The following is a 144,179-nucleotide window of genomic DNA, read 5'->3' as shown; positions in this document are numbered from 1 at the left end:
ATATTTATCAAAGAGATTCTATCTCCACTTATGAGACATTTATTCTCCTCCTTGCCCTCTTAATGCATCATTCCCTCTGAAAAACTGCTAAATTTCTTCTTGCTCAAAACAAGACAGAATGTTCGCTCTATGTGACATCAGATTACAGCTGCCAATTGAAATCTATGGAAAGGAAAGGAGAGAGGTGCAAAGAGAGAGGCATAGACACACAAAGACAGTGCTGCTGCATTCTAGAAAATAGTTTCTCATCACAGAGCTGGATTTATAACTACACTCCTCAGTACTGCTATATAAATGTAATATATGATGTTTGTGCTTCAAAAGCAGTGCTATGTAGACACAGGAGAGCAAAAATACGTCATATTTATGTGTGCTATGTATAGGAGACACCATAGCAGAAAGACTCCATCCACTAGCTCAGAGACAACTGTCATAATACTGGCGTAGCACTACTGGAAACCAATGGCTGAAGGAGCACAAGCAGGAATAGCAAGCAGTAGTAGAAGCTCTTAGACTTAGCAAGCAGTTGTAGGAAACAATCCGTAGATGAATGAGAACAGTCTGATAAGAATGTTCAGGAGCTGGAGGCTGGAACTAGGCTAACAGCTAGACACAATACTCAAGCAATGAGTCAGAGATCCATGTGGCTTTACGTAGGCCCAAGCAGGAAACAAAATGGATTCCAAGGTACAGAATATGCCATCTGCAATCTGCCAGTAGTAAGGAGTGGGATTGCAGCACAATTATTAAGGTGAACAATAGCAGTCACTAGTGTTCAAACTGTAGAAAGAAAACAGGAATTCTGACAACAACTGAAAATTATAGGTAAAGCCTACAAAGGGGAAAACTGGTGAAAATGCATGATACAAGTTATACAGTAGCCAGGAGTCGTGTTATTCCTGCAGGTATACTTTAGTCTCCATTGCAATATTAGTAATAAGTCCCTCCAACTACCATGTGCTTCTTTGCAAATTGGAATATTCTTATGTCCCTTCATACACTAGATTGTGTAACATTGCCCCCTCTGCACCCCCATTTTATCATTCTAGCACTGATCTTTGATACATTGATAAAGGATCAGAAAGGTTTTTTGTGAAGCGTCTATGATAAATTAGTTGCAGCGGGAATCTATTACATGATCATAATGGTTTGAAGCTGATAAATGACCACAGAGATTGGATCACTAAATGACTGTCCACAAACTTACTTGCCAACAATTCTAATTTTGCCAGGTCAACCGAACAACCTGGAGCTAAAAAATTATGGGTTAGCAAAACCACACCCATAGAGATGGCATGTAGATGACACTATAGTCATACTTGACTACTATTTTGGAATTAACACCCAAAGATAGACAAGCATGCAAATATGTGATATAATCAGACAGTCCACTGGACCAAACTAGAACAATTACACCTACAAAAAATCCAGAAAGGACCAAATAACAGCAATTACGCAGAATGTAAATTTTATTGAGGACAGCAAAAAGCTGGGAGAAAACAATATAAAACCTGAACAGATATGAAAAAGGGACAATTAAAACCATGAGAGGTGAAGGAACAAAGTACAAAAAAAAGATAAAACTAATAATTATAAACTCATAATAAAACATGTATATTAAACATGATTGCAAATTAACTAAAGTATAAATAAATGTATTATGTAAATAATGATAAAGTGCACAGTGCATTAAATAATAAAAGAAAATAAACTACGGTAAATAAATAATTATAAAGTGCATAGTGCACTCATCAGTAAAATGCATAAATGAATAGCAAGGAAAGTGATCGGATGTCACCCCTATTGAATATATCGGCCTACATAAATATTATAATCGTCACATCATAATAAAATAGTATAAATAATGTATACATGATATTGAAGACTCAACACTGACCAAAAATCTCCATTTACACTCCATATCATCCACCACCTCACTCTCAAATGTGTGTTTCACAAAATGCTTCCTCAGGGACTTGGAATGTCTGCGACTCGGGAAGTTCCTAGAAAAAGGGGAGTTGGGAAAGCCTCCAACTGCTACTGAAACATCACAGAAAGAAAGGCTTCTAGAACATTTGTAGCGCATGATGCCAGGATGCTCCTGACGTACTCTTCTCGGAAGCCCTTGTCTTTACCCTGGGAGATGGGGGACTCGGAGTCGGGTCCTATGATGGAGAGATGGGGTGTTGCCGTGGCCCAGACCCGACCCGTGCTCAGGGCCGTCACATTAAAAAGGATGGTGTGGGCTTATCCGGGTTGAGTGGCTGATTTACGACTACGCCACCTGTGGCACCTGGTGAAGGCCACCAGCGCCGCTGCAGTCCGCTGAGGCATGGTGTTACGGTGGCCAAAGTTATTAGTACTCCCCACAGGCAGAGCAAGGCCTCAGGGCAGAGGGACAGGATGGAGGGGGTAGTAGTAGAGGAGCACGGGCGCCGCGTCATGCGGTGTAACGCAGAGTAAACAGTCTGGAGGCCATAGGGGTGAACTTCCAAGGTTTTACTCACTTTAGAGATGGCAGAAGGAAGGCGAGTCCCTGCTCCCCGCGGAGTCCTGCGGTCACCAGGGATGGGGGTCCGACAACCTCCGAGCAAGTCCAGCATTCAACCGGGACCCCACACCAGAGTGTTCCTGAACTACAGACCGAATCCTTTCCTGACCGTGTGTGTAGATAGGCCGGGTCTCCCTCTGAGCTCCTCTCAGAACAAGGGCACGGGTGGCAGCTCCGCTCCTTCCGATACCCGGTGGGATCCTCAGGGCCTACCGGGCTTTCCCAACCAGGACATGGAGTAGCAAGGTCGGGTGTCGGGGGCCGGAACCCCTCTTGCAGCCGGACACCCTCTGAATATATCAGGTTGGCGAGGACAGGTGGCGTAGACCACTCCATCTGCATCCTGCCTGGGATCCATTTGCTGTGGAGCCACACTCTTAAGCTCTGGGCCTTCTTGGTCCTGGTCCTCCACCGGGTTGAGACATTCCTGGTCTACAACCTGCCCCTCGACCCAAGGCCAGGGTACGAGGGCTGTGTCTCTGACCTCTGCAGGCCCACACAGGGTCCACTATCAGGGTGGGAGATCACGACCAAAGTACAGTCAAAGACTGACAAGGACTTAAAAGAACCAAGAACCAAAGATGGCTTTTTATTAAATATGAAATTTAAAGTGTAACTAACTTGTAAGTCCTCCACCCTCACCCACTAACTGGTTCCCCTAACTCTTGGTTCCCCAGTCTCCCTGTAACCAGGAGGGCAGCACCTAGTGGTGTTGGATGCAAAGGTTGGGTCCCGACCATCACACTGTTCTTACCTCAGAGGAGGAACACTACACTCCATTAAAGAAGTGCAGCATCCCTGTAGCGGTCGAACCCTCAGGGGCGCCACACTCCTTCATCAGAAGGAGACCCAGCACCAATATCATATTTAAGTAATTTTGAAATAACTTTGAAGGGAACTACTAGGAACTACGTCTCTCTGGCAGCACAGCATATGTGTCACGGTGTAGGGGAAATGCTGGTGAGAAAGTGGCAAATACGGGCAGGGTGAGCAGGGAAAACTAGTCAGTCCCTAGACTGGGAACCCTGAATAGCCCTGACCCTGAAGGTATCTCTGACGGTGAGAAGGTTTGGGTCTCCACCCTAAGCCCTAACTCCTTCACAAGCCCTGCGCTAATCCCCCTCACCTCCCTCCACTGAAAAAGGTACAGCAACTTCAAAGGAAAGGGCTTCAGCGGCACAAACTAAAAGGTCAGCACAGCACGGCTTCCAGGTATAGAGTGAAACTCTATCAGCAGCACCACCTGGTGGATGGAGAGGCTACTTAAAGGCTAGGGGGAGGAGACTCACACATTAACCCACATCCATCAGGACAGGCAATAGAACTGGCATTAACTTATGCAGTACTAGGTGAAATAACACAGTTAAAGTTACAGCGGCATCTAGAATAGACCGCAGATACTCAGCGCTAAACAGCGTGTGACAATATGGCATCACCTTCTCATGAGGGAAAAGCAAATTGACCTCAAGATGAGCAAAACTCAAGCTGCCCTCATTCTTCTCCTCATGATTACATTTCAGATAGCCAATTGTTATCCACAAGTAATGCTTGGTCATTGTGATCATCACCATCATCATCCTCATCTACTGCTTTTCCTGCTCTTTCTACGTTCTGTCAACTTTTTGTGCCCAAGAAGCATGCATTCAGTCGTCCATTTGTGCGGAAACTGAATTCTCACATGTCCTAAGTCAACAAAATCGATGTCGAACCATCTGAATTGTTTTGCCTTCTGCAAAGAAATCGCAGGAACATGCCTAGCTGCCATTATTTATTGAGTTAAGCAGTCTATGTTTCATACTTTCACATGGAAGAGACCATGATCTGCTCTTTGGAATTGATGTTTTTCTGTAAGTTTCAAGACTTTACCTGTATTTTACAGCCCATTCAGTAAATATTTTACGCAGTGGCGATGCATGATCGAAAGCTCCATCTGCTACGTTTCTGTGACAAATGGAAACGTTCAGAGAGGAAAAAAATAAACTCCATTTATTTCAACTTTGTTTGTGTAATTGCAGTATATGGCCCATGTGGCAGTTTACCCTAATCCCATTTTTTAGGGGGGTTCAGACGAACACCCCGGACGCACTGCCGAAACGTGGTGCAAACAGGGCCTTAGCAGACAGATGGATCCTGCTTAATGCTGTCAGATACATCTTCTAAAGGTGGGGATATTAATCATTAGTTATGTCTAATTTTATTAACATTTGTACTAGCTTTTTCTTTGGTCTGGTTCAGACCATCCGGATCCGTATTTTCCATCCGAGTACGATCCAACAAAATATCGGATAGCACTCGGATCAATGTTGTTTATGGGGTTGCGCACATGTCTGATTTTTTTCCTCAGACTGATTGGTCAAAGGAAAAAATCGCAGCATGTCAAAGTTTGATCCGATTATCAGATCGCACTAGGCCATGTAAGTCAATGAGTGCATGCCAATCACGTGGATGACATCTGAGTGCAGTCCGATTTCCACGCACTGTCACAATGGAGAAGATTGACAAATTTTGTTCTCCATCTTCTCCTTACAGTGTGCTCCTATTCACTCATTCGAGAGAATAGGATCACACTATGCTGATACTCTGATCAGAGTTTGATAAGAGTATCATTTACATAATCAGCCCAATTCTCTTGGGTAAGAAAATCTACGGCTGTCTGACCCTAACCTTCCAGTGGTATAGTACCAATTGCTGGTTCCTCATTTACAACATCATGATTCTCCAATATAGGTTCTCAACTAAGCAGTGTAATTTGTTGACACTAAGACACATGGATGGAGAAGAAGATCACTCAGTGGATATACCCGTTATTCTCTGTTTCCCGTGGCCTGGACAACATGTAATTCATGGAAAGCACCATCCAAAGAAAATAGTACACATAGACACTTTGTCGTTGCCACAAAAATGGATGACCATCTTCAAGTAGAGAACTCTACGTTCATTGTTTTTAAAATGTATGGTAAATCAGGTCCACAGTCCTAGACAATTGAAATCTGAGTTGGACTCTGCATGAAATTTCCGTAGTTTTCGTGGATTTATAGACAATGACAGTATGGTTTACCTGACCACAAATGAAAAAAAGGATATTTTTATAATTTTGAAAACCATTACCAAACCATTGGTTACCACTCATTACCATAAGTTTTTCCCTAGCCAGATAGGTTGAGGTCACTTTGACATTAATAAGGGCACTTTCAGATGTCCATGAAATTGGTCCAAGCACAGACCTTAATGCACGGAGTGGGCATGGGTATCGTGACCTGAGTGTGATAGCTCCGGTCAGGAGACCCGCGGCCAGTCCATGCTTTGCAGTCCTTGATCAGACTAATTTACATAGACGTCTAAATGAGCCCTAAAAGTGTGCTACCATTGAAGACATCAAATGAGGTTCTATACCATCCTAGGAGACCTAAAAAAAATTACACACTGTTTTTCCAGGCAATTAGAAGTTATGCGGTCTCGCGCTTCGAATCAAAACATTTTTGAAAAATTTGTGAAACCTGGGGAATTCAAATTTCAAAAGATTAAATCCTATTAAATCCTATCTACTTGTGACGTATGACTTTAGGTGAAGTTTATACTTACCGTTCATTATCCAACTTGTTCATTATCCAAACTGGCAATCATATAAGATAGATGCGTTATACCTGGGAGCCATCTGAGTCCAGGAGGATAAATATTTATCACAATGGCTTCGCTGTAATATCTGTAGGGAATAATATCTCTTTGTTTTGCATTTCCCAGATACATATTGCCATTAATATTTTACTTGCTTATTACTAATGTGTGGAAGCATTCACTGCCGTCCCAGCTGTAAAATAACCACCGGCTACAATATATTAATTGCTTTCATATGGAAAGCTACTGGATTCTGCAAGTTGCATTAATTCATCTTGCATTTTTTTAACAGTTCCCAGGGTTGTTATGGCAAACTTTGAACATGTTTATTTTAATGGTTGCAAGGTTATGGGGTTTTAATAATGCAAGTATAATATATAATATTAAAGTGGGTCCTGAAGGAATCTAGATTTTTTTTGTTTTAGCAAATTGGTCATAATGGGTTAAAGATAAAAAAGCTATACCAACCTTAATGATCCCCTGATTCTTCCATGATTATGCTGCCTGGACAACCCCTTTGTTTAAAGGATGGCCCGATACCTACAATACCCTTTATATACATATATCTATATTTAAGATCTAACCACTTTTGTAATTTGCTTTAATATAAATTTCCCTAACATTCTACCTATACAACTAATTTCTATATCTGTCATTTTTTTCTTTACTTCCTGTGAAGCTTTGTTTGAGGCGGGTGTCAAAATTGACTTTACGGGATGATGACCCTGCAGTCGCTTCCCGCAGCTTCTATCACCCTCCCTGAAACAGGACGTCAACAGGGGGTAGCGCTACAGTCACTTACACCAGCTTTGTCATTGCCAACGCCTGCTGATGATGTGCTCTCTCTCGAGGGGGGGGGGATGGAAAAGTGACCACAGTGCGAATGTGAGAAAAATGCATGAAAAAAATGCAAAATCTCCTTCCAATAGACATGTTTTTGATGCCAAAATGTCTGCAGTAAATACTTAAAGAGAATATGTCAGAAGGTTTTTGCTACCTCATCTGAGAGCAGCATGATGTAGGCAAAGAAAAGCTGAATCCCAAGATGCACCACTTATTTTACTGGGTGCAGCCGTTCGGACACAATCAGAGTTTTTAGATTTAGCAATGCAGCACACCTGAGGAAGTTAAACTCCTCCCACACCATAGCAATGCAGCAGAGCTGAGGAAGCTAACCCCGCTCACACTACAGCTAGCCCTGCCCACACTAGGCTGTGTATTTACATTGTTTATAGACAGTGAGCTGCTTATCACAGAGTCTGCTGTAGCTGCTGTAGTTTGAGTAATGATAGGTGATAAATCCTTTAGTGTAAGTAAACAACAACAAATTTGTGTTTTAACCCCAACCTCATACGGTCATCAGATTACATAGCAAAAAACCTGCAGATTCTCTTTAACGTGTGCAAATACCCTTATTCTTTTAAGAAGGTAAAGCAGATAAATGCAAGAACAGAAGTTTGATTAACTCAAGCATACTCATCTGGTCCATGAGTCCATCCACACTATGCATTTCGCCTCTCGGCTAGAGGATCTTCAGGGGACTTCCCCAGGGCCACTAAGCAAGAGCGTAGGCATGCAGGACCCCTATCTGGCAGAAAATCTTAATGATCCTGATAGACGGTGCTCCATTAGGTACCACACATCCTGCTATCACCTGGAAATGCCAAGGTTTAAAGGGGTTGTCCGATACAAACTGATAAGTCTGCAGTCACTCTGTGTGACTGCAGATATATGGAATCCCCCAAGCGCACACAATGTGCTCTGCAAGGATTCGGCGGTTTAAGACCCGGAACCAGAGGATATATATGCATTATACATACTACTGTACTGCCGGCCAATGGGCGTGGCCTCACTCCGTATACTTGTATTAAGCGAGACCTTGCCCTGTTTAGTGACTAGAGGGCTCTATACAAGGGTAGGATCCTGAGACTTTGGGTTACTGCCCTTTTGTTCCAATTTCACAAAAAATATTTTTAAAACACTAATAAAATCATTGTATCCATTAAAAACATTGTCGTAGGCTGCCTTGGGCCAAGCACAAATGCACGTCAACTGTGGTTCTTTGGTGGCATCGTTAGCATTGCAGGTTGTAACACGACAGGTGACGAGTTGGGACGGGACACCGCGGAAATCTGCCTGTCCCCCAGATCGTGGTAGCAAGCATCCTGACCGCTCATTCTGTGTTGCTGCAGACTGAGCTGATGATGGGGTGATGTTTCATCCGAGGATGAATAGGTGGAACGTGGCGTCTATTTTTGCGGATATTGTTGGTACGACCTCTTGGTGTAGACCTTCTGAGACTTGGATGGCACCGTCGACCGAGGTGGCATTGATATAGTCTCTGATAACAACGAGGAGATCTATTACTGTCGCTGTCTGAAAAAGAAAAAGGAGAGCGAGGAACTGACTTGGTGTAAGCACACCTACAGTCCTGTCTCCTGCCTCTTTTAGACCTCCTATCCCCAATGAATGTGACCCCTGATGATACAAGGGTCTTCTAAGAAGTAAGACTTGCTTGTAAACATCTGGAACCAGGCACTGTATTGAACACCTGTCCTGTCACTAACTCTTCTTCAAAACTTTCTGCCTGAGGGATTCCATCACACCTCATGTAACTTATATCAGCCATAGTTCTCCCTCTTCTTTGCCCAGCTAATGATAGTGTGCTACCTGGTGTGTGCTCTATTCTACCATCCCCTCCACCTTCGAACCCCTGCTCTGCATCTCCTGCAGTCATGACATCCGCGTCCGCGTTAGGAATTTTGGTTCTGTGCTCAAACGTTGGAATGGATCTGGTCCAGTGCTACGCTACTCAGTTCGTAAGCACCGCTATAGTCCTGCTGACCACAAGATTGCACACTGTCAGCTTTCCCCGATTATAAAGGAAGGAATCTATTCACTCTGGAAGCAGAGATAACATGCGCACAGGGAAACCGTCTCAATCTTATGGAGCGTTGCATTCTGGAGTAGTAGGATATGTGGGGACGCGAGACGCCATATCTCCCATGGATTTCACTGCCCGGGGAAAATAGGACGCTGTTTTCCCCAGTTGCCAAGCAACATGGGACGCTGCTGTGTCTGGTACTAGGCAGTGATGGGATTGTGTCCTTTTTGCTGTGCAAGTTAGCAGGGAGTGGTTGTCTGAAGGTGATTGGAAGGTATTCAACACCTGATCATTTCCTCTAGCATCAGGTGGGCTATTTTAACCCTGTTCCCGGCTCAGGTCTTTGCTGTTTATTGCAGTTAATATGTGTTGGGACTTGAAGGTAATTAACCTCAGCTCCCATTTCCTCTCCGATTCAGACCTCAGTGTACTAAGGAAAGGATTAACTTTTGCACCATGTGCGACTTTTCATAATTTTACTGCCATTAAGGACTTGAATATTTTTGCACGTAAATTACAGTTTAAAAATTATTTCCATGATAAAACCTTACATAATATGTTTCCTACAGAAACAGAACAGAAGGCACTGAGGGATCTGGAGGATTTGGAGAGAGAGAGTGAAATGGGTGAAGGTAATATAATTCCCCCTTCAATTGCACCTAAATCTAAAAAATTCCCACCCTTGTCTGCCTGTTCCAATATCGATTTATTCATACAGATTGTCTCCAAAGACCTGGAAAAATTGCCTAAAAAATTCTCACATGATAATCTTACCAGGAAAGAAAGAGAGTCTTTGAAAAAACTTAAATCTCTGAGTGATGTGGAGATTAAACAGGCAGACAAGGGTGGTAGTTTAGTTATCTGGCCCAAATCCACTTATGAGAAAGAGGCATTTCGACAGTTGAACAATGAAGCTAACTATAAAAAACTCACATTTAATCCCTCGAGTAATTTTTACACCAAATATAACAAGTTCTTACAGAGAACAAGAGATGATGGCACGATCTCTCAAAAACTATGCTTTGCACTTAAAGTGGTGGAACCAACCATTCCAACACTTTACCTATTACCCAAAGTGCACAAAGACAGTAAGTGTCCACCTGGAAGACCAATACTATCCAGTTGTGGCAACTATGTAGAGAACGCTGGTAAATTCATAGGCACCAAATTACAGCCACTTGTCGAATGCCTCCCATCCTTCATTAAAGATACGGGGGATTTCCTTAGGAAAATTGATGAACTCTACATAGGGCCGGATACATTACTAGTCACTTGCGACGTCGAGTCGCTCTATACTAATATACGTCATGTTGACGGGGTTAGAGCTACTCGGTTCTTTTTGCAATCAGTTAACCATTCCAATAATATGATCTCTTTCATCTTGGATCTGGTGGAATTCAGCCTTTCTCATAACTTTTTTGTGTTCAAAGGGTCGTATTTCTTGAAGCTCCAGGGAACAGCAATGGGGGCACCTTTTGCCCCGTCCTACGCTAACCTGTTCCTGGGGCTGTGGGAAAGAGACAATTTACAGTCAGATCAGCTGTCATCGATGGACCGCGTCCTCTTCTGGACGCGGTACATCGATGACATCTTTTTGATCTGGCAGGGCTCACTAGAAACTTTGAAATCCTTCATGGGGGAACTCAATGATAACAATTATAACATTCATTTGACCTATAAGGCCAATTCCTCAAGCATTGAGTTCCTTGATGTAAGAATCATGCGAGATGAGAGAGATACGCTCCAGAGTACGGTTTATCGCAAACCATCAATGGTGAATTCTCTCCTACATGCATCATCTGCACATCCCAGACATATGATAAATGCGGTCCCCATAGGGCAATTCTTACGATTAAGATGATTATGTTCATCTGAAACTGAATTCCTGAAACAGTCACAAAATCTTATGACTTGATTCAGGGAAAGAGGTTATAGTCACCACGCTTTAAAGAGGGCCTTCCATCGTGCTAAACACACTAAGCGCCATGACTCTCTATACATGGTTAAACCAGTTAAGGACAGTAACATCATACGTTTCATTACTACATTTAATTCGGGGGCATCAAAAGTCCGTGATAGCCTTACTACACTGTGTTCCAAATTATTATGCAAATTATATTTTCTCAGATTTTCCCAAATTACCTATATGAATTGCAGTCATTGTAATTTTCCAGTCAAATATCTATTAGAGTACAATTAAAAGGTTTTTGTACAAATTGCCTATGATAACAGTATATTTTTTAAAAAATAAAAAACTCAAACTGCACTCAAAATGCATGTTCCAAATTATTATGCACAGCAGAGTTTTCAACCTTTTCATTTTAATAAAGAACAAAAAAATTGTCATTTTTGAAATTATAAGCATTAGCAGGTTTTTACAAACTGAAATCAAACAGTTTTCAACTCAAAACTTTATTCTAGGTGATGTTACATTTGCACATAGGACCGCTTGTTCGAAAGGAGCTTCTGAACTCTCTCGTCCATTGAATTTGTCAGGTTTTGGATGGTTTCTGCTTCAATTGTTTTGCATGAGGACAGAATACCCTGCCAGAGCTGTTGCTTAGATGTGAACTGCCTCCCGCCATCATAGACACTCATTTTGATGATACTTCAGAGGTTCTCAATGGGGTTGAGGTCAGGGGAGCATGGGTGCCACACCATAAGTTTGTCCCCTTTTATGCCCATAGCAGCCAGAGATGCAGATGTGTTATGTGCAGCATGAGACGGGGCATTATCATGCATGAAAATGATCTTGCTGCGGAATGCACGGTTCTTCTTCTTGAACCATGGAAGGATTGTGCTGTTTGAGAAGCTCAACATACATTATGGAGTTCATCTTTGCCCCTTCAGGGATCCTAAAAGGGCCAGCAGTCTCTCTCCCCATGATTCCAGCCCAAAACATTACTCCACCTCCTCCTTGTTAGCGCCGTAGCCGTGTTTGCATGGGGTGTCCATCAACCAGCCATCCTCCACTCCATCCATCTGGACCATCGAGATCATTTCATGCATGATAATGCCCCGTCTCATGCTGCACATAACACATCTGCATCTCTGGCTGCTATGGGCATAAAAGGGGACAAGCTTAAGGTGTGGCACCCATGCTCCCCTGACCTCAACCCCATTGAGATCCTCTGGAGCATAATCAAAAGGAGTGTCTATGATGGCGGGAGGCAGTTCACATCTAAGCAACAGCTCTGGGAGGGTATTCTGTCCTCATGCAAAACAATTGAAGCAGAAACCATCGAAAACCTGACAAATTCATTGGACGAGAGAGTTCAGAAGCTCCTTTCGAACAAGCGGTCCTATGTGCAAATGTGACATCACCTAGATTAAAGTTTTGAGCTGTAAACTGTTTGATTTCAGTTTGTAATAACCTGCTAATGCTTATAATTTCAAAAATGACCATTTTTTTGTTCTTTATTAAAATGAAAAGGTTGAAAACTCTGCTGTGCATAATAATTTGGAACATGCATTTTGAGTGCTGTTTGAGTTTTTTATTTTTTTAAAAATATACTGTTATCATAGGCAGTTTGTACAAAAACCTTTCAATTGTACTCTAATAGTTATTTGACTGGAAAATTACAATGACTGCAATTCATATAGGTAATTTGGGAAAATCTGAGAAAATATTAGTTGCATAATAATTTGGAACACAGTGTAAATCATGGCCAATTCTGTTGGCAGACCCTGTCTTGTCCAATTATTTAAAACCTAAACCACAAATCACCTTTAGGAAGGCCAAAAACCTCCGTGATCATCTCACAAGAAGTCACTATCAATATAATATCCCTCCTAATTTTTTGAGCAGGTCTACACCAGTTAATGGCTGTTCACCATGTGGTAAATGTTTAGCCTGTCCAAATGTTGAACACACTGACTCATTTGTAGACTCAAAAGGATGTAAGACCTACTCTATTACTAAATCAATTACCTGTGCTTCCAAAGCAGTAGTGTATTATGCAACATGCCCTTGTCCAAAAATTTACATTGGACTTACTACTAGACAACTGAAAATAAGAGTAGGTGAACACGTACTGGGCATTGAAGCTGCGGTGGCAGAGACTGACATCTCTTTATTAAAAACATTACCGAAACACTTTAAACTGCATCATGGATGCGAAACATCAACATTTAAGGTTCGCGGCATAGATATGATTACCAGTAACGTTAGGGGGGGTAATGTGAGTCAAAGGTTGGCCCAAAAGGAGAGCGATGGATCTGGGTACTCTGACCCTACATCCATCAGGCCTAAATGAGAACATTAGCTATGTGCCATTTCTCTGATCGCCTTTCTACCTTTCTAAATGTGATTTTAAGTGGTGTTCTGGGTTTCTCTTTTTAACATTTGTTTTTCCGTTTTAGTTTTCTTCTGCTGAAGTAACCTTTTCCTATTCTTTATGGACATCATGTGAAGATATACCTATGGTGGAGTGTGGATTTCATTATACATGCATGTTGATGGTTACATATATATGTATTGGAGCTGTTGTTTTTTTCTACAAATATGTGTATAGGCTTTTTTGCCATATGATGTTATGTGACTCTTGTCCCCTGGGATGTGATTTTAATTACATCTATATTTGATCTATTTTTATTTTTATCCATCAGTTCCATTTATTTTCTATTGACTTTATTATACTAATGATTAATGTCCTTGTGTTGCAGTATAATCTAACATGCTAATTTTTTAGCCTTTTCAGACATAATGGACATTTTCTCTTTATATTATACTTGCTGCCTGATGTGTTAAATTCTGCCTAATTATAATAATGGGGCTATATTGTAGATGTCTAGACTTTTACACATAGGCTATCTATGGAACTGATGGATATCAATCGACTGATCTATTTTTGTGATCTACCTTTGGGGCTATGATGTAATTCTCTGTTATAATTACACTATTTGTTTCTATTATTGATTTAATATTGCTATCCAAGGTCCATTTCTCTCCAGCTAATTACATTGTATGTTTACTTTTTATTGTGCCTTTTATAACATAGCATAGCAAGAGAGTTATTTCAGGTTACCAGACAGGAACACCTCTTTCTCACTATTATTGGTTACTTTCTGTGTCCATAGATGTGGGGCGGGCGGTACGCATGTCCTCATTGCCTGCCGTCGCTTCCTCGCTGGCCGTATCTTTATGTGGTCTGTGACGCACGGTCACGTGGCACCCACGTGACCGTGATGTCGGGGATCACATGACGTGGTTGCCGTGGATGCGGCGGTGGGGCGGTGATGGACATGCGTCGCGCCACGCCCTCCCCGCATTGATTGGCCGATGACGCACACACCTTCACATTTCATTGGCCGTTTTGGCCTTTTAAACCCTCTCACCCCTTCTGCTCACCACCCCCTGACGAAGGCAAGCTAAGCCAAAATGCGCGTAGGGCAGAGCAGGAGCGAGGCGCTGTGTCTTCATTACAGCTGCTGTAAGTATGGGATCTCGTCATGTTATATAAGTGGATGGGTTAATAATTTGGCTATTGTCCTTATTGGCACATGCTTTCCTTACTGGAACCCATACTGAACACAGTCTCCCACTGTGGGGCTTATTCAATGTGACAGACACGTTAGCCATTTCCTCATGATTGTTTTTGTTAGTGCCCTTACTGTACTTCTATACAACTGATACTTATGGGGCAGTATATTTAACTTGCTCCCACTGCGGGGCTTATTCAATGTGATAGATACGTGAGCCACCATCTCATGATTTGTTTTGAGAGTGCCCTCATTGTATTTATATATAATTGATTCTCATGGGGCAATATATTCAATTTGGTCCTCGTCTCCTTGCTCTTCCATTGTTTTTAATTTTGTGTCTCTGAGTGATCCGTATTGTTTCCATTCAATTTTCTTTCAATAAAGAGTTTGTACTTTCATAATCTGGGACGTTTTTTTGAAGTTTTTTGTGCTCTTTTGGTCTTTGTGTCTGGTACTAGGCAGTGATGGGATTGTGTCCTTTTTGCTGGGCAAGTTAGCAGGGAGTGGTTATCTGAAGGTGATTGGAAGGTATTCAACACCTGATCATTTCCTCTAGCATCAGGTGGGCTATTTTAACCCTGTTTCCGACTCAGGTCTTTGCTGTTTATTGCAGTTCATATGTGTTGTGATGGTGAGTGGTGCTTGCAGTATTGGTTGCTCTCTTTCAGGATTAGCCTTAGGGTTTGCTTCCTTTTCTCTTTCTGTTTCCCAGGGTTTCTCACAGAGGTACCTAACTGTACTCAAATAGGCTCCAGCGGCATCACCAGACGCCAGCTGCCCTGCAACAGCAGACCTGGGAAGAGCTCTGCTAAAGTCCCCCTCCCATTTTCTGGGAGCTGGGTGAAGAATATCCCGGCCCTTTAAGGATCGCCTAGCTGGGCAGCTTGCACCATGTGCGTCTGTGGCTGCGCTTCTACTAGCTTGATGCCAGTCTTGCTGGGTATCTCTGCGATTGCTCATAACACCGCCTTACCGTGAGATGCCTGAGACAGTTCTGCGCATGCGCGTGCAAGGTCACGGTGCATGCTGTGATGCAATGATGCTGTGACCTTGTGAAGAACCCGGTGATCAGTTGATGCAGAAAAGGGTCAGCATGGTCATCTCTCTCTCCTGTAGAGTGTAAGCTCTTATGGTCACCAGGGTCTTTTCTCTCCTGTAGAGTGTAAGCTCTTATGGTCAGTGGGGTTCTCTCTCTTTCTCCTGTAGAGTGTAAGCTCTTATGGTCAGCAGGGTTCTCTCTCTCTCCTGTAGAGTGTAAGCTCTTATGGTCAGTGGAGTCCTCTCTCTCTCCTGTAGAGTGTAAGCTCTTATGGTCACCAGGGTCTTTTCTCTCTTGTAGAGTGTAAGCTCTTATGGTCAGTAAGGTCTTCTCTCCCTCTTTTGTGGTGTGTAAGTGACGCACCCCTGGGCCTTCGTCGCGCGGCATCACGCGCACGGGAGCTTACCCGGAGCCGGATCTGTTGAGGGTTGTAGTCTCGTGGCGGTGACCCGGTCCGTGCCCAGGGAGTCAAACTGAGCGGCGATGTATTAGCGGTAGATGTTGGACGACTACGCCACCCGTTGAATGCAGCGAAGGAGCTGCCGCTGCAGGGCAGACCGCTGAGGCCGGTGGTAGGATTGTGCAGCGTGATAGTATCACCCCCAACGGGAGGGGTATGGCCTCAGGGCAGCCGACGTGGATGATGGGGGTAGCAGGAATCACTCAGAGACGATGCAGTGTAATTCAGGGTCTTTACTGGTGATAAAGATAGACCCTCCCGGAGTACTAGCTAGCGATCGGGGCCTGGTCAGTCCTTGAGCAGATGGGATCTCCCCTGGCCAGGCGGAGTTGTAGGCCTCCCAAACTGACTGTACTCTTCTGGCTACCTTGCTAGAGGCGGGTATAAGTAGCCCACGTCCCTGAGTGTACCGTGTGGTGCTCACCCGTATGGCCGGTGACTCGGGGCCTTCTAGTGGCGTCCGCTCCACGACGGCGGTGCTGGTCCCACGCGTGTGACCGTGCCTTCGGGTTTCTTGGCCAGAGGACCTGAAATCCCCTGCCGGGCGGTTTCTGCTGCTGGGTAAAGATTAGTCCCCACAGCCTCGGACTCCGGGTCCGGTGATAGCTTCTCAGTCAGGGCGAGCTCTGCAGCTGCCAGCCCTGACTCCTTATAGCACTGCTCCCACAGAGCTCCCGATGTTCTTTTTCCTAGATCTGCTTCTCTTCTCTGTCTCTACTTCTTCGCTACTCTCTAACCCTGCCTCAGCCCTAGGTTTATATAGGGGAAGTTCTTCCCCTCCCAGGACTGGGCAGGAGGTGTGGCATGCACAGGATCCCTGACCAAGAGACCTCCCACCTGCTCTCAGACATAACATTGCTGTTACTGTGGAAACCAGACCCCTGGGGTGCCACATTCCCCCCTAGTGAAATTTAGTACTCCGGGACTAAACATATTTTTAGAAAAACATAACAAGGTATAAACAATAATAATACAATAAGAAAAACACATAAAGATGGTTACGGCGTGTCCGCAACCGGGTGCAGTCTTTGAAGAAAACAAAGGTGTCCATTTCACCAAAACAGGGAGACGTAACCAGGTAGGGGTCTGTCCTGCCCCGAGTCCTTAACAGTCTTTTAGTCCATTCCTGGGTTACGCTCCAACCAATTGTACAAGGATTCCCGGTAAATCCACCAAGGACTCCTAAAAATAACTAGAAACACATAATTATTTACAAGTAACAGACAGGTGACCACAAATAAAACAATTTAAACACTTCAAATCCTCCAACGTGCGGGTAACTGGCCTCTAGTGGCCCTAGTGGACCTACGGAGTTGACTGTCTGGCCCTGAACTACAGGGTGTAGGAGCTGTCAAGGGTAAACTGGGCAGCTGTCTACGGGCTCTTTGGCTCACTAGGGGTACGGCAGGCTCACTATGAGCAGAGGGTTGATCCTCCTGTTCTGCTTGTGTGGAGTCTGCTGCCTCCTGGACCGGCTGCTCTTCCAGCTCTACCTGTTGCTCCGTAGGCACTTGGGATGCTGGTTGGAGGAACGTGAGGACGGGTACCACAACTGCACCATTGACTTGAGTCCAGGATCGAGGGAAGTCTCCGAGCACAGTACTAACCATATCTTCCCTTTCCTCTACGGGTCGAGGGTCTTCTTGCTCTCCTTCTGGGTTCCGTAGCTGTTCGGGACACTTCTTCAGGTGATCCCGGGATACAATGGCTGTGGTTTCCCCTCCGTCTTTACTGATGGTACAAACCTTTGGGTTGTCGTGGCTTGAGGGCAGTACGGTGTACGGGTCCTTCTCCCACTGGTCGTCCAACTTGTGGAGCCGTCTCTTCCTCTTCAAGACCTGCTCTCCGGGTACCAGGGGAACAGCGGGAGCATACTGGTTGTAATTTTTCTCTTGTCTTTCCCTAGCGAGACAGAGACTTCGCTCCACGCTCTCCTGTACTTTCCGGTACTGCTGCTGCCTCTCTGTGTCCCAGTCTGCTTCCGGTGAAGTGTCCTCGGGTGTCAGGACTCCCATCTCCAGGTCAACAGGTAGCTTACCAGGCCTTGCCCTCATTAGGTAAGCCGGGGTACAGTTGGTGGAACCTACAGGGATGTAGTTATATAGGTCCACCAGGTCGGGCAGCTTCTCAGGCCACAGACTGCGTTCTTCCAGGGGCAACGTTTTCAGAAGATCCATTACCACCTGGTTCATTTTCTCACAAAGTCCATTAGTTTCCGGATGATAGGGTGTCGTCCTTATCTTCCGGCAGCCATACAGATTGCAGAATTCCTGGAAGACCTCCGCTTCAAAGGCAGGTCCCTGGTCCGTCAGCACTTGGTCCGGGTACCCGTGTGGACGGCAGAAGTGCTGCTGGAAGGCTCTAGCTGCTGTTTGAGCTGTTAAGTCCTTAACGGGGACGACAACCAAGAACCGGGAGTAATGATCCACAATGGTTAACGCGTAGACGTAGCCACTTCTGCTTGGGGTCAGTTTTACATGATCCAAGGCTACCAGTTCCAACGGCTGCTTGGTGACAATGGACTGAAGGGGGGTCTTCTGGCTGGCATGGTCCTTCCTTCTTAGGTTGCACGGGCCACAGTCTCTGCACCACCTCTCGATGGTTCCCCTCATGCCTACCCAGTGGAACCGCCCACGCAGCAGGAACTCCAGCTTCTTCCATCCGAAGTGTCCAGCCCCGTCGTGGTATGCCTCCATCACCATGGCTGCGTCTCTTCGTGGCACCACTCCTTGCCAGATTAGTTCATGCGTCCGGGAGTTAACCATTCTGCGGCACAACTTCCCCTTGTAAAGGAACAGTCGACTCTTCTCAGCCCACAGTTGTTTGGCTTCCTCCGGAGCGTCTGGGTCAAGGCGGGCATCTGGCTGAGTGAGCATCTCCTTCACCAGTCGGACGGCAGGGTCACTGTCTTGCGTTTCCTCCCAGTTGTAGTGAGGCAAGGGGTTAAACGTAGCGGCTTGCTTACTCCTTACCCGATGGGAATACTGGATAGTCCCATGACGGTGGAACGCGGGGAGTTCGACTTCTTCCAATCCCTCTGAATCTTCTCCTACGTCCGGTAGGTTTGGCATCCTGGACAGGGCGTCCGCGTTGGTATTGGAGCGTCCTGCCCGGTATTTGATTGTGAACTCGTAGTTGGACAGATGGGCCATCCATCTCTGCTCTAGGGCACCGAGTCTTGCCGTGTCCAGGTGTGTCAACGGGTTGTTATCCGTGTACACGGTGAAACGGGAAGAAGCGAGGTAGTGCTTAAAGCGTTCGGTGACTGCCCACACCACTGCCAGGAACTCTAGCTTAAATGAGCTGTAATTCTCAGGGTTTCTTTCGGTGGGTCGCAGTTTTCGACTGGCGTAAGCGTTTACTCGTTCTTTCCCCTGCTGGATCTGGGACAGTACGGCTCCTAGCCCGATGTTACTTGCGTCGGTGTAGAGGATAAAGGGCTGGCTGTAATCAGGGTACGCCAGGATTTCATCCCCCGTGAGGGCCATCTTCAGCTGGCGGAAGGACTCTTCTTCTAACTTCTCCCATTTGAAGGGCGGCTTCTGGTTCTTGGCCTTCCGGGACTGGCCTATCAGGAGGTCCTGCATAGGAGCTGCCTTTTTGGTGAAACCGGGGATGAATCTGCGGTAATAGCCTACCAACCCGAGGAACTGCCGCACTTCCTTTACACTGGAGGGACTTGGCCATTCCTTAATTGCGGTGATCTTATCAGGGTCGGGAGCCACTCCGTCAGCGCTCACCACGTGTCCCAGGTACTGCACCTTTGGTTTTAGGAGGTGACACTTGGAGGGTTTTACCTTTAGGCCGTAGTTTGCCAGAGCTTCGAACACTTCCGCCAGGTGTTTCAGGTGGTCCTCATAAGTCTTGGAATATACGATGACATCGTCCAGGTACAACAGGACCGTCTCGAAGTTTCTGTGGCCCAGACAGCACTCCATTAATCGTTGAAAGGTTCCTGGTGCGTTACAGAGTCCGAACGGCATGCAGGTAAACGCGGCAGATGGGTTGTCCGTCCTCGTTGTATCGGTCGCTGGGTATTCCTCTGGCCGGTGGGGTCCTCCTTGGTCGACGCCACGGGATGTCCTCCGGTCCGGATGCCAGCTGGATCTTCCCTGGAGTGGAAACCTGTAAAGATTGCACAGTTTGGGTTAGCGCGGCAACGCTTTTAGCTAGCTCTTGGACCTGATGGTGCAGGTCTGGAGCCGGGTCATTGTTCAAAGCCTGCGCATCAGCTCCCACAGGCCCTGCCGACAAGGGTGCCGCCTCCTGGTGGTAAGTGGTAGTGGGGCGTCTGTGGGTCACAACGCCACCTGGTGCCGGTTCTCGGAGCACCCGGATGGCTCTGTCCTTGAACTGTGCAAATCCCAGATGAGGGTCCTGTAAGGCCATTGCCCGCAACTGGGTTCGGTGGGCATTGCAATATAAACCCTCTATAAATTGTTCAGTCAACAGCCTGTCCTTGTCTCCCACGCCATCAGGGTCGGTCTGCTTAATGGCTCTCAGGGCCTCTTGTAGGTTCAGGGCATAGTCCCTTATACTCTCGTGTGCTCGCTGCTTGCACCCGTAGAATCTAAGCTTGATCTCGGCTGAGGTGCGGGTATCAAAGGTGTCCCTCAGCCGGGTTAGTATCCCTGCAACAGTCCTTCCCCCAGGTGGCCAGGACTTTACCTCCCTTTGGGCTGCCTCAGTTAATTGGGCCACCAGGATGCTCACTTTTTGCTCTTCTGTGAGGGGATACACCTGGAAGAGGCTATCCAGCTTTTCTCTAAAGTCATGCAGGGTATGTGACTCCCCTGAGTACTGGAGTAGCCAGGCCGCTCCCGGGATATAGGGCATGGTGAAAGTCATGACTGCAGCAGCGGTGGCGCTGGCGGGGGTTGAGGCAGTGAAGCTCTCCTCCGTATCCGACATCTTCCTCCCCCCTAGTGGACCGTGGCCTACCTTGCGATGATCCTCTTCCATAGGCCGCGGCTCCGCAGTGGATCGTCAGGGTTGAGGACCTTCCGTCGCGCTCCTGTGACGTCGGCGTCTGCTGGGCTCCTTCCAGGACCTTACGCAACGTCCGGACGTGAGGCGGGGCTTCAGTTCTCGCGCGCTTTCGGAGTCCACGCCCCTCTTCTTCCCGCGCGGCGTCTTCAAGATGGCGTCCAATGGCGGGAAAACTCCACGGATGGCGGGAAGAAGGCAAAAGATGGCGCCGGATGGCGGGAAAACTTCGCGGATGGCGGGAAGAAGACAGAAGATGGCGCCGGATGGCGGGAATCTTCACCACTGGTAAGTTTGAACAGTCTTTTTCAGGCACGCAGTACCCGGTGGTTGCGGGCACGAGATCCTGCCGACTACGCCAAAAGTTGACGCACCCCTGGGCCTTCGTCGCGCGGCATCGCGCGCACGGGAGCTTACCCGGAGCCGGATCTGTTGAGGGTTGTAGTCTCGTGGCGGTGACCCGGTCCGTGCCCAGGGAGTCAAACTGAGTGGCGATGTATTAGTGGTAGATGTTGGACGACTACGCCACCCGTTGAATTGCAGCGAAGGAGCTGCCGCTGCAGGGCAGACCGCTGAGGCCGGTGGTAGGATTGTGCAGCGTGATAGTATCACCCCCAACGGGAGTGGTATGGCCTCAGGGCAGCCGACGTGGATGATGGGGGTAGCAGGAATCACTCAGAGACGATGCGGTGTAATTCAGGGTCTTTACTGGTGATAAAGATAGACCCTCCCGGAGTACTGGCTAGCGATCGGGGCCTGGTCAGTCCTTGAGCAGATGGGATATCCCCTGGCCAGGCGGAGTTGTAGGCCTCCCAAACTGACTGTACTCTTCTGGCTACCTTGCTAGAGGCGGGTATAAGTAGCCCACGTCCCTGAGTGTACCGTGTGGTGCTCACCCGTATGGCCGGTGACTCGGGGCCTTCTAGTGGCGTCCGCTCCACGACGGCGGTGCTGGTCCCACGCGTGTGACCGTGCCTTCGGGTTTCTTGGCCAGAGGACCTGAAATCCCCTGCCGGGCGGTTTCTGTTGCTGGGTAAAGATTAGTCCCCACAGCCTCGGACTCCGGGTCCGGTGATAGCTTCTCAGTCAGGGCGAGCTCTGCAGCTGCCAGCCCTGACTCCTTATAGCACTGCTCCCACAGAGCTCCCGATGTTCTTTTTCCTAGATCTGCTTCTCTTCTCTGTCTCTACTTCTTCTCTACTCTCTAACCCTGCCTCAGCCCTAGGTTTATATAGGGGAAGTTCTTCCCCTCCCAGGACTGGGCAGGAGGTGTGGCATGCACAGGATCCCTGACCAAGAGACCTCCCACCTGCTCTCAGACATAACATTGCTGTTACTGTGGAAACCAGACCCCTGGGGTGCCACATAAGCCCTTAAGGTCAGCAGGGTCCTGTCTCTCCGAGTAATTACAAGCTTCCTAGTATTAAGATTTGCCACAAATTTAATCTTAGGAAAAATTTAATCTTAGGAAAAATCTGAAAAGCATCTCTCACCTCTAGTTTCTGTGGCATGGAAGCAGTGTGTTGCATAGCAGTTACAATGTCCTGTAAAAATTTCAGTACAAGAAGTAACAGGTGATCACACAGAAAGAAAATAAATAGGATATTAGACATCCTAATATACCAGTCTGTCAAACACTGTATTGTGTAAGACGGTAAGAAAATATTTTATTGAACTACTGTATATGCATGTAACTACTCAACGCGAAACGGAATTGGATTCATTGTGAATTAAACAAAAAAAATCGGATTTGCTAAACACTAATTTTTTTGTGATTCAGTTCAAACTAATCCAGCAAAATGTTGGGCTTGGGTCTTTGGTGACTTTGTGACTAGGCCTCATGCAATAACGTAGAGTGCGATGCATAGCAACGTGATGGACACAGCCCACATGAATGTATAAAGCCTAGTCAGCGGCAGAAGATCCAACGTGAAGACAAAATATTGGAAGCCGGAAGATCCGAAGCAAAGACCAGTGGACTGTGCAGGGAACTGCAATGTCGGGATGGGTAAGGGGTGGGCCTAAGACAGGTGAGTATAGTATTTCTAATACTTTTTACCCCTTCCCGGCCATCCATTTGTTATGCTTTGTGGTGTGAAGAGACTACAGAGCATAATCAATTCGGTCCGAATCAAATTTTGAGGTAAATTCGGATTAATTGGAATGATTTGTAAAAACGTGCTCATTTCCAGTAGCTATTATGGTTTATTTAGTTGTATATGGGTCTAAAAGCTGTAAAATATCAGGGATAACATATATGGACAAGTGTATAATGTAACTTATGGGAATGTAAAATGGTATTAGTTTTCGTCCTTAATCTTTGCCCTATATTCCTCTCTTCTCTTCTATGTACATCGCACACATAGATGCCTATTTTCCATTTACAATTCTCCGTCTATAACACTTTCACAGCTCCATTCCCAGAGACGTGCTGAGTGCACGATATATTACAGCATGTTAAGTATTCCAGGATATGTTTTTCCCCAGCTTTCACTGTAGGTGGTGAGACAAGTGAGGACATTGCTTCAGGCCAAATCACATATTCCAGTTTTAAGCCGTAAACCAACAACCCGAATGAACCCGAGCATTCTGTGTTTACTTTTACTAATGGAAAATAAACTGGAAAAAGAAAAGAGAGTGACATTTTAGTGCGTTCTATTTACATACACAGATTCTCTTTCCAAAACCACGTGATGATAAAGGATAGAAATGTGCTAGCCAAAATCAGTCCACAAAGTAAACACCGCAAGTGTACTGACTCTATGAACTCATATGACCACTTCATGATAAATAGTTGCACTGAGACTCCATGTTTACAGTTAGTTTATGTCTTTGGATACGTGACGAGTTGCGGGCAAGTTGAGATACTTACGCAATGCAACCTCTGCGGTAAGGAGGCTCATAGAAAACCTTGAGGCCATTACAAAAAAAGCTTGCTCTGGTCATAATTGACTTGACTTAAAAAGAAGAAACTTGGCAGGTTGCAGTTGATCTTGTTCCGAAATCAGTTGATGATCCAGTCCCCAATCAATTGATGATCCAGTCCCCAATCAATTGATGATCCAGTCCCCAATCAATTGATGATTCATTCCCCAATCAATTGATGATCCAGTCCCCAATCAATTGATGATTCATTCCCCAATCAATTGATTATCCAGTCCCCAATCAATTGATGATCCATTCCCCAATCAATTGATGATCCAGTCCCCAATCAATTGATGATTCATTTCCCAATCAATTGATGATCCATTCCTCAATCAATTGATTATCCAGTCCCCAATCAATTGATGATCCCTTCCCTAATAAATTGATTATTCATTCCCCAATCAATTGATGATCCATTCCCCAATCAATTTATGATCCATTCCCCAATCAATTGATGATCTGTTCTCCAATCAGTTGATGATCCATTCTCCAATCAGTTGATGATCCTTTCCCCAATCAATTGATGATCCATTCCCCAATCAATTGATGATCCGTTCCCCAATCAGTTGATGATCCATTCCCCAATCAGTTGATGATCCATTCCCCAATCAATTGATAATCCATTCCCCATCAATTGATGATCCATTCCCCAATCAATTGATGATCCATTCCCCAATCAATTGATGATCCGTTCCCCAATAAATTGATGATCCGTTCTCCTATCAGTTGATGATCCATTCCCCAATTAGTTGATGATCCATTCCCCAATCAATTGATAATCCATTCCCCATCAATTGATGATCCGTTGCCCAATCAATTGATGATCCGTTCCCCAATCAATTGATGATCCATTCCCCAATCAGTTGATGATCCATTCCATAATCAGTTGATGATCCATTTCCCAATCAGTTGATGATCCATTCCCCATTTGGATATATTACTGTTTCTTTTTATTTAATAGATTAGAGATGAACATTTTTGAAAACTTGGATCCAGTTGGATGAAACTCGTAAGGTGGGCTGCACTGATGGAGTAAATTAATTCTTCAACAATGATGATGATAAAAAGTTTTTTTGTTCATAACGCGTTTCAACGCTGTACCAGCGTGCACTCACACTGTGTGTTCAGTTTTTCAAGGAGGAACAAAAAAAAGGGCTTTACAAAAACAGCAAAAGAATGAGATTTCTAAAAACCCACTGTGTGGATTCTTTTGTTTATTTTGTGAAGTGTTTTTTTTATAAATTGAAAATCTGGAAGGAAGAAGTGTTTCGAAAGCACTATGTGTCAACAGGTCCATAGTTTTATGAGAAGGCAACTTTTAGAATGAACATTATATAGTAATGTTTTTAACCATTTTTCTTTCTACAGCATTTATAAGAGTATTTCGTACATAGATCATGTGGTATTATGATATTTACTAAATCTGACTGGTATAAATGTCATTTTGTAGACCAGTGTTCCCCAACTCCAGAGTAGAGATGAGCGGTGTTCGACTCAAACTGTTCGCCAATCTCAAATTCGAGCTGTTTTGGGCGGTGTTCGAGCCATTCGACGAACTCGAACGATTTACAAAAAATTCGGCTGTTCGAGGTTATGTTCGATAACTGTTCGTGCACGAAAAGCGTAACTGGATTTTTTCACGGTAATACTGTTAATCAATGTTAATAGACAGTTTCAGTGTAGAGTGGGCGGGGGGAGGGGCATGGGATGGATCTCTGCAGAAATAATGCCGATCTCCATTTTTTTTTCTCTTTCCCGCATTTACAGTGGGGCGGTGCAGTCTGTCAGCCTATCAGCAGCGCACGCATGCAGCAAAGTGCTTTTTTTTCACACAAACAAGGGCATGTGTCATTGGCTGTGTATGTCACATGTCCTTGCCCTATAAGATCCAGCCATTTTCCCCATCACCACCATTTACTCACTGCTGCAGCTGAGTGGTAGACGGCACCGCTGCTGCTGTGGGCGCTATACAGTATAACTGTGTGAATTGCGAGCGAATTTCCAGTTACATAGAGAGATAGGTTTTGGTGTAGGGACTAGTTGTAATTGCAGCCATTTTGAGGGCTAGGTTACAGCAGTTCATAGCACTTTTTGCCAGGCAGGTCTGTGCCAGTGCAGTGCAAGTGTTTTTCACAGCATTTGGCGAAATGTAGCTCAGTCAATCCTTTTGGGCCTGTAGCGGTGTCTGTTAGTCATTGGAGTAGCCTATCTGTGTTGCAAACTACACCACCTGTGTATCTAATACCAATTTTTTACTGCATCTAAGCCAGCCAATCCTTTTGAGCCTGTAGCAGTGTCTGGTAGTCAGCAGAGTAGCCCACCTGTGAAGGAAGCTACACCGCCTGTGTATCTTAATCTATTTTTTTACTGCATCTAACCTAGGAAATCTTTTTGGGCCTAGTAGCAGTGTCTGGTAGTCAGCGGAGTAGCCCACCTGTGAAGGAAGCTACACCGCCTGTGTATCTAATTCTAATTTTTTACTGCATCTAACCCAGGAAATCCTTTTGGGCTTAGTAGCAGTGTCTGGTAGTCAGTGGAGTAGCCCATCTGAAGCAAGCTACACCACCTGTGTATCTAATAACAATTTTTTACTGCATCTAACCCAGTAAATCCTTTTTGGCATAGTAGCAGTGTCTCGTAGTCAGCGGAGTAGCCCACCTGTGAAGGAAGCTACAACACCTGTGTATCTAATTCTAATTTTTTACTGCATCTAACCCAGGAAATCCTTTTGGGCCTAGTAGCCGTGTCTCGTAGTCATTGGAGTAGCCCAACTGTGAAGCAAGCTACACCGCCTGTGTATCTAATAAAATTGGTTTACTGCATCTAACCTAGCCAATCCTTTTGGGCTAGTACCACAGTTTGGCCACTCAGCTCTGCTCGGTTTCCATCCATCGTTTTTTGTGCGAACAACTACAGAGTTGCCAATTAGTTAACCACCAAAATGAGTGGAAAAAGGCCTACTGCTGGTGGAAAGGGGAATAGGCGTGTTGGAAAGGGAAAAAAAAGGTTGTGTACGTGGGGTAGGTGGTAAAGCAACAGTAACATCTGCAGAAGAAAGACCGTCTTCCAGCCAAACTAAGATGTCTACTTCTTTTCGTGGACAATGTGATATGATCCTTTTCTTACAGACACGCCCATCGCTACAAATTCCACATGAGGCACAAAAACAGCTGGTGCTTCAATGGATATCAAGTGCTCCTTCAAGTGGGCTCTCCTCCACCTCAACTTCAACATCACAAATACTCCAGTCCTCAGAGGTGTCACCCCAATCGCACTTGCTTCCTCACAGCTTCCAAGTCTCCAGCTGCCTGTCTGAGTATGGGGTAACACAAATGGTTGAGTCTGCAGAGCTCTTTACTCATACTATAGCCTGGGAATCAGAGGTCTGCTCCAGAGCTTCTGTGAATCCAGACGAGGAAATGATCTGCACTGATGTCCAGAATGTTTATGAGTCGGATCCAGACCCAGATGAAGAAGGTTCTGAGCATAATGTAGACCCTCGTTCCCAAACTGTAACTCCTGTTGGTGGAGACAGTGAGGAAGACGATGATGAGACTCAGATACCTGATTGGAGCGACAACTTGACTTTTCGGTGAGGGCAGGAAGAGATTGGCTCTGAGGACGACGTGTGTGAGAACACACAGGGTGATGATAATGAGGTTGGAGATCCCACTTACTGTCAACCCACAGTCAGCCAGTCAATGAGGTCAGCAGAGGAAGTGGAGGAGGATGCTAGTGACGATGAGGTTAGGTTGCGCCTTCCTGGACAGAGACGGAGTACTGGAAGCATGTCAACAACTGCATCCTCAGCCACAACTCTGCCTCTGACCACAAGCTCTTTAGGTCGCATGGGCTCTAAGCCTTGCATAGCCTGGGCATTTTTTGAGATCACAAAGGATGACCCAACTCATGTTATCTGTAACATTTGTCACCAAAAGCTAAGTAGAGGCCAAAAAATCCATAGTCTGGGTACTTCATGCATGAACCATCACATGGATATGAAGCATAAGTTGCAGTGGGAAGCTCACTGTGGTACAATGTGACCTAGCGGGCTGGGCCAACCACCGTCTGCCCCATCTTGTGCATCCGCATCCTCTTCATCCTCTGTGACTGGGGGGGACAGCAGTCACACATGTTTTTGGACGCAGACCTGCCACCTCTTTACCCGCAACAGCCAGTGTGATTGGCAGGTCGTCAGTTCATTTGGAAGTAGAAACACCTGCTGGTGTTGAGCGCTCTCCGACATCGAGAGCACCACCTTTGGATCAAGGCAACATAACATGTCCGCCTGCATCTTCCTCACAGACCGGCAGTTTGCCGGGGACGCCCTACTCAACCCCATCTAAGCACAACAGCCAGCCCTCGGTCCCTCAGACGTGGACAAGTAAAGACCATTTCCTCCTAGCCATGACAAAGCTAAGAGGTTGAATTTCACCATCTGCAAGCTACAGAAATGCTACCTTTCCGCCTGGTGGACACAGAGGATTTTCGAGACCTTATGTCCGTCTCAGTGCCCCAGTACCAGATGCCCAGTCGCCACTACTTCTCAAAGAAAGCTGTGCCTGCGCTACCCCAGAATGTCACACACAACATCACCGCTTCCTTAAGAAAATCTGTGTGTGACAGGGTGCATTTCACCACAGACACTTGGACGAGTAGGCATGGACAGGAGCATTACATGTCGCTGACTGGGCACTGGGTAACTATGGTGACAGCAGGACAAGGGGCTGCTGTCCAAGTCTTGCCGTAACCACGAGTTGTGCGTCAATCCTCTTTATCTAGAAGTTTCTCCACTGCTTCTGCCTCCTCAACCTCCTCTCGTTCCTCCACCTGCACCCAAAGCATGTCTGGTAATGCCACACGCAATCTAACTGCGCAGAAGGAATCCTGCACACCTCCTTACTATGCTGGCAGCAGGGCTCAACGGCATCTGGCGGTGTTTACTTTGAAATGTCTGGGAAATGTGAGTCACACAGCTGAGGCGTTGTGGTCAGCTCTGGAGACCGAGTTTCATGAATGGTTGTCTCCACTGAACCTGCAGCCAGGGAAGGCTGTGTGAGACAATGCTGCAAACCTGGGTGCGGCCCTTCACCGGGGCAATGTCACACATGTGCCTTGTATGGCTCACGTGTTGAACCTGGTTGTCCAGCAATTTTTAGCCCACTATCCCGGACTAGATGGCCTTCTGCAGAGGGCACGGTCGCTGTGTGCTCACTTCTGCCGTTCGCATCCCGCAGCTCAACGACTTACATCTCTACAGAAGTCGTTGGGCCTGCCAGTTCAACGGCTGAAATGCGATGTACCGACACGATGGAATTCAACTCTGCACATGTTGCAGCGACTGTGGCAGCACCGACGAGCCCTGGTGCAATACGTTATGACATATAGCCTGGGCCAACGAGATCCAAAGGTGGGGCAAATCACACTGCAGGAGTGGTCTCAGATTAGGGACCTATGCACCCTTCTGCACAGATTTGAAATGGCGACGAAGATGTTTAGTGCTGACGATGCCATTATCAGCATGACTATTCCTGTCATTTACATGCTGGAGCACACTTTAAACAGTATTCGGAGTCAGGTGGTGGGAAAAGAGGAGGGGGAGGAAGTACAGGAAGGAATAACATCTCCAAGGTCCAGACGGTAGGCAGCACCAAGGCGGCAGGCATGGGAGGGTGGAGGAGAGGGATTAACGAGGGTGCATGGTAGCAGCCAAACTGTTGAGGAAGGTAAAGGAGCCGAGGAAAAAGTGGAGGACTTACTGGCGATGGGCATGGAAGACTCATCAGATGAGGGAGACCTTGATCACATTTCTGTTGTGCGAGGTTGGGGGGAGAGGGCAGTGGAAGGAAGCATGATTCTTACCTCGCCACCAACACAACAAGGACTTGGTCCTCTTGGATCCGCAAGACACATGAGTGCCTTCTTGCTGTACTACCTGCAACATGACCCTCGTATTGTCAGAATTCAAAGTAATCCCGACTACTGGGTTGCCACACTCTTAGACCCCCGGTACAAAAGTAAATTTGCCAAAATAATTCCTGCCATAGAAAGGGATTCACGCATGCAGGAGTATCAGCAGAGGCTGTTACAGAATCTTACATCTGCTTTTCCACAAAACACCAGTGGTGCACGTAGTGAATCTCACAGTTCTAACTTGCCAACCGTGGGACTGTCGAGTCTTCATCACTCAAACCGTAACAGTAACACCGTATCTGCTGGTAACAGCAATTTTGTGGAATCGTTTCACCAATTTTTTAGACCATCCTTTGCAAGGCAACAGGAGACAAGAAGTCTGACACATAGTCAACGCCTAGAGAGGATGGTACAGGAGTATCTCCAAGTGAACATCGAAGCCATGACTGTGTCACTGGACCCTTGCTCATTTTGGGCTTCCAATCTGGAAAAATGGCCTGAGCTCGCCACTCACACCTTGGAGATCTTGTTGTGCCCCGCAGCCAGTGTTCTCTCTGAACATGTGTTCAGCGCTGCTGGTGGTGTGCTGACAGATAAGCGCACGTGGCTGTCCACTGAGAATGTAGACAGACTCACGTTCATAAAGATGAACAAATCATGGATCCGCAAGCACTTTTCTACCCCTGTGTCATCCTGGGGAGACTAAAAGCTTGAGGATTTTGGAAAATCACCTCACCAACCATTTTAAGCAACTCTGGGGCAATTGACGCCACTTAAGTGGTGTCTGTGCCACAATTTTTGGAAAAAATGGAGACTCTTTTTGGAGTCCACTTGCTGTGTTTTACATGACGTTGGCATCGTCATTTCCAGATGGGTCGGGTCGCCCCCCCCCTTTTAACCGTAAGAAACTACATACACTATGGCTTGGGGTAACACAGATGGTTGAGTCTGCAGGTTCAGTGTCTGCTAGTCAGCGTAGCAGCCCAGCTGTGAAGCAAGCTACACCACCAGTGTATCTAATAACAATTTTTTACTGCACCTAACCCAGCCAATCATTTTGGGCTAGTAGCAGTGTCTCATAGTCTGCGGATTAGCCCATCTGAAGCAATCTACGCCACCTGTGTATCTAATAACAATTTTTTACTGCATATAACCCAGGAAATCCTTTTGGGCTAGTAGCAGTGTCTCGTAGTCAGCGGAGTAGCCCATCTGAAGCAAGCTACACCGCATTTGTATCTAATAACAATTTTTAACTGCATCTAGCCCAGGCAATTCTTTGGGCCTAGTAGCAGTGTCTGCTAGTCTGCGGAGAAGCCCAGCTGTTAAGCAAGCTACACCGCCTGTAGATCTAATTACAAATTTTTAACTGCATCTAGCCCAGGCAATTCTTTGGGCCTAGTAGCAGTGTCTGCTAGTCAGCGGAGAAGCCCAGCTGTTAAGCAAGCTACACCGCCTGTAGATCTAATTACAAATTTTTAACTGCATCTAGCCCAGGCAATACTTTGAGCCTAGTAGCAGTGTCTGCTAGTCAGCGGAGTAGCCCAGCTGCTAAGCAAGCTACACCGCCTGTAAATCTAATTACAAATTTTTAACTGCCTCTAGCCCAGGCAATACTCCAGAGCCACCAATAAGTCATGTTTTCAGGATTTCCTTAGTATTACGCAGGTGATGGAATTTTTGCCTGTGCAGGTGAGGATATATCACCAGGCCATACTAAGGAAATCCTGAAAACATGGCCTGTTGGTGGCTCTTGAGGATTTGAGTTGGGGAACACTGTTCTAGACCATGGCCAGCCCAAAGATGAACAAAATTTGTTAATAGCCAAATTTAGCGCATCTTACTCCAGCAGGTTAAAAGTTCAAGACTGGTAAACAAAACGTCAGCAACAAAGAAATAGGAATTCTGAAAAGAGACATGCCCGATCGACATCTCCCCCGACTATCAGTCAGACAGTGCCACATACAAATTAGAGTACCTGCCAAATACGTTAATATTGGTGGGTGCAGTCAATAGTACTGAAATGTCTAGAGGGCTTTACAGGGTGCAGCTGGCTGTGACTTTCAAAAGGGGTAGACACTGTTTCCAGAGCAAGCGGTGACCTGCACTGGATCCGGGGAGGCACTGGAAAGTTAATATACCTCCGTTTATTATTTTTAATCAATCCATGCCTAAAAATATATATATTTTACTGTTGTACATCACCTTTAAGTATGCTCTGTGGAACCTGTGCATCCATTTTCTGCTGTGCATGGCAAAAAGGGAACAGGATGCAGAATTCTGTACAAAATTTCAACAAAGGGGCTAATGACAAAGGTCATAAGGCAAGGACTAGTGTTGAGCCACCCCCGTAGTGTTCGAGTTCGGTTCGGTTCGTCGAACACCCGTGTGTTCGCCGAACTGTTCGTCGAACTGTTCGTCGAACACCTTCGAACACCGTTAAAACCAATGGCAGGCAAACAAAAACACATAGAAACACATAGAAAACACCTTCAAAGGTGTCCAAAAGCTGACAAACTGCTCAGAAGACACAACTAACACATGGAAAAGTGACAAGTACATATAGTCATGCGAAAATAAAAGAGGTGGAGGAGTAAAAGGAGGGGGAGACACAGATATAGGCATGTCATGCCCTTCTAAAATCCAAAAAGTGAGAAGCCGACACGGCCAGTCCGCTCCTGCCCGTGCCACCTCCGTGTCGCCGGGTTTGTGCCAGAGCCGCGGTGAACCCTGATGGCCAGCCCCCCTCTCCCAATACTGGTGCCTGTCCGCTGGTGGGTCGAGCGAGCCCCCCTGTGGTGGAGGCAGCTCTAAGCTTTTTAATTTAAATTGTCTCTCTAATTTGAATGAATACACTTTAAATCCATTTACAAGGATCTATTGGAGGGCAAGTCTCATGCCAGCAGCCGCGTAATTCCAGCTCCAGTAGCGTCCACTAAAGCTGCTGCAGTTAAAAAGCTTTTATAAGGATCGAGCTCGGCTGTCCACCGCAAGGCATCCTACTGCCAGTCCCAGCCCCTATGCCTTGGGGTGCCTCCTGATGCTCTTCACTGAGTATCCCATGGTCCTGAAGCATTTCCTTTGAAAAAATTAAGTGTCTAAACTACAGGTGGTGTAGCTTGCTTAACAGCCGGGATAATCCGCTGACTAGCAGACACTGCTACTAGGCACAAAGTATTTCCTGGGCTAGATGCAGTTAAAAATTTGTAATTAGATACTCTCATTGGATGCTGAGAAAGCATTCCATAGAGTCTCCTGGCACGCCATATATGATTCTCTTAAAAAGCTTGGGGTAGGGGTCTAGGGGACCCTTTTATAGCCAAAATCACGGCCCTGTATCGCAATACGTCACCTAGGCTGAAGATAAATGGAACTGTAGCACCCTGAGGGCTCGGTTGCTACAGACGTATTGCACCTCACCCAGAGGTGTGATATCTCACTCTCAGGTAAGGATGGAGTGTGGATCAGGACCCGACACCTGCATGCATTACACCACATTGCCGTGGGGCAGGGCGACCAATATGCCCCTGAGATGGGCACGACAGTCCCTGTCCCTGGCTGGAGTGGGGGGAGGGAACACTGAGGAAGGGGAACCCTGTAGTGCAGGAGCAGGGAGGAAGCAGTTCCTGGGTGCATTGAGAAGGGAGTATAAAAGGTGGGCACCATCTTAGTTCAGTGCAGAGAAGTCTGAGCAGAAGTGGCAGGGAGCAGGGGCTCTGCATGAGCTCTGCTCCGGAGGCGGGCCTAGTAACAGAGGCCCAGGCCTGGAAGAGGGAGAAGGAAGGAAGAGGAGCAGAGAAGGCTCCAGGAACGAGGAATGAAGGGATCCCAGGGGTGCGGACGGGCGAGTCGCCACCGCACGCCCGAATCCACCTGCGTGGAGGGGTCAGGCCAAAGGGGGAGACCGGTCCCCGAACTAGTGGAGGCAAGAAACGACCCTCAGCTTGAAACCGGAGGCTCTGACATTTTATGTGGCGCAGCCCCTCGCTACACCCGCTAGGAAGGCACCACATAGGGTCAGGGAAACTGGCGCCAAGTTTACCAAGAGGAGGCCCGAGGCAGCCGGACAGAAGTGTTGGTAAGAAAGGCCAGACAAAGGACACACAAAGGGGGTCCTGTGAAGTGCTCCAAATTTATCTGGGAGTTGTCTGAGCCCCTCACCTGGTGAGCACAGTACGACGTGGGCAGCCGTTACCTGCAGACGTGGTCTGGATAATAAGAACTGTGAGTAAAGGCCCTGGACTGCATCACTGACTCCGTGTCGTTACTGCTGCTGCCCTGCACCATCACCCCCATCCTCCGCATACACTGCCCTGAGGCTATTCTCCTCCCGTGGGGAGTTATGCTACGCTCTGCTGCACCCACAACACCAGCCTCAGCGGTCTGCCCTGTAGCGGCGGTTCACTCTGACCGCAATCCACGGGTGGCGTAGTCGGACATTTAAACATCAAAACCACATAAATAGTTCCGCCACTGGTTTGACCGCCCTGAGCCACGGAACCGGGTCGCCGCCACGAAGACTACAACCACCAGCATCCACCAAAAAGGGTCCGGCTCCGGGTGTCCCAAGGCCCAGGGGGTGCGTCAGAACATTTTCATCACCTTTCACAATCACCAATGGGACAAGGCAGGGATGTCCTCTGTCCCCTCTCTTATACATCCTAGTGACGGAGCACCTGCTCTCATCAATTCGCCATAACCCCAATATTAGGTGGATTGAGGTGGGAGGCACCGAGTACAAGTGCTCTCTATTTGCTGATGATGTCCTAGTATATATCACTCAATCACATATATCCATCCATGCTGTTATGGCTGAAATAGATCACTTTGTTACATGGTAAAATTTTAAAATCAATGCAGCGAAGTCTGAGGCCCTCGATGTCTCCCTCCCCAAATCCATATAGGATTCCATCCAGTCCAACTTTCCCTTTGCCTGGCCCTCACAGGGTATCAAATACTTAGGAATTCCTATTCATAGAGACCTCTCCCATCTATGTTATCTTAATTTTGGGCCCTTTATTGAACAATTCCATACAGACCACGGTTGGCAAGTTAGAACTGTAAGATTCACTACGTGAACCGCTGGTGTTTTGTGGAAAAGCACATGTACACCGCGTTCCAAATTATTATGCAAAAAGTGTTTAGGAGTGATAAGGGAAGAATTTGTTTGTTTGTCAGTTAAACTCATTGATGGTGATGTGTGTCAGGGCTCTTTATATCACTGTAAGCAATTGCAGACACCTGTGCTAATTAGTTTGGCAGGTGTGTCCAATGAAAGGCAAGACTACTTAAGAAGGCTCTCTCACATTATTAAGCAGCCTACATTTTCTGCCAAAATGGGAAAGAAAAAGGATGTGTCGGCTGCTGAGAAGCAACAAATTGTGGAGTGTTTAGGTCAAGGCATGACTACAATCAACATTGTGCGATGATCAGGATGAAGTGTCTTGGCAATCAAGAAGTATGTAGCTGATTCACAGTACACACGTGTGCGTGCTGATAAGGGCAAATTGAGGACTCTTTCCTACAGGCAATTACGTCAGGTTGAAAGAGCAGCGGCAAAAAAGCCTTGTCATAGCAGCAGACAAGTTTTTGAAGCTGCTTGTGCCTCCAACGTCCCCCGAACAACAAGATGCAGGGTCCTTCAGAGGTTTGCAGCTGTGCATACGCCATCCTGTCGACCTCCTCTATCCACTTCACACAAGCAGAAATGGCTCCAGTGGGCCAAACATTACATGAAGACTGATTTCAAAACTGTTTTGTTCACGGATGAGTGCCGTGCAGCGCTCGATGGTCCAGATGGATGGAGTGGAGGATGGCTGGTTGATGGACACCCCACGCAAACACAGCTACAGCGCCAACAAGGAGGAGGTGGAGTAATGTTTTGGGCTGGAATCATGGGGAGAGAGATTGTCGGCCCCTTTAGGATCCCTGAAGGCGCTAAAGATGAACTCCATAATGTATGTGGATTTTCTCAAACAGCACTTCCTGCCATGGTTCAAGAAGAAGAACCGTGTATTTCACAGCAAGATCATTTTTCTGCATGATAATGCACCATCTCATGCTGCACATAAAAGATCTGCATCTCTGGCTGATATGGGCATAAAAGGGGACAAACTTATGGTGTGACCCCCATGCTCCCCTGACCTCTACCCCATTCAGAACCTTTGGAGCATCATTAAAAGGAGTGTCTATGATGGCGGGAGGCAGTTCACATCTAAGCAACAGCTCTGGGAGGGTATTCTGTCCTCATGCAAAACAATTGAAGCAGAAACCATCCAAAACCTAACAAATTCAATGGACGAGAGAGTTCAGAAGCTCCTTTCGAACAAGGGGTCCTATGTGAAAATGTAACATCACCTAGAATAAAGTTTTGAGTTGAAAACTGTTTGATTTCAGTTTCTAACAACCTGCTAATGCTTATAATTTCAAAAATGACCATTTTTTTGGTCTTTATTAAAATGAAAAGGTTGATCGAAAAGTTTGGGGGATCTAAGAGTGTGGCAACCCAGTAGTCATGATTACTTCGAATTCTGACAATATGAGGGTCATGCTGCAGGTAGTGCAGCAAGAAGGCACTTATGTGTCTTGCGCATCTCGGAGCCCCAAAATTATTTTCCGGGCTAGATGCAGCTAAAAATTATTTTTAATTTTAAATCTGGTGGAGCTTATTATAGATGGCCTAATAGGATCAGTGCTGCACACTGCTACAAAGCCCAAATTATTTTCCAGTCAAGATACAGATAAACATGATTAGTAATTTGAAAGCTTAAAACGTTTGGTAGGGTGATTTTAACCAATCATCAAGCTTTTACTCTCCCCAGGATGACACAGGGGTAGAAAAGTCATTTCGGATCCATGATTTGTTCATCTTTATGAACGTGAGTCTGTCTACATTATCAGTGGAGAGCCGCGTGCGCTTATCTGTCAGCACACCACCAGCAGCGCTGAACACACGTTCAGACAGAACGCTGGCTGCGGGGCATGACAAGATCTCAAAGGCGTAAGTGGCTAGCTCCGGCCATTTATCCAGATTGGAAGCCCAAAAAGAGCAAGGGTCCAGTGACACAGTCGTGGCTTCAATGTTTACTTGGAGATACTCCTGTACCATCGTCTCTAGGCGTTGACTATGTGTCAGACTTCTTGTCTCCTGTGGCCTTGCAAAGGATGGGCTAAAAAAGTGGTGAAATGATTCCGCAAAATTGATGTTACCATCAGATACTGTTGTTCTGTTACGGTTTGAGTGCTGAACACTTGACGGTCCCACGGTTGGCAAGTTGGAACTGTGAGATTCACTACGTGCACCACTGGTATTTTGTGGAAAAGCACATGTAAGATTCTGCAACAGTCTCTGCTGATACTCCTGCATGCGTGCATCCCTTTCTATGGCAGGAATAATTTCTGCAAATTTACTTTTGTACCGGGGATCTAACAGTGTGGCAACCCAGTAGTCAGGATTATTTCTAATTCTCACAATTCGAGGGTCATGTTGCAGGTAGTGCAGCAAGAAGGCACTCATGTGTGTTGCGCATCCAGGAGCACCAAGTCCCTGTTGTGTTGGTGGCGAGGTAACAATCATGCTTCCTTCCTCTGTCCTCTCCCCGCAACCTCGCACAACAGAAATGTGATCAAGGTCTCCCTCATCTGATGAGTCTTCCATCAGTTCGTCCTCCACTTCTTCCTGGGCTCCTGCACCTTCCTCACTAGTTTGGCTGCTACCATGCGCCCTGGTAAAACCATCTCCCCCACCCTCACATGCCTGCCGCCTTGGTGCTGCCGACCTTCTGGACCTTGCAGATGTTAGCCCTTCCGCATACAACTCCTCCTCCTCTACTTCCTCCACCTCCTCTTGTGCCACCACCTGACTCCGAATTCTGTTTAACATGTGCTCCAGCATGTAAATCACCGGAATAGTCATGCTGATAATGGCATCGTCAGCACTAAACATCTTCGTCGCCATTTCAAAACTGTGCAGAAGGGTGCATAGGTCCCTGATCTGAGACCACTCATCCAGCGTGATTTGCCCCACCTCTGAATCTCGTTGGCCCAGGCTATACGTCAGAACGTATTGCACCAGGGCTTGTCGGTGCTGCCACAGTCGCTGCAACATGTGCAGAGTTGAATTCCACCGGGTAGGCACATCGCATTTTAGCCGGTGAAGTGGCAGGCCCAACGACTTCTGTAGAGATGTAAGTCGCTGAGCTGCGGGATGCGAACGGCGGAAGTGAGCACACAGCGACCGTGCCCTCTGCAGAAGGCCATCTAGTCTGGGATAGTGGGCTAAAAATTGCTGGACAACCAGTTTCAACACGTGAGCCATACAAGGCACGTGTGTGACATTGCCCCGGCGAAGGGCCGCACCCAGGTTTGCAGCATTGTCGCACACGGCCTTCCCTGGTTTCAGGTCCAGTGGAGACAACCATTCATGAAATTGGTTCTCCAGAGCTGACCACAACTCCTCAGCTGTGTGACTCACATTTCCCAGACATTTCAATGTAAAAACCGCCTGATGACGTTGAGCCCTACTGCCAGCATAGTAAGGAGGTGTGCAGGATCCCTTCTGCGCAGTTAGAAAGCTTGTGGCATGACCAGACAGGCTTTGGGTGCAGGTGGAAGACCGAGAGGAGGTTGAGGAGGCAGAAGCAGTGGAGGAACTTTGACATAAAGAGGATTGACGCACAACTCGTGGGGACGGCAAGACTTGGACAGCAGCCCCTTGTCCTGCTGTCACCATAGTTACCCAGTGCCCAGTCAGCGACATGTAACGCCCCTGTCCATGCCTACTCGTCCAAGTGTCTGTGGTGAAATGCACCCTGTCACACACAGAGTTTCTCAAAGAAGCGGTGATGTTGTGTGCGACATGCTGGTGGAGCGCAGGCACACCTTTCTTTGAGAAGTAGTGCCGACTGGGCATCTGGTACTGGGGCACTGCGACGGACATAAGGTCTCGAAAATCCTCTGTGTCCACCAGGCGGAAAGGCAGCATTTCTGTAGCCAAGAGCTTGCAGATGGTGAAATTCAACCTCTTAGCTTTCTCATGGCTAGGAGGAAATGGTCTTTTACTTGTCCACATCTGAGGGACCGAGGGCTGGCTATTGTGCTTAGACGGGGTTGATAAGGGTGTCCCCGGCAAACTGCCGGTCTGTGAGGAAGATGCAGGCGGACATGTTAGGTTGCCTTGATCCAAAGGTGGTGCTATCGATGTCGGACAGCGCTCAACACCAGCTGGTGTTACCACCTCCAAAGAAAATGATGACCTGCCAATCACGCTGGCTGTTGCGGGTAAAGAGGTGGCAGGTCTGCGCCCCAAAACAGGTGTGACTGCTGTCCCCCCAGTCACAGAGGATGAAGAGGCCGCGGATGCACAAGATATGGCAGACGGTGGTTGGCCCGGCCGGCTAGGCCGCATTGTAGCACACTGAGCTTCCCACTGCAACTTATGCTTCATGTCCATGTGCCGGTTCATGCATGAAGTACTCAAACTATGTATTTTTTGGCCTCTACTTAGCTTTTGCTGACAAATGTTACAGATAACACGAGTTGGGTCATCTTTATCGATCTGAAAAAATGCCCAGGCTATGCAAGGCTTAGCACCCATGCGACCTGAAGAGCCACCACGACTTGTGGTGAGAGGCAGAGTTGTGTTTGAGGATGCAGTTGTTGACGTGCTTCCAGTACTACGTCTCTGTCCAGGAAGGCGCAACCTGACCTCGTCGTCACTAGCATCTTCCTCCACCTCCTCTGCTGACCTCATCTCTTGGCTGACTGTGGGTTGACAGTAAGTGGGATCTCCGACCTCATCATCATCACCCTGTGCGTTATCACACCCGTCGTCCTCAGAGCCAACCTGTTCCTGCCCTGACAAAAAACTAAAGTTGTCGCTCCAATCAGGTATTTGAGTCTTATCATCGTCTTCCTCATTGTCTCCACCAACAGGAGTTACAGTTTGGGAATGAGGGTCTACATTATGGTCAGAACCTTCTGCGTCTGGTCCTGGATCCGACTCATAAAGATTCTGGGCATCAGTGCAGATCATTTCCTCGTCTGGATTCACAGAAGCGCTGGAGTCGACCTCTGATTCCCAGGCTATAGTATGAGTAAACAGCTCTGCAGACTCAACCATCTGTTCTACCTCATACTCAGACGGGCAGCTGGAGATTTGGGAGCTGTGAGGAAGCAAGTGCGATTTGGGTGACACCTTTGAGGACTGGAGTATTTGTGATGTTGAAGTTGATGTGGAGGAGAGCCCACTTAAAGGAGCACTTGATATCCGTTGAAGCACCTGCTGTTTTTGTGCCTCATCTGGAATTTGTAGCGATTGGCGTGGCCGTAAGAAAGGGATCTTATCACATTGTCCGCTAAAAGAAGTAGACATTTTAGTTTGGCTGGAAGATAGTCTTTCTTCTGCAGATGTTACTGTTGCTTTAACACCTACCCCACGGACACAACCTTTTTTCCCCTTCCCAACACGCCTATTCCCCTTTCCACCAGCAGCAGGCCTTTTTCCACTCATTTTGGTGGTTAACTAATTCACAACTCTGGAGTTGTTTGCACAAAAAAACAATGGATGGTAACCGAGCAGAGCTGAGTGGCCAAACTGTGGTATTAGGCCAAAACTATTGGCTGGGTTAGATGCAGAAAAAAATTATTTTGAATTTGCAACCTGATGGAGGTCAGTATAGATGGACTAATAGAACAAGTCCCACACACTGCTAGAAGCCCAAATATTTTTTCAGAGGTACTGTAGATGCAGATAAAAATTAGTTTTAATTTGCAACCTGATGGAGGTCAGTATAGATGGACTAATAGAATGATGCTATGCCCAAAAGATTTTACTTCACTAGGTGCAGTAAAAAAATTGGTATTCTATACACAGGTGGTATATCTTGCAACACAGATAGGCTACTCCACTGACTAACACACTCTGCAATAGGCCAAAAAGGATTAGCTTTGCTAGATTCAGCCAAATGCTGTGAAAAAAACTTGCACAGCACTGGCACAGACCTGCCTGGCAAAAACTGATAGGAACTCATGTAACCTAGTCCTGAAAAGGATTGCAATTACAATTAGTCTTTACTCCCACAACCGATCTATTTAAGAGCACAGACCTCCCTGATAAAAGTCGTAGGAAATGCTGTAACCTAGTCCTTAAAAGGACTGCAATCACAACTATTCCCTACTCCCAAGCTATCTGTATATTTGTGCGAAAATTGGCTTGAAATTAACAAGGTATAGCGCACACAGCAACAGCGGTGCCGTCTAACACGCAGCTGCAGCAGTGAGAAAATGGTGGCGACGGGGAAAATGGCTTGGTCTTATAGGGCAAGGACATGTGACATACACTGCCAATGACACATGCCCTTGCTTGTGTGAAAAAAAGCACTTTGCTCCGTGTGTGCGCTGCTGATAGGCTGACAGATTGCACCTCCCCACTGTAAATGCAGGAAAGAGAAAAAAAAAATGGAGATCTTCATTGTTCCTGCAGAGATCCATCCCCTGCCCCTCCCCCCACCCCGCTGTACACTCAAACTGCGTATTAACATTAATTTTCATCATTACTGAGAAAAAATCCAGTTATGATTTTGGTGCACGAACAGTTATCGAACATAACCTCGAACAGCCGAATTTTTCTCAAATTGTTCGTGTTCGCCGAACGGCTCGAACACCGCCCAAAACAGCTCGAATTTGAGATTGGCGAACAGTTCGAGTAGAACAACGCTCATCTCTAGCAAGGACTGACAAAAAATTGCCTGTATGGAGCCTAAATGCTATTAAACCCTTTACTATCTTGGAAGTATAGATATGTCCAAAGTCGCATTCCCCTCTTTGCCGCAGGCTCTGGCGCTGAGCCAGCACCTTTCCAGGCACATGACTGTTGATCTGATCGGCTGTCATGTGCCCCTATCAGCAGTGGGTGGAATCGCGATCCACCTGCGGCTGTTAACATGTTAAATGCCGCTGTCAAACTCCGACAGCGGCATTTAACATGCCCATGCCAGAAGCGTGTCCTAAGACCAGACCATCAGCGCGCCTGACACATGATCGTGGGCCGCTGATGGATTGGCATGACAATCCGGGGTCGGCAGGAGACCCCTGTAGTTGTCATAGCAGACGAGTACTTCAGCTACATACAGCAGGGCTTAAGCCCTGCTATGTGTAGCACAGGCAATCAGACGATAGCTGCTTCTAGTCCCCCATGGAGACTATTGAAGACAGTATAAATTAAAAAAAAATGTTTTAAAAAATATTAAAAAAAGAAAGAAAATATATAAGTTCAAATCACCCCTCTTTTGCCCCATTCAAAATAAAACAATTAAAAATCATTAAAAAATACACATATTTGATATCGTAGCGTTCAGAATCGCCCGATCTATCAATATGGAAAAAAATTAATCCGATCGGTAAACGGCGTAACGAAAGAAAAATTGAAACGCCAGAATTACAGATTTTTGGTCGCTGCAACAATGCAATTAAATGCAATAACAAGTGATCAAAACATTGTATGTATCCCAAAAAAGTATCAATAAAAAATTCAGCTCAGCGTGCAAAAAATAAGCCCTCAACAGGCCCCAGATCCTGAAAAATGGAGACACTATGGGTCTTGGAAAACGGCACCATTTTTATTTTTTACAAACTTTGGATTTTTTCTTCACCACTTAAATAAAAAAGAAAAGATACATGTTTGGTATCTGCAAACACGTAATGACTAGTGATGAGCGAGCACTAAAATGCTCGGGCGCTTCAAGCTCGGGTCGAGCACATTGGAATACTCGGGTGCTCGACCCGAGCAACGAGCCCAATGTAAGTCTATGGGAAACTCGAGCATTTTTCTGGCGGTCAACCCCCGGCGGTCTGCAGAAGGTCAAAAATTGGCCAAATCGATGGGAACGGTGCTCAATTAAACGTCAGGCAGGTAGAATATATAGGCAGGCAGGGTATATAGGAGGGTGCATGAAAAACATAGCAGGGCAATTGGAACACACTAGTGCCCTCCGATTTTCATGCACACATCTCTTTAAAAAAGCAGGCAATTCATCAGCGGCATACACCGGTACCCAACAATTTAGAACAGAAAGAATAGAGCATCACATATAGATTAGAAAGATAGAAACATGTCAGTCACATATATAATAAGTAGAGTGACAGTGTTGGTTACTGTACTTGTCATTTAGTATTAAAATAAAGGATTTTTAAAAAAATAATAATAGTGTTTTTGTCTCTTTAAAAAAGCCAGCCAGCAATTCATCAGCCGCATACACCGGTACCAGACAATTTAGAACAGAAAGAATAGAGCATCACACATAGATTAGATAGATAGAAACATGTCAGTCACATATATAATAAGTACAGTGATAGTGTTGATTACTGTACTTGTCATTTAGTGTTAAAATAAAGGATTTATTAAAAAAAATTGGCGTGGAGTTCCCCGTAATTTTAGTCTCTAGCGGAGGTTAAACAGAAAGTTGGGGCAGATGTTTGAAGCCTGGAAAGGGAGTAATACCCACGGAGCTTCCCAGGCTACTAATATCAGCGTCCAGCTGAATACCTAGCCTTTACTAGCTATTAAAATGGGGGACCCCAAAAAAAATGACGTGGGGTCCCCCCTATTTTAATAGCTAGCAAAGGCAAGGCAGACAGCTGGGGGCTGATATTAATAGCCCAGGAAGGGTGCCATGAATATTGGCCCCCTCCCAGGCTAGAAACACCAGCCGTCAGCCTGCGCTTCTCAGTGTCTGCGGCATGGCAAGCTGGATGGCAGCTTTCGGCTGCGATCCAGCCTGTCATGTGAATGTAGCAGAGCTGAAGCTGTCCTGGGAACCATGGAAAGGTAAGGATGAGGTTGCTTTATTATTTTACTTTTATTGCAGAAGACATTGGCTTCAGCTGGAATGGGCATGATGGTAAGTATGGTTTAATTTAGAACTTTAAAAAATTGTGTGTTTATTTCAATTAAAGGACTTTATTCTGGGTGTTGTGATTTTTTTAAATACTTTACTAGAAATTCATGGTGGTCATGTCTAATATTGGCGTGACCCCATGAATTTCAGGCTTAGGGCCAGCTGATAATACCAAGCTAGCCCTAACCCCTTTATTACCCAGTGAGCCGCCATACCAGGGCCCTGGATGAGTTGGGTACAGCGCCAGAAGATGGCGCTTCTATGAACACGCCATTTTCTGGAGTGGCTGCAGACTGCAATTTCCAGTGGGGGGGGGGGGCAGAAAGCTTGTGCCTCCCTGCGGTGCGGATTCCAGCCCCCAGCTGCCTAGTTGTACCTGGCTGGACACATAAATAGGGCGACGCCCCACTTTTTTTTTTTTTTTTTAATTATTTCATGAAATTCATGAAATAAAAAAAAAAAAAGGGCTTCCCTATATTGTTGTGTCCGGCCAGCTACAAATAGGCAGCTGGTGGTTGGGGGCAGCCCGTTCCTGCCTGCTGTACCTGGCTGGACACAAAAATAGGGCGAAGCCCCACGTCAATTTTTTTAAAATTATTTCATGAAATAAAAAAAAGGCGTTTCCCTTTATTGTTGTGTCCGGCCAGGTACAAATAGGCAGCTGGTGGTTGGGGGCAGCCCGTTCCTGCCTGCTGTACCTGGCTGGACACAAAAATAGGGCGAAGCCCCACGTCAATTTTTTTAAAATTATTTCATGAAATAAAAAAAAGGGGTTTCCCTTTATTGTTGTGTCCGGCCAGGTACAAATAGGCAGCTGGTGGTTGGGGGCAGCCCGTTCCTGCCTGCTGTACCTGGCTGGACACAAAAATAGGGCGAAGCCCCACGTCAATTTTTTTACAATTATTTCATGAATTTCATGAAATAATAAAAAAAAATTTTGGGGGCGGCTGACGGCTGGTGTTTCTAGCCTGGGATGGGGCCAATATTCATGGCACCCTTCCTGGGCTATTAATATCAGCCCCCAGCTGTCTGCCTAGCCTTTGCTAGCTATCAAAATAGATACCAATGAATCAAATGGGCCAAATTAACCTATGAAACATCAAAATAAATGAAGGCAAAGAGACAACTATAAGACCCAACGTTGACCTCTGACCTGAGCTCATGGGTAACTATGGTTATATCCTATTTTTGTGTATGGTCCCTTTGTGCATTGATATACCTCTATATGTGATTGTATTGGGATAATGGATCAACAGAGGTTATTTACCTATTATTATTAATTTTGGACTGTTATTATTCTTTGTGATAAATATATTTATATATACACCTCTTTCTCTGTTGCTCGTGATATTTTATATCATGTTTTATATTGATTACCAATGATATATTTATGTTGGTTATCTGGATGACATAGCTTTCAGCTTATACATACTATGGGTCCAGGCATCCCACCATTTTTTTCATCTGTGGTGTGCCTTGTTTTTATGATTATTATATGTAATTTTTAATATGTATTTCATTAAAGTATTGGCATTTTTTCAACTTTGGGTCTTATAGTTGTCTCTTTGCCTTCATTCATTTTGGTGTTTCATAGCTATTAAAATAGGGGGGACCCCACGTCATTTTTTTGGGGGGTCCCCGATTTTAATAGCTAGTAAAGGCTAGGTATTCAGCTAGAGGCTGATATTAGTAGCCTGGGAAGCTCCGTGGGTATTACCCCCTTCCCAGGCTTCAAACATCTGCCCCAGCCATCTGCTTAACCTCCGCTAGAGACTAAAATTACGGGGAACCCTACGCCAATTTTTACTTGTATTAAATACAAGTACAGTAACCAACACTATCACTGTACTTATTATATATGTGACTGACATGTTTCTATCTATCTAATTTATGTGTGATGCTCTATTCTTTCTGTTCTAAAGTGTCGGGTACCGATGTATGCCGCTGATGAATTGCCGGCCGGCTTTTTTTAAAGAGACGGGTGCATGAAAATCCTTTATTTTAACACTAAATAACAAGTACATGTGGCACCCCAGGGGTCTGGTTTTCCACAGTAATGTAATGTTATGTCTGAGAGCAGGTGGGAGGTCCTTTGGTCAGGGATCCTGTGCATGCCACACCTCCTGCCCAGTCTTGGGAGGGGAAGAACTTCCCCTGTATAAACCCGGGGCTGAGGCAGGGTGAGTCAGACAAGTGGAGTAGAGACAAGAAGCAGCATAGGAAACAGCAGAGTTACAAGGAGTCAGGGGCTGGCAGCTGCAGAGCTCGCCCTGACTAAGAAGACTTCTTTCCGGACCCGGAGTCCGAGGCTGTGGGGACTAACTCCTACCCAGCAGCAGAATCCGTCAGGCAGGGGATTTCAGGTCCTCTGGCCCAGAAGCCCGAAGGCACGGTCACACGCATGGGACCAGCACCGCCATCGTGGAGCGGAAGCCATTAGAAGGCCCCGAGTCACCGGCCATACGGGTGAGCACCACACGGTACACTCAGGGACGTGGGCTACTTACATCAGCTTCTAGCAAGGTAGCCAGAAGAGTACAGTCAGTTTGGGAGGCCTACAACTCAGCCTGGCCAGGGGAGATCCCATCTGCTCAAGGACTGACCAGGCCCCGTTCGCTAGCAAGTACTCCGGGAGGGTCTATCGTTGTTACCAGTAAAGACCCTGAACTACACCGTACCGTCTCTGAGTGGTTCCTGCTACCCCCATCATCCACGTCGGCTGCCCTGAGACCATACCCCTCCCGTTGGGGGTTATACTATCACGCTGCATAATCCTACCATCGGCCTCAGCGGTCTGCCCCGCAGCAGCAGCTCCCTGGCTGCACTCAACGGGTGGCGTAGTCATCAACTATTTACTACTAGTAGACTGCCGTCCAGTTTGACTCCCTGGGCACGGACCGGGTCACCGCCACGAGACTACAACCCTCCACGGATCCGGCTCCGGGTAAGCTCCCGCGTGCGCACCGCAGCGCGACACAGGCCCAGGGGCGCGTCATACAGTAATCAACACTGTCACTGTACTTCTTATATATGTGACTGACATGTTTCTATCTATCTAATCTATGTGTGATGCTCTATTCTTTCCGTTCTAAATTGTCGGGTACCGGTGTATGCAGCTGATGAATTGCGGGCTTTTCATGTTTCACTGTGAGCACTGATCCCATCGATTTGGGCAATCAATTTAATGCCACAACCACCATGGCTGTGACATTACAGTGAGTGGCAGACAATCCCTGCATGATTGGTGCTCTAAATAGCACCAAACATGCAAGACGGGGACGCGAGCTCCCACCCGAGCATCTTGAAAGTACTCGGCGAGCTCCGAGCATCTTGAGTACTGAGATGCTCGGGCGAGTACCGAGCAGTGGCGAGCATGCTCGCTCATCACTAGTAATGACCTGGAGAATCACATTGGCAGGTCAGTTTCAGCATTTAGTGAACATGGTAAAAAAAAAAAATTGTGGAATTGCACTTTTTTTGCAATTTCACCGCACTTGAAATTTTTTTTCCCATTTTCCAGTACATGATATCGTAAAACCAATGGTGTCCTTCAAAAGTACAACTTGTCATGCAAAAAAATAAGCCCTCAAATGGCCATATTGATGGAAAAATAAAACGGTTATGGGTCTGAGGAGAAGGGGAGCAAAAAACGAAAATGCAAAAATGGAAAGACCCAAGGTCATGAAGTGGTTAATAGTAGCACTACCTGCTTTGGCCCTGTTTTATACATTTTTAATAAAGGTTTCTTTTAGATTTGTTGTGAACACAGAGGATTTCATTTATCAAAATGGTCTAAAAGAAGAACTGGGTCTGTTTCCCAATCACAGCACAGATTTAATTTCTTAAGCTGCTCTGGTGAAATGAAAGCTGAGCTCTTATTGGTTGATATGGGCAACAAAGACAGCTTTGACAAATCTGCCACATTGTCTATATTTTTGTACCAAATTTTCAGTATCATCGCCATATTCTCTATAAAGTAGCTGTCACAGATGCAACATAGTGCACAAGTTACATTCTTATTACTGTTGATATTGGTGTTGTACTACTCAGTCCTGTAATTTGACCCCTTATTCCATCCAGGTACATTTTTTTTATACCAAATGATATGGTGTGCCGAACCATCTAATCAACCTCACAGGAGCCTTTACATTGACCAAGAAGCAACAGTCTAAACGGATCAGGGTGACATGGCATGGTTCAAAGTAGAGCCAGGCGTCAGTAAAGCCTGCATCCTGTCACAATTTCTCTTCAATTATATGCAGAAACTATATTCAGGAAGGCTGAACTAGCCAAAAAAGAAAAATGAATCAAAATTACTGGACGAATCATCAGCAATCCTAAATAAGCAGACTGTTAAGGGGACGGTTGGCAACAACTTTATTAATAATGGAAAGCAACCGAACCCTGGGTCAGCGATGCAGCCTGGAAGACTGCTGCCGAACACCTTCTGGGTAAGAAGGTAAAACAACCAACTGATATATCTGTCCCTTCCGTGTTACAGCACACCGGGACAGGAATAGGGATTCTCACTATCTCCGTTAACTGCACGAGAGATGTGCGACAAATAATGTAGCCGTAGCCCTGTTAACTGCACAGAGGCTACGCAGCAGGCGCTAGGATGCGTGTGTGATTCACGCCGGCGTATACGTGCTCCCAGCCGGCGTGCTACTGGACTGCGGAGTATCTCTCCACGTGGCTAACAGGCGGTGCCGGGAATACGGAGTCTGCAGTCTGCTTGGGGTGTATAGCGACCCCCTTGTCGGAGCCAGACTGTCAGACGAAGCTACCGGCCTCCCTCCATCTAAGGCTGCCTATCCCCCGCTAAACCTGCCTGACGGAAGCTATAACAGCAAGAGCACACTTGGAGCCCAAACAACCAAGCGCCCACACAATAACACCATCTCAGCTCAATGATCAGAGCGCACCGCCATATTTGTGGGCGGGCTATTTAAAGACTAAGCCCTGCCCACCGTCGCATTATTGGTCGTGCTCCTGATGACATCACCCGCGGCCAATCAGGCGGTGCCAGGTCACAGGATCAGTTGACACCAAACCACCAATCACGGTCCATGTCACGGGCATGCTCAGTGCAGTGCATCCTGGACTTAGGCTGTAGCAGCCCTTGTTCCCCTCCGCAACCTATGCTTAACACTACTAGGAACAAGGGCCCAAGAGACAGCCTGTACTTCTCGTTCACTGTCTAGGCGTCGGGACTGATGGTGATGCTAAGCAGCATCTGCCCTGGCAGGACCAGAATGGGAGACCACAGATGATTCTGACCCAATTTCAGGTCCAGCAACAGCCTGACGCTTGAAACAGATGATACAATATTGATGGCAACAAGTGTGGATGGAATGAAGAACTTATTACGGAGTGTGAAGATGGAAAGCTTGGACATGGGACTGCTACTCAAGACAAACATATTGACTATTACAAGGTACAACTGGGACACATTTGAGATGGATGGAGAAAAAATGGATGTTTTAAAGGACTTCAACCTACTTGGAATGATGATAACTCAAGATGCATCTGTTAGTAAATGTGGTTCTGTGCTCCCACCTGGGAATAGAGCAAGTCTGGTGCTGTGCTACTCTGGCCGCAGGCGCTGCCATTGGCCTGACCCTGGAGGCGGAGGAAGTGCACAGGAGACTGTCCCAATCTTGTGGTGTATCGTGTTCTGGTGTTGCGGGACGCCATGTCCTTCACTGATTCCCCTGGTTTCCAGGCAATGCAGGACACTGCTTCGTCTGTGCAATTGTATTCATTCTGCTGTGCAGGCTAGAAGGCAATGGCTGTCTGGGGATGATTGGGAGGTATTCAACACCTGATCATTAGGTGGGCCATATAATCCTGCTCCCTGTTCAGTGCCTTGCTGTTTATTGCAGTTCCATGTGCTGTAGTGGTGAATGGAGCTAGCATTAGGTTTTGCCTTCTTTTCAGGGTTTTTTTCATTTTCTCTTCTGGTTTCACTTCCTGGGGTTCTTGCAGAGGTACTCACCTGGTTCTTGACTACGCACCAGCCGCGTCACCAGACACCAGCTGTCTGGCAACAGTGGGCGTGGGAAGTCCCCCATCCTTTTACTGGGAGCTGGGTAAAGAATATTCCCGTCTCTCAAGGACTCGCCTAGCTGGGCAGTTTGTGTCAAGTGCATCTGTGGCTGTGCTTTTGCTGGTTTGGTGCAAAAGTCTTAAAATCCAGGAACTTTTCACTAGCGACAAAGACACGGCATATACATAGTTCAGTCTTTTCTGTGATAACATACGATTGCGAAACATGGATGATAAAGAAACAAGACAGAGGAAGAATCAACGCCTTTGAAATGTGGTGCTGGAGAAGAATGCTATCAATACCATCGATGGTGTATACGAGCTCACGGACATATAGTCGATAGAAGGTATGTATCACAGAGATGGCTGTCATCTGTGATGTAATCCAAAATGTTGCTATAGTGCACCTAAGCACTAAGAGAACTGTTTGGTGCATCTGGGGCCGGGTTACGGGCAGCCATGAGAGATGGGTGGGTCTGGCTCCCCATATACAGTGGGCACGGAAAGTATTAAGACCCCTTTAAATTTTTCACTCTTTGCTTTATTGCAGCCATTTGGTAAATTCTAAAAAGTTTTTTTTTTCCTCATCAAAGTACACTCTGCACCCCATCCTGACTGCAAAAAACCCAGAAATGTAGGAATTTTTGCAAATTTATTAAAAAAGAAAAACTGAAATATCATATGGTCATAAATATTCAGACCCTTTGCTCAGACACTCATATTTAAGTCGCATGCGGTCCATTTCCTCGTGATCCTCCTTGAGATGGTTCTACTTCTTCATTGGAGTCCAGCTGTGTTTAATTAAACTGATAGGACTTGATTTGGAAAGGCACACATCTGTCTATATAAGACCTCACAGCTCACAGTGCATGTCAGACCAAATGAGAATCATGAACTCAAAGGAACTGCCAAAGGAGCTCAGAGACAGAATTGTGGCAATGCACAGATCTGGCCAAGGTTACAAAAGAATTTATGCATTACTCAAGCTTTCTAAGAGCACAGTGGCCTCAATAATGCTTAAATGGAAGAAGTTTGGGACCACCAGAAGTCTTCCTAGACCTGGACATCCAGCCAAACTGAGCAATCGTGGGAGAAGAGCCTTGGCGAGAGAGGTAAAGAAGAACCCCAAGATCACTGTGGCTGAGCTCCAGAGATGCAGTAGGGAGATAGGAGAAAGTTCCACAAAGTCTGCCATCACTGTAGCCCGCCACCAGTTGGGCCTTTATGGCAGAGTGGCCCGATGGAAGCCTCTCCTCAGTTCAAGACAAATGAAAGCCCGCATAGAGTTTGCTCAAAAACACCTAAAGGACTCCCAGACTATGAGAAATAAGATTCTCTGGTCTGATGAGACAAAGATAGAACTTTTCGGTGATAAATCTAAGCGGTATGTGTGGACAAAACAAGGCACTGCTCATCATCTGCCCAATACAATACCAACAGTGAAACTTGGCTGAATGTTCACCTTCCAACAAGACAATGACCCTAAGCATGCAGATAAAATAACAAAGGGGAGGCTTCAGATCAACTCTGTGACCATTCTTGAGTGGCCCAGCTAGAGCCCTGACCTAAACCCAATTGAGCATCTCTGGAAAGACCTGAAAATGGCTGTCCACCAACGTTCACCATCCAACCTGACGGAACTGGAGAGGATCTGCAAGGAAGAATGGCAAAGGATTGCCAAATCCAGGTGTGAAAAACTTGTTGCATCATGGCTGTGCTAGCTCAAAAGAGTGCTTCTACTCAATACTGAGCAAAGGGTCTGAATACTTATGACATTGTGATATTTCAGTTTTTCTTTTTTAATATATTTGCAAAAATTTCTACATTTCTGATTTTTTTCAGTCAAGATGGGGTGCAGAGTGTACTTTATTGATAAAAAAAAATTTACTTTTTAGAATTTACCAAATAGCTGCAATGAAACAAAGAGTGAAAAATTTAAAGGGGTCTGAATACTTTTCGTACCCACTGTACCTCATCTCTGGGTGTGGTTAAAAGTTTAAAATGGAGTCCTTTGTTTGACACATGGTCTGTGTTTGGAAGGAGAAGGCCTCCTACGTGTTACTGTCTCAAGACAGAGCCCGTGTGCTGGATGCTATCCGGCCTGTGTGCCCACAGGACTGGCTAGCCAGAGACTGTTCTTAAATGACTGTTTACTTTGTTTTCACCTGCAGTAAAGGCTGTTTGTTTTCCTTTTGCTTTTGGCCAGTTTATGAAGCAATAAACCGACATGGATATTTAAATGAAAATGCTTCCTGTTTGCCTCCTGACTAGTGTTGAGCCACCCCCGTAGTGTTCGAGTTCGGTTCGGTTCGTCGAACACCCTTGTGTTCGCCGAACTGTTCGTCGAACTGTTCGTCGAACACCTTCGAACACCGTTAAAACCAATGGCAGGCAAACAAAAACACATAGAAACACATAGAAAACATCTTCAAAGGTGTCCAAAAGCTGACAAACTGCTCAGAAGACATAACTAACACATGGAAAAGTGACAAGTACATACTGTATAGTCATGCGAAATGAAAAGAGGTGGAGGAGTAAAAGGAGGGGGAGACACAGATATAGGCATGTCATGCCCTTCTAAAATCCAAAAAGTGAGAAGACGACCCGGCCAGTCCGTTCCTGCCCGTGCCACCTCCGTGTCGCTGGGTTTGTGCCAGAGCCGCGGTGGACCCTGACAGCCAGCCCCCCTCTCCCAATACTGGTGCCTGTCCGCTGGTGGGTCGAGCCCCCCCGCGGTGGGGGGGGAGTAACATCTGCAGAAGAAAGACCATCTTCCAGCCAAACTACCATGTCGACTTCTTTTCGTGGACAATGTGATACGATCCCTTTGTTACGGACACGCCCATCGCTACAAATTCCAGATGAGGCACAAAAACAACAGGTGCTTCAGCGGATATCAAGTGCTCCTTCAAGTGGGCTCTCCTCCACCTCAATTTCAACATCACGAATACTCCAGTCCTCAGAGGTGTCACCCCAATCGCACTTGCTTCCTCACAGCTCCCAAGTCTCCAGCTGCCTGTCTGAGTATGGGGTAACACAGATGATTGAGTCTGCAGAGCTGTTTATGACGCGCCCCCTGGGCCATATTCTTTAGGGGAATATCCGGAGCCGGATCAGATGGGAGTTGTAGTCTTCCGAGTGGCTGTGACCCGGTCCGTGCCCAGGGTGTCAAGCTCAGAGTATGTGGCAGTCCTACAGATGTTATAAAGTTCTTAATGTCGACTACGCCACCCGTTGTATTGCGGTCACTATGGCCGCCGCTGCAGCAGGGTCCGCTGAGGCTGATGGTGTTGGTGCAGCTTTTGGTAGTATAACCCCCAACGGGTGGGGTATAGCCTCAGGGGGTCAGGTGCAGAGGATGGGGGTTGTGGTGGTGCAGCATAGATGTTAAGTGAAGACAGAGTCGGGTTGTGCAGTTTAGGGTATTTACTCACTGCTGATGTTCCGGTCACTCCAGCTTCAAGTGACCACCCGAGCCGTGCTGCGTCCACCAGGTCCTGGATTCAGCAAACCCCCAAACAAGTCCGGAGCGTGACCCTGAGCTCTCCTTCTGTCCTTTCCTCTGGCCGTCCCCACTAGTGATCCACCTAGGTCCAGCTCCCTCGGGCCTTCTGTTGGGAGACCCTTGGCCTTGGGTTCCCTGACCCTCCACGTGGTTTGCCTTCGGGGTGGATGTGGTGGGTGGCCGTGGCAGACGCTGCCCACGGCCTCCGGTCTCTGGCTAGGGTGTGCTTTAGCCCCCACCAGTTTGGGATCCGGTACCCTATTGCCGACTCTTCACCCGGGGATTGAATTTGGGTTCTCAGAGTCCTTTCTTTTTCCCTCTCTGGGTCTTTCCTTCTCTGCTCCACTCTCTCTCTGCAGGCTCATCTGGACCTCTGCTTCTTACTGACTCTGACAGACTGACCCTGATCTTTGATGGTGCCCACCTTATATACTCCCTCTATGTGTGAGCTCAGGTGACCAGCACCCAATGAGCTCCTATCTTTACCCAGGCTGCTCCCCCTATCTGCCCCTACACTACTTGGGATGTACCACCCCCCTCCCACTCCAGCCAGGAACAGACTCGGTCGTACCTGCACATTTCTAAGTGGGAGTACCGTCGGCCTGCCCCTCGGAAATGGGATGTGTGTAGTGCATGCAGCCTACCGAGCTCAGGTCCACACTCCATCCTTACCCGGGAGTGGAATATCACACCTCTGGGTTGAGGTGCAATACCCCTGTAGCAGCCGAATCCTCAGGGTGCTACATTCCCCCCTGGTAAATCACAGCACGTCCTCGGGCTGTAAGAACAAAACACCACAAAACATACAAATTTTTTTCATATAAACAACATAGTAAAAACATATAAAATATCATATATATATCAGAAAACTTTTCATACAAATAACATTCTCGTCGCCTCTGCTCCTCCTCCGGTCACTGTGCAACGTGTGACCGGGTAAAGTGCGACAGTCTTTTCTTGAAAAACTCGTGGCTTTCCTGTAAAACCAGTAGGGAGCGCTTTAGGACGCGCAACTATATACAAGGGATATGGCCGCTCTCAGTCCTCGGCCAGGTATTAGGGAGGAATGACCGCTCTCAGTCCTCGGTCAGTGGGATTTAAGGGATAAACGGGTAAACAGTTCACACTTGCTGGTCCCAACGGGGACTATATTAGCAACAGTTCACTGTGCCCCGACGGGCAACTATATACAGCTTGTACTCTGCTGTACTTAACGACGGCGTCCTCCTGCTCTTTCTTTGTGGTTACCTTTAGCTTCAGACCCGTCCGGGTCCTCTTGTTCTTCCTCCTCACACCGCAGCTCTTCCTCCGTCAGGCGATGCACATGGAGGGCGTAGGGTCCTTTGGCACACTTGTGCCGGGTAAAGGTGACCTCGTCCCCGATGTAAAGGTCATGACCTCTGTGTCCCTCCGGTAGGTGGGATTCAACGTCTCTCCTGGTTACGAAGACGTCGCCTGGGGTGCGGTGGTCTCGAATGAAGCCCCACCCATGCTGCATGTTAAACTTGATCACAGTCCCGCTGGTGCGGGGACTATGCGCTGCACGGGGGTCTCTCCTGGCCCGGCTCTTCTGCTCCGCGCTCCTTATTTGAGCTTGCTGTTCCCGGACCCGCCTCTCTCTCCGCTTCCTCTCAAAGACCTCGAGTTGTTGGCGGCAGCACTCAGCACGCTCCGCTGCAGCTGCCCGAGTCTCCTGAGTGAACCCCATGAGATCTTCTCCGGTGGGGTCCCACTCAAATTGGGCCTCTTCTAGCGGGGGCGAGATCCTCTTTACGGGCTTTGGAGCCGGGATCAGGGGTGCACACATGGCCCCAGCCTTCCTCTGCCGTTCCAGTTCATGATATTCCTGGGGCCAGATGAAAGGCTGCCCATCCGGGCACGTGTGTTGGGTAAACAGGTCCTCTCCCAGATGCGGCACTCTTGGTCTTATGGGCGCAGTGGTGTTAGCGCCCGGGTTGCCGGGCCTTGCGGCCAGGCCTGGGGTATCTGGAAGGTGAAGGGCACCGTAAGGACGGCGGCACCCTGGGCTACTTGGCCCTGCGACCAGGCCGGGGGCTCCGCGGAGGTAGGGGGCGCTGTTGGTATTGCGGCGCCCGGGGGTACTAGGCCTTGCGACCAGGCTGGTGGTACTTCCTGCTTGGTCACGCTCAGGGTCGAGGCGTGTGACGTCACAGGGGTCGCGGCTCCCGTTTGAGGCCTAGTCTGCGGCGGTGACGTTGCAGCGACGGGCACGGCAGGGGATACTTCGGGCTCTGCGACGGGGAGCTGGGGCAGGTACGCGGTTTCCCGGTTTGGGGTAGAGACGTCCCCTTTACCTGCCTCCTTTCGTTCGGCTCCCTTCTCGGCGCCGTCTCCGGCCTTCAGTCCTCCCGCGCCATCCTCAGAGGCGGTCTGTCTCCTCGTCTTGGGTGGCGTGCTCCGCTGACAGGTCTCGGTCTGCTGGGCCATCTCACGGCTCCACTCCGCCAACGTCTCTCGCTGCACCCGGGCCATCCTCCTTGCGAGGCCCTCCAGAGCGGTCTGCGCACACTCCCGGTCTCGGGGGAGCTGTGCTAGGACCTCCACTAGGCCTAGTGGGGTCGTTGCTTCCAGCAGGCTCCTGACCAACGGGTCGGTGCTGCTCTGCTCTCCTTCTGTTGTCTCCAGCAGGCTCCTGGCCAGCGGGCCGGTGCTGCTCTGCTCTCCCTCCTCTGTTTCTAGCAGGCTCCTGGCCAACGGGCCGGTGCTGCTCTGCTTTCTCGCCATCTCCGGGTAAGCTCCTCCGATACTCTTCTCCAGGCTTCTTGCCTCCGGGTGCGCTCGCTCCAGACTGCTCCAGGCGACACCCATCTTTTCTCTCTTCTTCTCAGTCCTCCCACTTCGAGGGCGGTCCCGGGGCCACTTGGTGATTGTCAGCTCCAGGGGCAGTTCTTTCACGCTGACAGACACCTCTAGCATCACAGTCTCTGTTGGTGGGGGCGGTTTCCACTTTTGGCGCCATTTTCGGTCCTGGCCCACGATGGGAGGCGGCCTCTTGCCATCCTCTGGCACGCCCATAATGGCGTCCGCTCTTCCAAGGCGGTAAACCTTTAGAAATGGCGGGAATCGTCTCCCAGTGGCGGGAAACTCTGCAGATGGCGGGAAAACGCTGTTAATGGCGGACAACCGGCTGGAATCGACCTGTGATGGAGTCCGATGGCGAGGACCCTCCGGAACCGGCAGGAGACTTCTTTTTGAGGTAAACTCGTTCTTTTCTTCAGGCACGCAGTACCCGGTTGTTGTGGGCACGTAATCCTGCCGACTACGCCAAAGTTGACGCGCCCCCTGGGCCATATTCTTTAGGGGAATATCCGGAGCCGGATCAGATGGGAGTTGTAGTCTTCCGAGTGGCTGTGACCCGGTCCATGCCCAGGGTGTCAAGCTCAGAGTATGTGGCAGTCCTACAGATGTTATAAAGTTCTTAATGTCGACTACGCCACCCGTTGTATTGCGGTCACTATGGCCGCCGCTGCAGCAGGGTCCGCTGAGGCTGATGGTGTTGGTGCAGCTTTTGGTAGTATAACCCCCAACGGGTGGGGTATAGCCTCAGGGGGTCAGGTGCAGAGGATGGGGGTTGTGGTGGTGCAGCATAGATGTTAAGTGAAGACAGAGTCGGGTTGTGCAGTTTAGGGTATTTACTCACTGCTGATGTTCCGGTCACTCCAGCTTCAAGTGACCACCCGAGCCGTGCTGCGTCCACCAGGTCCTGGATTCAGCAAACCCCCAAACAAGTCCGGAGCGTGACCCTGAGCTCTCCTTCTGTCCTTTCCTCTGGCCGTCCCCACTAGTGATCCACCTAGGTCCAGCTCCCTCGGGCCTTCTGTTGGGAGACCCTTGGCCTTGGGTTCCCTGACCCTCCACGTGGTTTGCCTTCGGGGTGGATGTGGTGGGTGGCCGTGGCAGACGCTGCCCACGGCCTCCGGTCTCTGGCTAGGGTGTGCTTTAGCCCCCACCAGTTTGGGATCCGGTACCCTATTGCCGACACTTCACCCGGGGATTGAATTTGGGTTCTCAGAGTCCTTTCTTTTTCCCTCTCTGGGTCTTTCCTTCTCTGCTCCACTCTCTCTCTGCAGGCTCATCTGGACCTCTGCTTCTTACTGACTCTGACAGACTGACCCTGATCTTTGATGGTGCCCACCTTATATACTCCCTCTATGTGTGAGCTCAGGTGACCAGCACCCAATGAGCTCCTATCTTTACCCAGGCTGCTCCCCCTATCTGCCCCTACACTACTTGGGATGTACCACCCCCCTCCCACTCCAGCCAGGAACAGACTCGGTCGTACCTGCACATTTCTAAGTGGGCGTACCGTCGGCCTGCCCCTCGGAAATGGGATGTGTGTAGTGCATGCAGCCTACCGAGCTCAGGTCCACACTCCATCCTTACCCGGGAGTGGAATATCACACCTCTGGGTTGAGGTGCAATACCCCTGTAGCAGCCGAATCCTCAGGGTGCTACATTTACTCATAATATAGCCTGGGAAACGGAGGTCTGCGCCAGAGCTTCTCTTAATCCAGATGAGGAAATGATCTGCACTGATGCCCAGAATCTTTATAAGTCGGATCCAGGACCAGATGAAGAAGGTTCTGAGCATAATGTAGACCCTCGTTCCCAAACTGTAACTCCTGTTGGTGGAGACAATGATGAAGACGATGATGAGACTCAAATACCTGATTGGAGCGACAACTTGACTTCTCGGTCAGGGCAGGAAGAGGTTGCCTTTGAGGTCGACGGGTGTGATAACACACAGGGTGATGATGACAAGGTTGGAGATCCCACTTACTGTCAACCCACAGTCAGCCAGTCGATGAGGTCACCCGGGTCTTTGCCTGGCCTTGGGGATGTCGCGGTGGTCGGCTCCCTGGCCAGTACCCTGGGGTCACTCTTTAAAAGGGTGGATAATTGTTAATTTTATAAGAGTTCGTGACGCCACCTGTGGTTTCTGGTGAGAAGCACCAGCGCTGCAGCAGTCCACTGAGGCCCGTGATAAGGCAGCTCGATGGTATAGCTCCCCACAGGTGGAGCTAGGTCTCAGGGCAGCGTATGCAGGGGGAATGCAGGACAGGCGAGACCCAGCTGGGTCAGAGCAAGAACGGGAACGGACACGGTAGTCACTTCAGTACCTTTTACTGGATTTAATTCAGGCACATCCCGGAGCACTGTAGGATGAAGGGTGCATATCAGGATCCTCCCCAATGAGCAGGTGTAGGGCCTGCTATTTCTTGCCTCTGCGTAGTAAGTTTCTGACCTGCCTGGAGCTAGGCCTAACTTTGTCTCTGTCCAGCGCTGGCTGACCTTGTGGTAGGGCCTTCTCTTGGAGTTCACGCTCCCAGTATGTGGGGCCTAAGTGTCTCCTGGCTCTGTTACGTATCAGCACCTTAGCGATCCTGGGACGTGTAGTTCTCCAGGGATTCCGGTTATGCCTTACTGGGTCATAGAGATCCCGGTAAGCTCGGATCCGGTGTCCGGTAAATGCTTCAGGGTGAGCTGGTTAAGCTCCTCTGCCCCTTATGTACTAACTCACCACTCGCCTTCGGCCTACTCGGGCCCTCACTAGGCTACACACACTAACGGCAGCTTGCCGCGCTTCACCGATCTTATGGCGCCGGCACACCTTAAGCTCTATCTGGGGTCCCTGAATCTAGCTAGCAGGAGCCTCGTGCTCCACTGCTGAACTATTAACTGAGTTCTCTAGACTAGACTGAGCTCCACTGCAGACTGACCTCTCTTAGGCTTCTCTACTGCAGGAACTCTTCAGAGGAACTGAACTGCCTAGCTCCACCTTCCCTATTTATATCCCTAACGGGCTCCCTCTGCTGGTCTGAGGTGGAAGGTGGAGATGTGTGAATGTTTATGGGGGCCTCTTGTGGAGGATTCCATCAATACACTCTTCTAGGATCTGTGATACCAAGCGCAGCGGTGCGTCACAGATGCTATTGGCGACGAGGTTAGGTTGCGCCTTCCTGGACAGAGACGGAGTACTGGAAGCACGTCAGTAACTGCATCCTCAACCACAACTCTGCCTCTGACCACAAGTCGTAGTGGCTCTTCAGGTCGCATGGGCTCTAAGCCTTGCATAGCCTGGGCATTTATTCAGATCGATAAGGATGACCCAACTCGTGTTATCGGTAATATTTGTCACCAAAAGCTAAGCAGAGGCCAAAAAATCCATAGTTTGAGTACTTCATGCATGTACCGTCACATGGATATGAAGCATAAGTTGCAGTGGGAAGCTCACTGTGCTACAATGCGGCCTAGCAGGCTGGGCCAACCACCGTCTGCCCCATCTTGTGCATCCGCGGCCTCTTCATCCTCTGTGACTGGGGGGACAGCAGTCACACATGTTTTTGGGCGCAGACTTGCCACCTCTTTACCTGCAACAGCCAGTGTGATTGGCAGGTCGTCAGTTCATTGGGAAGTGGAAACACCTGCTGGTGTTGAGCGCTCTCTGACATCGAGAGCACCACCTTTTGATCAAGGCAACCTAACATGTCCGCCTGCATCCTCCTCACAGACCGGCAGTTTGCCGGGGACACCCTACTCAACCCCGTCAAAGCACAACAGCCAGCCCTCGGTCCCTCAGATGTGGAAAAGTAAAAGACCATTTCCTCCTAGCCATGAGAAAGCTAAGAGGTTGAATTTCACCATCTGCAAGCTGTTGGCTACAGAAATGCTGCCTTTCCGCCTGGAGGACACAGTTGATTTTTGAGACCTTATGTCTGTCGCAGTGCCCCAGTACCAGATGCCCAGTCGGCACTACTTCTCAAAGAAAGGTGTGCCTGCACTCCACCAGCATGTCGCACACAACATCACCGCTTCTTTGAGAAACTCTGTGTGTGACAGGGTGCATTTCACCACAGACACTTGGACGAGTAGGCATGGAGAGGGTCGTTACATGTCGCTGACTGAGCACTGGGTAACTATGGTGACAGCAGGACAAGGGGCTGCTGTCCAAGTCTTACCGTCCCCACGAGTTTTGCGTCAATCCTCTTTATCTCGAAGTTCCTCCACTGCTTCTGCCGCCTCAACCTCCTCTCGGTCCTCCACCTGCACCTAAAGCCTGTCTGGTAATGCCACCTGCTTTCTAACTGCGCAGAAGGAATCCTACACACCTCCTTACTATGCTGGCAGCAGGGCTCAACGGCATCAGTGTTTACTTTGAAATGTCTGGGAAATGTGAGTCACACAGCTGAGGACTTGTGGTCAGCTCTGGAGACCCAGTTGCAAGAATGGTTGTCTCCTCTGGACCTGCAACCAGGGAAGGCCGTGTGCGACAATGCTGCAAACCTGGGTGCGGCCCTTCGCCGGGGCAATGTCACACACGTGCCTTGTATGGCTCACGTGTTGAACCTGGTTGTCCATAAATTTTTAGCCCACTATCCCAGACTAGATGGCCTTCAGCAGAGGGCACGCTCGCTGTGTGCTCACTTCTGCCGTTCGCATCCCGCAGCTCAATGACTTACATCTCTACAGAAGTCGTTGGGCCTGCCAGTTCACCGGCTGAAATGCGATGTGCCGACACGGTGGAATTCAACTCTGCACATGTTGCAGTGACTGTGGCAGCACCGACAAGCCCTGGTGCAATACGTTCTGACATATAGCCTGGACCAACGAGATCCAGAGGTGGGGCAAATCACGCTGGAGGAGTGGTCTCAGATCAGGGACCTATGAAGTTGACGCGCCCCCTGGGCCGTGGGTTACCCTGAGCTGGGCCGGTAGACGCTGGGGGTTGTAGTCACTGTGGCGGTGACCCGGTCCGTGACCCAGGGCGGTCAATCCAACGGTAATTTGTATATATGGATTTTATAATGTCCGACTACGCCACCTGTGGAGTGCGGTCAAAGGGGCCGCCGCTGCGGAACAGTCCTCTGAAGCTGGTGGTTTTGCAGCAATGGTATTATTACTCACCACAGGAAGAGTGTAGCTTCAGGGCAGTGTGGGTGGATGATGGTGGTTGTAGTGCAGGGAGTGTGATGCAGTCCCAAGATCTTTACTCACAGTTGTTGCAGTCCAGATTACAGGTACCAGAGCAATCTCACCCGTCGCGCTGTGTGTACTCAGTGAGGGGCTCAGTCCACCCCCAGATAGCTCCGGAGTACTTAGCAAGACCCCCTTCTGTGTGTCCTTTCTCTGGCCTTCTCCCTGCACCTCACACCCAGTGACACTTCTATCCGGTATCCTCGGGCCTTGGCGGGCGTCTTGAGTTCCGTCCCCTGGGTCCTATGTGGCTACCTTCTTAGTGAGACTGGTGTGGACTTTTGCCTGCAGTACATGAAATGCTGCAGTCTCCGGTTTCTAGTTGAGCCTTGCAGTTTCTCCTCTAGTTGAGGGACCGGTTCCCCTTATCTGGCCTGACCCCTCTACCTCCTGGTAGCAGCGGGAGTATGGGTGGTCTTCTGCACGGCCCGTAGCCCTAGGGTCCCTTCGGTTCCTGGAGCCTTCCTGCTCCCACTCCTCTCTTCTCTCCTTCAGTTCTGGGCCTCCCAGGCTGGGCCCGCCTCCATGCCGAGCCTCTGCTCCTGTCACTTTTCCTCCTCTGACTGGCTTGCTCTTTCTAAGATGGCTTCTTATTTATACTCTCCCTGTCATGTGCTCCCCTAAGCTGCTCCCCTAAGCACCCACTACATAGGACCCTCCCACCAGCTAGGGACCTGGGACTGTGCTCTCCCTTAGGAGCAATCTCGCCCTACCCCCACTGCGGGTATGTGTTGGATGCGGGTGTTAGGGTCCCGAGCCATACGCCTTCCTTACCTGAGGGTGAGATACCACACCTCTGGGTGAGATGCAGTAACTCTGTGGCGACTGAACCCTCAGGGGTGCCACTCACCCTTCTGCACAGTTTTGAAACGGCGACGAAGATGTTTAGTGCTGACGACGATGCCATTATCAGTATGACTATTCCGGTGATTTACATGCTGGAGCACACATTAAACAGAATTCAGAGTCAGGTGGAGGGACAAGAGGAGGTGGAGGAAGTAGAGGAGGAGTCGTATGCGGAAGGGATAATCTCCAAGGTTCAGACGGTTGGCAGCACCAAGGCGGCAGGCATGGGAGGGTGGGGGAGAGGGATTAACCAGAGCGCATGGTAGCAGCCAAACTGTTGAGGAAGGTGCAGGAGCCAAGGAAGAAGTGGAGGATGAACTGGCGATGGGCATGGAAGACTCATCAGATGAGGGAGACCTTGATCGCATTTCTGTTGTGAGAGGTTGGGGGGAGAGGGCAGAGGAAGGAAGCATGATTCTTACCTCGCTACCAACACAACAAGGACTTGGTCCTCCTGGATGCGCAAGACACATGAGTGCCTTCTTGCTGCACTACCTGCAACATGACCCTCAGATTGCAGAATTCGAAGTAATCCCGACTACTGGGTTGCCACACTCTTAGATCCCCGGTACAAAAGTAAATTTGCCGAAATAATTCCTGCCATAAAAAGGGATTGATGCATGCAGGAGTATCTGCAGACACTGTTGCAGAATCTTACATGTGCTTTTCCACAAAACACCAGTGGTGCACGAAGTGAATCTCACAGTTCTAACTTGCCAACCATGGGACTGTCGAGTCTTCATCACTCAAACCATAACAGTAACACAGTATCTGCTGGTAACAGCAATTTTGTGGAATCGTTTCACCACTTTTTTAGACCATCCTTTGCAAGGCCACAGGAGACAAGAAGTCTGACACATAGTCAATGCCTAGAGAGGATGGTGCAAGAGTATCTCCAAGTGAACATCGAAGCCATGACTGTGTCACTGGACCCTTGCTCATTTTGGTATTCCAATCTGGAAAAATGGCCGGAGCTCGCCACTCACGCCTTGGAGATCTTGTCATGCCCTGCAGCCAGTGTTCTCTCTGAACGTGTGTTCAGCGTTGCTGATGGTGTGCTGACAGATAAGCGCACGCAGCTGTCCACTGAGAATGTAGACAGACTCACGTTCATAAAGATGAACAAATCATGGATTCGCAAGGACTTTTCTAACCCTGTGTTATCCTTGGGAGACTAAAAGCTTTCGGATTTGGTAATATCACCTCACCAACCGTTTTAAGCATCTGTGGGGCAATTGATGCCACTTAACCCTAGAAAGCATGACCATAAAAATCTACACTTTCATATACCTGGGGCCTTTTAGGCCTGTGTGCAAATAACATGGAATAACTCAAACTCAAATGACAAACAACTATATACATGAAGAATACCTAGGGTTTCAAAATTCTAACTAAAGTAATCTTGCAGAAAATAGAAAACAATTAACAGGGCGGGACTGCGAAGCCCCAGGTATGCGTTCTAGGGTTAAGTGGTGTCTGTGCCACAATTTTGGGAAAAAATGGAGACTCTTTTTGGAGTCCCCTTGCTGTGTCTTACGTGACGTTGGCATCATCAATTCCAAGTGGGTTGGGTCGCTTCCCCCCCCTTTTAACTGTAAGAAACTACATACACTATGGCTTGGGATAACACAGATGGTTGAGTCTGAAGAGCTGTTTACTCAGTGGTCTGCTCCAAATCATCAGTGTCTGCTAGTCAGCGTAGAATTTTTAACTGCATCTAGCCTAGGCAATACTTTGGGCGTAGTAGTCCAGCTGCGAAGCAAGCTGCACCGTCTGTGTATCTAATAAGAATTTTTAAATGCATCTAGCCTAGGCAGACTGTGGGGACCCCCAACCAAACCCAGACGCTCAGCCCACCCTACCACCTCCCTTTCCTTGACAATACAATAATGTAACTCTTACAACTGGATGGGTGAGGATCGGTCACAGCATTATTAACTCTTTATACTCATTCCATTAGAAAGGCATTTTATTTCTAAAATAATTCAGCTTGTTGCAGCATGCCCTGGGTCTCCACTCCGGCAACTTGGCCAACAAGTGTAACTCTCCAACATGTCCTTTCTATTTCCAGGCCATGGAGGATCCTGCGTACTCGTATGCAGGACTCTGACCCCCACCCATCACTCTTAACGCTTGTTCCACTCCGTCCTGGAGTCCTGACAGGAATATGTCCAGTCCAATATCCATTAAGTGAACACCGTCGGGCCGTATGAGGCCTGCTAAATCTCCTTCCAGTTGTCGGTGTCGTACCACTACACCGCCTCTGTCTCTTCTAAATTTTGCCATCCGAATATTTATTACCCGCCTTGTCCGTTCGATGGCCGTGATGTCTCGCGCACCTTGCCATACCGCTATCTGCACAATCTCTGACCATACTATAGCTAGTTTTGTGAAAAATTCTCTGAAGCGCTCAGTGTCTAGTTTCATTATTGCCATTAGTTATGCGCTCTTGTGATGACCTAGGTTGTTTCCCCCGGCCTGTATAACTAAGATGACCGGACATCTTGCCTCTCTCCCTACCTTGATTACCTCCATTAGTACCTGTGGCCATAGCAGGCCTCTAATACCTCTCCAGTTGAAATATGTGTTATGAAACTCTAATTTCCTCCCGCCTGGGCGGACTTTCACCCTTTTTTCTGCCCAATATATATATGAGTGGCCTATCACCCACACTGTTGGCTTAGCGTCACCTGTAAAAGAAACAAACCACGTTAGGATAACAAGTCCGGTCTTATGTATCTTGCCAAACACGTGGATCACCATCTCCCTATCCTCTGAACTTCCGTTTCTGACAGTCCTGCTCTTGCTGCTTCCGTGGCCGCGCCTATGCGGAATGAGTGTGTCCCGTAATCTTTGGGGTGGTTCCCTGTCGATGTTATGCATTTATTAAATATAGCTTGGAACTGGTATCTTGATAATGGCGCTCCATCAATGTGTGATAGGAAGAAATTACTTTGTGATCTGATGGTTAGATATGTTTTTACTATTGTTACCCGACTCAGTGTACCGTTTGTGCGTTGTAGAAGTACCCAAGTGCCCCTGCCCGCTGGAACCGTTTTCGATTTGTGTATGCGTAGACGTATTGCATTATTGGCTATGACTACGTCCTGGTGTAATAAGCCTCCACTGGTGGTAATTTTGGATTGAGGGACTAATTCGCTTATGCATAGTGCCCCGAAGAAGGCGATCACAAATGCAGAAGACAGTAGTGTTGCTTCAAATTGTGAGCGTCATGTTAAAGGTGTTAGGGATATGATGTGAGAAATCAGTTTTAGTGACACGGGACGGGACGTCTACACTCCTGACTTGGCTGACCCCTTTTCCACCCTTTTATGCATTGTCTGACGATGAATCTTTGTCACATCTCCCCAATTCAGTAGTTGGAAGTGAAATGCTACTCCGGTCAGACACCGCTGCGCTGACGCCCCTGATATGCCCCTCATCATTAGCTGGTGGAGAAATTCTAAGGTGACTTGTGATCTGGCTTGTTCACATTGGTCAACCCGTCTGCCTGCTACTAGTCGTGTCCACTCTTCTCATGCCTTACCGTATGCTTGCCACGTCGACGGGGCAACTGACGCTCTGATTAATGGCATCAACTATTCGCCACTAGATCCCATAGGGAAGGTGGGCAACTGTTGCCCGATGGGTGGGCGTTGTGGAAGAGCTCTGTTAAAATCTGCCAGTTGAATTGTTATAAAGCGTTAGCAGCAGCTTTAGACCCCTCAGCATAGTGGCTAGCCCGGACCCATACATTGTGTTTTAGGCACAGGAATGCTAGCCTGGTTAGTAGGCCTAGCACTGGGAGAGACGATGATGCCATCTTATTAATGCAGTGCGCTAGGCTGGTGTTTTTTGTTGTGAAGCGTATATTTTTGTAAGCCAGGAGCGTGCCCCATATTTCTATTGCTACCACTATTGGGAAGAAAAATTATTTTCAGGGCTAGATGCAGCTAAAAATTATTATTAATTTAAAAGCTGGTGGAGCTTGGTATAGATGGCCTAATACAATGAGTTACACACACTGCTAGAAGGCCAAATATTTTTTCAGAGGTAGATGCAGAAAAAAATTATATTCAGTTCGCAACCTGATGGAGGTCAGTATAGATGGACTAATAGAACAAGTCCCACACATTGCTAGAAGGCCAAATATTTTTTCAGAGCTAGATGCAGATAAAAATTATTTTTAATTTGCAACCTGATGGAGGTCAGTATAGATGGACTAATAGAACAAGTCCCACACACTGCTAGAAGGCCAAATATTTTTTCAGAGCTAGATGCAGATAAAAATTATTTTTAATTTGCAACCTGATGGAGGTCAGTATAGATGGACTAATAGAACAAGTCCCACACACTGCTAGAAGGCTAAATATTTTATCAGAGCTAGATGCAGATAAAAATTATTTTTAATTTGCAACCTGATGGAGGTCTGTATAGATGGACTAATAGAACAAGTCCCACACACAGCTAGAAGCCCAAATATTTTTTCAGAGGTAGATGCAGAAAAAAATTATATTCAGTTTGCAACCTGATGGAGGTCAGTATAGATGGACTAATAGAACAAGTCCCACACACTGCTAAAAGGCCAAATATTTTTTCAGAGCTAGATGCAGATAAAAATTATTTTTCATTTGGAACCTGATGGAGGTCAGTATAGATGTACTAATAGAGCAAGTCCCACACACTGCTAGAAGGCCAAATATTTTTTCAGAGCTAGATGCAGATAAAAATTATTTTGAATTTGCAACCTGATGGAGGTCAGTATAGATGGACTAATAGACCAAGTCCCACACACTACTAGAAGGCCAAATATTTTTTCAGAGCAAGATGCAGATAAAAATTATTTTTAATTTGCAACCTGATGGAGGTCAGTATAGATGGACTAATAGAACAAGTCCCACACACTGCTAGAAGGCCAAATATTTTTTCAGAGCTAGATGCAGACAAAAACTTATTTTTAATTTGCAACCTGATGGAGGTCAGTATAGATGGACTAATAGAACAAGTCCCACACACTGCTAGAAGGCCAAATATTTTTTCAGAGCTAGATGCAGACAAAAAATTATTTTTAATTTGCAACCTGATGGATGTCAGTATAGATGGACTAATAGAACAAGTCCCACACACTGCTAGAAGCCCAAATATTTTTCAGAGCTAGATGCAGAAAAAAATTATATTCAATTTGCAACCTGATGGAGGTCAGCATAGATGGACTAATAGAACAAGTCCCACACACAGCTAGAAGCCCAAATATTTTTTCAGAGGTAGATGCAGAAAAAAATAATATTCAGTTTGCAACCTGATGGAGGTCAGTATAGATGGACTAATAGAATGATGCTATGCTTAAAAGGTTTTACTTCACTAGGTGCAGTAAAAAAATTGGTATTCTATATACAGGTGGTGTAGCTTGCAACACAGATAGGATACTCCACTGACTAACACACTCTGCAATAGGCCAAAAAGGATTAGCTTTGCTAGATTTAGCCAAATGCTGTGAAAAAAACTTGCACAGCACTGGCACAGACCTGCCTGGCAAAAACTGATAAGAACTGATGTAACTTAGTCCTGAAAAGGACTGCAATTACAATTAGTCTTTACTCTCACAACCTATCTATTTAAGAGCACAGACCTGCCTGATAAAAGTCTTGGGAAATGCTGTAACCTAGTCCTTAAAAGGACTGCAATCACAACTATTCCCTACTCCCAAGCTATCTGTAGATTTGTGCGAAAATTGGCTTGAAATTAACAAGGTATAGCGCACACAGCAACAGCGGTGCCGTCTAACATGCAGCTGCAGCAGTGAGAAAATGGTGGCGACAGGGAAAATGGCTGGGTCTTATAGGGCAAGGACATATGACATACACTGCCAATGACACATGCCCTTGCTTGTGTGAAAAAAGCACTTCGCTCCGTGTGTGCGCTGCTGATAGGCTGACAGATTGCACCTCCCCACTGTAAATGCAGGAAAGAGAAAAAAAAAATGGAGATCTTCATTATTCCTGCAGAGATCCATCCCCTGCCCCTCCCCCCGCCCCGCTGTACACTCAAACTGCGTATTAACATTAATTTTCATCATTACTGAGAAAAAATCCAGATATGATTTTGGTGCACGAACAGTTATTGAACATAACCTCGAACAGCCGAATTTTTTTCAAATCGTTCGTGTTCGCCGAACGGCTCGAACACCGCCCAAAACAGCTCGAATTTGAGATCGGCGAACAGTTCGAGTCGAACAACGCTCATCTCTACTCCTGACACACCCAAGTGAGTAGAAACCCCACAAGGGCAAGAATGACAAACAAATCAATTTTGGAACAAATCAAGCCAGACATGCTACTCAAAGCAAGAATCACCAAGCTACATCTCGCCTACTTTGGACACATGAGACGAAGAGAGCAATCACTAGAGAAGGACATCATGTTCAGAAGAATAGAAGGAATAAGGTGAAGAGGAAGACCAGCAACCCACTGGCTTACTACTATCAAGATAATGGTGGAGAAAACCCTGGTGGACCTATTTAGGTTTGCACAAGATTGATCTTCCTACAGATCGTTCATCCATCAAGTCACCTTGGCTCAAGATCAAGCCAAAGGCTGATAAAGAAAAATACCAAGCGGACCTTTATATCCTTTCGGGATCGGCAGAGTAAATAGATTTTGTTTGATATTGCAGAGGATAAACACCATGAAGTATCCAAAATAACGAAATGACAAAAAAATGTCCTGCACATAAGAATCCCACAGCTGGATATGAAATAGGATATTGTCTGGTTCCCAATTATAGAGGATTTAGGATTATAAATCGTCAGTGATTAAAGCATTGGATTAAACAGTGGACTGAATAATTCAGCAGATGACAAAAGCATTATATTACCCTAGATTCATTAATGATATTATACTCTTGAAAGCTCTGCCATATTTTCGACTAATCCGAAATGTGCGGTTTTGCTAGGGCAGCTTCGTTCTCCTCAGTTTGTGTACAATGTATATGCTGTATGATATTATATACAAAAATGACTCAGAGGATTACAAAAGATTTTTATTCATTTTTTTCTCAGATTGGTAAAAAAAGTTGTGATGTCATATGTGGACTGTACATTTAAAATGTCAAAAAATGTCAAAAAGACTGTCCAAAGGGATATTATAAGATCGAACTGGTTTTACTCCAGCTCAATAGAAAATCAGGTATAATCCTTGTAGAAATGTGGCAAAGTTTTTGGAAAGATCAAATGGTAGAGTGGAGTAAAAAGTTTTGCAGGACGCTTATTCAGGAGCCAAGTCATTAGTCTGCGGCAATCAGACCAGAGCTCTGCGAGCATCCAACTAACCCATCAGCATTCGTAGGCCCAATGTGACATTATCCAAAATAAAAAAATATAAAAAAATGAAGATCCAATAGTGTGTTACTACAATGATTTATTAAAAAACAAAGTTTGTATTAAAACAACGCGTTTCTAACTCATAGATAGACGTCTTAGAGGTCTGTTGGCCAAATGATTGTCCGAAGCTTCGGTTAGCCGACAGCCATCTAATGTGTATGGCCAGCTTTTGGCTTTGAAACCAGTCATGTTTCCCATTAACACATCTATTCATTCCAATGGAGAAAAGTGGGTGGGACAATTGGCTTTTAGACACCTTTAATATTGTGAATTTCAGGGAAAATAATAGAAATTTTACATAATTAAAAGATATCTAAAGTGTATGCCAGCCTGTAAAGACCCAGTAAATACAATAGTAGCAGGTATAGAAGCTAAGGAGGCCCAGGTCTGAGATGAAGAGTATGGTGTCAATGTATTAATTTATTTGAAGTCAAAGTTTTCCTTCGTACATTTAATTTTTGAAAATTACTTAGATTCTTTCAAAGGTTTGTACCTTATGAGAACACATGGCTCATTTGCTCTAGAAACATCACAATTGTCCACAAGACAATATTGTCCAGTGAAAATGAACGAGACTGAGCTGCAATACCACACATAGCCCGTGGACAGGTATGGCCCTATTTTTGGACAGAAAGTATAATTGCCAAGTCTTCTGGAAAGTTTGGGAGGATAAATAAAAAATGAGAGACCTCGAGCTCTCGAAAGAGTTCACAAATCTGGACACTACAGGAGCTTCCCAGCAAGCATGGCCCCCTAAGAGTATGGCATTGGGATGTGGTGTCATCAAATTCAGCCTTTGAGATACAAATCAGTACCTACAAAAAGAGGGTTTTAAATGCTTAAAAACTCCATTACAAAATTGTATATGGCTAATATGCTTTACCATACAGTTTGTGTTCAACTGTTCATGTCCTGGAGTTATTTGGTGATTATGGGAGCAATGACTTAAGCAGGGTCTAATTATAGATGTTGCTCTGGTTGACCCCAAGGTTGTTTTCCAGTATCTTGTATGTCTATGTCCAGGTTTATTCTTGATTCAGTCTCATAAATTAGCACAATCAAAGCAATAATATATTATATGTCAATGTTTTGAATTATTTCACAATATTAATGTTTACGATCTCAGAATCCCAATTATCCAAGTCCTTGGATTACCTTTCTATTTTCTAAAAGTAAATGTATATATAGCCACCAATGTGTGTTAGAAAATGATCCTACACATCCCACATATACAGAAATACCTTGTACTCATTTGACTTAATGTACAAGACATTAGTGTTTTTCTAGACGTGAAACACTTTGCCACAAAGTGTGGTAAGACCGAGGAGCTATAAATGAAGTGGACTTGTATGCAGTGGTTGCTCATGTAATAGGAGCAAATCGACTATATTCAGTGGGACTTGCATAATTTTATTGAGACAGTAGAATAACATCTTGCAGACATCTGCAGCATTTTCTGCATTTTACAATTCAGACTTTGATGGTCAAATGTTCCCAATCATAACTGGAAACTTTCCTGGAAATATTTATTGAGGAATATTAACTGAGACAGAAAAGTAACCTCATGTCTGCTTCATAAGTCTTGGGAATTTTCTTCATAATAGTACTGCAATATACTGTATATACATGATTACAGGGAATCTGTCAGTAGGATCAACCCTCCCAAGCTGCCTATATGGGCATGAAGGTCATAGGAAGTTGAATAAAATGATACCTTCATATCTGCAATCCAATGTCTTATTCCAGAGAAATCTATATTTTTCTTAATATGTAAAATGAGTTTTTAAGATCTATGGGCCGAACATAGATCTCCCTGAGAATCCGCTTGCAGAGATTATTATTAATGATGATCGAGCATACTCGCAAGTACTCGGTACTCGCCTGAGCATCTCAGTACTCGAGATGCTCGGAGCTCGCCGAGTACTTGCGAGATGCTCGGGCGGATGCTCGGGTCCCCTCCCTGCATGTTTGGTGCTCTTTAGAAAGCCAATGAACATGCAGGGATTGCCTGCCACTCACTGTAATGCCGCAGCCATGTTGGTTGTGGCAGTACAGTGATTGGCTGGCCGCACAGCATCATCAGGTCTATATCAGACCTGGAGCCACTGTGCTCGTCTGTCTACTCCACAATCAGACAGTGTAGGGAGAGGTGCTGCTGAGCTAGGGAGAGATTCGCTTGTTTATTAGGTAGTGTAGGTAGAACAGAAGTACATTACACATTGTTACGGGTCCGGGTGGTGGAACCTCTGTGCTTCGGTGCAAGGAGGGACCAGAGGGGCGTAAATGCCTACTCGGACCCACCCAGGTCACACGGCGGCTTAGTCGACTCAGTGAACCAGGGAGGGACCGGGCAGGTGAACCAGGTGCCACTCTGGGACCGACCTTGTGTGAGAGCAGGTGACTCCCACGGGTCAGATGATAGGAGCTGACCGGTACAGCGGATGAACACGGCAGAAAGGCTGATGGGTGGTCCGGGTGGATAAGCAGGCAGGTACGGCAGATAGCCTGACAGGTGCTCCGGGTAGGCAAGCAGGCGGGTACGGTGGAAAGCCAGACAGGTGCTCCGGGTTGACCGGCTGGCAGGCACGGCAGGTAACTGGCAGGGGCTCCTGGTAGGCAGGCTGGCTGGCACGACAGGTAACTGGCAGGTGCTCCTGGTAGGCAGGCTGGCAGGCACAGCAGGTTACTGGCAGGTGCTCCGGGTAGGCAGGCAGACAGGCACGGCACGTAACTGACAGACTGGTGGGCAAGACAGTTAGACAGACTGGCAGGCTGGACTGACAGGCAGCAGGACCTGAGGGCTGAGGAAAGTGTGCACACAAAACAACAACCTTGCACAGGCACCTCCATTTTGGAGGAGGTGCCTTATATAGGAGAAGTCCTCCGGCTATTGGCCGGGGACTCTTTAGGACGGCGCACGTGGCCCGTTTAAGAGGGAGGGATCACGTGCGCACCTTAAGCACAGTGCCCGGGAAGCTGCGCGCGGTTCATGCCACAGCAGCGGTAGGAGAGCAGGAAGATGCCAGGCCGGGACCGCGGCGGTGAGGGGAACGGCATTTCTGCCCGGAAGGAGGCTACTCATATCCATCTCAACAAACAGTCCTTCTGAGGACTAATCCATCTGCAGAGATATCAGGCAGGCAGTGTGTATAGGCAGGCAGTGTATATAGCAGACTGCAGTGCATATAGCACAAGAGGCTCCATTCCAGATCTGTCTGCTGCTGCTGTTAGACATTTCTAGACATAGGCCCAGGTCTCAGGGGCCAGGAATAATTTTTTGGGATCTTAATCCTCATTAGTTGCTTAAAAAACAATCCAGAGACCAACGTTTTTCTGCGCAATTTGCTTGTTGGCACTGCAGAATACAGCCAGGTCCTTTCCATATTACAGTGCTAAAAATCCATCTATTTACCGGTTTGCTGCTCAAAATAGTTACCTACAGGCCAGCTATTTAAAACCGTAGTTTCTCCATCACACGGATCACATATACTGTACGTTTTCAGAAAATACTGCCATTTCTGGCCTCCATTAAAAATTTGTTTTGTTTCAGTGTGTCAGTGAAGTTTTCGACACCGGTTTGCTGTTCAAGCTAGTTACCTACAGGCCAAGTATTTAAAACATTGGTTTCGCCGTCAAACGAATCACATATAACTTCGCTCCAAATTCAGCCATTTGTTGAGAGCGTGGAAGATACTGTCCTCTATTTAAAATGGGCAAGGCGTGTGGCAAGGGACGGAGAACTGGACTTGATGGTGCAAGCAGAGGCCGAGGTCATGGGCAAGCTGAAATTGTACCACAACAAACACCAACATCTTCTCTCCCGACTTTCCTGTGCCAATTCCTAGGGGACCCCAGCACACCAATATTGAACCCAGAGCAGTGTCAAAAGGTTGTTGGTTGGATAGAGGATAATGCTTCCAGTCACTTTGCCACCACCACCACCCTGTCTTCCACACGGTCAAGTCTCAGTAGCCGTGAGTCTGGACTGCATATTCCTCACCCTGATCCTCATTCCTCCCACCATGCCGAGTGCCCGGAGACAACTGATCCCACACTTGGACACTCCGAAGAGCTGTTCACTTTTCCATTTATAGATTCGGGCCTCTCACCCGGTCCACTTGAAGCGGGGCAAGAGTAGATCGCATGTAGCGATGCCCAAATATTTGAGCAGTCACGCTCACATGAAGGCGACGGTGGGAAAGTGTCACAAAAGGTGGACGATGATGAGATACAATTGCCAGAAAGTCAGGAGGAGAACAAGGGTGCAGAAGTGGAAGACGAGGTGGTGGATGATATAGTAACTGACCCAACCTGGCAGGAGGACATGCAGAGCGAGGACAGCAGCACACAGGGGAAGGAAGGCAGAGCACCCCAACAGGCATGTAGAAGCAGTGTGGTGGCCACAGACAGAAGGCAAGCAACCGTTCCCCGTAACACCAACACGAAGGGAGTTGCCAGTACAACTGTTAGGTCTTCCTGAGTCTGGTTGTTTTTTAAAGACTCTGCCGATAACCCCAAAAAGGCCATTTGCACCACCTCCCAGGACAGCATCAGCAGGGGTGGCAAAACGACCAGCCTGACCACCACCAGCATGATCAGGCACATGGCAGCAAAGCACCCGACTTTGTGGGCCGAACCCCAGGGTCCAGGAACAGTGTCTGCGGGTTGCACCGCTGCTTCTTCCGCTGTTGTGCATGCAAGCCAATCCCCTGTCCATGGTGCATGCGAAGATGCCTCCTGCCCTGCACCCGTCTTTGCACACTCTCAATTAGCAGCATCAGGAAGCACGTCCACGTCCTTATCCCAGCGCAGCGTTCAGTTGTCCTTGCCCCAGTCCTTGGAACGCAAGCGCAAATACGCAGCCAACGCCCCACAGGCCACACTACTAAATTCCCACATTTCGCTACTGCTTGCACTCGAAATGTTGCCTTGTAGGATCGTGGAGATGGAAGCATTCCACAACCTGATGGCCGTGGCCATCCCTCAGTGCTCAGTCCCCAGCCACTACTATTTCTCCCGGTGTGCCGTCTCCACATTACACAAGCACGTGTCCCAAAACATTAGCCGTGCCCTCAACAACGCAGTTACCTGGAAAATCCACCTAACTATGGACACGTGGATAGTGCTTGTGGGCAGGGATGGTACAGCTCGCTGACAGCACTCTGGGTTAACATAGTGGAAGCCGGCACCCAGTCGGACCTTGGGACGGAACACGTCCTCCCGACGCTGAAGATTGCGGGCCCTAGGTCAATCAGGGTTGCCCCCACAGTCTACATCTCTTGCACCTCATCCTCCTCAGGCTCCTCCTCCTCATCAGCCTCCATCTCCGAAATGACCACATCAGTCACAAGCTGGAAGCACTGCAGCACTGCCTCGGCCAAGCCGCAACAGGCTGTGCTGAAGCTAATATGCTTAGATGACAAACCGCACAATGCTAAAGAGTTGTGGACAGCTATGATAGAGCAGGAAGATCTGTGGCTTTCACCGCTGGACCTACAACCAGACATGGTCGTGTGTGACAATGGCCGGAACCTGGTGGCGACTCTGAAGTGAGGCGAGCTCACACACGTACCATACCTGGCCCAAGTGCTTAACCTCGTGGTTCAGCGGTTTCTGAAATCCTACCTGGAGCTGCCGGATCTGCTTGTTAAAGTACACCGCCTGTGTGCCCATTTTAGTAAGTCACTTACAGCTTCCGCCGCCCTTACCGTGTTTCAGCAGCGTTTGCAGCTTTAAGCTCACAGGCTGGTGTGTGATGTCCCTACGCGTTGTAACTCTACACTGCAGATGTTGGGAAGGATTTGTGAGCAGAAGGGGGTAGTTGTTGAGTACCAGCATCAACAAGGCCTTCGTTATTCAGTTCAGACTCCACACATAATACCTCAGGAGTGGACATGAATGTCAGACATACAGTGGGTACAAAAAGTATTCAGAGCCCTTTAAATTTTTCACTCTTTGTTTCATTGCAGCCATTTGGTAAATTCTAAAAAGTTCATTTTTTTCTCATTAAAGTACACTCTGCATCCCATCTTGACTGAAAAAAACAGAAATGTAGAAATTTTGCTAATTTATTGAAAAAGAAAAACTGAAATATCATATGGTCATAAGTATTCAGACCCTTTGCTCAGACACTCATATTAAAGTCACATGCTGTCCATTTCCTTGTGATCCTCCTTGACATGGTTCTAGTCCTTCATTGGAGTTCAACTGTGTTTAATTAAACTGATAGGACTTGATTTGGAAAGGCACACACCTGTCTATATAAAACCTCACAGCTCACAGTGCATGTCAGACCAAATGAGAATCATGAGCTCAAAGGAAATGCCCAAGGAGCTCAGAGACAGAATTGTGGCAAGGCACACATCTGGCCAAGGTTACAAAAGAATTTCTGCATTATTCAAGGTTCGTAAGAGCACAGTGGCCTCCATTATTCTTAAAATGAAGAAGTTTGGGACCAACAGAAGTCTTCCTAGTCCTGGCTAACCAGTCAAACTGAGCAATTGTGGGAGACGAGCCTTGGTGAGAGAGGTAAAGAAGAACCCAAAGATCACTGTGGCTGAGCTCCAGAGATGCAGTAGGGAGATGCGAGAAAGTTTCACAAAGTCAACTATCACTGCAGCCCTCCACCAGTTGGGCCTTTATGGCAGAGTGGCCCGACGGAAGCCTCTCCTCAGTGCAAAACATATGAAAACCCGCATAGAGTTTGCTCAAAAACACATAAAGGACTCCCAGACTATGAGAAATAATATTCTCTGGTCTGATGAGACGGAGATAGAACTTTTTGGTGACAATTCTAAACAATATGTGTGGAGAAAACCAGACACTGCTCATCACCTGCCCAATACAATTCCAACAGTGAAACATGGTGGTGGCAGCATGATGCTATGGGGATGTTTTTCGGCTGCAGGGACAGGATGACTGGTTGCAAGTGAAGGAAACATGAATGCGGCCAAGTACTGAGATATCCTGGATGAAAACCTCTTCCAAGAGTGCTCTGGACCTCAAACTTGGCCGAAGGTTCACCTTCCAACAAGATAATGACCATAAGCACACAGCTAAAATAACAAAGGAATTGCTTCAGATCAACTCTGTGACCATTCTTGACTTGCCCAGCCAGATCTCTGACCTAAATTCAATTGAACATCTCTGGAGAGACCTGAAAATAGCTGTTCACCAATGTTCACCATCCAACCTGACGAACTGGAGAGGATCTGCAAGGAAGAATGGCAGAGGATCCCCAAATCCAGGTGTGAAAAACTTGTTGCATCATTCCCAAGAAGACTCATGGCTGTGCTAGCTGAAAAGGCTGCTTCTACTCAATAATGAGCAAAGGGTCTGAATACTTATGACCATTTGATATTTCAGTTTTTCTTTTTTAATAAATTTGCAAAAATTTCTACATTTCTTTTTTTTCAGTCAAGATGGGATGCAGAGTTTACTTTAATGAGAAAAACAATGATTTTTTTTAGAATTTACCAAATGGCTACAATGAAACAAAGAGTGAAATATTTAAAGGGGTCGGAATACTTTCCGTACCTACTGTATGTACCATCCTCCAAAACTTTGAGGACTCCACCAAGATGGTGAGCGGCGATGACGCCATAATTAGCGTCACCATCCCGCTTCTCGGTCTTTTGAAACGCTCTCTGCTCAAAATCAAAGAGGATGCATTGCAGGTGGAGCACGATGAGATGGCGCAAGGAACCATACAGGGTGATTACACACAGCCCATCCTCATCTCATCACAACATGGATTGGGTGACAATAAGGAAGAGGAGGAGCTAGTTTCATGCTCTATAGACAGTACTACCTGCACAACTGTCATACCATCTGTTCAGCGTGGATGGCCTGAGGACAGGGAGGAGGAGGAGGAGCAGAGCATGGTCAGTCGTCCTCTTGGTGAGGACACGGAAGTCTTGCCTGTTAGCAGACTAGCGCACATGGCTGGGTTTTTGTTACGCTGCCTTTCCCATGACCCTCGCATTCTCAGAATTTTGGGTGACAGTCATTACTGGTTGGTGACACTTCTAGACCCATGCTAAAAGGAGAACTTTATATCTCTTATTCCTGAGGCAGACAGGTCTACAAAAATGGGGCAGTACCAGAAGGCCCTTGTTGCGGAACTATTAAAAAAATTCCCATTTGAAAACGTTGAGGGCAGAGGTCACAGTTCATTGGACAACCAAGGACTCCAATCCAGCAGAGGCAGGGGAACACTGTCAAGTTCTGGGAGAGTTTTCTCAGACCCTCCCATCGCACAGGCCCTGAGGAGCAGGGTACTCTTACAAGGAGTGAAAGTTTGGGAAGATGCTGAGGGAGTACCTTGCCGACCGTATTAACTTCCTTTGTGATTCCTCTGTGCCTTACAATTATTGGGTATCCAAGCTGGATATGTGAAATGAACTGGTTCTCTATGCCTTGGAGGTCCTGGCCTGCCCTACCGCTGGCGTTCTATCAGAGCGGGTTTTTAGTGCCGCTGTTGGAATTATAACTGATAAGTGCATCCGCCTGTCAACTGAAAATGCTGACAGGCTGACTCTTATAAAAATGAACAAGGTTCTCAATTGGGCCAGACTTCTCAAGACCACTAAATGATAGCAGTGTAACATAAACTCAAATCCAGTGCCTTTTTTTGGAGGTGTATTCCCATGCACCTTTTCACACCCACACATGGGTATACGCTTCCTGATTTTGGCTATTTGCTCTTGTTCTCCTCCTTCTCCTCATCCTCATCCTCCACTACCATATCACCAGGGTGACCGTGGTCCGTGATGCAACACCCATATAATTTTTTTAAAGGGTGTTTATGATGCCCGTAAAAAAAATTTTTATACAGTATGTTCATGTATACCCCCCAGGGGTAAATGTTTGTCAGTCCATACACTTAGTGCATGGGCATTACAAGTATAGGAGACCCACTCCTTTCTAATGGGAACATTTTTTTAAGATGCCCTCCTCCACTTCTCTTCCAAGGGGCATTTGAGTGCCTCCCAATTTTTGGCAGCCCTTGCATTCACTGCATAGGCCAACACTACGGGAGACCCACTTCCTAATAATGGGAACATTTTTTCATGAGGCCCTCTACATCTCTTCCAAGGGGCATTTGAGTGCCTCCCAATTTTTGGCCACCCTTGCATTCACTGCATAGGCAAACATGGGAGACCCACTTCCTAATAATGGGAACATTGCTTTCAGGAGGCCCTCCTTTAAGTCTCTTCAAAGGGGTATTGGGGTGCGCCCAAATTTTCAAAGGGGTAATGGGGTGTATCCAAATTTTGGGCAGCCCTGCCACTCACTGCATGCGCAATAATAGTATAGGAGACCCACTCTTTAGTAATGGGAACAACAAAGCCTAGCCGGCTGATGGCTCTGTAAGAATAGTGATGGCCTACAGCTGACCCTTTAAGAATAGTAAAGGCCGCCTGATGGCCCTATAAAAATAGGCTTTGTGACTTTCAGAGTCCCTCCTTCATAAATGAAACAGGATGTGTCTGATCATGTCTCACACACCACATGGCCAGATAAGGTTGTAAAATGTTAAAATGACATTTCCCTGTAAATGCATTTGTCACGGTTGAAAGCAATGCAAAAGTGAAAAACGCATCGAAAACGCTACGTGTGACCATAGCTCAAGGTGTGGAGGAGTATTTTTGTTTTTGGCTATTTATTTTGCCTTATATACAAGTCATTACCCTGGAAAGCAAGTTCCTTAACATATTTCCCAGGAAAATCCATTTTGGTTTCGTTTTTGTATGTTTTATTGTGAGTCCGTAAAAGTGGCATAATACCTCTGACAACATTGTTGACAGCAGTGATCTGGGAGTCAGAAATGCTTCCAGGGGTCTTTCTCATACTGTTTCCATGTCGTTTGAGCACTGTTACCATCGATTTGGGCAATTTTTAGGCCCTCTGCAGACCGCCGGGGGGAGCCACCTGAAAAATGCTCGAGTTTCCCATAGTCTTACATTGGGCTCGTTGCTCGGGTTGAGCACTCGAGTATTCCAATGTGCTCGATCCGAGCAACGAGCACCCGAGCATTTTAGAGCTCGACCATCACTAATTATTATAAATGAAAGGGGGCTTTACCAGTATTAGAGCAGACTGACAGTCATTACATGTCTTACACTGGTAACACCATCTTTCATTTAAAATAAGCTCGGGGGACAGATTCTTATAGAGCTCTATGTCTGGCCAGTAGATCTTAACAGATAATTTACATATTAAGAAAAATGTGGATTATTCTGAAATAAAACATCTGATCACAAATATCAATCTTTCATTTTATTCAACTTTCTTTGACCTGCATGCCATGCTGGAGGCTTAGGAGGGTTGATCCAACTGAAAAGTTCCCTTTAAAGGGAATCTGTCACCAGGTCTATGCTTCCCAATGTGAGTCAAGCATAAAATATTGACAGCAGCTGGGTCATTGACTGGGCTCCTTGCTATAACTTTTTTAATATTGTTTTTGTATGTGCTGCAGCTCTGCTAGCTCTCTCAATGATAATATCTATCTAACCCCTCCACACCATTGATTGCCAGCTTTCTGTTTATTCTGTGCATAGTGATAAATCTATTTATCAGTAATGATGGTTGGGATAGCCAGAGCTCATGAATAATGAAAACTACTTAAGAGGAGCCCATCATTGAGAAGACTAGAAGAGATGCAGCAGATATTAAATTATTTTAGCAAAATTGCAGCAAGAAACCTAGTAAGAATGAATGCTGGATTCTTTACCACTACTATATGCTGCTCTCAGATGGATCATCATAAATTTGGTGATAGATTTCATTTAAGACATCATACATATAACAAAACTTTGTGCACAGAACCTGTAAGGATTGATATGGGGTGCTTATTGTAGTTTATACTGTAGTAGTATGGTGCTGTAAGCATTTGATCGTACAGGATAATGCAACATGGTATTCAAATAGAAGAATAACAGCACCAACCTAAAGACAGTTGTGTATTATACCTGTTGTGTGAACTTATACCACTGAATAAGGTATTATGGTGGTGCTCTGCCATGCAAAAAAGTCCATATAATTTCATTAAAAAGTGAAAGAAATGGATTACTCACAATACCTTAAAATATTAGTCTTTTATTCCATTTTGCGGGACAATCATGTGTATCATGTGTATCATACTTGGACCTGCAGAAGTATTGTATTGAGTGCAAAACGACTGTTGTCCGTTCTGTTCTCTCCGCTCCCCCAGCTTGCCACATGAGTGTCCCGCAAAATGGAACAAAGGACTAATATTTTAAGGTATGGGGAGTGCTGCATTTCTTTTACTTTTTAATGAAATTATATCACACCATCCGTTGTTGTTTGATCCAAAGTGGACTTCATGGGAGACAACAAAGGAGAACACCATTGTTGAAAAAAAATAGTAAAAAAGCCAGACTTGAATTTGCCAAACTACATGTTGACAAGCCACAAAGCTTCTGGGAGAATGTCCTATGGACAGATGAGACAAAAATGGAAGTTTTTGGCAAGGCACATCAGCTCTATGTTCACAGATGGAAAAATTAAGCATATCAAGAAAAGAACACTGTCCCTACTGTGAAACATGGAGGAGGCTCTGTTATGTGCTGGGGCGGCTTTGCTGCATCTGACACAGGGTGTCTTGAATCTGTGCAGAGTACAATGAAATCTCAAGACTATCAAGGGATTCTAGAGAGAAATGTGCTGCCCAGTGTCAGAAAGCTTGGTCTCAGTCGCAGGTCATGGGTCTTGCCACAGGATAATGACCCAAAACATACAGCTAAAAACACCTAAGAATGGCTAAGAGGAAAACATTGGACTATTCTGAAGTGGCCTTCTATGAGCCCTGACCTAAATCCTATTGAGCATCTTCGGAAAAAGCTGAAACATGCCGTCTGGGAAAGGCAACTTTCAAACATGAGACAGCTGGAGCAGTTTGCTCATGAGGAGTGGGCCAAAATACCTGTCAAGAGGTGCAGAAGTCTCAGGAATCGTTTGATTGCAGTGATTGCCTCAAAAGGTTGTTCAACAAAATATTAAGTTAAGAGTACAATCATTTCAATCCAGGTCTATTTCATGAGTTTAATTTTTTTTAAAATTCTGTGGAAGCAGGGTTGAAAAGCAATGTCTGACTTTCATTTCTTCATTTTCATAGATTTTTAATTTATTATTACTTTTGTCAGATGCAAGTTATTTCTGTGACAATTGTGGGTTTTTCTTTCATTAAACGAGGTGTACTAACAATTTTGTCCAAGTGTGTATATTGTACTGTTGCAATCCATTTTCTGAAAAAATTACTACATGGTTATATTGGATTTGGTTCTTAATGGTGGAACAAGAAGTCCATGAAACCAGTAAACCAAATACCCTACAATAAAAATATTTTTTTTTATATTCAAGCCTGTTTTTATTATTTATCAAATCATTAACAGTCTAGATGTTCACAAATAAAATATCCATTATAAACTTATATAGGTCTGTTTATGGCCAGACTGCAGGAGTGTTTTCCCCTGTGGCTTATGAACACTGAAGATTGACTCAACTCACTCCAGTTCATTAACTCAAGGCCATTTCTACTTAACGATTTGTTTACTTTTTTTTAAGCTTTTTTCATCCTCAGGGCACAGACATAGGGGATGACAAAATGAACACAAATGGGAAAAAGAGTGGAAATTATTCCTCAGTTGTGAAATATACAGACAATTCTTCTTGCATGATAATGACCAGTCAATTTAATTCTTAAAGGCGTTCTCTAGAAAATAAATAATTAACTAAACGAAATGTCATTATAGATGATTCCCTAAGTATCTTTAATTAGCTACTCACACTGTCCACACTGTCTTTCAGATCTATTAATGAAGATACCACAGGTGCTGAGATAAGAAGAGGCTGCTCACATTGCTGTCCACCCTGTCTTTGTGATCTAACACTAAAGTTAGTAGGAATGCTGAAAAGAAGAGGCTTCTCATTTTGTTGTCCCCTCTGTCCATCTGATCTAATACTGAAGATACCAGGGATGCTGAGTTGAAAAGAGACTGTGCAGCACCCTGAGGGTTCGGCCGCTACAGGGGTATTGCACCTCTTCCAGAGGTGTGATATTCCACTCCCGGGTAAGGATGGAGTATGGACCAGGGCTCAGTTAGCTGCATGTGTGGCACCCCAGGGGTCTGGTTTCCATAGTAACAGCAGTGTTATGTCTGAGAGCAGGTGGGAGGTCTCTTGGTCAGGAATCCTATGCATGCCACACCTCCTGCCCAGTCCTGGGAGGGGAAGGACTTCCCCTATATAAACCTGGGGCTGAGGCAGGGTTAGGGAGAAGAGTAGAGAGAAGAAGAGAAGCAGTAATAGGAAAGAAAGACCAGGAGCTCTGTGGGAGTCGTGCTAAGAGGAGATCAGGGCTGGAAGCTGTAGAGCTCGCCCTGATTGAAGATTTCTTACCGGACCCGGAGTCCGAGGCTGTGGGGACTAACTCCTACCCAGCAGCAGAAACCGACCGGCAGGGGATTTCAGGTCCTCTGGCCCAGAAACCCGAAGGCTCGGTCACACGTGTGGGACCAGCACCGCCGTCGTGGAGCGGAAGCTACTAGAAGGCCCCGAGTCACCGGCCATACGGGTGAGCACAACACGGTACACTCAGGGACGTGGGCTACCTTTACCCGCCTCTAGCAAGGTAGCCAGAAGAGTACAATTAGTTGGGGAGGCCTACAACTCCGCCTGGCCAAGGGGGATCCCATCTGCTCAAGGACTGACCAGGCCCCGACCGCTAGCCAGTACTCCGGGAGGGTCTATCTTTGTCACCAGTAAAGACCCTGAACTACACCGTATCGTCTCTGAGTGATTCCTGCTACCCCCATAATCCACGTCGGCTGCCCTGAGGCCATACCCCTCCCGTTGGGGGTTATACCATCCACGCTGCACCATCCTCCCACCGGCCTCAGCGGTTTGCCCTGCAGCGGCAGCTCCATAGCTGCATTCAACGGGTGGCGTAGTCGTCCTACATCTACTACTAATATACCGCCACTTAGTCTGACTCCCTGGGCACGGACCGGGTCACCGCCACGAGACTACTACCCCTATCAGATCCGGCTCCGGGTAGTCCCTGCGTGCGCAACGCTACATCACATAGGCCCAGGGCGCGTCACATGCATCACACACACCCCATTTCCGGGGGACAGCTCAACGGTGCTCCCATTTATACAGTAATGCAGGCACGACAGACCATGTCTCTGGCTGGAGTGGGGAGGGGGAAGGAAAACCCAGTGATGTAGGAGCAGAGGAGGATGGTTTCTGGGCATAGGTAGGAGCTCATTGGGTGCTGGTCACCTGAGCTCACACTCAGAGGGGAGGTATAAAAGGTGGGCACCATCTTAGGACAGTGGTCAGTTCAGAGTGAGAGGAGAAGACAGGGAGTGGAGGCTCTGTAGGAGCTCTGCTCAAAGGCAGGCCTAGGGTGAAGGCCGGAGCCTGGGAGGAGAAGGAGAAGTAGACCTAGAGAAGAGGCCGAGGGAAGGAACAGGAAAGGAGAAGAAGTGACAGAGAAACAGAAGGGCTCAGAAACAAGAAGGCAGAGGGGACCCTAAGGACCAACGTGAAATCGGGTGACGGGTCAGGCAAGAAAAGGGTACCGGATCCCAAATTGGTGGAGGTAAATTATCCCTCAGCCAAGAACCGGAAGTTGTGATCATCACTTGGTGCGACCCCCTGCTAAACCTTGCTAGGAAGGCACCATATAGGATAGCGGGAAACGGGGCCCACGTTTACCAGCATAGATCCGCGGCAGCTGAACAAAAGCTTGGTCACTGGTGGGGCACGAGCCAGAGGAAGGATAGAGGGGAGTCCTGTGCCATACTCCTGAATTGCCTGGGGGTTGACCGAGCCTCTCACCTGGTGGACGCAGCACGGCTTGGGCAGTCACTACCTGTACAGAGGTGGCTTGGAGTATACGAACTGTGAGTAAAAGACCCTGAACTGCAACACGTTGTCTTTGTGCTTCTTACTTCGCCAGCACTAACGGTACTGGGACTCCCTGCACCATCACCCCCACCATCTACACTTTGTTGCCCTGAGGCTGCACTCCTCCCGTGGGGAGTCGTACTATTCCCTGCTGCACCCACAACATCAGCCTCAGCGGTCTGCACTGCAGCGGCGGTTAGCCCTGACCGCAATCCACGGGTGGCGTAGTCGGACATTGCAAAGCACATAGTAGACTACCACTTGTCTGACCACCCTGAGCCACGGACCGGGTTACCACTACTACCCCCATCATTACACTGAAGCCCGGTTCCGAGTGCCCCAAGGCCCAGGAGGTGAGTCAACTGTTTACAATGCTGTCCACCCTGTCTATCTGATCTAATACGGGAAAAAACAGGGTGCTGAGAGGAGAAGAGGCAGCTCACACTGCTGTCCACCCTGTCTATCTGATCTAGTACTAGAGACACCAGGGGTGCTGAGGTAAGAAGAGACTGCTCACACTGCTGTCTACCCTGTCTATCTAATTAAATACGCTAGATACCAGACTTGTTGAGCTAAGAAGAGGCTCCTCACACTGCTGTCCACCCTGTCTATCTGATCTAGTACTAGAGATACCATGGGTGCTGAGATAATAAGAGGCTGCTCACATTTCTGTCCACCCTGTCTTTGTGATCTAACAGTGAACCTAGTAGAAATGCTGAAAAGAAGAGACTGCTCATTTTGTTGTTCACTCTGTCCATCTGATCTAATACTGAAGATACCAGGGATGCTGAGGTGAGAAGAGACTGCTTATAATGCTGTCCACCCTGTCTATCTAATCTAATACGGGAAAAACCAGGGTGCTGAGGGGAGAAGAGGCAGCTCACACTGCTGTCCACCCTGTCTATATGATCTAGTACTAGAGACACCAGGGGTGCTGAGGTAAGAAGAGACTGCTCACACTGCTGTCTACCCTGTCTATCTAATTAAATACGCTAGATATCAGAGGTGCTGAACTAATAAGAGGCTGCTCACACTGCTGTCCACCCTGTCTATCTGATCTAGTACTAGAGATACCATGAGTGCTGAGATAATAAGAGGCTGCTCACACTGCTATCTACCCTGTCTTTCTTATCTAATACTGGAGATGCCATGGATGCTATAGTAAGAAGTGGCTGCACACTGCCGCCCACCATGTCTTTCTGATCTAACACTGGAGATACCACAGGTGCTGAGGTAAGAAGAGGCTGCTCATACTCCTTTCCACCCTGTCTTTCTGATCTATTACTGGAGATACTACAGGTACTGTGGTATGAAGATGCTGCTAAGACTACTGTCCAACATGCCTATCTGATCTACTACAAGAGATACCCGGGGTGCTGAAGTAAGAAGAAGCTGCTCACACTGCTACGTGAAATTGATTTGTTTAGAATCAACTTGCTCATATCTATTTTTTAGGTGTACTAAGTGTAACTGAATTTATTTAGAAAGTTTACAAAAATAGTTTTTCTGTAATATTTCAACTAATAATTGCCATTAATTAACTGCAGTACATCAGGTCAACTTCAAGAATGTGTAAACTGTTCTTCTGATATGTGAAAATCCTGTTTTCAAGCATCACTCCAGTGCTTTTTTAATTGCACTGTTGAAGTGGTGCTTTAAATGTAGGTCCCCTGCCCCCCTGTCTGTTACTTACCTGCTGCCACCTTCATCTATTTCCAGCGTCGCTCCGGTCGGTCTCCAGTGAAAAGTGACCTGCTCGCAGCTCCAGTATTTCATGGAGCTGCGGCGTAGGTCACTTTTCAATACAAGTCTATAAGAGTCTTGTTCTGGCTCTCTTAGATTTGTATTGAGAATGTGTGACGTAGCTTCTGACTTCCGGACAGTTAGAAGCTATGGTCAGAAGATGTTGTGGGGGGACTGGAGCGACACCCAAAAAACGATGAAGACGCCGAAGGGTGAGTATATGACTGTGGGCAGGGGACATAGACACTCCAGCGCTGAAAAAAAAATGCTGTAGTGGTGCTTTTGATGTACCCCCTGGGTCGTGGTGTACTCGGTGCCGGGCCGGTCGGTGCAGGGGATGTCACAGTGGCAGTGACCCGGCCCGTGACCCAGGGCGGTCAACAAAAGGGGAATATAGCTTTTATAGCTTAATGTTCGTGATGCCACCAGTGGTATGCGGATATATGGAGCCGCCGTTGCGGTGCAGAACTGATGGTGACGCAGCAGAGTCAGTTCAGCTCTCCACAGGTAGAGCTAAGCTCCAGGGCGATGCAGTGATGATTAATGAGGTAGATGTTGCTGGGCAGTGTAGTGCAGGGGATGGCGTAGACTATAATTCTAGGACACAGTGGGGTGCAGTCTTCAAGGTTTAAACACAGTTGTTGCACTCCATGCTACCAGTACCAGAGTAACCTCCCACGTCGTCCTGTGTTTACCAAGGCAGGGGTTCAGCAAACTCCCAGGTGTTTCAGGAGTACATAAAGGGGCCTTATTCTGTGTGCCTTCCTCGGTCGTCTTCCTTCGCTGGCTTTCACTCTCCTGCCCTGCGCCTCGCAACCAGTGTCCCAAGCCGGTAACCTCGGATTTTGGTGGGCAACCTGCAGTCCCCTGAATCCTATGTGGCTACCTTTTTAGCAATGTAGTTGCGGTTGTGAGCAGCTGCACCATGAAAGTACAGAAGCCTCCAGTTTCTAGATGAGCCTTGTAGTTCTCCACTATTTAGGAGCCGGTCCGATTTGCGGCCTGATCCCTCCACGTTCCTGCAGATTCGGGCGCACGGGTAGCTTCCGCACACACCGTGCCCCTGGGATCACCTCACGTCTGGAGCCTTGCCTCTGCTCCCTTCCTCGTCCTGTCAGTCCTCCTGGGCCTCTCACTCTATGCCTGCTCCTCTAAGCAGAGCTCCTACAGAGCTCCTGCTCCCACTCCTTCTCCTCAGGCTGTCTTCTCTGACTGGACTCGACTCTCCTCTCTAGATGGTTCCCCTTTTTATACTCCTACTGAAGTGCTCCCCTGGCTGCTTCCTTCACCCACACCCACTACATGGTTCCACCCTCCAGCTAGGGACCAGGGACTGTGCTCTCCCTTAGGAGCAATCTCGCCGTTCCCTCTGACGTGGAGTGAAATGGATGCAAGTACGTGGGTCTCAGGCAGTACTCCATCCTTACCTGAGAGTGTGATACCACACCTCTGGGTGAGATGCAGTACCTCTGTGACGACTGAACCCGCAGGGGTGCCACACTTTGATATGATACAAATAGCACAGGGTTTATTCCAAGAAGAAGATACTCCAGTCAATCTAAAATAGGTTATTTTCTTTGTTATAGAATGGTTCGATGACGTCCTGATCTGCGACCATTATCATTACCTGATTACAGACCTTCTCTGAAGTCAATAAACTAGCTGTTACTAAAAGAAAATTGAACTGGCATAAAAATGTCCAAAAGTAAATTTTAAATATAAAAGTAAAAACTTTAAAGTCTCAATTAATGACAAAATTTACAAACAAAGATTAAACAATTCCTTACTGGGTAGGTTCCTCATCTTGGATCACTTGGATCATAAAACAACTGAGAGCAAGAATGATAATTTCCAAACAAACTCACTTCTCTTTATTATAGACTTTTTCAAAAATTTGAAAAAAATAATAGCAAATAGTTTTCAGTATCATCATCTTGCACATTTCTTCCATACCCACTTTCCCCATTTTTATGTATTCTGCCCAAACTCTAATGTTTGAAAAAACTGGATGAAGTGTCAACAACCTTAAATACAAAGAAACTACCAACCAAACTTACCGAAATTTGTCTCAAAGAAGATTGCCACTATACATAGTATAGAACATGTCAGAATGGAAACTCATGAAAATCAGAGTATTGCATTGCAACATTGCATCAGTATCTCAAAAAATCTGTCAATTGGAATTTTGCTCACAAGTGACATGCAACTTTACTAATATAGGCTTCACTGTAACTTGACATGCCACCTGCCTGTGATTGTTTTTCTACAGTCAAGTCGTTTCAAAGAGGCAAGTTAAAAGCACCTTACATTATAGCTTTTAGGGGTAAGGTTTCACGCCACTTTGGACCGGTGAGTAACAATCCAATATTTTGCTGGATTTTTTGCAATGGTGGTGTTGCAATAGGTTGTGTGGCCCCTATTGACAATCATTATATGGAATGTAGGTAATGTTTTTACCTGGTTGAAATATGGCATATTTTTTGAATATCTAAAGTGCAGATAAAAAAAAATTGACTGTTGCATTACAGCAAGTTTCAGACTAATTACATAAATGTACCAAGTACACATGAGGAAGCCAACACGAAACGCGCGTTGGGGCTGCTGTGGTGAGATCCCACACTGGTGTACTATGGGTAAGAAGCCTGTTTTGATCTCAAGACTCAAGACTGCTGTGAGCTATGTGTTAAACTGTTCATATTTTCTGGCCAAAATGTATTATAACAGGTATAGAAATAGCAGTTTTTGTGAGCAAATATGCTGGGCATTAGCACTTTAAATATAATATATTACGATATATGCTCTTCCCAACTCAGTTTTAAAAGAATAGTGGGTGTCATAACTTTTAAACACCTGATCCAAGCTATTAATCATGTATGACCATTTAATATAGATGTAATTGCGTGTGTATTATTATTGACTGACTAAAATTGTGTACATTTTTATGGACATTGTAATCGGATGGTTTTTTTTGGCTGTTGATGTATCGGAGTGTCCATAATTTATATTGTCAGTGGCCCAGATACTGAGAGGCAGTGGGCCACACCCATTTGATGCTATTACTATGTATTCTGTTCTATGGATATTGTTTTAACGTTTAGTATTCGCAGCAGATTTTTCTGCTTCAAAAATAGAATTGTGCTTGCATGCTTTTTGATGTGTTTTTACTTTTGCTTTTTCCCATTCATTTGAATGGGTGAAAAACGCTGCAAAAACGCTGAAAGTATTGACATGCTGCCCATTTGAAAAAAAACGCTTTGAAGGTTCAAATTTGCAATGAAAAATAAAGCAGCGTGTGCATGAAGTTTTAGTGATCTCATTCACTTTTTTGGTACTTGTAAAAACACTGCAAAAAAGCAGTGCGTGAACATGTCCTAAGTGTGCATCTAACATCAAATTGTTACTATTGAACAAAGAAGGGACTTTCTCAAACAGGTGGACTTGTATAGAGGTTTCATCATATTAAGATCTATAGAAGGCTGGAACTTATCTAAGCACTTTTCCTTAGGTTGCCAATGAAGATCCGCGAAGGTTGAATAAAACAGAAACAATTGTCCTGTTGTCCTTTGTGCAAATGTAAGGTGCCCAAGGCGGTATCTGTGAGCGAGCTGCTGCTTTTCCACACTCTGGCACCCCACAAACAAACAGTGTCCCAGTCCATATGTAGTGTCCTGTGTACATTGCTTTGCACTCACTTATAGGCCGAAGGCCTTCGCTGCATCCACGTCCTCAGGTCCAGGATCAGCCGCACACACATCAGAGGACATCCGGTTTGTTATAACAAGTTCAACTTTACTGGACAATTCACGTATATCAGTCTTTAACACACAGTACCCTCCAGTTCCAGTTTCATCAACACAACACATTTCAAGATGTTGCTTACATTCAGCTCAGACTATCCCTATGTTTGGTCCACTTGTCAGCCGCAGGGATTTCCCGTCGGGCACCACAGCACTCCTGAGATCCGCTACATTTCCCTCACACGTTTTCCTGTCTGGCTTCCTCAATATGGAAGGGATTAAGGCACACTTCCCAGTGCCTAGCTCAGGCCATAGGCATCAGACGTTACAGGAATGACCGTAGGAAGTTTGGTACTCCACATGCCTCCAGCCCGCTGCAGCTTAAACGTGAACTTTACACGAACCTCACACTTTCTCTAACTCAGACTGACTAAACCAAGAAGTGCTTTCCCTTTTTGACTGATTCTGACCCATCCCGTGTTGGGCTGGTCCCAAACATGTAACTGTATCCTATACTATTCCTATTACTGTACACCAATAAGGTCCACTACTGCCTATCTGCCCTAATGTTCTTATCTATCACTACCTAAGTACTAGCCTATATTCTACTATATATATTTTCCCTACCCTTGAGCTGAGTGTACCAGGTTATCTTAGGTGTTACCTTACAGTACCCACACAGCAGCATCAGTATATAATACTCTTTGAATTTTACACTATACCATAAAAACACAATACAACCGCATGTTAGTATTCACACTACAATTGTTGTCTTCAGGGTCAGGTATAAGACAGTCTCTGTCACACTCCTACACAAGCTTTGAAGACTTTTAGGTTACCTGGGCAAGGATAGAGAGCAGCAAAATATTGTCTCAGCCTCATTAAACATAAAATACTTTGGCCTCTCTGACATCTTGTAACTTTCAGTAAGACAGTGTAGAAACCATTTCTGAAGCCAGGCAGTATTATCAGGTTTATCAGCAATAAAACTGAGGAGTTCCTGTGCTATTAATGGGACAATGATGAGAATTCGCCCTCTGTATCTGTACTGTACAACTCCATCAGTTTCATCTCTCGAATCCTTGAGGGGCGGACATAATTTCTCTTGCAAAACAATTTCTTTCTCTTCTTTTCTTCCACGAAGAAGCATCATTGAAGATGCAATGATTCACTTTACGCATTGTCATCATGGAAAAAGAAAAGAAATGACTTTGAATGCTAATATTTTATTGATAGTAATTTAATGGAGTTGTTTCATAGGCTGGGAATGAAATAATACGTTATGCAATATCAAATCCTTTTCGCTCTGGTATAGGAGAAAAGGATTTATTAAGAAGGAGTCTTTCGTCACTGTGTCATTATGAATGACATCTAAAGGAACTCTCCAGGTAATGGACTGAGCATATGGTAATATTATTGCTCTACATAACCTCTGAGTCATGATAGTGCCCCCGTAGGTCTCCAATTGGTTCCATTATATCTTAAGTGTACACAGGTTTAACTTGAAACTCGTGGGTCCCAGTACAAAATCTTTAACAGAACCCTTTATAGTACTGGTCTTCTCTAATGGGCCAAAGAGACCATGAAGGCCCCAACGATCCAAGGCCCAGGGCAACTGCATTACCTACACCAAATATGGTTATGGCCTTGTTATTGTGCCTTAGATTTTACAGGAAGTGACACATTGATCTTTGGAGGGTAGATTCCAAAAAATCTGACACATATTGATATACGTATGACAATTGGTGATGAACAGAACATTTAAAGGGGTTGTCCACTATTCAATTCGACAGAAGGTGGAGACAGTGACGCCAGTGTTGATTGGGCGCTGGGCTCATGTGTGACAACATAAGCATGGAAGCCCCGGGGAGAGCAAATGCCAACACCGCGGAAGGTGAGTATAAGCTTTTGACTCGCCCAGGGGGATATATGGGGGGGACTCGGTCCCCGGGCCTTTACCTTCTTTGTAGGATATCACGGCAGTCGGCTCCTGGGCACGTCCTCTGGGTCACTCTTTAAAAGGGGTTTTGTTAACAGTTTTTCTCGTAACGCCACCTGTGGTACCTGGTAAGGATTACCAGCGCTGCTGCAGACCTCCGGGGGATGATGGGATGGCAGCTGGGATGTTTCTGCTCCCCACAGGTGGAGCGGACCCCCGGGGCAGGGTTGATGAAAGGGATGCAGGTGAGAGACAGCCCGGTCGGGTCAGGGGGGAATGACGGACACGCATGCAGGGGATTCGCTTCAGTACCTTTACTGGTGTAACGGCAGGTATGGTCCAGGGTACTTGCTAGGAAGGGTGCACTTCAGGACTCTCCCCAGTGAGCGGGTATAAGGCCTTCTGATCCATGTCTTCCTCTCTCTAAGCTTCTAGCCAGCCTGGAACTTGGCCTAGCTTCTATGTTGTGATGCTTTCTCACCTGACCGCTTGGTAGTAGGACTTTTCTCTGGTAACCACTATCCCTGGATGCTGGGGCCTTTGTGATTCCTACTCCTGTGAAATGATGATAGCTTCAGGTTAACCAGAGGTCTGGAATCCTCCTGGTATGCCGGTTGTCCCTACTGGGTGTAGAGAACCCTGAAGGCGTGGACCCGGTGTCCGGCTAGTATCTTGGGGTGAGCATGAGATGCTCCTCTGCCCCCTTAACTGCTCTCTCCTCTCTTCTTGCCTCGGCCACACTCGGGGCCCTCAGAACAGCAGCTCACGTGCTGCTTCTTCACTGGTCTAAGTGCCAGCACACTGTCCGAACTCAGACTGACTGCCTAACTCCACCCTCCAGTATATATATCCCTAACAGGGCTCCCTCTGGTGGTATGAGTTGGAAGGGTGGAGGTGTTTGTAATGTAATGAGGGCGTCTTGTGGAGAAGTCTGTCCATGCACCCTTTTGGGTCCTGTGGTACCTGTAGTAGCAGGGTGACACACTTTCTTATTTTATCAGGGCCAAGCGTGGGGTATGACAAGGAGTTGTCCAAGTAGTGGACAACTTCTTTAACTATGTCTCATGGGGTGAACCAAGTGTTCCTAAATGTTTTTTTCTTCATCATCATACCCTTTTACATACCACTTTCCTTTCATGCCTTTTCCCAGCTCCCTTTAATATGTATTTGGATTCCAGTGTTATGACAGAGAATCATGGTGATATGGAGAGGAAACCTATAGGGATTGCTGACTCTAGGGGCATCTGGAACATTTTTCCAGTGATTAGTGGATATTTCAACTCGTCAGGAAGTTCGAGAGGTCTCCTCCTTTTCTATCAGTCTGATCAACATTCAAGAAGAATTGCCAAATATGCTGTTAACTGATGTACCATGTTATGCCCAATGCAAGGCCCAAGAAAGAGGTGCATGACTCTGGAATTCGTGCAAAACACATCCACAGCACATGGGCATTGCTAGAGGCGATGCACAACTAGGGGTTGCAACTGAATCCTGAGGTCTGAAGGGATGTCACGCCAGGTGTGAGTGCAACAGACAGAATCATGCCAGGTGTGAGTGCAACACAGAGGGGAAAGGTAAAGGGAGCCCAGACATTAGGGAAAGGGGAAGTGGTGACCTCCTAAACTGGACTAGCATCACCCTGTCTTCCCCTACCGTCCCTATACAGCCTTCGCAGCTGTCTCTGATCACGTGCCTCGCCCTACTATCCCTGGCGTAAGGCTACAATTGGGAGTGGAAGGAGATGAGCACTAGTCAACCTCTGCTAGCACCCTAAAGACAAAAGGGGAAGACAACACAGGGGAATAACAACTTAGCTTTAGAAGAACTCCAACAGTGCACACGGCCTCAAGACTGCAGAGAGGATATGGTGCTGCTTCACACAAGTTCCAAGAAGAAATGAGTAAAACCGGCGACCGCCACCTAGACACACCAGGTATATATACACCCAGACTAAAGGGAGATAGTAGCTGGGTCCTAAACACAACCTCCTATTTAGGAAGCTGTCTGTATTGCCAAACGTGGAGATCTCCTGCAAACCACTGCAGGGCGACTGTCTGTCACCTCTGACACACCCGTGACAAGGGACCCAAAGAACCCATTGAAACATTAGTTACCAGTATTCTAAATGGTAGACTGGCATGGTTCATTATTTATCATTAGGACCTTAGAGATTCAAGTAATATCAATGACAATGCTCCTTTAATCCTATCGCTAAGCATAGCACAATATATCGTTTTTTCTTGGTGTATTACCTATTGAGATTTTTCCTTTGTTTTTCCATTCTCTAATCTGACTTACCTGGAGAGCACACAACAGGCATGATACTCTAATTTTATATATGAACTGATCATTATTGGTTTCAAGGCTAGGGCTACATGGCAGCAAGTGTTGCGAGACAGCAATTCTCAAAAAAACACTATTTTAGGGCTCTGATTTTGCTATAAATGAAATAGCCAAGTTGCAGACAAAAGCAGTAAGTGGATTCCCTGTGCTGATGATGGAGATCCAAAAGAAAATCCCATAAAACAAGATGAATTAATGTGGATAATTTTCAACGGGTTTCAAATTCATTCGACTTCTTCATCAGGAAAAAACACATACCATATGTGGTTTTTCCTGATGAAGAAGTCAGATCACTTTGAAAATAAACCGCATTTATTAATCTCATCTCTTGGAATTTTCTTTTGAATCTCCATCAGGTAATCCACTTACAACTTCTGGCACGCCACCAGTTTTCGCAACCGGTGGAACCGCAGCAGCTGATATTCCATATCTATTCATTGTTGTGTGCCACACAACGTCATCAGGTGAACAACTCTTTGCACTTTATTTATCTTTAATGTAAAGACCCTATGACACTTTCTGTTCCCCACCATTTTTCACGTAAGTTGACATAGTCGCATGTTGTGTGACACTTGCATTGAAGTTTAGAGCAAGTGTGTCATGTGAGACTTGCGACCAAAAAATCCAATGACAGAAAATCGAAAATATTTGGAAACATTTACAACTCGATGCCACAGTATGTCACACCACTGGAAATTCTTATATCTAGGATCGCAATGCATTACTGGGATTTCAGTTTTGCATGACTCACGTTGTCATGTAGCCTAAGGGTTCGCTCACACTAACGTATAAAGCGGATGAGTGCAATGCGAGAAAAAAAGGAATTGTACTCGGACCAATGTTATGCAGATCTGCATATTTTTTCTCAGCTGTATTCGGCATGATAAAAATATTGCAGCATGCTGGGATTTCACTCCGAAATCTTATAGGTGTCAGAAAAAAATCGGATGTCATCATGACCATCAGTATGGCATCTGATTTTTACGGATACATTACAATTCTATAGTGTTATGATCTGCAACATGTACTAAGGAAAGATAGGGGAAAGCTGTCCCTACAGTAAGACTAAGCTGAATCCCTACGATGTAGCGGGCTGCCTGTTCCTAGTGAACAGACCCGCCTTAGTCCTCGGCTAGTTTGAACGAAGACCTATAGGATTAAGGGAGGGGTCCCTAAAAGAACTAAGGACTGGGACAAAAATGGGACACCTCCTAAACAGAAGTTGTTGCAGAAAACAAAAAGACAAACTGACAAAAAGTACTAGAGGTCCCAGAGGACCAAGTGAACTTGACAGAGAAGGCACAGAAGCACCAGGCTAGAAAAACAGTAAAACACTAAAGTCCAGCACAGCCAGAAAGGCGGAGCTGGAATATAAAGGCAGATGGTCTCGTGACCGCAAACCACAAGATAGAAGAAACAAACAGGTGGGTTCTAACAGTACCCACTCTTTTATGAGGATCCTCCGGATCCTCCAGGCCCAGGCCTATCCGGAAACCTCCTGTGGAAAGCTTTAACAAGCCTAGGAGCAGAGACATCATCGGTCCTTACCCAGGAGTTGTCTTTGGGACCGAAACCCTTCCAGGAGACAAGATACTGTAATCTCCCTCTATGCCATCTAGAATTCAAGATACGAGAAATTTCATAGTCGCCGTCTTCCACCACAGGAGGAACTGTGACAGTGGCATTCCTATCAGATACGTCAGCCTTTTTCAACAAGGAAACATGAAACACAGGATTAATCCCCGAGGAAGTAGGGACATCCAACCTAACAGCAGACAGGTTAATAAACTGAAGCACCTTAAATGGACCCACAAACTTAGGACCCAGTTTTTTAGAGGGAATCCTCAACCGCAGGTTCTTTGAGGACAACCAAACCATGTCACCCACCGTAAATAAAACCTCTTTACATTTCCTGTCAAAGTTCTTCTTGGACTTCTTGTTAGCCTCTTGAAGGTTACAACGTACATTAGTCCAAACTCTCTCCAAATCACCGGAAAAATTCTCCTCCTCCGGCACCGCCGACCACAATTTGGAGAACGAACCAAAAGAAGGATGTCTCCCAGTACAACAAAAAAAAGGAGAACACCCAGCAGAGGAGGATGTATGATTGTTAAGAGCAAATTCTGCGAGAGGCAGAAACTCAGACCACACCTCTTGATTGTCCGCCACAAAACAACGCAAAAGCTGTTCTACATCCTGGTTCTTTCTTTCAGTCTGTCCATTAGACTCAGGATGATAACCAGACGAAAATGACAAATGGACTCCCAACCTGTCACAAAAAGCATGCCAAAAGCGAGCCACAAACTGAGGTCCTCTATCAGAAACAATATCTGTGGGAACGCCATGGAGCTTCACAATCTCCTTAACAAACGCCTTAGCGAGTGTCTTGGCGCAGGGCGAATTAATGAATGGAACCAAATGACACATCTTACTAAAACGGTCCACGACCACCCAGATGACAGTAAAACCTCGGACACAGTAAGATCAGTAATAAAATCCATAGTGAGATGCGTCCAAGGTTCACTAGGAACCTCCAGAGGGCAGAGCAACCCCTCAGCAGGAGTATGTGAAGCCTTTGACCTACCACACACAGTACACTGACGCACCCACTTGATGACTTCCTTCTGCCATCCAGGCTACCAAAAACTATGGCTGATAAGTCTCTTAGTCTCCGAAATTCCTGGATGACCTGTCAACCGAGACTCATGACACTCCACAAACAAATCTCTCCTAAAGGCTCTAGGCACGAACAACCTCCCATGGGGAGTGTTAGATGGAGCATCATCTTGAGCTTTCAGAATCCCATTCTCCAAAAGGAAGTCCAAAGCCGCCACCACAACTCCTTTCTGTAAAATGCTCTCCTCCTCCTTGGCACCAACCGTAGGAGAGAAGCTGCAAGATAAAGCATCGGCTTTAACATTCTTAGTACCAGGGATATAGGTAACAGAAAAATGAAACCGAGAAAAAAAAAGGGCTCACCTAGCTTGACGGGCATTCAAGCGCTTGGCAGTATCCAGATAGATCAAATTCTTATGATCTGTGAAAACCTGAATAGGAAATCTAGCGCCTTCCAAAAAATGACTCCAATGTTCAAACACAAGTTTAATAGCCAGCAACTCCCGATTTCCAACATCATAATTCAGTTCGGTTTCCGAATTTTTTTTCGAATTGAAGGCACAAGGAAGTACTCCACCCTTGTTCTCCTGAGACAAAACTGCTCCGACTCCCACTGATGAAGCATCGACCTCGACCAAAAAAGGCTTAGTCTCATCAGGCTGGATAAGGATAGGGGCAGAACTGAACCTCTCTTTGAGATACTCAAACGCTTCAATGGCCTCAGTAGTCCACTGGGCCGTATTCGCACCTTTCCTGGTGAGATCGGTTAGAGGTTTAACAATTAAAGAAAAATTCTTAATGAATTTCCTGTAATAATTGGCAAAACCCAAAAATCTCTGCATAGATTTCAAACCAAGAGGCCTAGGCCATTCCGGCACAGCCTGAACCTTCACAGGGTCCATCTCAAAACCCTCGCTGGAGAGAATGTAGCCCAAAAAGCAAATTTTCTGCACAGCGAACTCACATTTCTCCTGCTTAGCAAAGAGTGAATTATCACTCAATAACTGCAAAACTTCACGTACACTCTGCCAATGGGATTCTACATCTGGTGAATAAATCAAAATGTCAACCAAATACACAACCACATTCTTACCAATCAAAGGTCTCAGGATGTCATTAATAAGGTTCTGAAAAAATGCAGGTGCATTGGTAAGACCAAAAGGCATCACCAGATTCTCAAAATGACCTACCAGAGTGTTAAAAGCAGTTTTCCATTCATCACACTCCTTCACTCGTAAAAAATTGTATGCCCCCCGGAGATCAATTTTGGAGAAACACTTGGCTCCCACTAACTGGTTAAAAAGGTCAGGAATTAATGGCAATGGGTAGGAATTGCGTACGGTAATCTTATTAATTTCACGAAAATCCAGACATGGACGTAAACCCCCGTCCTTTTTTTTTAACAATGAAAAATCCAACTGCCACAGGCGACTTAGAAGGTCTAATGTGACCAGCAGCCAGGCTAGTCTGTATGTACTCCTCCAAGGCCTTTCTTTCAGGGATAGTCAGATTAAACAAGCGACTTTTGGGAAGAGTAGCACCCGGAACAAACTCAATGGCGCAATCATAATCCCTATGAGGAGGTTAAACTTGCGACTCCTCCTCCGAAAAAAACCACCAAAAATCTTGAATAGGTACCGGTAATTCCCCTTTTTCCACAGCCGCAATGCGACCATTACAACATTTATCATAGCACTTCGGACTCCAAGACTTAATCACATTAGTAGACCAGTCCTGTAAAGGATTGTGCATTTTTAACCAAGGCAATCCTAGAACAACTGGAGAGGGCAAATTATCCAAAACTACCAAGTCCAAAATTTCTTGGTGAACTCCATTGATAGTGAGTGGAAATGCAGCAGTCTTGTGAGTAATACATTTCAAAGGAGTGTTATCAATTGCAACCACAGAAATAGGTGATGACAAAGGTTTGGATTTCAATTTAAGATTTTCCAAAAACCCTTTATCAATCACATTGAGTGTGGAACCACAATCCACAAATACCTGAAATTCAATCAAATCTCCCTGCAGAGTAGTACTCCCAGAAAGAAACACTCCTGCAGAGCGTAAAAAAGCTATACTGGCGTAACTGACCTTTTTTTTTCTTTACTTAAATGGCGCTCACAATACTTAATCAAATGGTCAACTTTACCACATTAAAGACACAATCCCTTGGCGAATCTCCTGTCTCTTTCCTGAGAGCGGAGTGACATCTCCCCAACCTCCATCGGTTCCCCACCATGAGAGCAGATTTTCTGGGGAATAGGACCTGACATTACAGGAGTCTTTACCTCATTGAGCCTGCACCTCAGTCTCCTGTCTATACGAACAGCTAACTGCATAGCTTCCTGCAGAGTCTCAGGTGCAGGGAATGCAATCAGCAAATCCTTAACCCTTTCACTCAGACCAGCAAGAAATAAACATCTCAGCGCCGGATCATTCCACTTAACTTCTGAAGCCCATCTCCTGAAGTGTGTGCAATAATTTTCAACATCATCTGACCCCTGATTCAAGCGTCTAAGTTCTGATTCAGCAGATGAGATTCAATCAGGATCATCATATAATAGCCCCATAGCAGAAAAAAATTCTTCAACAGACCTTAAACACGAATCATTAGGTTGGAGAGAAAAGGCCCACCCCTGTGTTTCATTGCGCAAAAGTGACATAATAAAACCAATGCACTGTGATTCATTCCCAGAGGATCTTGGTCTCAAATGAAAATATAACAAACAAGCATTTTTAAAGGAAAAAAAATCTTGCTGTTTACCATAAAAAACATTAGGCAGTCCTACCTTGGGTTCCACAAAATGCGCTCCAGAACAGCTACTCACGTGTTGCTGAAGCTCAGCCACCTCCAGAGATAATCCCTGCAGGCATTGAGCCAAATCCTGGGCGGAAACCATACAGATCCCCAAATTTCTTTCCTTTTAGTTTTTTGGGCTGGACTTACTGTTATGATCTGCAACATTTAATAAGGAAAGATAGGGGAAAGCTGTCCCTACAGTAAGACTAAGCTGAATCCCTACGATGTAGCGGGCTGACTGTTCCTAGTGAACAGACCCACCTTAGTCCTCGGCTAGTCTGAACGAAGACCTATAGAATTAAGGCAGGGGTCCCTAAAAGAACTAATGACTGGGACAAAAATGGGACACCTCCTAAACAGAAGTTGTTGCAGAACACAAAAAGACAAACTGACAAAAAGTGTTAGAGGTCCCAGAGGACCAAGCAAACTTGACAGAGAAGGCACAGAAGCACCAGGCTAGAGAAACAGTAAAACACTGAGGTCCAGCACAGCCAGAAAGGCGGATCTGGAATATAAAGGCAGATGGTCACGTGACCGCAAACCACAAGATAGAAAAACAAACAGGAGGGTTCTAACATGTTGCATAGGAGACTGTAAACGGCCCTGAATAAAAAATCGGATTGAATACGGACAGCACAAGGACAGCGCACGGATGACAAGTGAGAAAAAAAATCATACCACTTTTCTGGATGAGAATGGGACAGATTTTTTTTAAATGCCAGTGTGAGCGAACCCTAAGGCCATGTTCACACGTTCAGTATTTGGTCAGTATTTAACATCAGCATTTGTAAGCCAAAACTAGGATGGGGTGATAAATACAGAAGTGGTGACGTGTTTCTATTATACTTTTCCTCTAATAATTCCACTCCTGGTTTTGGCTTACAAATACTGATGTAAAATACAGACCAAATACTTAACGTGTATATGAAAATACTGACCAAATACTGAATGTGTGAACGAAAATACTGACCAAATACTGAATGTGTGAATGTAGCCAAATCGTGACACTTTAGGATTTTCGATGGATGACTTTATTCAAGAATATCCCAATCTGTTCAATGGAAATTTTAAAGAGTGTTTGTCAGCACAGAATGACTGTTCAAACCAAGAACAGACACTCGTTGCACCCTTGGCATGGCCATACATTTAAGTGCACCTTTCCAACTACTTGTTTTCAATCTATCTCTGCCCCTCCCCCTCTCTTCTTTGATTGACAGTTCTGGGTTTATAAAGCTAGAGAAAGGCAGAGATACTGTAGATGAAAAACACATAGGTGGGAAGGAGCACTAAAATATTTGGCCACACCAAGGGTGCACTGGGCACCTGTACTTGGCTTGAACTATCATTCTGTATTGACAGATTCTCTTTAAGTAACTATGCATTTGACTTGTATTGTGCCCCAACTTAAAGGGAATCTGTTGGCTGGTTTTTGAAGTATAATCTTAGAGTAGCATAATGTAGGGCAAGAAAGCCTGATTCTAGGGATGTATAACTTGCTGGGCTGATTGGTGTAGTTTTAATAGAGCCCCTGTTTTATCTAATGTAGATGTAGCAGATCAAAGACTTGTGAGCTATGTATAACTCCGCCCACACCTCTGATTGGCAGCTTCCTTTGTATACTGCACATTGTCAGCAAGCTGTTAATCAGTTGTGGGGGCGGGGTTACACAGATTAGCCTGAATGGCCTGCATGTGAAATGTAGTCAGGCTGTGATAATCTCCTGCTGATAAAATACTGATTGTATTGAAACTACAAAACACAGCCTAATAAGTGACACATCCCTGGAATCAGGCTCTCGTGCCCTATATTATGCTGCTCTCAGATTAAATAGTAAGAAATATGCTGATAAATTCCCTTTAAGCAATGAGGCCTAGTCACTGAAGACTCCATGGGACTCATGGTGTGAAGAAGACCGTCAGCCTATGAAGAACAACCAAGAGGGAAGCTATGCAGACAAGGAGAGAGTATTTATTTTTTACATTCTATTCTCTCTACATTTATCATGCTCTGGAGTCTGGAGATAACCCATGATTAGACACATTAGATTCACATTGAATAAATTCGAGGCAAATTGAATTTCTTGACCAAACTCAAGTGATCTGTCAAACTTGAAGTTTAGCAGATTTGTTCACTAAAAATAACAAGCAATTAGTGGTTCAAAGAATGCAGAAAAAATCTTGACATAAGAACAAATAGGCAAATCTTGCTATGCAGAAAAAGTATTGGCATAGAACCAAATGGACACTGGATAAGAGTGCTGAGAACATCTTGCTAGGGGAACAAATGGTCAACTCATGAGAACATCTTTCCATGGAAGCAAATGAATAACCCATGACAAAATAATTTTTGCCATATAAACATATAAGCAACTAATGAAATACTAAGACTACGCTGACATATAATCACATGGATAACTCATCACATGCAGAGAACGTTGCATTAGATATACAGTAAATGGACAACTCTTGCTTTGTAGACGAAAATAGGAAGCTCATGAGTTGCTGAGAACTTCTTACCATAAGAACAATTAGGAAACTGGTAACATGCAGAGAACATTTCACCATAGCAGCAGTTAAACAATTAATAGGAAGTGGAAAATGTCATAGGAGCAATTAGGCAACTTGCAACTCATAGAATTCAAAAGTCATAGAAATAAATGGGCAATTTCTGATATATAGAGAACATATTTCCATAGGAACAAGCAGTCACCTCCTAAAAGGAATCTGTCAGAAGGATTTCACACCCCAAATTATTTATATGCACATCCAGTTCTTTTAACGACAATTCATGCAATACCTTTACATGACCAGTCTGTTCCTTCATTACTGAGAAATCAGTGTTTATATTTCTATGCAAATAAGGGTGTAGATCTGAAGCCTCTGTCACTCCAGCTCTATTCCCCGCCCAGCTCTGTCTCGTCCTGCTTGACTGATAGCCTCTATGCTGTGTGACTTCAAGCAATGGAGCCATTAGTAAAGTTGGAGGAGGCAAAGCTGGGCAAGGAATAGTGCTGTAGTGACAGAGGCTTTAGATCTACCAATAGCTCTTTAGCCTCATTTGCATAATAATTTAAAGACGGATTTCTCAGGAATGGAGGAACGGTCTTGGCCATGTAAAGGTATTGCTGGACTAGTGTTTGAAAGAACTACATACTTCGGAATAGTTTTTTTTTTAGGGGGAATCATGCTGATAGATTCCCTTTAAGATGCTGAGAACATCTTGCTGTTTGAACAATTTTTTATAAGATTCAAAAAATGACTCCCCATTGAAACAATTAGTCAACTAATCTCAAGAGGTTCAGAAGACTTGCCATAGATTGTAAATGTGCAATCTTGCCTTTCAGAAAATATTTTGCCATAAAAACAATTTGGCAACTTACACGTGCTGCAGAGAAGCTCTTTTCTGAGGAATAATTAGTTCATGAGGTGCAGTAGTAGTCTTGGCAAAAAAAGAAAAGTGTGACTCATAAGATACAGATACATTGTTGTCAAATAAGCTTATAGGCAACAAATCAGATAAGATTAACCTTTTGCGACGAACACAAATGGGCAACATTTACTTTACAGAAAAAGTTTTAAATTTTTGCCATAGGTTCAAATGAGCAACTCATGAGACAGAGATAATATTTTGCCATAGAATAAATGGGCAACTCTTGCAGAGAAGAAACACAAAGCATTAAAGAGTATAAACATGGATCTCAAAAAATTCCGAAGATAAATGCTCAATGAACTTATTCGCTCACCATCCCATAAGTGTGTACTGTATCTGATACTAAAAATAAAGCCTGGCATTTGTGGAAATGTGGACAGTATATCTTAAACCTGTCATCCTATTTGATACATGTGCTGCTCCTAATTTAGATGTATTCCTGAGCTCAGATCAGTTCCTCAGCGCTGTCAGTCATGCATGCACCTAGATACTTATTGAGAAGATGTTGCTAGGGATTCCCGGTGGGAATATGCAGTCTGTTTATGTATGCAGCCATCGTCACCTCTTAAAAGCCCTAGTTTTGTGGTGCTCCGATTGGATGAGTTTTACAAGTCATTACAACCAAAGCTTGGGTAGATTTACTTCTTTTTCTCAGCTATGCGGAAAAAAATATTAAGTATGGCTTGCATGCAAGAAAACTAGATGTGCGAGGAATATATTCTTGTTTCAAAGAGTTTCATTTGGAATATTCATAGATTCATCCTTGTGTCTATATGGATAAAAGAACACATTCGATCTATGATTCTAAAGACATTAAAATAATGACGAGTTTTGGGATGAGCAAAAAAAGATGTAAATTGTCCATTTAACTCTACAGCTTCTTTGCAGATTTATTGCAACAGAAAACCAATAAAATTTGAGTAATGTGATCCTAAATATATATCTAGACATTCTATCTGTTTTCTACCTCTTTCGAACATACAGTACATTTAGTAAATAACATGACCTGGTATGGTCAATACGGCTTCTTACCTCATAGCTTACCTTCTCCCGCCTTACCTGGGACACCCCCCAAATAAAAACGCTACCACCTGATATTATTTTGGATAAATTTTGGCCACAGTGCCATTTTATTAACACACAACATTACCATATTAAAAATAAAATATCAATAAAATATATATATGGGGGGAGGGTTCTTGGAGCTAATAGATCTGGCTTTGAAATAAACTAAAAGAACTCGACCGCCATGTTACCCTCAGCCGTACACCACCAGCTCAAGGGCACCATACTTCCACAGTACGTGAAAGACTAACCAACTAAAAGCTCCTGGGGTAAAACCCCGTCCAGAGCCCAGAACCGACTGCCAGATCACCCCCACTCAATTTAAAACTGCCTGGAATTTTTACTTCCACCGACGATTCGGTAGCAACTCCAAGAACTCCATCCCCCGCCAACCACGAACAGCCCTGAAACATTAGGCTCGTGAGTGCCCCAAAACCACCAATGCCCTTCCAATCCCCTTCCAATCCCTTACTGTATCGCCAGGGCTCAAAGTTCAATTCAAATAGCGTTCAGATGAACGCCGTCCTCTAATAAAAAATTCCCGACCCCAGATTCCAACTCAAAGGGCCTAACATTTATCCCACCATTCCTAAACACAAAACTCAATATGGCCCTATTTAATTTCACTCTCACCCTGTTAAATCCCTTTCACCGATCTTGCTGCCCACCACTTCTGCCTAGGCACTATGTCTGACCACACAGTCAGCTCCCCCTGGAAAAGATGTCCACAACCTCAAGAAGTCAAAACGAATATCCCCAATTAACTCTCTAACAGGCCTAGCCCCCAAATTGTTCCCTCCCATATGCATAACCAAAATATTGGGTGTTCTGTCCAATCGAGCCGCTTTGTAAAATTCAGACATCACCCGGCTCCATACCATCCCTCTAAAACCTAGCCAACGGATAACTACATGTTCCCTCAGAAAACCCAATTGCCTACCGTCAGGCCTTACATCAGCATGCAGCGCCCCCCAATGCACAAAGGAGTGTCCGAAAATCCAGGCTAACAAGGGAACGCCACCTAAAAGGAATAATAACAAGCACATTCAACAACTCCAAAAAAAACAATTTCCCGTTGCATTCAATGCCGCACATACGTCAAATAATGGTCCAAACTCCACCTGTCATTCCGCTTTATCAACTCAGCACCCAAGCCACATCTACCAGCCTCTGACGCAGCGCCAATCCAAAAAGAATGCAAACCGTACACATCCGAACTAAGGCACAATTCTTGCACTCTCTTTTTCAGGACCGCTATAGCCTGAAATCGGGACAAAAATGCACCGTTACCATGGCATAATAGTGGACCGGATCTCCCTGACCATACCTGCCAATACACCTCCAAACACTTACTTGGACACATCAAAGCTCCATCCACTCTACCTAATACCACTCGCCTACCTCTACCCAACTGATCCGTTTTTGCACGCCTGATCCAAAAATTAATGCCCCCAGCCCAGCAACTTATGTCTTCAGCCAATAAACCCCCTGTTCTGATCTTGCTGGGGGCTACCAATTCACCTACTCTCATTGCCCCGAAAAAAGCTAAGGAAAACGCTAGTCTAAACAGTGCTAACTCGAAACTAGAACAACATATCCTTTCCAATACTATGCCCAACCTTTCCAACATACTGAATGAAACTGGCCTCAGCTTATCCAAAATTCTGCCTCCTTTTCTAAAACCCCTTAATGCCTGCTTGACTAAAAGGGATTTTGCAACGTCCCCTGCTCCCTGCAATTTAAAACCGAATGCAAGCCCAGCAATGAATTTACTAACTCTAGTTACCGACTATCCTATTTCTTATGCCTTGTCAACTAAAAACAAAACCGCTAATGTTCTGTCCTCATCGCTCTCTACTGCCTCCCAATGGGACATCCAGCTTTGCCATACTCGCCACGATGCATCGTACGAAGACCAAGTTTGACTCGCAACAGACTCCTTGATCAACCTTCCAGCTCATCCATAATCAGCTGCCACAACTGCGAAGGGCATTCCACTCTTGCGTCTTCTGCCTCTCGTGCCAGTGCCCGAAAATGCTCCCACTGGAAACGAGAAAAAGCATCTACTATAGAATTTTGCACAGCTGGCACATGTACTTCTGAAATCCAAGCATTCAACTTCAGACACCGGAGTACCAGCTCCCTAACCAGCTTAATAACCGGAGGAGACGAAGCCGACAAACAGTTAATCACCGCCACCACACCCATATTGGTTGAAATGAAACCTGACTCTCCGATTCAAGAAAAATTCACCCCAAATTGAGACCACGACTTTGATTGGGAATAATTCCAACAGAGCAAGATTCTTTATAAGACCCTTCTGTGGCGCCCCTGAGGGTTCGACCGCCACAGGAATGCTGCACTTCTTTAATGGAGTGTGGTGTTCTTCCTCTGAGGTAAGGCCAGTGTGATAGTCATGACCCAACCTTTTGCATCCAACACCACACTTCTCCACCAGAGGGAGCTAGTATGCACTAGGCCCTGAGGATCCCACCGGGCATCGGATGGAGAGGAATTGCCACCCGTGCCCTAGTCCTGAGAGGAGCTCAGAGGGAGACCTGGAATATCTACACACACACAGACGGGAAAGGGTGAAGTCTGTAGTGCAGGAACACTCTGGTGTAGGGTCGCTACCGAACACTGGACTTCCTCGGAGGTAGTCGGACCCCCGTCCCTGGTGGCCACAGGACTCCGTGGGGAGCAGGGAGTCGCCTTCCCGCTGTCATCTCTAAGTGAGTAAAGCCTTGGAAGTACACCCCTATGGCCTCCGGACTGTTCATTATGCGCCATACCATGTGACGCGGTGCCCGTACTCCCCGCGCTACTAACCCCCCCTCCATCCTGTTTGCTTGCCCTGAGGCCTTGCTCCGCCTGTGGGGAGCAGTGAGAACTTTGGCCGCCACAACACCGGGCCTCAGCGGACTGTAGCGGCGCTGGTGACCCTTCACCAGGCACCACAGGTGGCGTAGTCGTTAAAATAAGCCACTCAACCCAGACCAGCCCACAACATCTTCCTTTTCATGTGACTGCCCTGAGCACGGGTCGGGTCCGGGCCACGGCTACCTCCCATCTCTTCATCACAGGACCCGACACCGAGTCCCCCAACACCCAGGGTAAACTCAAAACTAAAAGGGCTTCATTCGAGAATTGAGGCGTCACACTTCTCCTTCCACGAAACAGGCCATTTAACAACACTCCACTTACCTTACAATAGGCCCCATATCCTGCCCTGCCTGCAGCGTCCGTATAAATCTTGCAATTAAAACTGTTCAAAAACTCATGCTGTATCAATGACCTGCCATTGTAATTGTCCAAAAACGCTTCCACACCAACAAATCCTCCCTGTTAGTGTTGAGCTAGCATGCCCGACACTGCTCGGTACTCGCCCAAGCATCTCACTACTTGGGATGTTCGGCGAGCACCGAGCATTTCCGGGTTACTCGGGCGAGAGCTTGGGTCTCCGCCCTGCACGTTTGGCACTCTTTACAGAGCCAATGAACATGCAGGGATTGCCAGCCAGTCACTGGAATGCCGCAGCCATGTTGTTTGTGGGCATTACAGTGACTGGCTGGCCGCACAGCGTCACCTCGAGTATTTAAAACCGGGCACCGCCATCTTGGACACAGTCGCTCCGGATCAGACAGTGTAGGGTCAGTGCTGCTGAGCTAGGGAGAGATTTATACTCCGAAATAGTTAGTGTAGGGTCTCTAAAGCCTGCCAAATCAAACAAATAGTCCTTCTCAGGACTAATATCCATCCCAGATATCAGGCAGGCAGGCTGTATAGGAGACGCAGTGGTTATACCAGCAAACGCTGCATTACAGTCCTGTGTGCTCCTGTTGGTCCATTTGCTAGACTAATCACCCCGGTCTCAGGGGCCAGGAAAAATTATTTTTTTTTTCATCTAAATCCTGTATTTTTTTTTTCCTCAGTCAGACTGTCCAAATACGCATCTTATTAACCTTTTGGTATCCCCCCCCCCCCAAAAAAAAAAAAAATTGAGTGTGTCTGTGACTGTTCAGACACCAATATATCTGTTTAAAAGAGTCTGGTGTAGGCCAGAAAAATATAACTGTGGTTTTGCAGCTCCACGGGTGAAATCTCCTGTTTTTGGCAAACTTTGCCGTATAAAAAAACCTGTAATAGTGTCTCCCCGACTGGTCAGACACCAATATATCTGTTTAAAAGAGTCTGGTGTAGGCCAGAAAAATATAAGTGTGGTTTTGCAGTTCCATGGGTCAAATCTCTGTATTATCCTGTTTTTGGCATTTTTTGCCGTAAAAAAAACCCGTAATAGTGTCTCCCTGAGTGGTCAGACAACAATATATCTGTTTAAAAGTGTCTGGTGTAGGCCAGAAAAATATAAGTGTGTTTTGCAGTTCCACGGTTCAAATCTCTGTATTATCCAGCTTTTGGAATTTTTTCCTTAAAGAAAAACAGTAATAGTGTCTGCCTGATTGTTCAGACACAAATATATTTGTTTGAAAGATTCTGGTGTAGGCCAGAAAAATATAACTCTGGTTTTGCAGTTCCAAGCATCAAATCTCTGTATCATCCAGCTTTTGGTATTTTTTCCCTAAAGAAAAACAGTAATAGTGTCTCCCTGATTGTTCAGACACAAATATATCTGTTTGAAAGATTCTGGTGTAGGCCAGAAAAATAAAACTGTGGTTTTGCAGTTCCACGGGTCCAATCTCTGTATTATCCTGTTTCTGGCATTTTTTGCCGTAAAGAAAAACAGTAATAGTGTCTCCCTGATTGTTCAGACACAAATATATCTGTTTAAAAGAGTGTGGTGTAGGCCAGAAAAATATAACTGTGGTTTTGCACTTCCACGGTTCAAATCTCTGTATTTTCCAGCTTTTGGTATTTTTTCCCTAAAGAAAAACAGTAATAGTGTCTTCCTGATTGTTCAGACACAAATATATCTGTTTGAAAGATACTGTTGTAGGCCAGAAAAATATAACTGTGGTTTTGCAGTTCCACGGGTCAAATCTCTGTATTATCCTGTTTTTGGCATTTTTAGCCATAAAAAACAGTAATAATGTCTCCCTGATTGTTCAGACACAAATTTATCTGTTTGAAAGATTCTGGTGTAGGCCAGAAAAATATAACTGTGGTTTTGCAGTTCCACGTTTCAAATCTCTGTATTATCCAGGTTTTGGTATTTTTTCCGTAAAGAAAAACAGTAATAGTGTCTCCCTGATTGTTCAGACACAAATATATCTGTTTGAAAGATTCTGGTGTAGGCCAGAAAAATATAACTGTGGTTTTGCAGTTCCACGGGTCAAATCTCTGTATTATCTTGTTTTTGGCATTTTTTGCCGTAAAGAAAAACAGTAATATTGTCTCCCTGATAGTTCAGACACAAATATATCTGTTTAAAAGATTCTGGTGTAGGCCAGAAAAATATAACTGGTTTTGAAGTTCCACAGGTCAAATCTCTGTATTATCCTGTTTTTGGCATTTTTTGCCCTAAAGAAAAACAGTAATAGTGTGTCCCTGTCTGTTCAGTCACAAATATATCTGTTTAAAAGATTCTGGTGTAGGCCAAAGAAATAGAACTGTGGTTTTCCTCTTCCACGGTTCTAATCTCCTTTTTATTACCCTTTTTCCATTGATAGTGCGAGTGTAAGCTATTTTACTTCATTTACAATGAGCAAGGCGCATGGCAAGGGACGTGGAACTGGACATTCTGGTGATGGTGCGTGTAGAGGACTGGGCCGTGGCCAAGGTGAAAATTTGCCACAACCAATAGCCACATCTTCTTACTCCCACTTCTTGACCGAATTACTAAGGAACCACACTAAAACACCAGTATTGCGAACTGATCAGTGTGAACAGGTTATTAATTGGATAGCAGATAATACTTCCAGTTACCTGGGCACCACCACCTCTGGTCTGTCTTCCACATGGTCAAGTTTTAGTAGCCATGAGTCTTGGCCGCATACTCCTCCTCACCCTGATGCTCCTTCCTCCCACCATGCCTAGTGTCGTCAGACAGCAACTGATCCCACACCTGGACACTCTGAAGAGCTTTTCACTGGTCCATTTCCATATTTGTGCCCCTCGCCTGCTCCGCTTGAAGTGGTGGAAGAGGAGATCCCATGTAGCGATGCCCAAATATTTTAACAGCTACGGCCATAGGAAGTCGACGCTGGCAATTTGCCACAAGAGGTGGACGATGACGAGACACAGTTGCCACGAAGTGAGGAGGAGGATCGTGGTGCCCAAGTGGAAGAGGAGGAGGTGGTGGATGATCTAGTAACTGACCCAAGGTGGCAGGAGGACACGCAGAGCGAGGCCAGCAGCACAAAGGGGGAGGGAGGCAGAGTACCCCAACAGGAAGGAAGAAGCAGTGTGGTGGCCGCACACAGAAGGCGGGCAACAGTTCCCAGTAACACCAACACGAGGGACGTTGCCAGTACGACCGGTAGGTCTTCCAGAGTCTGGAATTTTTTTAAAGACTCTGATGATAACCCCAAAAAGGACATTTGTACCACCTGCAATGCCAGCATCAGCAAGGGTGGCAAAACTACCAGCCTGACCACAACCAGCATGATCAGGCACATGGCAGCAAAGCACCCGACTTTGTGGGGCAAAGTCCACGACCAGTGTCAGTGGGTGTCACCACTGCTTCTTCCGCTGTTGTGCGTGTAATAGAACCCTCTGTTGTGCGTGCAAGGCAATCCCCTGTCCATACTGCATGCAAAGATGCCCCATCCTCTCAGTCTTCACTTGTTATGGCAGTTTCTCAAGAAACAGCATCAACGTCCACGTCCACGTCCCACCGCAGAGTTTAATTGTCCATATCCCAGAGCTTTGAACGAAAGCGCAAATTCGCAGCCAACGCCCCACAGGCCACAGTCCTAAATTCGCACATTTCACGACTGCTTGCGTTGGAAATGCTGCCTTTTAGGCTGATGGAGACGGAATCCTTCCGCAACATAATGGCAGTGGCCGTCTCTCGGTACTCGTTCCCCAGACGACAATATTTTGCCCGGTGTGCCATCCCGGCACTACACAAGCACGTGTCCCAAAACATCTGCCGTGCCCTCAACAACGCAGTTACTGGGAGAGTCCACCTGACAACAGACATGTGGACAAGTGCTTGTGGCCAGGCACGGTACATCTCCCTGACGGCACACTGGGTAAACATAGTGGAAGCCGGGACCCAGTCGGACCTTGGGACGGTACACATCCTCCGCACACCGAGGATTGTGGGCCCTATGTCAGTCAGAGTTGCCTCCACAGTGTACAGCTCCTCATGTTCAGCCCCATCTCAGATATCACCATATCAGTTACAAGCTGGAAGCACTGCAGTACTGCCTCAGCCAAGCGGCAACAGGCTGTGCTGAAACTCTTAAGCTTAGGTGATAAACCTCACACTGCTTGTGAGTTGTGGACAGCTGTAAAAGAGCAGGCAGATCTGTGGCTGAGACTGCTGAACCTACATCCAGGCATGGTCGTGTGTGACAATGGCCGTAACCTGGTGGCGACTCTGAGGCGAGGCAAGATCACACACGTACCATGCCTGGCTCATGTGCTTAACCTCGTGGTTGAGCGGTTTCTAAAATCGTACCCCGAGTTGCCAGATCTGCTCATCAAAGTACGCCGCCTGTCAGCTCATTTTTGCAAGTCAGGTACAGCTTCCGCCATCCTTGCTGTATTGCAGCAGCGTTTGCAGCTTCCGGCACACCGACTGGTGTGTGATGTCCCCACACGTTGGAACTCTACCCTCCACATGTTGCAAAGGATTTGTGAGCAGAAGAGAGCAGTTGTGGAGTACCATCTGCAACAAGGCCGTTGATATTCAGGTCAGACTCCACACATAAGACCTCAGGAGTGGACCTGGATGTCTGACATATGTACCATCTGACAAACTTTGGGGAGTCCACCAAGATGGTGAGTGGCGATGGCACCATTATTAGTGTCAGCATCCCACTTGTCTGTCTTTTGCAACGTTCTCTGCAGAGAATTAAAGAGGAGGCATTGCAGCCAGAATATGATGAGATGGATCAAGAAGCCGTAGCGGGCGATTACACACAGCCCAGCCTCATCTCATCCCAACGTGCATTGGGGGTCAATGAGGGAGAGGAGGAGGAGGAAGAACAGGAGCTGGTATCATGCGCTGTAGACAGTAGTACATGTACAATTGTTATACCGTCGGATCAGCGTGGGTGGCCTCAGGAGAGGGGGGAGGAGGAGGAGGAGGAGAGCATGGTTAGTTTTCATCTTGGTGAGGACACAGAAGTCTTGCCCGTTACCAGTCTGGCACGCATGGCTGACTTTATGTTACGCTGCCTTAACCGTGACCCTCGCATTGTAAAAATGTTGGGTGACAGTCATTACTGGTTGGTGACACTTTTAGACCCCCGCTACAAGGAGAACTTTCACTCTCTTATTCCTGAGGTGGAGAGGTTTACAAAAATGGGGCAGTACCAGAAGGCCCTTGCTGCAGAACTGTTAAAAAAATTCCCATCTGAACACGCTAGCGGCAGAGGTCACAGTTCGTTGACCAACCAAGGAGTACATGCGAGAGAGACGCAACTCCAATCCAGCAGAGGCAGGGGAACACTGTCAACATTCTGGGACAGTTTTCTGAGACCCGCCCAGCTTACAGGCCCAGAGGCGCGGGTTACTCTCACAAGTAGTGGAAAGTTTCAAAAGATGGTGAGGGAGTACCTTGCCAACCGTACCAGCGTCCTCCGTGATTCTTCTGTGCCTTTTAATTATTGGGTATCCAAGCTGGACACTTGGAATGAACTTGCTCTGTATGCTTTGGAGGTCCTGGCCTGCCCTGCCGCTAGCGTGTTATCAGAGCGTGTTTTTAGTGCCGCTGAGGGAATTATAACTAGTGTTGAGCCACCCCCGTAGTGTTCGAGTTCGGTTCGGTTCTTCGAACACCCGTGTGTTCGCCGAACTGTTCGTCGAACTGTTCGTCGAACACCTTCGAACACCGTTAAAACCAATGGCAGGCAAACAAAAACACATAGAAACACATAGAAAACACCTTCAAAGGTGTCCAAAAGCTGACAAACTGCTCAGAAGACACAACTAACACATGGAAAAGTGACAAGTACATATAGTCATGCGAAAATAAAAGAGGTGGAGGAGTAAAAGGAGGGGGAGACACAGATATAGGCATGTCATGCCCTTCTAAAATCCAAAAAGTGAGAAGCCGACACGGCCAGTCCGCTCCTGCCCGTGCCACCTCCGTGTCGCCGGGTTTGTGCCAGAGCCGCGGTGAACCCTGATGGCCAGCCCCCCTCTCCCAATACTGGTGCCTGTCTGCTGGTGGGTCGAGCGAGCCCCCCTGTGGTGGAGGCAGCTCTAAGCTTTTTAATTTAAATTGTCTCTCTAATTTGAATGAATACACTTTAAATCCATTTACAAGGATCTATTGGAGGGCAAGTCTCATGCCAGCAGCCGCGTAATTCCAGCTCCAGTAGCGTCCACTAAAGCTGCTGCAGTTAAAAAGCTTTTATAAGGATCGAGCTCGGCTGTCCACTGCAAGGCATCCTACTGCCAGTCCCAGCCCCTATGCCTTGGGGTGCCTCCTGATGCTCTTCACTGAGTATCCCATGGTCCCGAAGCATTTCCTTTGAAAAAATTAAGTGTCTAAACTACAGGTGGTGTAGCTTGCTTAACAGCCGGGATAATACGCTGACTAGCAGACACTGCTACTGGGCACAAAGTATTTCCTGGGCTAGATGCAGTTAAAAATTTGTAATTAGATACTCTCGTTGGATGCTGAGAAAGCATTCCATAGAGTCTCCTGGCACGCCATATATGATTCTCTTAAAAAGCTTGGGGTAGGGGTCTAGGGGACCCTTTTATAGCCAAAATCACGGCCCTGTATCGCAATACGTCACCTAGGCTGAAGATAAATGGAACTGTAGCACCCTGAGGGCTCGGTTGCTACAGACGTATTGCACCTCACCCAGAGGTGTGATATCTCACTCTCAGGTAAGGATGGAGTGTGGATCAGGACCCGACACCTGCATGCATTACACCACATTGCCGTGGGGCAGGGCGACCAATATGCCCCTGAGATGGGCACGACAGTCCCTGTCCCTGGCTGGAGTGGGGGGAGGGAACACTGAGGAAGGGGAACCCTGTAGTGCAGGAGCAGGGAGGAAGCAGTTCCTGGGTGCATTGAGAAGGGAGTATAAAAGGTGGGCAACATCTTAGTTCAGTGCAGAGAAGTCTGAGCAGAAGTGGCAGGGAGCAGGGGCTCTGCATGAGCTCTGCTCCGGAGGCGGGCCTAGTAACAGAGGCCCAGGCCTGGAAGAGGGAGAAGGAAGGACGAGGAGCGGAGAAGGCTCCAGGAACGAGGAATGAAGGGATCCCAGGGGTGCAGACGGGCGAGTCGCCACAGCACGCCCGAATCCACCTGCGTGGAGGGGTCAGGCCAAAGGGGGAGACCGGTCCCCGAACTAGTGGAGGCAGGAAACGACCCTCAGCTAGAAACCGGAGGCTCTGACATTTTATGTGGCGCAGCCCCTCGCTACACCTGCTAGGAAGGCACCACATAGGGTCAGGGAAACTGGCGCCAAGTTTACCAAGAGGAGGCCCGAGGCAGCCGGACAGAAGTGTTGGTAAGAAAGGCCAGACAAAGGACACACAAAGGGGGTCCTGTGAAGTGCTCCAAAGTTATCTGGGAGTTGTCTGAGCCCCTCACCTGGTGAGCACAGTACGACGTGGGCAGCCGTTACCTGCAGACGTGGTCTGGATAATAAGAACTGTGAGTAAAGGCCCTGGACTGCATCACTGACTCCGTGTCGTTACTGCTGATGCCCTGCACCATCACCCCCATCCTCCGCATACACTGCCCTGAGGCTATACTCCTCCCGTGGGGAGTTATGCTACGCTCTGCTGCACCCACAACACCAGCCTCAGTGGTCTGCCCTGTAGCGGCGGTTCACTCTGACCGCAATCCACGGGTGGCGTAGTCGGACATTTAAACATCAAAACCACATAAATAGTTCCGCCACTGGTTTGACCGCCCTGAGCCACGGAACCGGGTCGCCGCCACGAAGACTACAACCACCAGCATCCACCAAAAAGGGTCCGGCTCCGGGTGTCCCAAGGCCCAGGGGGTGCGTCAGAACATTTTCATCACCTTTCACAATCACCAATGGGACAAGGCAGGGATGTCCTCTGTCCCCTCTCTTATACATCCTAGTGACGGAGCACCTGCTCTCATCAATTCGCCATAACCCCAATATTAGGTGGATTGAGGTGGGAGGCACCGAGTACAAGTGCTCTCTATTTGCTGATGATGTCCTATTATATATCACTCAATCACATATATCCATCCATGCTGTTATGGCTGAAATAGATCACTTTGTTACATGGTAAAATTTTAAAATCAATGCAGCGAAGTCTGAGGCCCTCGATGTCTCCCTCCCCAAATCCATATAGGATTCCATCCAGTCCAACTTTCCCTTTGCCTAGCCCTCACAGGGTATCAAATACTTTGGAATTCCTATTCATAGAGACCTCTCCCATCTATGTTATCTTAATTTTGGGCCCTTTATTGAACAATTCCATACAGACCACGGTTGGCAAGTTAGAACTGTAAGATTCACTACGTGAACCGCTGGTGTTTTGTGGAAAAGCACATGTACACCGCGTTCCAAATTATTATGCAAAAAGTGTTTAGGAGTGATAAGGGAAGAATTTGTTTGTTTGTCAGTTAAACTCATTGATGGTGATGTGTGTCAGGGCTCTTTATATCACTGTAAGCAATTGCAGACACCTGTGCTAATTAGTTTGGCAGGTGTGTCCAATGAAAGGCAAGACTTCTTAAGAAGGCTCTCTCACATTATTAAGCAGCCTACATTTTCTGCCAAAATGGGAAAGAAAAAGGATGTGTCGGCTGCTGAGAAGCAACAAATTGTGGAGTGTTTAGGTCAAGGCATGACTACAATCAACATTGTGCGATGATCAGGATGAAGTGTCTTGGCAATCAAGAAGTATGTAGCTGATTCACAGTACACACGTGTGCGTGCTGATAAGGGCAAATTGAGGACTCTTTCCTACAGGCAATTACGTCAGGTTGAAAGAGCAGCGGCAAAAAAGCCTTGTCATAGCAGCAGACAAGTTTTTGAAGCTGCTTGTGCCTCCAACGTCCCCCGAACAACAAGATGCAGGGTCCTTCAGAGGTTTGCAGCTGTGCATACGCCATCCTGTCGACCTCCTCTATCCACTTCACACAAGCAGAAACGGCTCCAGTGGGCCAAACATTACATGAAGACTGATTTCAAAACTGTTTTGTTCACGGATGAGTGCCGTGCAGCGCTCGATGGTCCAGATGGATGGAGTGGAGGATGGCTGGTTGATGGACACCCCACGCAAACACGGCTACAGCGCCAACAAGGAGGAGGTGGAGTAATGTTTTGGGCTGGAATCATGGGGAGAGAGATTGTCGGCCCCTTTAGGATCCCTGAAGGCGCTAAAGATGAACTCCATAATGTATGTGGATTTTCTCAAACAGCACTTCCTGCCATGGTTCAAGAAGAAGAACCGTGTATTTCACAGCAAGATCATTTTTCTGCATGATAATGCACCATCTCATGGTGCACATAAAACATCTGCATCTCTGGCTGATATGGGCATAAAAGGGGACAAACTTATGGTGTGACCCCCATGCTCCCCTGACCTCTACCCCATTCAGAACCTTTGGAGCATCATTAAAAGGAGTGTCTATGATGGCGGGAGGCAGTTCACATCTAAGCAACAGCTCTGGGAGGGTATTCTGTCCTCATGCAAAACAATTGAAGCAGAAACCATCCAAAACCTGACAAATTCAATGGACGAGAGAGTTCAGAAGCTCCATTCGAACAAGGGGTCCTATGTGAAAATGAAACATCACCTAGAATAAAGTTTTGAGTTGAAAACTGTTTGATTTCAGTTTCTAACAACCTGCTAATGCTTATAATTTCAAAAATGACCATTTTTTTGGTCTTTATTAAAATGAAAAGGTTGATCGAAAAGTTTGGGGGATCTAAGAGTGTGGCAACCCAGTAGTCATGATTACTTCGAATTCTGACAATATGAGGGTCATGCTGCAGGTAGTGCAGCAAGAAGGCACTTATGTGTCTTGCGCATCTCGGAGCCCCAAAATTATTTTCCGGGCTAGATGCAGCTAAAAATTATTTTTAATTTTAAATCTGGTGGAGCTTATTATAGATGGCCTAATAGGATCAGTGCTGCACACTGCTACAAAGCCCAAATTATTTTCCAGTCAAGATACAGATAAACATGATTAGTAATTTGAAAGCTTAAAACGTTTGGTAGGGTGATTTTAACCAATCATCAAGCTTTTACTCTCCCCAGGATGACACAGGGGTAGAAAAGTCGTTTCGGATCCATGATTTGTTCATCTTTATGAACGTGAGTCTGTCTACATTATCAGTGGAGAGCCGCGTGCGCTTATCTGTCAGCACACCACCAGCAGCGCTGAACACACGTTCAGACAGAACGCTGGCTGCGGGGCATGACAAGATCTCCAAGGCGTAAGTGGCTAGCTCCGGCCATTTATCCAGATTGGAAGCCCAAAAAGAGCAAGGGTCCAGTGACACAGTCGTGGCTTCAATGTTTACTTGGAGATACTCCTGTACCATCGTCTCTAGGCGTTGACTATGTGTCAACCTTCTTGTCTCCTGTGGCCTTGCAAAGGATGGGCTAAAAAAGTGGTGAAATGATTCCGCAAAATTGATGTTACCAGCAGATACTGTGGTTCTGTTACGGTTTGAGTGCTGAACACTTGACGGTCCCACGGTTGGCAAGTTGGAACTGTGAGATTCACTACGTGCACCACTGGTATTTTGTGGAAAAGCACATGTAAGATTCTGCAACAGTCTCTGCTGATACTCCTGCATGCGTGCATCCCTTTCTATGGCAGGAATAATTTCTGCAAATTTACTTTTGTACCGGGGATCTAACAGTGTGGCAACCCAGTAGTCAGGATTATTTCTAATCCTCACAATTCGAGGGTCATGTTGCAGGTAGTGCAGCAAGAAGGCACTCATGTGTGTTGCGCATCCAGGAGCACCAAGTCCCTGTTGTGTTGGTGGCGAGGTAACAATCATGCTTCCTTCCTCTGTCCTCTCCCCCCAACCTCGCACAACAGAAATGTGATCAAGGTCTCCCTCATCTGATGAGTCTTCCATCAGTTCGTCCTCCACTTCTTCCTGGGCTCCTGCACCTTCCTCACTAGTTTGGCTGCTACCATGCGCCCTGGTAAAACCATCTCCCCCACCCTCACATGCCTGCCGCCTTGGTGCTGCCGACCTTCTGGACCTTGCAGATGTTAGCCCTTCCGCATACAACTCCTCCTCCTCTACTTCCTCCACCTCCTCTTGTGCCACCACCTGACTCCGAATTCTGTTTAACATGTGCTCCAGCATGTAAATCACCGGAATAGTCATGCTGATAATGGCATCGTCAGCACTAAACATCTTCGTCGCCATTTCAAAACTGTGCAGAAGGGTGCATAGGTCCCTGATCTGAGACCACTCCTCCAGCGTGATTTGCCCCACCTCTGAATCTCGTTGGCCCAGGCTATACGTCAGAACGTATTGCACCAGGGCTTGTCGGTGCTGCCACAGTCGCTGCAACATGTGCAGAGTTGAATTCCACCGGGTAGGCACATCGCATTTTAGCCGGTGAAGTGGCAGGCCCAACGACTTCTGTAGAGATGTAAGTCGCTGAGCTGCGGGATGCGAACGGCGGAAGTGAGCACACAGCGACCGTGCCCTCTGCAGAAGGCCATCTAGTCTGGGATAGTGGGCTAAAAATTGCTGGACAACCAGGTTCAACACGTGAGCCATACAAGGCACGTGTGTGACATTGCCCCGGCGAAGGGCCGCACCCAGGTTTGCAGCATTGTCGCACACGGCCTTCTCTGGTTTCAGGTCCAGTGGAGACAACCATTCATGAAATTGGTTCTCCAGAGCTGACCACAACTCCTCAGCTGTGTGACTCACATTTCCCAGACATTTCAATGTAAAAACCGCCTGATGACGTTGAGCCCTACTGCCAGCATAGTAAGGAGGTGTGCAGGATCCCTTCTGCGCAGTTAGAAAGCTTGTGGCATGACCAGACAGGCTTTGGGTGCAGGTGGAAGACCGAGAGGAGGTTGAGGAGGCAGAAGCAGTGGAGGAACTTTGACATAAAGAGGATTGACGCACAACTCGTGGGGACGGCAAGACTTGGACAGCAGCCCCTTGTCCTGCTGTCACCATAGTTACCCAGTGCCCAGTCAGCGACATGTAACGCCCCTGTCCATGCCTACTCGTCCAAGTGTCTGTGGTGAAATGCACCCTGTCACACACAGAGTTTCTCAAAGAAGCGGTGATGTTGTGTGCGACATGCTGGTGGAGCGCAGGCACACCTTTCTTTGAGAAGTAGTGCCGACTGGGCATCTGGTACTGGGGCACTGCGACGGACATAAGGTCTCGAAAATCCTCTGTGTCCACCAGGCAGAAAGGCAGCATTTCTGTAGCCAAGAGCTTGCAGATGGTGAAATTCAACCTCTTAGCTTTCTCATGGCTAGGAGGAAATGGTCTTTTACTTGTCCACATCTGAGGGACCGAGGGCTGGCTATTGTGCTTAGACGGGGTTGATAAGGGTGTCCCCGGCAAACTACCGGTCTGTGAGGAAGATGCAGGCGGACATGTTAGGTTGCCTTGATCCAAAGGTGGTGCTATCGATGTCGGACAGCGCTCAACACCAGCTGGTGTTACCACCTCCAAAGAAAATGATGACCTGCCAATCACGCTGGCTGTTGCGGGTAAAGAGGTGGCAGGTCTACGCCCCAAAACAGGTGTGACTGCTGTCCCCCCAGTCACAGAGGATGAAGAGGCCGCGGATGCACAAGATATGGCAGACGGTGGTTGGCCCGGCCGGCTAGGCCGCATTGTAGCACACTGAGCTTCCCACTGCAACTTATGCTTCATGTCCATGTGCCGGTTCATGCATGAAGTACTCAAACTATGTATTTTTTGGCCTCTACTTAGCTTTTGCTGACAAATGTTACAGATAACACGAGTTGGGTCATCTTTATCGATCTGAAAAAATGCCCAGGCTATGCAAGGCTTAGCACCCATGCGACCTGAAGAGCCACCACGACTTGTGGTGAGAGGCAGAGTTGTGTTTGAGGATGCAGTTGTTGACGTGCTTCCAGTACTACGTCTCTGTCCAGGAAGGCGCAACCTGACCTCGTCGTCACTAGCATCTTCCTCCACCTCCTCTGCTGACCTCATCTCTTGGCTGACTGTGGGTTGACAGTAAGTGGGATCTCCGACCTCATCATCATCACCCTGTGCGTTATCACACCCGTCGTCCTCAGAGCCAACCTGTTCCTGCCCTGACAAAAAACTAAAGTTGTCGCTCCAATCAGGTATTTGAGTCTTATCATCGTCTTCCTCATTGTCTCCACCAACAGGAGTTACAGTTTGGGAATGAGGGTCTTCATTATGGTCAGAACCTTCTGCGTCTGGTCCTGGATCCGACTCATAAAGATTCTGGGCATCAGTGCAGATCATTTCCTCGTCTGGATTCACAGAAGCGCTGGAGTCGACCTCTGATTCCCAGGCTATAGTATGAGTAAATGTGGCACCCCAGGGGTCTGGTTTTCCACAGTAATGTAATGTTATGTCTGAGAGCAGGTGGGAGGTCCTTTGGTCAGGGATCCTGTGCATGCCACACCTCCTGCCCAGTCTTGGGAGGGGAAGAACTTCCCCTGTATAAACCCGGGGCTGAGGCAGGGTGAGTCAGACAAGGAGAGTGGAGAAGAGAAGCAGCATAGGAAACAGCAGAGTTACAAGGAGTCAGGGGCTGGCAGCTGCAGAGTTCGCCCTGACTAAGAAGATTCTTTACCGGACCCGGAGTCCGAGGCTGTGGGGACTAACTCCTACCCAGCAGCAGAATCCGTCAGGCAGGGGATTTCAGGTCCTCTGGCCCAGAAGCCCGAAGGCACGGTCACACGCGTGGGACCAGCACCGCCATCGTGGAGCGGAAGCCATTAGAAGGCCCCGAGTCACCGGCCATACGGGTGAGCACCACACGGTACACTCAGGGACGTGGGCTACTTACATCAGCTTCTAGCAAGGTAGCCAGAAGAGTACAGTCAGTTTGGGAGGCCTACAACTACGCCTGGTCAGGGGAGATCCCATCTGCTCAAAGACTGACCAGGCCCCGTTTGCTAGCAAGTACTCCGGGAGGGTCTGTCGTTGTTACCAGTAAAGACCCTGAACTACACCGTACCGTCTCTGAGTGGTTCCTGCTACCCCCATCATCCACGTCGGCTGCCCTGAGGCCATACCCCTCCCGTTGGGGGTTATACTATCACGCTGCACAATCCTACCACCGGCCTCAGCGGTCTGCCCTGCAGCAGCAGCTTCCTGGCTGCACTCAACGGGTGGCGTAGTCATCAACTATTTACTACTAATAGACTGCCGTCTAGTTTGACTCCCTGGGCACGGACCGGGTCACCGCCACGAGATTACAACCCTCCACGGATCCGGCTCCGGGTAAGCTCCCGCGTGCGCACCGCAGCGCGACACAGGCCCAGGGGCGCGTCAACTTTGGCGTAGTCGGCAGGATTTCGTGCCCGCAACCACCGGGTACTGCGTGCCTGAAAAGCAAAGACTGTTCAAACTTACCAGTGGTGAAGATTCCCGCTATCCGTGGAGGTTTCCCGCCATCCGGCGCCATCTTCTACCTTCTTCCCGCCATCCGTGGAGTTTTCCCGCCGTTGGACGCCATCTTGGGGACGCCGCGCGGGAAGAAGAGGGGCGTGGACTCTGAAAGCGCGCGAGAACTGAAGCCCCGCCTCACGTCCTGACGTTGCGTAAGGTCCTGGAAGGAGCCCAGCAGACGCCGACGTCACAGGAGCGCGACGGAAGGTCCTCAACCCTGACGATCCACTGCGGAGCCGCGGCCTACGGAAGAGGATCATCGCAAGGTAGGCCACGGTCCACTAGGGGGGAGGAAGATGTCGGATACGGAGGAGAGCTTCACTGCCCCAACCCCCGCCAGCGCTACCGCTGCTGCAGTTATGCCCTTCACCATGCCCTATATCCCGGGAGCAGCTTGGCTACCCCAGTACTCAGGGGAGTCACATACCCTGCATGACTTTAGAGAAAAGCTGGATAGCCTCTTCCAGGTGTACCCCCTCACAGAAGAGCAAAAAGTGAGCATCCTGGTGGCCCAACTAACCGGGGCAGCCAAAAGGGAAGTAAAATCCTGGCCACCTGGGAGGAAGACTGTTGCAGGGATACTAACCCGGCTGAAGGACACCTTTGATACCCGCACCTCAGCCGAGATTAAGCTTAGATTCTACGGGTGCAAGCAGCGAGCGCATGAGAGTATAAGGGACTATGCACTAAACCTACAAGAGGCCCTGAGGGCCATAAAGCAGACCGACCCTGATGGGGTGGGAAACGAGGACAGGCTGTTGACTGAACAATTTATAGACGGTTTATATTGCAATGCCCACCGAACCCAGTTGCGGGCAATGGCCTTACAGGATCCCCATCTGGACTTTGCACAGTTCAAGGACAGAGCCATCCGGGTGCTCCGAGAACCGGCACCAGGTGGCGTTGTGACCCACAGACGCCCCACTACCACTTACTACCAGGAGGCGGCGCCCTTGTCAGCAGGGCCTGTGGGAGCTGATGCGCAGGCTTTGGACAATGACCCGGCTCCAGACCTACACCATCAGGTCCAAGAGCTAGCTAAGAGCGTTGCTGCGCTAACCCGAACTGTGCAGTCTTTACAGGTTTCCACCCCAGGGAAGATCCAGCTGGCATCCGGACCGGAGGACATCCCGTGGCATCGACCAAGGAGGACCCCACCGGCCAGAGGAAGACCCAGTGACCGATACAGCGAGGACGGACGACCCATCTGCCGCCGCTGCAATCAATCCGGACATATGGAAAGGTACTGTTCTTTAAACGGGCACAACCTGGGGTAGAGGGCCAACCCCCAGGAAAAAGATCACCAGGCCCATCGAACTGGCGTGACAGATATGTGGGAGGACGTCCAGTCTTGCCTGTGGTACTGGATGGCATTCCCATGAGTGCCCTACTGGATACCGGGTCACAGGTCACCACCATCCCGTACGTGCTCTTCAAGCAGTACTGGAATGACTCGGATATTACCCACTACCCTGACGACGACTTGAGTATCATCGCCAGCAATGGCCAGCCCGTGCCACAGATCGGATTTAAAGAGGTGGCCCTCAAAATCGGTAGAATCGAACTGGCCGCACAGGGACTGATCATTGTAGATATTGATAAACATGAGAGTCACCCAAAAATAACTCTAGGAACTAACGTAATTGAAAATTGTCTTGCAGAGGTGATTTTCCTTTTACAGCAGGTTGCCAAGAACGCCAGCTCCGGCGAGCAGCGGGTGCTCCAGAAAGAGATCCGGGCACTGATGCAACGGCAACAAGTGGAACTCTCCGGCGGTGAGATTGGTAGCGTAAGAATGTGTGACCCTTTTCCTATTGCCATGCCCCCAAAAAGTGAAATGATGATTTGGTGCCGGGCAGCTATTGGTCTGAGAGGAAGAGATTACCAGGCAATGGTAGAACCAGTTTACTCAGACAGTAGGCCCACCATTTTGACAGCACGGGGGGTGGTCAATGTACGCCATGGGAGGGTGCCCATTCGCATAATAAATATCGGGGAGAGGGAAGTGTACCTGCCCCGGTATGCCACGCTAGCCAAATTATATACCACTAATCAAAATTCTATACAATCTGTGGAACCCTTGCCTCCATCTCACCCGGAGAAAGGTAACGGCTCTAAGAAAGACATGGAGGACTGGTGTCAGCAACTACATTTGGGTGCTGATTCCACTCCCTCACATCAGAAACAAGGAGTCTATCGGGTGGTTCAAGAGTACGAGAGAGTGTTTAGTAAACACCCGTTAGACTTTGGGCGGGTCAAGGGGGTAGAACACCGCATCCCCACGGGAGATCATCCTCCCATAAAAGAGAGGTATCGACCCGTACCCCCTGCACACTACCAACACGCCAAGGGGATGCTTCGAGACATGAAGGAGGCTGGGGTAATCCGGGATAGCTGTAGCCCCTGGGCAGCCCCACTAGTTTTAGTCAAAAAGAAAGACAACACCATGAGGATGTGTGTAGATTACCGGAAAATCAATCGTATCACACACAAGGATGCGTACCCCTTACCAAGGATAGAGGAGTCATTGGCTGCTTTAAGATCTGCTAACTTCTTCTCTACCTTGGATCTCACTAGCGGGTACTGGCAGGTTCCTGTAGCAGAGGCGGACCGGGAGAAGACCGCATTCACCACCCCGATGGGACTTAGCGAGTTCACCTGCATGCCGTTCGGACTCTGCAACGCCCCAGGAACCTTCCAACGATTAATGGAGTGCTGTCTGGGCCACAGAAACTTCGAGACGGTCCTGTTGTACCTGGACGATGTCATCGTATACTCCAAAACTTATGAGGACCACCTGAAACACCTGGCGGAGGTGTTCGAAGCTCTGGCGAGTTACGGCCTAAAGGTGAAACCCTCCAAGTGTCACCTCCTGAAACCAAAGGTGCAATACCTGGGACACGTGGTGAGCGCTGACGGAGTGGCTCCCGACCCCGATAAGATCACCGCAATTAAGGGATGGCCAAGCCCCTCCAGCGTAAAAGAAGTGCGGCAGTTCCTAGGGTTGGTAGGCTACTACCGAAGGTTTATTCCCGGTTTCACCAAAAAGGCAGCGCCTATGCAGGACCTCCTGATAGGCCAGTCCCGGAAGGCCAAGAACCAGAAGCCGCCCTTCAAATGGGAAGAGCTAGAAGAAGAGTCCTTCCGCCAGCTGAAGATGGCCCTCACGGGGGATGAAATCTTGGCGTACCCGGACTATAGCCAGCCCTTCATCCTCTACACCGACGCCAGTAACATCGGGCTAGGAGCCGTACTGTCCCAGATTCAGCAGGGGAGAGAACGAGTAATCTCCTATGCCAGCCGAAAACTGCGACCCACCGAAAGGAACCCCGAGAATTACAGCTCATTTAAGCTAGAGTTCCTGGCCGTGGTATGGGCAGTCACCGAGCGCTTTAGGCATTACCTCGCTTCTTCCCGGTTCACCGTATACACGGATAACAACCCGTTGATACACCTGGACACGGCAAGACTCGGTGCCCTGGAGCAGAGGTGGATGGCCCGTCTGTCCAACTACGAGTTCACAATCAAATACCGGGCAGGACGCTCCAATACTAACGCGGATGCCCTGTCCAGGATGCCCAACCTGCCGGACGAAGGAGAAGATCCGGAGGGACTGGAAGAAGTTGAACTCCCTGCGTTCCACCGTCATGGGACTATCCAGTATTCCCACCAGGTAAGGGGTAAGCAGGCTGCTATGTTGAACCCCTTACCCCACTACAACTGGGCGGAAACGCAAGACAGCGACTCTGCCGTCCGACTAGTGAAGGAAATGCTGACTCGGCCGGAGGCTCGCCTTGAACCAGACGCTCCGGAGGAAGCCAAACAACTATGGGCGGAGAAGAGTCGACTATTCCTTTACAAGGGGAAGTTGTGCCGCAGAATGGTCAACTCCCGGACGCATGAACTACTCTGGCAAGTAGTGGTGCCACGAAGAGACGCAGCCATGGTGATGGAGGCATACCACGACGGAGCTGGACACTTCGGGTGGAAAAAGCTGGAGTTCCTGCTGCGCGAGCGGTTCCACTGGGTAGGCATGAGGGGAACCATCGAGAAGTGGTGCAGAGATTGTGGCCCGTGCAACCTGAGAAGGAAGGACCGAGCCAGCCAGAAGACTTCCCTGCAGTCCATCGTCACCCGGCAACCGTTGGAACTGGTAGCCTTGGATCATGTAAAACTGACCCCAAGCAGAAGTGGCTACGTCTACGCGTTAACCATCGTGGATCATTACTCCCGGTTCTTGGTTGTCGTCCCCGTCAAGGACTTAACGGCTCAAACAGCAGCTAGAGCCTTCCAGCAGCACTTCTGCCGTCCACACGGGTACCCGGACCAAGTGCTGACGGACCAGGGACCTGCCTTTGAAGCGGAGGTCTTTCAGGAATTCTGCAATCTGTATGGCTGCCGGAAGATAAGGACGACACCCTACCATCCGCAGACTAATGGACTTTGTGAAAAAATGAACCAGGTGGTAATGGATCTTCTAAAAACGTTGCCCCTGGAAGAACGCAGTCTGTGGCCTGAAAAGTTGCCCGACCTGGTGGAACTATACAACCACATCCCGGTAGGTTCCACCAACTGTACCCCGGCTTACCTAATGAGGGCAAGACCTGGTAAGTTACCTGTTGACCTGGAAATGGGAGTCCTGACCCCCGAGGACACTTCACCAGAAACAGACTGGGACACAGAGAGGCAGCAGCAGTACCGGAGAGTACAGGAGAGCGTGGAGCGAAGTCTCTGTCAGGCTAGGGAAAGACAAGAGAAAACTTACAACCAGTATGCTCCCGCTGTTCCCCTGGTACCCGGAGAGCAGGTCTTGAAGAGGAAGAGACGGCTCCACAAGTTGGACGACCAGTGGGAGAAGGACCCGTACACCGTACTGCCCTCAAGCCACGAGAACCCGAAGGTCTGTACCATCAGTAAAGACGGAGGGGAAACCACAGCCATTGTATCCCGGGACCACCTGAAGAAGTGTCCCGAACAACTGAGGAACCCTGAAGAGGAACAAGAAGACCATCGACCCGTGGAAGAAAGGGAAGATATGGTTAGTACCGTGCTCGGGGACTTCCCTCAGTCTTGGACTCAAGTCAATGGTGCAGTTGTGGTACCCGTACTCACCTTCCTCCAACCATCATCCCAAGAACCTACGGAGCAACGGGTAGAGCTGGAAGAACAGCCGGTCCAGGAGGCAGAAGACTCCACACAAGCAGAACAGGAGAATCAACCCTCTGCTTATTGTGAGCCTGCCGTACCCCTAGTGAGACAAAGAGCCGGTAGACAGCTGCCCAGTTTACCCTTGACAGTTCCTACACCCTGTAGTTCAGGGCCAGACAGTCAGCTCCGTAGGTCCACTCGGGCCACTAGAGGCCAGTTACCCGCACGCTGGAGAATTTGAAGTGTGTAAATTGTTTTATTTATGTTTTTCTGTGTCTTGTTGCTTGTATATAATTTTGTGTTTCTAGTTATTTTTAGGGATCCTTGGTGGATTTACCGGGAATCCTTGTACATAGTTGGAGCGTAACCCATAATGGACTAGAGACTGTTAAGGACTCGGGGTAGGACAGACCCCTACCTGGTTACGTCTCCCTGTGTTGGTGAAATGGACACCTTGCTTTCTTCAGAGACTGCACTCGGTTGCGGACACGCCGTAACCATCTTTATATGTTTTCTTATTGTATTATTAATGTTTTTGCCTTGTTATGATTTTCTAAATGTGTTTAGTCCCGGAGTACTAAATTTCACTAGGGGGGAATGTGGCACCCCAGGGGTCTGGTTTTCCACAGTAATGTAATGTTATGTCTGAGAGCAGGTGGGAGGTCCTTTGGTCAGGGATCCTGTGCATGCCACACCTCCTGCCCAGTCTTGGGAGGGGAAGAACTTCCCCTGTATAAACCCGGGGCTGAGGCAGGGTGAGTCAGACAAGGAGAGTGGAGAAGAGAAGCAGCATAGGAAACAGCAGAGTTACAAGGAGTCAGGGGCTGGCAGCTGCAGAGTTCGCCCTGACTAAGAAGATTCTTTACCGGGCCCGGAGTCCGAGGCTGTGGGGACTAACTCCTACCCAGCAGCAGAATCCGTCAGGCAGGGGATTTCAGGTCCTCTGGCCCAGAAGCCCGAAGGCACGGTCACACGCGTGGGACCAGCACCGCCATCGTGGAGCGGAAGCCATTAGAAGGCCCCGAGTCACCAGCCATACGGGTGAGCACCACACGGTACACTCAGGGACGTGGGCTACTTACATCAGCTTCTAGCAAGGTAGCCAGAAGAGTACAGTCAGTTTGGGAGGCCTACAACTACGCCTGGCCAGGGGAGATCCCATCTGCTCAAAGACTGACCAGGCCCCGTTTGCTAGCAAGTACTCCGGGAGGGTCTGTCGTTGTTACCAGTAAAGACCCTGAACTACACCGTACCGTCTCTGAGTGGTTCCTGCTACCCCCATCAACCACGTCGGCTGCCCTGAGGCCATACCCCTCCCGTTGGGGGTTATACTATCACGCTGCACAATCCTACCACCGGCCTCAGCGGTCTGCCCTGCAGCAGCAGCTTCCTGGCTGCACTCAACGGGTGGCGTAGTCATCAACTATTTACTACTAATAGACTGCCGTCTAGATTGACTCCCTGGGCACGGACCGGGTCACCGCCACGAGATTACAACCCTCCACGGATCCGGCTCCGGGTAAGCTCCCGCGTGCGCACCGCAGCGCGACACAGGCCCAGGGGCGCGTCATAAACAGCTCTGCAGACTCAACCATCTGTTCTACCTCATACTCAGACGGGCAGCTGGAGATTTGGGAGCTGTGAGGAAGCAAGTGCGATTTGGGTGACACCTTTGAGGACTGGAGTATTTGTGATGTTGAAGTTGATGTGGAGGAGAGCCCACTTAAAGGAGCACTTGATATCCGTTGAAGCACCTGCTGTTTTTGTGCCTCATCTGGAATTTGTAGCGATTGGCGTGGCCGTAAGAAAGGGATCTTATCACATTGTCCGCTAAAAGAAGTAGACATTTTAGTTTGGCTGGAAGATGGTCTTTCTTCTGCAGATGTTACTGTTGCTTTAACACCTACCCCACGGACACAACCTTTTTTCCCCTTCCCAACACGCCTATTCCCCTTTCCACCAGCAGCAGGCCTTTTTCCACTCATTTTGGTGGTTAACTAATTCACAACTCTGGAGTTGTTTGCACAAAAAAACAATGGATGGTAACCGAGCAGAGCTGAGTGGCCAAACTGTGGTATTAGGCCAAAACTATTGGCTGGGTTAGATGCAGAAAAAAATTATTTTGAATTTGCAACCTGATGGAGGTCAGTATAGATGGACTAATAGAGAAAGTCCGACACACTACTAGAAGGCCAAATATTTTTTCAGAGGTAGATGCAGAAAAAAATATATTCAGTTTGCAACCTGATGGAGGTCAGTATAGATGGATTAATAGAACAAGATCCACACACAGCTAGAAGCCCAATATTTTTTCAGAGGTAGATGCAGAAAAAACTATATTCAGTTTGCAACCTGATGGAGGTCAGTATAGATGGACTAATAGAACAAGTCCCACACACTGCTAGAAGCCCAAATATTTTTTCAGAGGTACTGTAGATGCAGATAAAAATTAGTTTTAATTTGCAACCTGATGGAGGTCAGTATAGATGGACTAATAGAGAAAGTCCGACACACTACTAGAAGGCCAAATATTTTGTCAGAGCTAGATGCAGAAAAAAATTATATTCAGTTTGCAACCTGATGGAGGTCAGTATAGATGGACTAATAGAGAAAGTCCGACACACTACTAGAAGGCCAAATATTTTTTCAGAGGTAGATGCAGAAAAAAATATATTCAGTTTGCAACCTGATGGAGGTCAGTATAGATGGATTCATAGAACAAGACCCACACACAGCTAGAAGCCCAATATTTTTTCAGAGGTAGATGCAGAAAAAACTATATTCAGTTTGCAACCTGATGGAGGTCAGTATAGATGGACTAATAGAACAAGTCCCACACACTGCTAGAAGCCCAAATATTTTTTCAGAGGTACTGTAGATGCAGATAAAAATTAGTTTTAATTTGCAACCTGATGGAGGTCAGTATAGATGGACTAATAGAGAAAGTCCGACACACTACTAGAAGGCCAAATATTTTTTCAGAGGTAGATGCAGAAAAAAATATATTCAGTTTGCAACCTGATGGAGGTCAGTATAGATGGATTAATAGAACAAGACCCACACACAGCTAGAAGCCCAATATTTTTTCAGAGGTAGATGCAGAAAAAAATATATTCAGTTTGCAACCTGATGGAGGTCAGTATAGATGGACTAATAGAACAAGTCCCACACACTGCTAGAAGCCCAAATATTTTTTTCAGAGGTACTGTAGATGCAGATAAAAATTAGTTTTAATTTGCAACCTGATGGAGGTCAGTATAGATGGACTAATAGAGAAAGTCCGACACACTACTAGAAGGCCAAATATTTTTTCAGAGGTAGATGCAGAAAAAAATATATTCAGTTTGCAACCTGATGGAGGTCAGTATAGATGGATTAATAGAACAAGACCCACACACAACTAGAAGCCCAATATTTTTTCAGAGGTAGATGCAGAAAAAAATATATTCAGTTTGCAACCTGATGGAGGTCAGTATAGATGGACTAATAGAACAAGTCCCACACACTGCTAGAAGCCCAAATATTTTTTCAGAGGTACTGTAGATGCAGATAAAAATTAGTTTTAATTTGCAACCTGATGGAGGTCAGTATAGTTGGACTAATAGAATGATGCTATGCCCAAAAGATTTTATTTCACTAGGTGCAGTAAAAAAATTGGTATTCTATACACAGGTGGTATATCTTGCAACACAGATAGGCTACTCCACTGACTAACACACTCTGCAATAGGCCAAAAAGGATTAGCTTTGCTAGATTCAGCCAAATGCTGTGAAAAAAACTTGCACAGCACTGGCACAGACCTGCCTGGCAAAAACTGATAGGAACTCATGTAACCTAGTCCTGAAAAGGACTGCAATTACAATTAGTCTTTACTCCCACAACCGATCTATTTAAGAGCACAGACCTCCCTGATAAAAGTCGTAGGAAATGCTGTAACCTAGTCCTTAAAAGGACTGCAATCACAACTATTCCCTACTCCCATGCTATCTGTATATTTGTGCGAAAATTGGCTTGAAATTATCAAGGTATAGCGCACACAGCAACAGCGGTGCCGTCTAACACGCAGCTGCAGCAGTGAGAAAATGGTGGCGACGGGGAAAATGGCTTGGTCTTATAGGGCAAGGACATGTGACATACACTGCCAATGACACATGCCCTTGCTTGTGTGAAAAAAAGCACTTCGCTCCGTGTGTGCGCTGCTGATAGGCTGACAGATTGCACCTCCCCACTGTAAATGCGGGAAAGAGAAAAAAAAATGGAGATCTTCATTGTTCCTGCAGAGATCCATCCCCTGCCCCTCCCCCCACCCCGCTGTACACTCAAACTGCGTATTAACATTAATTTTCATCATTACTGAGAAAAAATCCAGTTATGATTTTGGTGCACGAACAGTTATCGAACATAACCTTGAACAGCCGAATTTTTCTCAAATTGTTCGTGTTCGCCGAACGGCTCGAACACCGCCCAAAACAGCTCGAATTTGAGATTGGCGAACAGTTCGAGTAGAACAACGCTCATCTCTAATTATAACTGATAAGCGCACTCGCTTGTCAACTGACAATGCTGACAAGCTGATTCTTATCAAAATGAACAAGGGCTGGATTGGGCCAGACTTCTCATCACCACCAAATGACAGCAGAGTAACATAAAGTCAAATCCACTGTGTTATTTCGGGAGGTGAATTCCCATGCACCGCTTCACACCCACACATGGGTATACGCTTCCTCATTTCGGCTGTATTTTGCTTTTCTCCTTATCCTCAGCCTCCACCACCACTATACCACCAAAGTGACCTTGGTCCGTGTTGCCAGCATTGCAAGTTCCTCCCTCCTAATTTTTGGCAGCTTTTGCTTGGAAGGCATAGGCAAAGACTATGGGAGACCCACTCCCCAATAATGGGAATAATGTTTTTAAGATGCTGTACTGCATGGCTCTTCCAAGGGGCATTAAAACCGTCTTGTTAAGTTACTGCGACCTCCACCACTTTTCCAAGGGTCATTAAACCATCTTGTTAAGCTACTGCGACCTCCACCACTTTTCCTAGGGGCATTAATACCGTCTTGTTAAGCTACTGCGACCTCCACCTCATTTTCAAGGGGCATTGATATTGTCTTTTTATTCCACTGCGACCTCCACATCTCTTCCTAGGGGCATTAAAACCGTCTTGTTAAGCTACTGCGACCGCCACCACTTTTCCCAGGGGCATTGATATTGTCTTTTAATTCTACTGCGACCTCCACGTCTCTTCCAAGGGGCATTAAAACTGTCTTGTTAAGCTACTGCAACCTCCACGTCTCTTCCAAGGGGCATTAAAACCATCTTGTTAAGCTACTGTGACCTCCACCACTTTTCCAAGGGGCATTAAAACCGTCTTGTTAAGCTACTGCCATCTCCATGTCTCTTCCAAGGGGCATTAAAACCGTCTTGTTAAGCTACTGCAACCTTCACCCCTTTTCCAACGGGCATTAAAACCGTCTGGTAAAGCTACTGCGACCTCCACCACATTTTCAAGGGGCATTGATATTGTCTTTTTATTCCACTGCGACCTCCACGTCTCTTCCAAGGGGCATTAAAACCATCTTGTTAAGCTACTGCAACCTCCACGTCTCTTCCAAGGGGCATTAAAACATCTTGTTAAGCTACTGCAACCTCCACCACTTTTCCAAGGGGCATAAAAACCGTCTTGTTAAGCTACTGCAACCTCCACGTCTCTTCCAAGGGGCATTAAAACTGTCTTGTTAAGCTACTGCGACCTCTACCACTTTTCCAAGGGGCATTAAAACCGTCTTGTTAAGCTACTGTGACCTCCTCCACATTTTCAAGGGGCATTGATATTGTCTTTTTATTCCACTGCAACCTCCAACACATTTTCAAGGGGCATTAAAACCGTCTTGCTAAGCTACTGCAACCTCCACGTCTCTTCCAAGGGGCATTTAAACCATCTTGTTAAACCATTCTAAACTCCACAGCTCTTCCAAGGGGCATTGAAATGTTGTTTTTAATTAACTCTAACCTCTATGACTCTTCCAACGGGCATTGCTTTTCCTCCTAATTTTAGTCAGCTTTTGCTTTTCAATGCATAGGCGAGCATTAAGGGAGACCCACTCCCCAATAATGGGTAGAAGGTTTTTAGTATGCTGTAATCCACATCTGTTTCAAGGGGCATTGCAGTTCCTCATAATTTTTGGAAAGCCTTCCATTCACTGCTTAGGCCAACAGTGCACAGGAGACGCAGTGGCTATAAATGGAAAAAACGGTTTAGTTAAGGCCCTCTGACCTCCATGTCACTTCCAAGGGGCATTGGAGTGCCTCGAAATTTTTGGTAGGCATTGCACTCACTGTATGCTCTATAACTGCGTAGCCGAATGGCTCCTTTTGGTACAGAAACATATCCTACAAGACATGTGTGGTTGACTGGCCTGATATTGATGTGAATGGTCCCTGTTCCTCCTGCTCTTTCTCCTTTGCCACCACCTCATCCAATATTCATCATCTGAAATTTTGTTTTAACGGGAGTCATAGAACAGGAATAGTAGCAGGAAAACATCCAGCAATCCTCGGAGGAGGTAGGATATGCGCCAAAACGCTGACCACCTTAGCCCAAGCCGCTACTACATACATGCGCTTTCATTCCAAGGATCAGAAAGCTAGGGAGATGGATGGCCTCATGATCATGAATAATTTACTCATTGTGTAGGAGGCCGACCACTGCTGCTGTCTACCTTTTGAACTTTGTGTTGAAGCCTGATTGACCCAGGACCCGCAATCCTCTATGTCTGGAGGACGTGTTGCATCCCAGTGTCCAACTGTGTCCCGGCTTCCACAATATTAACCCAGTGTGAAGGCGTGAGATGGACCATCCCTGGCCACATTCACTTGTCCACGTGTTTGTGTTTAGGCTGTCCTTCGAATAGGGGTGGCTGGGGACCATTTATGGACACCCGGCTGCCCCCAGGCAGCTGGGGACCATGTGTGGACACCCGGCCACGGGGCGGCTGGGGACCGAGTATGGACACCCGGCCGCCCCCCTGGCGGCTGGGGACCGAGCATGGACACCCGGCCACCGGGCGGCTGGGGACTGAGTATGGATACCAGGCCGCAAACGCAGCCATGACGTGGTTACCAGATTCCGCCTTCACATGCCTAAAAGGCCCTATTTCAAGTGCAAGCAAGCTAGCAGTATGGTATTGCAGCCTGGGGGTGGGTGGGTGGCAGGCTGCACACTTACGCTTGCATTCCAAGAAAACAAAGCAGATGCTAACATCTATCCTCATCATGCTCCTCACCTTGGCACTCTCAACTCCCCTGATGGAGAAGCCAGGGCCCACCGGAGGAGTCTGGTTCTCTGGTGGGCTCGTCCAATGCTGCCCTAAAGCAGGACGGGCTAAGAAAAAGTGTGTGGGGGGAAGTTGACAGGAGAAATAGGGGCGGCTGGGGACCGTTTATGGACACCCGGCCGCCCACAGGCGGCTGGGGACCGTGTGTGGACACCCGGCCGCGGGGCGGCTGGGGACCGATTATGGACACCCGGCCGCCCCCTGAGTATGGATACCAGGCCGCCAATGCAGCCATGACGTGGTGGCCAGATTCCTGTTAGAACCCTACTGTTAGTTTTTTCTATTTTGCTGGTCACATGACTTTTTGCCTATTTAATCCAGCTCTGCCCTCCTGGCCTTGCTGTACTTCAGTGTTTCATTTACTCTTAAGCTAGCCAGGTGCCTTTTACCTTACTCTGTAGTTTGCTTGGTCTTTTGACCACTAGAACTTTTTGTTTGTTTGTCTTTGCACTGCTACAATTTCTGCTAGGAGGTGTCCAACTATATCCCAGTCCTTAGTTCTTGTAGGGACCCCTCCCTTATATCTATAGGTCTGCGTTCAGACTAGCTGAGGACTTAGGCGGGTCTGTTCTCAAGGAACAGGTCCCCCGCTGCATCGTAGGGAATCAGCTTAGTCCTATTGTAGGGACAGTTTTCCTATCTTTCCTTAGTGTTTGCAGCAGTTCATAACAGTAAGTCCAGCCAAAAAATAAAACACTCTAAGGAAAGAAATCCTGATTTCAGCATGGTGTCGGTTCAGGAGTTGGCTCAACGCCTGCAGGGACTGTCTTTGGAGGTGGCCGAGCTCCAGCAACACGTGAGTAGCTGTCCTGGAGCGCATTTTGTCGAACCGAAGGTAGGACCGCCAGATTTTTTTTATAGTAAACGGCAAGATTTTTTTTCCTTTAAAAACGCTTGTTTATTATATTTTCGTTTAAGACCCAGATCCTCGGGGAATGAATCTCAGCGCATTGGGCTTATAATGTCACTTTTGCGCAAGGAACCACAGGGATGGGCCTTTTCTCTACAACCTAATGATCCGTGTTTTAGATCTGTGGAAGATTTTTTTTCTGCTTTGGGGTTGTTGTATGATGATCCTGATCGAGTCTCATCTGCTGAAACTGAATTAAGACATTTGAAGCAGGGATCAGGTGATGTGGAAAATTATTGTACATACTTCAGAAGATGGTCGGCTGAAGTGGAATGGAATGACTCAGCATTAAAATGTTTGTTTCTTGATGGTCTAGGTGAAAGGGATAAGGATCTGCTGATTGCCTACCCAAAACCTGGAACCTTGCAAGAGGCAATGCAATTAGCCATACGTGTGAACAGGAGACTGTGTGCTAGGGGTAATGAAGAGAAATCTACTGCTATGGCAGCTCCTAGTTTTCAGAGGGTCTGTTCGGAGGGTGGAGAACTGATGGAGATTGGGGCGATGTCTCCCCACTCTCAGGAAAAAGACCGCAGGTTTGCTAAAGGATTGTGTTTTTATTGCGGTAAATCTGACCACTTTATTAAGAACTGTGTGCTTTGTTTGAACAAAGAAAAAAAAAAAGAGGTCAGTTACGCCCGCATAGCTTGTTTAAACTCAAAAGGAGTATTTCTTTCTGGAAGCGCCTCATTCCAGGAGGAGTTGATTGAATTTCGGGTATTTGTGGATTGTGGTTCTACACTCAATGTGATTGATGAGGGTTTTTTGGAAAAATTTAAATTAAAATCCAAACTTTTGTCATCTCCTATTTCTGTGGTTGCTGTTGATGGCTCTCCCTTGAAAGGTATTACTCACAAGGTTTTTGAATTTCCCCTCACCATTAATGGTATCCACCAAGAGAATTTTGATTTGGCGGTATTAAATAATTTGCCTGCTCCAGTGGTTTTGGGGTTACCTTGGTTAAAATTGCACAATCCTGTACTGGACTGGTCTACCAATGAAATTAAGTCTTGGAGTCCTAAGTGTTATGATAGATGTTGCAACGGTCGCATTGCTGCTGTGGAAAGAGGGGAATTACCTGTACCTATTCAGGATTTTTGGAAGGTTTTTTCTGAGGAGGAGTCGCAAGTTTTGCCTCCTCATAGGGATTATGATTGTACTATTGAGTTTGTCCCTGGAGCAACTCTTCCCAAGAGTCGCTTATTTAGTCTTACTATCCCTGAGAGAGAGGCCTTGGAGGAATACATACAGACAAGCTTGGCCGCCGGTCACATTAGACCTTCTAAGTCACCTGTGGCTGTCGGATTCTCTTTTGTAAAAAAAAAGGATGGCGGTTTACGTCCATGTCTGGACTTTCGCAAAATTAATAAAATTACAGTACGCAATTCCTACCCACTGCCATTAATTCCTGACTTGTTCAACCAGTTAGTGGGGGCCAAGTGGTTCTCTAAAATTGATCTCCGGGGGGCATACAATTTGTTATGTATGAAGTAAGGTGATGAGTGGAAAACTGCTTTTAACACTCCTGTGGGTCATTTTGAGAATCTGGTTATGCCCTTTGGTCTTACCAACGCACCAGCGTTTTTTCAGAACCTTATTAATGACATCCTGAGACCGTTGATCGGTAAGAATGTGGTGGTGTATTTGGATGACATTTTGATTTTTGCGCTGGATCTGGAGTCTCATTGGCAGAGCGTACGTGAGGTATTGCAGCTGTTAAGCGACAATTCACTTTTTGCTAAGCTGGAGAAATGTGAGTTCGCTGTGCAGAGAATTAGTTTTTTGGGCTACATTATCTCCAGCGAGGGCTTTGAGATGGACCCGGTGAAGGTTCAGGCGGTTCAGGAATGGCCTAGGCCTATTGGTTTGAAACCAATACAGAGATTTTTGGGTTTCGCTAATTATTACAGAAAATTCATTAAGAATTTTTCTATAATTGTTAAGCCGCTGGCCGATCTAACCAGGAAAGGTGCGAATACGGTCCAGTGGACTACTGAGGCCATTGAAGCTTTTGTGTATCTCAAGGAGAGGTTCAGTTCTGCCCCCATCCTTATGCAGCCTGATGAGACCAAGCCTTTTTTGGTCGAGGTTGATGCTTCTTCGGTAGGGGTCGGTGCTGTTTTGTCTCAGGAAAATAAGGATGGAGTACATCCCTGTGCTTTTTTTTCAAAAAAATTTTCTGAGACCGAACTTAATTACGATGTCGGTAATCGGGAATTGCTGGCGATTAAACTCGCATTTGAACATTGGCGTCATGTCTTGGAAGGTGCTAAATTTCCCATTCAGGTTTTTACTGGTCATAAGAATCTGATCTATCTTGATGCTGCCAAGCGCTTAAATGCCCGTCAAGCTAGGTGGGCACTTTTTTTTTCGCGGTTTAATTTTTCTGTTACTTACATTCCGGGTAACAAGAATGTAAAAGCTGATGCTTTATCTCGCAGTTTTTCTCCCATGGTTGGTACTGAGGAGGAGGAGAGCATTTTACAGGAAGGTGTTGTGATAGCAGCATTGGACTCCGTTTTGGAAGATGGGATTCTGAAAGCCCAGGAGGATGCCCCATCTAACACTACCCATGGGAGGTTGTTTGTGCCTAGGAACTTTAGGAGAGATTTTTTTGTGGATTGTCATGAGTCTCGGTTGGCAGGTCATCCAGGAATTTCGGAGACTAAGAGACTTGTAGGTCGCAGTTTTTGGTGGCCTGGGGGGCAGAAGGAAGTCATTAAGTGGGTGCGTCAATGTACTGTGTGTGCTAGATCTAAGTCTTCATATGCTCCTGCTGCTGGGTTGCTTTGCCCTCTGGAGGTTCCTAGTGCTCCTTGGACGCATCTTGCTAAGGATTTTATTACTGACCTTCCTGCCTCTGAGGGTTTCACTGTTATCTGGGTGGTCGTGGACCGTTTTAGCAAGATGTGTCACTGGGTTCCCTTCATCAAACTGCCCTGCGCCAAGACACTCGCTAAGGCTTTTGTTAAAGAAATTGTCAGGCTCCATGGTGTTCCTACCGACATTTTTTCCGATAGGGGACCTCAGTTCGTGGCTCGTTTTTGGCGTGCCTTTTGTGACAGGTTGGGAGTCCATTTGTCATTTTCATCTGGTTATCATCCTGAGTCTAATGGACAGACAGAAAGAAAGAACCAGGATGTTGAACAGTTTTTGCGTTGTTTTGTGGCTGACAATCAAGAGGGGTGGTCTGAGTTTCTGCCACTTGCTGAATTTGCTCTTAACAACCATACATCCTCTTCTGCTGGGTGTTCTCCTATTTTTTGTTGTACTGGGAGACATCCGTCGTTTGGGTCATTCTCCAAATTGGTATCGGCTGTGCCGGAGGAGGAGAATTTTTCCGGTGATTTGGAGAGAGTTTGGACTGATGTACGTCGTAACAGGAAACGTCAAGAAGTTTTGTTTGCTGTTGGTGACATGGTTTGGTTGTCCTCTAAGAATCTGCGATTGAGGATTCCTTCTAAAAAATTGGGTCCCAAGTTCGTAGGGCCCTTTAAGGTGCTTAAGATAGTTAACCAATCTGCTGTTAGGTTGGAGGTTCCTACCTCCTGGAAGATTAATCCGGTGTTTCATGTTTCTTTACTGAAGAAAGCTGATGTTTCTGATAGGGACGCCACTGTCTCTGTTCCTCTGGTGGAGGAAGACGGTGAAAATGAAATTTCTCGCATTCTTAATTCTAGATGGCTAAGAGGGAGATTGCACAATCTCGTCGCTTGGAAAGGTTTCGGTCCCGAGGATAATTCCTGGGTAAGGGTGGATGATGTCTCTGCTCCTAGACTTGTCGGAGCGTTTCACAGGAGGTTTCCTGATAGACCTGGGCCTGGAGGATCCGGAGGATCCTCATAGAAGAGGGGGTACTTTTAGAACCCTCCTGTTAGTTTTTTCTATTTTGCTGATCACATGACTTTTTGCCTATTTAATCCAGCTCCTCCCTCCTGGCCTTGCTGGACTTTAGTGTTACATTTACTCTTAAGCTAGCCAGGTGCCTTGTACCTTACTCTGTAGTTTGCTTGGTGTTTTGACTACTAGTACTTTTTGTTTGTTTGTTTTTGCGCTGCTACAATTTCTGCTAGGAGGTGTCCAGCTATATCCCAGTCCTTAGTTCTTGTAGGGACCCCTCCCTTATATCTATAGGTCTGCGTTCAGACTAGCTGAGGACTTAGGCGGGTCTGTTCTCAAGGAACAGGTCCCTCACTGCATCGTAGGAAATCAGCTTAGTCCTATTGTAGGGACAGTTTTCCTATCTTTCCTTAGTGTTTGTAGTAGTTCATAACAATTCCACCTCCACATGCCTAAAAGGCCCAATTTCAAGTGCAAGCAAGCTAGCAGTATCGTATTGCAGCCTGTGGGTGGGTGGGTGGCAGGCTACACACTTACGCTTGCATTCCAAGAAAACAAAGCAGATGCTAACTTCTATCCTCATCATGCTCCTCACCTTGGCACTCTCAACTCCCCTGATGGAGAAGCCAGGGCCCACCGGAGGAGGCTCATTCTCTGGTGGGCTCGTCCAATGCTGCCCTAAAGCAGGCCGGGCTAAGAAAAGTGTGTGGGGGGAAGTTGACAGGAGAAATAGGGGCGGCAGGGGACCGTGTGTGGACACCCAGCCACGGGCCGGCTGGGGACCGAGTATGGACACCCGGCCGCCTCCTGGCAGCTGGGGACCGAGCATGGACACCCGGCCACCGGGCGACTGGGGACTGAGTATGGATACCAGGACGCCGACGCAGCCGTGACGTGGTGGCCAGATTCCGCCTCCACATGCCTAAAAGGCCAAATTTCAAGTGCAAGCAAGCTAGCAGTATGGTATTGCAGCCTGGAGGTGGGTGGGTGGCAGGCTGCATACTTGCGCTTGCATTGCAAGGAATGGGGGAGGTACAATTGAACACTGCCCTAGGACAAGAACTTGAACGGGGATAGTTGCAAGTCTGCATCTTCTGATGCGGCAAGGTTCACTTCTGATGGGCACACTTTTAGACAGAGACCTGCATGTCAGAGATGCTTCTGACGCGCCCCCTGGGCCGTGGGTGTGGGGGGAAACCCGGAACCGGACCTTTTGTGGGTGCTGGGGGTTGTAGTCCTTGCGTGGCAGGTACCCGGTCCCGTGGCTCAGGGTGGTCAAACCAGTGGCAGTCTATTTATAAGGTTTTGTAATTAAATGTCCGACTACGCCACCCGTGGATTGCGGTCAGAGTGAACCGCCGCTGCAGGTCAGACCACTGAGGCTGGTGTTGTGGGTGCAGCAGAGTGTAGTATAATTCCCCATGGGAGGAGTATAGCCTCAGGTCAGCAAGTGCGGATGTTGGGGGTGATGGTGCGCGGGAGCAGCAGTAACGACACAGAGTCCTGTAATGCAGTCCAGGGTATTTACTCACAGTTCTTTATCCACGTTACTACAGATGGTCATAACGTCCCACGTCGCACTGTGTTCACCAGGTGAGGGGCTCGGCCCACCCCGAGATAACTTTGGAGAGATTCACAGGACCCCCTTTGTGTGTCCTTTCTCTGGCCTGTCATACCCTGCCTGACCTCGCTTCTGTCCGGCTGCCTCGGGCCTTCTCTGGTAAACCTTGGCGTCGTTTCCCTGACCCTATATGGTGCCTTCTTAGCGGGTGTAGCGAGGGTCTGTGCCACATAAAATGTCACAGCCTCTGGTTTCTAGCTGAGGGAAATTTCCCGCCTCCACTAGTTTCGGGGACCGGTCTCCCCCTTTGGCCTGACCCCCCTACACAGGTAGATTCGGGCGTGCGGTGGCGACTCGTCCACACCCCTGGGGTCCCTTCGTTCCTTGTTCCTGGAGCCTCCTCCGCTCCTCTTCCTTCCTTCTCCTTCCTCCAGGCTCCGGCCTCTCCCAGGCCTGCCTGCGGAGCAGAGCTCGGTCTGGGCCTCTGCTCCATGTCCTCTCCTCTTACTGACTGAACTTCTCCTCTGGCTGAACTGACCCAGAACTAAGATGGTGCCCACCTTTTATACCTCCCTCTCAATGCACCCAGGAACTGCCCTCTCTATCCTATGCACTACAGGGTCCTCCTTCCTCGGTGTTCCCTCCCCCCACTCCAGCCAGGGACAGGGACTGTCGTGCTCTACTTGGAGCATATCGGTTGCCCTGCCCCCCGGAAATGTGGTGTAATGCATGCAGGTGTCAAGGTCCTGATCCACACTCCATCCTTACCTGGAAGTGAGATATCGCACATCTGGTTGAGATGCAATACCTCTGTAGCGACTGAACCCTTGGGGCGCTGCACTTCCAGGGGTATTCCCCATGCTGTTCCCATGTCTTTTCAGCACTGTATGCATGTGTCACACAGCACATGGCCAGATAAGATTGTAAAAATGTTAAAATGACATTTCCTGGTGAATGCATTTGTCACGGTTGAAAGCAATACAAAAGTGCAAAAACGCATAAAAAATGCTACTTGTGAACATAGCCCATGGTGTGGAGGAGTTTTTTTTTTTTTTGCTTATTTATTTTACCTTATACACAAGTCTTTACCCTGGAAAGGAATTTCCTTAACATATTTCACAGGAAAACCATTTCAGTTTCGTTTTTGAACGTTTTATTGTGAGCCCGTAAATGTGGCTGAATACCTCTGACCACGTTGTTGACAGCAGTGACCAGGGGGTCAGAAATGCTTCCTGGGGCGATGCCCATGCTGTCCCCATGTCTTTTGAGCACTGTCACTATCGTTTTGGGCACTTTTTAGGCTTTCTACAGACTGCCGGGGGTGCCATCGCAAAAATGCTCGGGTCTCCCATAGACTAACATTGGGCTCGTTGCTCGGGTCGAGCACCCGAGTATCACGGTGAGCTTGGCCCGAGCTTCGAGCACCCGAGCATTTTAGTGCTCACTCAACACTACTCCCTGTGCTCTCCTTTCTAACTAATAAAATGATGCGATGCCCGCACACCTGCTGTTGCCCCAGACAACCTGAGACAAAATATTCTGCCCATCGGCATAATCCTGCAAGCAAAATTCAATCTCCCTAATAGCGACTTCAGCTCCTTCAATGTCACCTTGCGCAACTTACTAATTCTCTCAACCTCCTGCCTGAGCTGCAACAATTTATCTTCTGGCAACCGACATTCCATTCTTTCCGAATCAATCAATATTCCTAAAAAACTCAACACAGTACAAGGACCTTCAGTTTTTTCCTTTGCCAATGGAACACCAAAACGCTCTGCAACCCACACCATGTCTGCTAACAAATTCCCACACACCAACGAATCTGGAGGACTTATGAACAAAAAGTCATCCAAGTAATGAATAACAGACTGCACACCTGCAACATCCCTAACCACCCACTCCAAAAAACTACTAAAAGTTTCAAACAACGAACATGAAATTGTGCAACCCATAGGCAAACATCTATCCAGGTACAGTAATAACCTTTGTTCCAAAAACAACCCAATAAAGGAAAGCTAGCCAGATGAACTGGGAGTAACCTGAAGTCCGATTCAATATAGTTTTTTGCTAACAATGACCCGGGCCCGTACCTGTGCACCCATAGCACCGCCGTATCAAATTATGTATACTCTACAGAACATAATTATAGCGCAATACCGTCATTGACCGAAAACCCCTTTGGGTACGACAAATGCTGAATCTACCGAAATTTATTCGGTTCCTTCTTGGGCACTACCCCCAAAGGAGAAATAATCACCCCCTCGACGTCAAACTCTGAAACGGCCCCGCCATACGACCTAACTCCACTTCCTTTAACAATTTTACACTGACAACCTCTGGATGCAATAAAGCAAACCTCAAATTTTTAACTGAAAATTGAACCTTATGATTTGGTGGCGGAATCCTGAAACCTTTAAAAAAAAGCATTCCAAATAATTGTATCCTTCAATTGATCTGGATATCTACTTAGAAATGGGGCCATCCAGAGCAGCTTCACTGGAGTCTCCCCCTTGACCGGTACCCACTGAAGGCTTTCCTTTTCCTTTTTCAAAACATTGTGAGGCCCCATGGTAGCTCCCATTGCAATGGGAACACACATGTTTAAACTTACACCTGTTCCCATTTGCACTGGCCATCATTAAATTTCCAGCACATTCCAGATTTTTCCCTCGCTCCCTGTGCTCCTTGATTACCCCCTCCATGTCCTGACGATTGATTCCCACTACCTCCACTCCCATGAAAGGACTGCCCATACCTAGCCGGAGCCATAACTTTTAACCAAAGACCAATATCCTTCTGATCCCACTTAAACTCTGGCCGCACCACCTTCCCCATAAGTACGATGTGCTTCCCCAATAGAATCTAAATAACAGAATAAACTCGGACAATTCTCCGGAAACTTCTTGCCAATGACACTAGCCAATATTGCTAACGCTTGCAACCAATTCACAAATGTCTGGGGGATCAACCACCACCTTCGCTTCTCCTCCTCCTCTTTTTTGCTATCATCCTTCTTCCCCTTTTCCAGATTAAACTTTTCCAAGGGAAGGAGGGAGAAAATTTCCACATATTCATCCTGCCAAATTTTCTCTTTTACCTCTTTCTTCAAATGTGCCTCCAATGGCCCCTCAAAGCACACATACACCTCACCTTTTGCCCTGTCATCCAGCTTTACTGCGTCCCCTTTGTCTTTATCCTTCTACACTGACACTGAAACCCCCTTAGATGCTGCCTCTGCACCCGCCACTGACCCAACCCCTTCAATCCTGGACTGTGGCAAGATGGCCTGTCCCGGCAACCAGGCTCCCACGGGCGATGCCCCCGACCCACTCGCCGCCCCGACATCTATTCTAAGCAAAATTTGTGACATATTGTGAAAAATATCCCTGAGCCCCGGTACCTATGCACCGCTAGGCCCAACTAAATTCCTCCCCCTTAGCCCTGCCAAATGACCACTGCCTTCCCCTTGCAACACAGCCCCTGCGGGCAACAAACCAAACATAGAGTCATACTCATGCAGCTGCGCAGGTGCTGTGTCCCCG

Source organism: Phyllobates terribilis, unplaced genomic scaffold, assembly GCF_046119375.1.
Source record: "Phyllobates terribilis strain yellow unplaced genomic scaffold, ASM4611937v1 Scaffold_9__5_contigs__length_417890890, whole genome shotgun sequence".
Lineage (NCBI taxonomy): Eukaryota > Metazoa > Chordata > Amphibia > Anura > Dendrobatidae > Phyllobates > Phyllobates terribilis.
This window is presented reverse-complemented; position numbering follows the sequence as displayed.